Genomic DNA, 127,156 nt, shown 5'->3' on the forward strand with positions numbered 1-127,156 from the left:
ATCAACCAAAAAAACTCATGAGTTATCCTTACGTGCATAATTTTAATAATGGAGATTTTTAAAAACGTGCATCATTAAAATGTTACCTAAAACATGCAGCACTAATATATAACATGCATCAATAAAACTAGATATTGACTCACACAATTGTACGAATATTATTTTCAGTTGATTAAATTTAAAAATAATTATTTATTCAAAAAAATATTTAAGAATGACTATGTTTTTAAAAATTATATGGTATTATTTGCTCATAACTCATTTGTCATTTGATAAATTGTTAGAAAGAAAATTTTAACATAATATAACTCAGTTGTCATTTGCTAAATTTATTGTTTTTATTTATATTTTTTATTATTTAATTATAATATTTTCATTTTATATTTGAAAGATAAATGAATTTTCTTTCAAACAATATTTTTGTAAATGTATTTTTCAAAAAATAATCAATTAAAATTGTTATTATCATTGAATGTCATTATTTTTGACATAATTTGAGTTTTCGTTTACATCAAAACTTATCATATTTTAGGATAATTTTAATTTAAAATGTAATTTTCATATTTTTCAAACAAATTCTAAAAATATTTTTTAAATATTTTTTTATAATTGTGAAAAAAATATTGAGTTGCATTTCAAATAAAAAGGTAAAGATATTAAAAAGATTCTAATTAAAATATGTAAAATTTAATATAGTTTTAAGGAAATAGTCAAAATAAAAACAATTACACATAAAATAATCATGATTTTTGTTAACTGGGCAGATCATTATTTATATGATATCGCACACGAAAGAAAAATTTCTGTTTTTAAAGTTATCTAATTAACTCTATACTCATTTTTTTATATTTTTTATATGATATCACACATTCGTAAAAAAATAGATAGTTTAAGATGCAAAAAAAAATATTTACTTAATGAATATAATATGAATGAATATTACAAATACATCATTTAATAAAATAAATAATTAAAAACTGAAAATTCATATCCGCGCAGGGTCTAGTAACAATAGATAAAACAATTTTAATGTTGTACTTATATGTCTAGTATCAAAGATCATAATAAAAATAATAAATTCTGGCTCAATATACTAACCTAATAAAGTAATAATACATGACTCACTTATCTTTCTAATGCGTCCTGTATGAGCTTTTTTTTTGGTAAGCTTAATTACCATTTTCTGAAAGGATACAATGTTGTTGTTGAACAACTTATTACAATGAAACAGAAGGAAGAGAAACTAGATAATAACTAAAGACTAAGAAGATCTAAGGCGGATACAATGAGCGCATAGAAAAGTACAGCTGCAACAAAGAAACTGCACCAACACGTGGGGGAGGGAGTGACAAAAGACGATCCCTCATTGAACAATCTACTCTAGAAATTGTCGCAGCTTCGAAAGATGAAATTTGCCTGAAGATGCGGTGGTTCTCTCTCTCCATAGACTGTATGCTACAACCAGTGTCAAGAGTTTGATAATTGACCGAACACCCGGGCAAGAAACAAAGGGAGCCTGATCAAGCATGCGTAGAACCGCATCAGGAGAAACTGGTGGAGCTGTGAACATCCAGCCTGAGAAGTGAGACCAAACAGCGACCGAGTAAGGGCAGCCGAAGAAGAGATGTGCGTGCGACTCTGGAGCATTGGAGCAGAGTGGACACAGAGCTGAGATTGACATTCCCCATGATAGGAGCCTATCCCTAGTAGGCAGCCTAGAGAGCATTATCATCCAAGTTACAAAAGAGCATCGTGGAATGTGTTCTTTAAACCAGACAAGTTTGCTCCATTGAACCAAAGGAGCAGGTTGCCTAATAAATTCCCAAGTTGCTTTAGAAGAGAACTTAGTAGAAAAGGAACAATGACCACTTCGCCACAGGAAAACATCTTTGCCACACAAAACAGAAGGTGGTTGCATTGTAGAGAGTACCATCTGCAAAGTTTCAGCTTCTTCGGACCTTGCAGGAGGAAGCAACCAGGAGCTGTTCGGTGCAGCTGCAGAGACAGTAGAGTTTAACGGAATCCACAAATCTCGAGTGCCTCTGTTACCAAAGATTGTTATTAATGGACCAAGATCAGCCCACCAATCATACCAGAAACTTACAGCTTTTCCATCTCCAATATTACACCTCATAAGGCTGTTTAGCCTTGGTTTAAGTCTCAACATACTGTTTACGGAGGAAGAGAAAGTAGTCGACGGCGATACTACCCAAAAATTCCGGCCAGAGAAAACATTGTTATTGATCCAGGCCACCCAAATAGAACCAGATTGAGAGAAGAGGTTCCAGACCCTCTTGGGCTCAAAAACTTCCTGGAATTCATCAAGCCGCCTCAGGCGAAGACCTCCTTCTTTCTTTGGCTTACATATGTTTTCCCAATCCACCCGAGCACCCGAAGCAGTGGCCATCTTGTTTTTCCAAAGGAAAGACGCACATAAGGCATCAACCTTAGCATAGAACCTCTTTGGCAAATTGAATACTGAGCTCCAGAAGTTTACCATGCCATATATGACATATGAGACCATCGTGACCTTTCCCGCAAACGACAGACTTTTGACAGTCCAACAGTTGATTTTTTTCGTAGTTTTCTCCAAGAAAGGTTGCAGTGTGGCGTAGCTAATCTTCTTCGGGCTTAGGGGCATACCCAGATATCGAGTAGGGAAAGTACCCCTCTTAAACCCAGAAATATCACTGATGACAGCACATTCAAGATCAGAGTAACCTCCAAAAAATATCTCTGATTTCTCAGAGTTCATATCAAGACCTGACCACTCCTTAAACCCGGCCATAACATTCTTAACACCCGAGATGGAGTGACGTGAGCCATCAGTAAACACAAGGAGATTGTCAGCAAATAGTAGGTGAGTGACTGTTGGTGTGGAACACAGCGGGTGCAGACGAAAGTGACCGTCCTCAGCCGCACATTCGAACAACTTGGAAAGAACTTCCATAACCATTATGAAGAGGCATGGAGAGATAGCATCACTTTGTCTAAGCCCCATTTTCCCCGGAAAGAACCCTGCAAGCTCTCCATTAACGACAATGGAGAATCGAGGAGTGATGATACATTCCTTGATCCAGGTGATGAAGATGGGAGGAAACCCTTGGACCTCAAGAATCTTGGTAACAAAGTCCCAGCAGATAGTGTCAAATCACAGCAGATAGTGTATGAGTTCAACTCATTAGAATTGTTAGCGTGTGATTCATAAGGAGCAAATATGCCATTGTACGTGTAGTAGCAAGATTTTAAGTTAAACTATGGGAGCTAAAACAATTATGTCATATTGGCTTCGGTTGATGATTTTAGAAGATGTTAGAGGATGTATCGTGTGGCTACACGTAGTAGCAAGATTTTTGAAGATGTATTTTTAGTTTTACAAATTTAGTTTAGGAAAAGAGGTCCGTAAACTAAACTGTAAACTAAACTATAAATGCAGACCATTTTTTATTTAAATTTTTTTAGAGAATAAATTGTTATTTTAAGATTTGTCTAAAATTATTATAAGGTTCCTACGTAAATAATTAAAAAAATGTTATGTGTTGACACTTTAACAAGTTTATATTGTAATCTGTGCAAAATTGAAGTTGTAATTTTTTAAAAGATTCTCAAATAGTATACAAAAAATGTTTTTATCTTCATATATTCTTTCAGATCCCATAAAAATACATCTGTTACAAGACTGTTGTACGAGATCAATTTATATGCCATAATTAAACGTTGATTGTGTTTCCAATTTTAAAGCAGATTACGATCGGATTCTATCTCTAAGGTGAGAGAGAAGTAGAGAACTAAAAAAAAAAAAGATGATAAAAGTATTGAAATTTTTTGTTCTTTTTAACCACTACTGAAATATTTAATTATTTTGTATAAAACATTTATTTAAATTAAATAAATTTAATACAATAAAAACCGCAAGATGCCAGACGACGACGTACACAGATTGCGCCTGCTTCATTCATCTTATTTTTTATCATCATCATTCATCGTCGCTCAAAACACAGAGGAGAGAGAGAAAAATGGAGATTGGGTTTCTGGGCTTGGGTATCATGGGAAAGGCCATGGCAATGAATCTGTTGAAACATGGATTCAAAGTTACCGTCTGGAACAGGACACTCTCCAAGGTAAGAAAAAAAAAAAACATTTTCCTTTCAGATCTGATTAAGTTTTGAGGATTATTTTGATTGATTCACGGAACAGTGTGATGAACTTGTGGAGCATGGAGCTTCAATGGGTGAGACTCCAGCTCAAGTAATCAAGAAATGCAAATACACTATCTCTATGCTCTCTGACCCTTGTGCTGCTCTCTCGGTATATTTTTCGAATCTGCTTCTTTTAAGCTTTGATGATAAAATTTACAGTTATTGTTGTGGTGTCTGGTTGATTACAAGGTTGTTTTCGATAAAGATGGTGTTTTAGAGCAAATCTGTGAAGGAAAAGGGTATATCGATATGTCAACAGTTGATGCAGAGACTTCCTTAAAGATCAACCAGGTTTTCTAATCTTTTCAGATTATGATGAACCAATGATTAGACAAAAGAACCATCGATAAGTTTGTACAAATGGCAGGCAATCACTGGGAAAGGCGGTCGGTTTGTAGAAGGTCCTGTTTCAGGTAGCAAGAAGCCGGCAGAAGATGGCCAGCTCATCATACTTGCTGCTGGTGACAAGGTAACATTAGATCTCAAAAAAACAGAACCTTTCTAGTTTGGACTTTTTAGTAAGATGTTGTTACGTATTTCAATCAATGTTCTGCTGCTTTGCTAGTCCCTTTTCGATGAAACGGTCCCAGCTTTTGACGTCTTGGGGAAGAAGTCTTTTTACTTGGGACAAGTCGGGAACGGAGCTAAGATGAAACTTGTAGTCAACATGGTCATGGGAAGGTGAACATCTCTGTCTCTCTTTCTTGACTATTTAAAGTAATACGAATGGAAGAACTTGGCTTCATGACATGTTATTTTACACAGCATGATGAACGCGTTTTCTGAGGGGCTTGTATTAGCTGACAAGAGTGGACTTAGCTCTGACACTCTTCTTGATATTCTGGTGAGATATCCTTAGAACTTGACTAGTGAGAGATATGGCTGTTAATTGGTTGTAATGTTGCTGGGGCAGGATCTTGGTGCAATGACAAACCCGATGTTCAAAGGGAAAGGACCTTCGATGAATAAGAGTAGTTACCCACCAGCATTCCCGTTGAAACATCAGCAGAAGGACATGAGGCTTGCTCTTGCTCTTGGTGATGAAAACGCCGTCTCCATGCCTGTAGCTGCGGCTGCAAATGAGGTCAGTTACTCGAAGACACCAAGAATATTGCTGATTGTTGGGCCTGGCATCATAAATCTTTTTGTTTTAAACATGTATCTTCTGTTTTATTTCGAACAGGCTTTTAAGAAGGCGAGAAGCATGGGACTTGGAGATCTGGACTTCTCTGCTGTGATTGAGGCTGTGAAATTCTCCAGGGAACAGTAGTTAAACTATTGGAAAAAAACTGAAATGATTGTTTTCTTCCCAAGGACAAGAGTTTTACTCTACTCATGATTTGGCCAAGAACAACACATTTTAATCCTTCACCGAATAAGACGTCTTTTAAAACACAGTCCATGTCTTACCTCCTTTGGTTTGTGTAACAAATGCATGAGCTTGATAATTAGTGTTATATAAGATTTCTAATCCAAAAGTTCCATAACGTTCATAATAGATTAAAACACAGCACCTGGCATTTCAAAAAATATACTGTATGTGGTGTTTTGACTGATTCGGTTTTGAACAAAATTTTTAAGGTTAATCTGTTCGGTTTAGAAAAATACCTAATACATTAATTAGGAAGTGATTTTTTTTTTTTTAATTTTTGCTTAAAAATGATGATAAGGGTCAGTCAAAAAATGATATGGCTTCCCTATAACATGTACAAATTTAATGAAAAAGACTTTGATTTTTGATAAGATTCATAAAATAAAAAGTTACAGAAACTGTCTATATAATTATTATTAAAATTCTAAAAATAATACAAACTGTAAATATAAGTTTTTTTCATTAAAATGAACTTATGATAAAAGAAGTAACAATTTCGTATAATTTTTCATATTTTCATCAAATCAGTTATAAAAGTATTTTAAGCAATAAACTGTGACAATTTTGATATTTGTTTTATGAACAGTTGAATATTTAAGTTATACTTGGATCCAAAAGTATATAGATGATTAATCGAGATTTTAATTTACTGAATTTATTTGGATGTAAATTTATACAATAACTTTTGTGTGATGATTATTGATTTAATGAAATAAATAAATTTTATTATGTAATAAAATTAAAAAAATACATAATAAAAATAAAAAAAAATCTACCTGGAACTTAATTTTAATTAACTTGACTAAACAGAAATAAAATAAAATAATAAATAGTTATTTATGATTTTATTTGTATTTTTAAATTAATAAAATGAAATTTCTATTTCTATTTATATATATATATATATATATTATTTTATTCTATTTTTGAAAATTTTATTTCTATGCATGACACAGGAAACCAACCAGTAAGCAAGTATAGTTCGGTTGTTTTTATATATACTAGGGATTAACCCGGGTTACGCCCGAAATTTTAATTTTTTCTAATTTAAGTTGTTAAATTATTTATATTTAGGTTATGATATATATTTATATAAATGTTAAGATGCATGTCATAATTAAAATTCATTTTTAAATTTTAACACGTTAAATTAACATATTTTTTACTATTTAAATATTTTTTTGTAATTTTGTTGGCTATCTAGTTATCATATTTAGCAAAACTATCTGTTGAGTGGTGGAATAAATGTTTTAGATATTTAATTAAACTTCAGAGTATTTTTGGATCGACCACATGTTCAACAATCGATCGATCCGTAAAAAGATGCCTGATCTCCTTGGCCAGGTAAGTATAATTTTAGAAAAAATATCTTTGATTTTCAAATATTAAGTATATAACTATTCTTTTGAATATATTTTTTGAATTGTATTTTTGATTAAATTATTGTATTATAATGTTTATGTAAATATTTTTTGCGATGTTTGAATTTGTGTTGTTAGTATATTTAACCTAGATGATATTGATGTTTAACAATTTATTTTTTCTGGAAATAGAAAATAATGATATATCAAAACGTATCTAATACTTGTTAAATGATAGTATAATGTAAATTACATCCATTATTTGAAAATAACCATTTGTTGTTTATATTTTTTTTAAATCAGAAATTATTTTTATTTAATAACATTATTCATATATAATATAATAGTTTAAGTTTGGAAGATTAATCTATATATTTAAATTATGTATATTTTTCAAAAAATAATATAAGATATTATATATTGAGTAACTGAATAAAAGCTGAATTTCTTATCTTGAAAATGAAATATTTATATTTTTGTCTTCATGTTAGACTCACCAATCCAGCATTGATATTTATAACTCAGTATGTTTTTAAAAAAACTTAGTTTTAAGTAATAAACAAATTTAATAAATTAAATTTATCAGCTATAATGTTTTGTAAACTATACTTGAAAACTCTCTAAAATTATATTTTATGCATAATATTACTATTATTTAATTTAAGTTATTTTAAGAATAAATATGCTAAACCAACTTAAATTATATTTACAATAGGACCATCCTAAACCGGTTAATAAACCAAAAACAAAATACTAAACCAACATGAACCAATACTTGATTTGGCGAGGAAAGAAGTGTTTCGGGATAAACACTTGAATGGTTATTAACTGTAATGGTTTGATCATGAAATAGTTAGTATGAATATTAACAATAAAATTATGGATTATATTAATTTAAATTTGTAAGAATACCTTTGAGTCTATGAAAAGCAATTCAATTCCCATGAATAATTTTGGCTTCTGGAAGTTGCAGGTTTCCCAACAATGAATCCACCTAACAAAAAGTTCGTTATTATAAAAAATCTCCTTCAAGGTCATTAAAGGTTTGGGACGGCAAGAGTTGATGGTGGAACCATTTTTTTTGCTCGAGTGCTTTGAAGTTTTCCTTGATAGTGTGAGGTTGATGTTGATGGAATAATGAATTTTATAGGGACTTTCTTGATGTAAAACTATACATTTTTTTTTGTTTAACGTGGTATTTCCATTTTTATATAATTTACTACCATTTTAAGATAGATGTACATTTTAAGATAGATGTTTAAATCTTAATGTACTTTTTCCATTTTTTAAAATGTTTATTTCCATTTCTTATATTTTTTATTTACGTAATATCTATATTTTATATTTTAAAATAGATATTTAAATCTTAATGTACTTTTTCCATTTTTTTAAATTGTGTATTTACTTATATTATATATTTTACATTTTAAGATAGATGTTTAATGCTTAATGAATTTTTTCCATTTTTTTTTTTTAAATGAAAAAAGTACATTAAGATTTAAATAAAAGCTGAATTTCTTATCTTGAAAATGAAATATTTATATTTTTGTCTTCATGTTAGACTCACAAATCCAGCATTGATATTTAAAACTCAGTATGTTTTTAAAAAAACTTAGTTTTAAGTAATAAACGAATTTAATAAATTAAATTTATCACCTATAATGGTCTGTAAACTATACTTGAAAACTCTTTAAAATTATATTTTATGCATAATATTACTATTATTTAATTTAAGTTATTTTAAGAATAAATATGCTAAACCAACTTAAAGTATATTTACAATAAGACCATCCTAAACCGGTTAATAAATCAAAAACAAAATACAAAACCAACATGAACCAATACCTGATTCGGCGAGGAAAGAAGTGTTTCGGGATAAACACTTGAAAGGTTATTAAATGTAATGGTTTGATCATGAAAGAGTTAATATGAATATTAACAATAAAATTATGGATTAGATTACTTTAAATTTGTGAGAATACCTTTGAGTCTATGAAAAGCAATTTAGTTCCCATGAATAAGTTTGGCTTCTGGAAGTTGCGAGTTTCCCAACAATGAATCCACCTAACAAAAAGTTCGTTGTTATAAAAAATCTCCTTCAAGGTCTTTAAAGGTTTTTGGGACGGCAAGAGTTGATGGTGGAACCATTTTTTTTGCTCGAGTGCTTTGAAGTTTTCCTTGATAGTGTGAGATTGATGTTGATGGAATAATGAATTTTATAGGGACTTTCTTGATGTAAAGCTATACATTTTTATTTTTTTGTTTAACGTGGTATTTCTATTTTTATATAATTTACTACCATTTTAAGATAGATGTACATTTTAAGATAGATGTTTAAATCTTAATGTACTTTTTCCATTTTTTAAAATGTTTATTTCCATTTCTTATTTTTTTTATTCACGTAATATCTATATTTTATATTTTAAAATAGATATTTAAATCTTAATGTACTTTTTCCATTTTTTTAAATTGTGTATTTACTTATATTATATATTTTACATTTGAAGATTTAATGCTTAATGAACTTTTTTCCATTTTAAAAAAAAAATTGTGTATTTACTTATTATTATATATATAATTCATATATTATATATTGACATTATTTACTTATTATTTATTTTCCTGTATATGTATTTCCATTTCTTATACTTTTTATTTACTTAATATCTCTATTTTACATTTTAAGATAAATGTTTAAATCTTAATGTACATTTCACATTTTCTTTAAATTGTATATTTCCATTTGTTATACTTTCTATTTACGTAATATCTATATTTTAAATTTTAAGATATATTTTTAAATCTTATTGTAATTTTCCATTTTTAAATTGTGTATTAACTTATATTATATATTTACTTATTATATATTTTTATTTAGATTATGTATTTCTATTTCTTATATTTTATATTTACTAATAATTTTATATTTTAAGATAGATTTACATTTTAAGATAGATGTTTAAATACAAATGTACTTTTCCATTTTTTTAAATTGTGTATTTCCTTTTCTTATACTTTCTATTTGCGTAATATCTATATTTTACATTTTAAGATAGATGTTTAAATATTAATATACTTTTTCCATTGTTTTTAAGTTGTGTATTTCTTTTTCTTATACTTTCTATTTACTTAATATCTATATTTTATATTTTAAGATAGATGTTTAATATTTAATGTACTCTTTCCATATTTTAAAAATTGGGGATTTACTTATTATTGTATATATAATTCATATATTTGTATATTTATAATATTAACTTATTATTTATTTTTCTATATATTGAGTATTTCTCTTTCTTATACTTTATATTTTGTTAATATCTATATTTTATATTTTAAGATAAATATTTAAATCTTAATGTTTTTTTCCATTTTTAATGTAAAACGGCAATGTTTAATAGAAAAACTTGGACAAATATTTAAATAGTTATATTTATGTTTTTTTTTCATAAAATGGTAATGTTACATTATGGAGATAAACCATTTTTTTTAGTGAAAAGTAGTAATCTTACATATGTTTAATGTAGTTTTTTCACTTTTTTTAAGTTGTATGTTTACATATTATTGTTATTTTTAAATGTGAAATGGTAATCTTACATATGTTTAATGTACTATTTCCATTTTTTATGTTGTATGTTTACATATTATTTATTATTTTCGAAATTATATATAATGTTTTTTTTTACAAAATAGTAATGTTACATTCTGGAGTTAAGCCGTCTTTTTTTTAGTGAAAAATGGTAATCTTACATATGTTTAATGTAGTTTTTCCATTTTTTATGTTGTATGTTTACATATTATTTTTTAAAAATAAAAATATAAAATGGTAATCTTACATATGTTTAATGTAGTATTTCCATTTTTTATGTTGTATGTTTACATATATTTATTATTTTCGAAATTATATATAATGTTTTTTGTTTTTTTTCTAAAACGGTAATGTTACATTATGGAGATAAGCCGTCTTTTTTGTTAAGTGAAAAATGGTAATTTTACTTATGTTTAATGTAGTTTTTCCATTTTTTATGCTGTATGTTTACATATTATTTATAATTTTAAATGTGAAATGGTAATCTTACATATGTTTAATGTAGTATTTACATTTTTTATGTTGTATGTTTACATATTATTTATTATTTTCGAAATTATATATAATATTTTTTTTTACAAAATAGTAATGTTACATTCTGGAGATAAGCCGTCTTTTTTTAGTGAAAAATGGTAATCTTACATATATTTAATGTAGTTTTTCCATTTTTTATGTTGTATGTTTACATATTATTTTTTAAAAATAAAAATGTAAAATGGTAATCGTACATATGTTTAATGTAGTGTTTCCATTTTTTATGTTGTATGTTTACATATATTTATTATTTTCGAAATTTTATATAATGTTTTTTGTTTTTTTTATAAAATGGTAATGTTACATTATGGAGATAAGCCGTTTTTTTTTTAAGTGAAAAATGATAATTTTACATATGTTTAATGTAGTTTTTCCACTTTTATGCTGTATGTTTACATATTATTTATAATTTTTCGAAAATTAGTAATATTAAAATTTAAATCTATATTTTATGTCAAGTGTCATCTTTCGGGAGAATTTTTTTTCGTTGATGTGGACGCTCTATGGAGCCTCAAAAGGTCCCTTTTATTAGTATAGATTGTAATTTCAAAAATTTTGGTTAGTTTAGAGAAAACCAGAACAAAAATTCGGTTTGGTTCCATCTGCTTCGTAGTTTATGCATAGCCCTGCCCCCTCTCTATCTATGGGAAGAGAAAAAATTTGGAATAAGATATGTGGAGAGATGGATTCCAACGCTAACGAAGAAGGAAATCGACCGGATGATCAGAGACACGATCGATATAGTGCTTATGTTGCGATTTGGCCGTAGCTCCGATAAAGATTTTCCTCACCTTGATGACATTTTATACCTTCACTTTGATTTCTCTCTCTGAATCAATTTTTTTTTTCTTTTTGTTTTCACGTCTCTATTCACCCAAAATCCCTAATTTCAAAAAATTTCAGCTTGGCAAATCGGCGAGAGATGTCTCGAATTTGCTACGGTAGCTTTGGTTGATGCCGATTCGGATCAAGTTGAAGTTTATATCAAGTACTTCGATATCGCTCTATTCCCTTCCACGATCTTCTTCTTTAATGCATATCACATGAAATTGGATTCTGACTAGGTTCTTGTTTCACATGAAAATTTACAAAACTTTAATTTTTGAAGTTAATTCTGATTTTGTAATGTTTTACAGTATTGCGGATCATACTATGGATTGGTAAGTTTCACCAGAAACAAGACTTTATTAATGTTGTTGAGGTAAAATATTTCAATATATCCTATGAGATTTTAGGAGATATAAACAATTTTGTAGAAAATTAACATATATTTTCCATAATTTTGGAGTCCAAAATCAATCTTCCATTAAGTTGTGTACAGATCCGACCATGTACAAAGGAACGATGAAAGTGGAGGTGATTGTTCATTGCCAGAAAATACCAAATTACCAACTCTTATACAAGAATGTGTGCACACTGATTTTATTCTTCTTTTAATATATGTTTCTCATCTCGTGTTGGAATAATAGACATTTTGTATATTTATATGTATTTTTTTTTTTATATGTATTTTTCACATAAGTAGAAAAATGAGATAAATAATGGTGAAATTGATAAACATGTTTCTTGATTCTTCTGATGTTTGTAAAAGTCAGGGTTTATTTTTCTTTTCTTACGTGAAGTACAAATTATATTGAGATGGGGGCTGTTTTTATTTAAGTGAATTGAGGAGAGAAGCCGGTTCTACATCTCGGCACTGTTCCATCATTTTTTGGAGAACATATTTTTGGTATGGGAGGGTGAGTGTGTTCATCACAGTCCCCACCTTTTAAAGAGAAAATAGATGCAAAAATAGTGGCTATTGTTTTGAGATAAGTGAAAAAAACATTGACTGTCTCACCAATGATTTCCCCACGTTGCATATCTGAATAAGGTTCCTTTCCTGTTAAAATTTCCTATAGCAAAATGTGAGATTCCGTATGAAAATACATCGATATGTTCAGACCGAGAAACATGAATTGTGTTCTAATGAAAGATAACAATCAAGGAATTGTAGAACTGAAAAAACATTGTTTAGATTAGTTTTTACATACTTTCTCGAAAACACATGTGCTGCTCCCGCTAAATAGTCTTGGAATCGGAAATTTCAAATTTGTACAATCTAATTTGCAAAAACACTCGAATGGATTTTGTAGTGCGGTGCTTTAGATATCATGTATTATCCGAATCCAAATGAATCACTACAATAAAATTTGGGTATTGTGACGGAATTTTTCGTCAAGAAAAGAAATCGTAACAATATAATCATTGTTACGTTTTTGTTACCAAGTTTTAATGGTTACAATATGTGTGTCACAAATTTTCTGGAGTAACAAAAATGTCACAATTTCTTGCGACTAAATTTTGTGTAACAAACTCGTCTCACATAGTTACGTCGTATATTGGTAACAAAGCTGTTACAATTTCTCACGTATCAAATTGTCTCAAACTGTCTTAATTTGTGACAGTTTTAATGTGGCAACTATGTCACTTGTAGTGACTGATCTATTGTCGCAAAATGTCACTAATATTGACGACAATATAGTCCTTTGACCGTCACCAATTCTAACTTTATATATTATCTCGAACCGTCATTATTCATAACTAATTTAAAGTATTAATTTTGTGGTCTATTGTGACAACTAAAATGTCTCAACTGTGTAGCTCATTGCAACAAAACTCTTGTCACAAATCATCACAATTATTGACTACAAAGTCGTCGCCAATTCGTTACACTTACGTTAATTCGTTGTTACTAGGACTCAGGTAAGAATTCGTCTTAAATAGATACTAATTTTCCGTCTATAAACTGTCCATATTTTGTAGTAAGCAATGATCACAACTCTAGATGTTCATAGCTATTTATTTTTATTTTTATTTCTTTTATTAAGATTTTGACAATTATATAATTGTTATCAACAAAGAAACACACACAAACACATACGTAGATATACCTAAGAACACAGTACATCAAATTAAAAGAAGAAGAAAATCCCCCAACAAAAAAGAACAAATGTACAAGATTCATCAAAGCTTGTCGTGTTATTTTCCATAGTTTCCTTGTCAATAGAAATCGTCGTACCGGTAGAATAAAATCACGATCTCATAATATGGCCATCTTGAGAAGTTTGCGGCCTTGTCGAGTGATTTAAAATGGTTGGGATATTATTGTGATCCACTACGTCGAATATATTATCACCACTACAAAATCTGCATTGTAATTTCCAACATAAAAATTTCTTCCATAACTAACAGACTAGGAAGCGTAGACCCCATGAATAGAGGATGTATGCATCTGTAATTGGCAAAAAAAGATGAATCACCAAAGAAAATTAGTATATGAGAAAATCAAAATTAGCATATGGGCAGGATAAAAACCAATCAAATATAAAGAAATCGTTTGAGATGCAGAACCATAAAAGAGTTTAAATAATTGACTGAAAATAAATACCTAAATCATAGTATTGGGCACACATACAGCAAACTCCGAAATTGAAGGCTATGAAAAAGAGTTAAAAACCAAATGAGAGACGACTTCAATTTTTTTGTGAGAAGAGTGTTAGGTTTACAGGGATAAACTGTGAGATAAACTATGAGAGAAAGTCATTCCGTTAAGTTGGTAACAACTCGAATATAATGCCTTTTTACCGGGATTTTATGCTCATTTTGACCCTCTAATTAATTTGTTCATAATAAATTGGTTTGTTTTTATTTGTTTTCCTCTGTAGTCAATCTCTTAATATGATATTCTCTCCTAAAATAAAAATTGTTTCCCTAATTAAAATATGAATATTCCTTATTACTTTTCAAACATCTTGCGATGTAAGTCAACATTAATTCAATATTTAAGCGAATATAAATAATAAAATCTAGATTTTTGTCATGTATATGTATGACGTTAATAAAGTCCCACTTTTGCAAGTATTAATATTCGAGTTATTATTGGGTAATAATTTGTTATTTCATACTTAATATCTTTTTTATAATAAAACAAAGTAAAGTCAAATTATATTATTTATTAAAAATAAAAAGGTAAAAATAAATAAAAAATAGTAATAGTTATAAAATAAAAATTATTATTTTAACGTCGTTATCAAAATACTAAACTTTAAATCCTAAACCCTAAACCTTTAGGTAAACCCTTGGATAAATCCTAACCCTAAATCAAAAACACTAAACACTAAACCCTTAATCTTAACCCCTAAACCCTTGGATAAAAAAGAAAAAAACAGTAGCAATTGCTAAAAAAAATTTGTTAAATATTTTAATGCCATCAACAAAACATTAAATCTTAATACTAAATACTAAACTCTAAACCCTTGGATAAACCATAAACCTTAGGATTTAAGATTTATCCAAGGGTTTAGGGGTTAGGATAAAGGGTTTAATGTTTTTAAGATTTAATATTTAGTATTTTCGATTTAGGGTTTAAGATTTATCCAAAGGTTTAGGGTTTACCAAAGGGTTTAATGTTTTCCTCACAATGTTAAAAATATTAAATTTTTTATGCAACTACCACTATTTTTATTTATTTTTACCGTTTTATTTTTAAAACATAATATAACTTGGTAATATTTTATTTATTTTAAAAAAAATATTAAATATGAAATAACAAAATACTATGTTGGTTGGTAAACCTACAAGTTTATCCTACAAGTTTACCTTAGGGGGTGAACCCAAGAATAACTCTTAATATTCAGCGCCGGCCTAAACAATTTCAAGGCCCCTGGACAAAAGTATTTTTTGGAGATTTTAAAATTTTAATGATCTTAGTTTTTTTTAAAAAAAATTCTTAGTTTGAACTATTATATATGAAAATTTTCAGCAAATCTAATTAAAATAATATATATATATATATAACAAAATTTTAGTTGGTAAAATATGTAGGTGAAAAGATTTATTTATCAAATCATTTTTTTTAAAAGAAATACTAAAAATGTGCTATTTATAAATTAAACTAATTTTATTTGTTTTAAACAAATTAGTTGTATAAAAACTATTTGGGCCCTTATTGTTCGCGAACCCTGGGGTGGTGCACTCATTTTCCCTGTTGTGAGCCGGCCCTGTTAATATTATTTGTGCTAAATATTTATATATTATCCCATGATATTTTGTTAACTTTATTTGGGAAATTTCAATAGTTGGAGCCAATGAATAATTCGTACCGGTATTATATGATAACCAGACGATCCACTTGTTCACGTAATAACCAATGAACCAGTAAGTAAAATTGAGCTTAGTAATATAGGGAGTAACAAAAAAAATTATCCCAAAATTTATATCATCATTCTACAAATGATGGTGAAACATACATGTACGTTAAAAAATGCAAGAATCTAATCTTGGAGCAGAAAAACTATTTGTATATGAAGTTTCCCTACGTTTGGTATCATTCTAATTGTACCACAATATATACATGATTCAACTTATTAGTTACAAGAGTTTTATTGATTATAGATTTGTGATCCATCATTGATCACTTGAAATCAATAAGCAGTTTATGATATCAATACACGTGACATAATTTCAGAGAAGCCCCAATATCACTTTCATAGTGTATGTGATTCACTTTCATATTCATAAAAGGTTTGTTGATTTTTAAAGAACTAGTTCTGTTTTCATTGGAATTACATTTATTGTTTTGACACAGAATAAGTGTTAACTTCGACTAGATTAATAGTTTGTGGTGTTATCTACACACATATACTATACACAACGAATCATAGTGAACAATTGTGTCATTACGTATGTTACATTGTTCTGTCATTGGTCCATATCAAATTGGCACAAACATTTAGTTTTTTCTTTTTAAAATTGAAGACTCACCATTCTGTCAAAAAATTTGTCCCGATAGCAACCATAAACATAGTTACAATTATGTCACAGTTGTTACTAACATCTATTTCGTCATACTTATGTTACTAATTGTGACAAGAAATTATTACGATTTAGATCGTCACAATACTGTTACGAAACAATTACTAATTTATGACATAAAGTGGAGCTCTAAAAGAATTATGTGAGAAAAACCAATCAATTTTGTATATAATTGGTCATATAATCGTGGTTAAATAGATAATTTAGTCATATTAACATCTCTAATATGTCACAGATTTGTGACAAAAAAATTTGTCTCAAAATTCGGTCACAATTGCTCTTTTTTCTTGTAGTGAATATCTTAAAAATCTGAATAATCTAAAAAATGAATTTGAAAATTGTATGAGTATTCAAAACCTAAATAAGTATTTTCATATTCATTTTTGTAATTATTTTGATTTTTATAAGAAATATATAGTCAAACTATTATTAACCAAATCCAAGTAACTTTAGATCCAAAATAGTATAACATATAATAGAATATATGTACCCTAAGTATTATTAACCAAAGCTGACTCAAACATATGTAAAATCAGATTGGTTTAGATGGCTTCATCTTAAATCCCAAAAATGCAAAAAAAATAAACATGAACAAAAACGTCTAAGCCTATGTACAAAAGTCCTTTCAGTGTTTATTCTAGGGTTTCAATAAAAAACATGAGAGAGTAAGTTGGTGAAATCGAGTGTGGTTATTGACTGAATACGACATAGAAGAGTGAATCAAGGTCAGAATCTTGTTAAAATGAGTTATTTTAGTCATATTCCTTGGAAAAAAAAATTCTTTTCAGTTTGTGAGGTTCGACATGTGGTTTCACTTTTGAGTGAGAATAAATATTGTATGGTTATTGTCTTCTCAGGCTAACGTATGTATTGTGTGGTTCGCTTGATTGTTTTATTGCTTTACTGAGTATTGAAAATTATTTAATGTGTAGTTAAGGGCCTAATGTCGGGTAATATAGTTTATTATGTTTTTAATGTAATTTGTTTTAAAATTTATACAGTAACAAGAGTTCAGTAACAATGAATTATTATCATTCTGGCCAACTCAAAAGTAAAAAAAAAAGGTTTTGGATTTTGTAGATGGAGTGGTCGATGTTTCAAAGGTGGACTCTGCTTGTATTTTCACCTCTTTATTATCGAAGATGTTTGAGAAAACAATTGTTATTGAGAAAATGTGGTTCAAACTTCCATTTCACAATATTGAAAACAAGACGCTATTGTGGGAAGTAGAGGACAACAAAAAAAGAACTAAATGCAACAAATCGATGGTGTAAGAGTTGGAAATATACATTGAAAAGAGATGATGTTATTGAGGAGAATGAAGAGAATGCCACAACTGAAAAACCGAGTGAGACACCCATGGAAGAACATGATAATAGAGAAATTGTGACAGGTGGACAATGTTAATGAAGAGGAAGAAGATGATGCGATAGAGAGTGATAATCATGGTAAAGATGAAACATATGGTTTTAAAACTAAAGATGATGAAAGTGTAAATTGTGAGGCATGCTTGTTTTATAAATCAGATATTGATGATGAGGTTGAAATACTGGAAGAGGAGATAGATGTATTCGTCAATGTGAACTACAATGAAAAAATTCATCATGAAGATGACTTCTACCTGCCGTTGATGACTCATCCAATGACGAAGAAGAAAACACAGAGTGGTTGGTTAAAAGGAATTTAACTGATGGTGTTTTCTAGGGCTGGGACTTTTAACCGGAACCTTTTACCCGAACCGGACCGACCCGAAATGGACCAGTTCAGTTCGGTTTCGGATATGGCTATATTACCTGATGGGTCCTTGCTTCTAATACCTGTGGGTATTGGTTCTGATGCGCCTCAGTACATGGATCCAGACCAGGACGGCGATCAGAACATTCTGCATGTTCCGACCGAGGTTCGTCAGTCCGATCGTGCCGATCAGTCCGACCGAGCTGTCTACCGACTGGACCCGCGTACGTCCGGAATGGATCTTAGGCCAAACCCACGACCTGATGATGGAACTGACCGTACTGCATGAGCTATTCCCCGTACAACTCGACAAGCTAAGACTGATGGTCGAGCCAGGATCAACTTAGAACGTGAGGAATCCAAAGACGACCGCATGACTTCTCTCTTTTGGTCAGTTTGGCTCGTACCGCGTGTACCGGCGACCGTACTGATGACCTTGCCTCCTTGTTCGACCCAATGATGGACTTCTCTATCAGACATTTCTCTAAGGCAAGGATCCTTAAGCTCTCTGAAGACTTAGGCCATGTTGGAACACAACTCGTTCGTGAAGGACACACGACTGGCCGTCCGGATCATCCTTCGTCCGTCCTGCTCCTTACCGCCATGGACCCATCCACTTCGGATGAACCTGGACAGTAGGCGAATGGTCACCTTGACCAGATCGTAAACCGAAGAGTTACTTTGACTCATTTATTATTATCTAGTCAATCTTTGTTTTCCCTAGGTGTGTTTTTCCGCTTTTCTTTATGTCTCTCTTTGACCACAGGTACTATAAATATGTAATCTCTTTCATGAAGTAAGACAATCGATTTTATTTCAAGTTTATGAGTTTATCTCTTTGTTCTTCGCTTAGAACACTTCTTGTTTCTTGGTGCGTAATATCCAAGTAAACAAACCTTCCTTTGTTGGATGTGTGCGTCATATCAAGCAACAATCGAAGTTCGGTAGTATCAAGAGACTCTCCGCCCCTCTTGTGTCATCATTCAGTCCATCAGTTCTCATTCAAACCGTCTGAGTTCATATCCAAGTCCGCCTGAGTGATCTTTTCCGGAATATAACGTATCAAAGTGGTATCAGAGCCACTCAACCGATACTCTCTTTTCATCATTTCATCTTCCATTTTCTAAAACACTTCTTCTTCATCTTTCTATCTCAAATCCGAGCCATCTCTTTACCAGCCATATAAAAAAAAAAGATTTATATATTAAAAAAACAGAAGAAAAGATTTGATTTTGGCTTGGTGGTGGAGGGGAAATCCTGCTGGCTGAGGAGAAATCCAGCCTTAGAGTGGTTAATACGGATTTCAAAACAAAAATCTCTTATCTTTCTATCTAGTTCTACCTTTGTTTTCTTGGAGATTCCATTGGGATACTTGATTTGTTCTCTTAGAACTTTGAGAGAAGGCTTTTGAGTGACTAGTAAAATTCCGAGTGAAATACTTGTGTGGGTGAGATAAACACTTGAGAGTGTGAGGATTTTTGTCAACTAATCTTCTGTGTTTAAAGCTTTTCAGGAAATCATGGACAGTGAAGAAGAAAGAAATCAAACTGGAAATTCTTTTGTTGGTTTATCTAACTTGCAGATGAGAGCTCTCAATGATTCTATGACTAAACTTATGAATGCAGGTTTGGAACAGATCCATCAGAGGCTTGATGAGATTCAAGGTAGTCAAGACGCGTTCTAGAACCAGGAGAGATCGCCCAAGGAGGAACAACCGACCTAGGAGAGGTCCACGAAACCGTGATCAAGGTGATGTCATGAACGGACTGATGATGGTTTGGGTGGTTGAAATTCCAACCTTTGATGGTAAAAACAATCCAGATGCTTTCCTAGAATAGGAAAGAAAAATTGAACTTGTTTTTGATTGTCAAAACATTTCTGAACTTAAAAAGGTTCGATTGGCCGCAACTGAGTTTTCTGGCTATGCTATTAACTGGTATGATCAAGTTGTGACTCACATGGGAAGGAATGGTAGACAACCGATAGCTACATGGGATGAGCTCACGGCTTTGATGAGGAGACGGTTTGTTCCAGGACATTTCCACCGGGATCTCCACCAGAGACTCAGACGTTTGCTTCAAGGAACCAAATCAGTGGAGGACTATTACTAGGAGATGGAGATCTTGATGATCAAGGCGGATGTTGATGAGCCCTTGGACGCAACCATGGCCATATTTCTTTCAGGTCTCAACTGGGACATTCAAGTTCAAATGGAGCTTCAAGAGTATGGAAGTGTGGAGAAGATGTTACACAAGGCCATTATGATCGAGCATCAAGTCAAAAGAAAGAGCTACTCTAAACCAACCTATACTCCAAAACCAAACTACCTGGATAAAGTTAAGTCTCCAACCACAACAAATAATGATTTTAATAGTAATGTCCCTGCTCATGTTGATAAAGGAAAGGCAGTAGAAAGACATTCAGTGCTTTAGATATCAGGGTCTTGGCCACTATGCGAGCAAGTGTCCAAACCAGAAAGTAATGATCCTCTTGGAGAATGGAGAAGTTGAGTCCGAGGACGATAAGGATGATACAGAAGACAAGGAAGATCTTGGTTCTATCTTTGATGAGGAGCATGATTCTTTCCATTATCCACATCAAGGACCACTCCTTGTCGCCAAGAGACTCGTGGACGACGACTTCGGTCTGATCTTTGACGAAGAAGACGAACGCTTGGACACTGATCTAGTTTCCATCTTTGATGAAGAGGACGAACACCTCAACTATCCAGTTCATGGTCCACTTCTTGTGACTAGAAGAACATTGAGTGTTCAACCCAAAACCAACGAACGAGAACAAAGGGAGAATCTTTTTCACTCTAGATTTGATTTCCGACAAAGTTTGTCTGTTATTATTGATGGTGGTAGTTGTACTAACATTGCTAGTGACACTCTTGTTAGGAAACTTGTGTTTGAGACCAGACCACTTTCTCGACCTTTCAGATTGGAATGGTTAAACGAAGCTGGTGAGCAGTACGTGAAGGAGAAACTCAAAGTTCCTCTTACCATTGGTTGATATGAGGACGAGGTCCTTTGCAATGTCCTTCCCATGGACGCATGCCACATCCTTTTAGGACGACCATGGCAGTTTGATAAGAGAGCCATGCATGATGGCTACACAAACCGACATTTCTTTGATCATAAAGGAAAGAAGATAACGTTTGTACCTTTGGCTCCGTTGGAGGTTCACCAAGACCAGATCCAGTTGAAGAAGACTCGTGACAAAGAGCCAAAGCCGGATGGACCTGAAGCATCTCATTGAAATTCCAACTTCTTTATGAAGGAAAGTAAGGTCAGAAAATCCTTGTACTCTCAACAACCATTTCTTTTGCTTGTTTATAAAGAAACACTAATGACTTCTTCTGACCTTGCACCGGAGTTTCCGAGTGAGTTAATAGATGTTTTTTCAGGAGTTTTCAGATGTCTTCCCAGATGAGAATCCCAAGGGATTGCCACCAGTAAGAGGCATTGAGCCCCACATCGACTTTGTCCCGGGTGCGTCTCTTTCGAACTGTCCAGCTTACCGAACCAACCCGGTGGAAACAAAGGAACTTCAAAAACAAATTGGAGAGCTTCTTGAGAAAGGCTACATCATGGAGAGCCTTATCCCTTGCACCGTACCCGTTCTCCTTGTGCCCAAAAAGGATGGTTCTTGGCGCATGTGTGTGGACTGCCGTGCCATCAACAACATTACGGTAAAATATAGGCATCCAGTCCCTAGGCTGGATGACATGCTTGATGAGTTGCATGGTTCCTCTGTTTTCTCTAAGATAGATTTGAAAAGTGGCTATCACCAAATTCGCATGAAAGAAGGTGATGAGTGGAAAACTGCATTTAAGACTAAGCTACGATTGTATGAGTGGCTTGTCATGCCTTTGGTCTTACTAATGCACCTAGCACATTCATGCGTTTGATGAATCATATCTTGCAGTCCTTTATTGGTCATTTTGTTGTTGTCTACTTTGATGACATTCTCATTTACAGCAAAAGTCTTGATGATTACAAATTGGATTTGAAATATGTTCTTGAAGTTCTTAGGAAAGAAAGGCTTTTTGCAAATCTTGGTAAATGCTCTTTTGGAACAGATCACGTGGTGTTCTTAGGCTTTGTTGTAGGTGCTGATGGAGTCAGAGTGGACGAGGAGAAGTGTGGAGCTTTCATGGTCTTGCTGGGTTCTACCGGAGGTTTGTGCAGAACTTCGGTACTATAGCAGCCCTACTCACGGAAGTAATCAAGAAGAGGCATTTCAGATTCTTAAAGGGAAGTTGACTCAAGCTCTTTTATTTGTTCTTCCTGATTTCTCTAAGAATTTTGAGATCAAATGTGATGTCTCGGGTGTTGGTATTGGTGCTGTTTTGATGCAGGAAAAGAAGCCCATTGCTTGCTTCAATGAGAAGCTTGGAGGAGCCACCCTCAACTACCCCACTTACGACTAGGAGTTGTATGCTTTGGTGAGGGCTCTTCAAACGTGGCAGCAATATCTTTGGCCGAAGGAGTTTGCGATTCACACGGATCACCAATCTTTGAAGCATCTCAAGGGCCAGCAGAAGTTGAACAAGAGACATGCACGTTGGGTCGAGTTCATTGAGACCTTTCCTTATGTAATCAAGTTTAAAAAAGCTAAGGAAAACGTGGTGACTGATGCCTTGTCTCAGAGGTATGTTCTTCTTTTAGCTCTTGAAACTAAGTTGCTCGGTTTTGAATTTATTAAGGATTTGTATGCAACTGATCAGGATTTTAAAGAGGTTTTCAGAAAGTGTTCCCAAATGGCTTATGGAAAATATTATCAAATGTCTGGATTTTTATTCTTTGATAACCGTTTGTGTGTACCCCCAATGTTCTTTCAGGGAGTTATTTGTCAGGGAAGCACATGGAGGAGGCCTTATGGAACATTTCAGAATCAAGAAGACACACAAGGTGGTTCATGAACACTTTCACTGGCCGAGTTTGATGAGAGACATGGAACGGATCTGTGGCCGATGTGTGATCTGCAAAAAATCCAAATCCAAGGTGAAAAATCAAGGTTTGTACTCATCCTTACCCATTCCATCTCTTCCTTGGGTCGATATTTCCATGGATTTTGTGCTTGGGTTGCCTAGATCTAAGGCCGGATGAGATTATATCTTTATAGTGGTTGATAGATTCTCTAAGATGGCTCATTTCATACCTTGTCATAAAACTGATGATGTTGTGCATGTTGCTGAACTGTTCTTTAGAGATATTGTTAGATTGAATGGCATGCCTAGAACAATTGTTTCTGATCGAAATGCTAACTTCCTTAGCTACTTTTGGAAAACATTGTGGTCTAAATTGGGAACTAGATTGTTTTTTCGACCACTTGTCACCCCCAAACTGATGGACAAACTGAAGTTGTAAACCGGACTTTGTCAGCCTTGCTTAGGTCATTGGTTAAAAAAAATCTTAGACTTTGGAAAGAATATTTGCCTCATGTTGAATTCCCATATAATTATTCCATGCATTCTTCTACTAAGTTTTCTCCATTTGAGGTTGTTCATGGTTTCAATCCCTTGTCTCCACTTGATCTTTTGCCTTTGCCTTTGCCTTTGAGTGAAGAGTTGTACATATGGCAAAAGGAAGGCAGACACTATACAGAAGTTGCATGAGCAGGTTCGTGCAAACATTGAAGCCAAAACAAAGGTTTACACAAGAAAAGCCAACAAGAAAAGGAACAAGGTCGTTTTCGAGGAAGGAGATCTTATTTGGGTTCACCTACAGAAGGAACGGTTCCCGGAAGAAAGAAAGCTCAAACTTATGCCTCAGGTCGATCGCCCATTTCAGATCCCTAGAAAAATCAATGATAATGCTTATCAGCTTGATTTACAAGGTAAGTATGATATTTCTTCAAGTTTCAATGTTTCTGATCTATCTACTTTTGTTGCAGATGATCCAGATTTGTGGACAAATCCTTTTGAAGATAGAGGGAATGATACGGCTCGGTACATGGATCCAGACCAGGACGGCGATCAGAACATTATGCATGTTCCGACTGAGGTTCATCTGTCCATGGATCCCGACCAGGACGGCGATCAGAATGCTCTTCATGTTCCGACCGAGCTGTCTACCGATTGGACCCGTGTACGTACGATATGGGGCTTAGGCCAAACCCACGACTTGATGATGGAACTGACCATACTGCAGGAGCAATTCCCCGTCCAACTCGACAAGCGAAGACTGATGGTCAAGCCAGAATCAACTTAGAACGTGAGGAATCCGAAGACGACCACAACTTCTCTCTTTTGGTCAGTTTGGCTCGTACCGCATGTACCGGTGACTATAACCTTGCCTCCTTGTTCGACCCCAATGATGGACTTCTCTATCGGACATTTCTCTAAGACAAGGATCCTTAAGCTTTCTGAAGACTTAGGCCATGTTGGGACACAAATCGTTCGTGAAGGACACACGACTGGCTGTCCGGATCATCCTTCGTCCGTCCTGCTCCTTACCGCCATGGACCCATCCAATTCGGATGAACCTGGACAGTAGGCGAATGGTCACCTTGACTAGATCGTGAACCGAAGATTTACTTTGACTCATTTATTATTTTCTAGTCAATCTTTGTTTTCCCTAGGTGTGTTTTTCCGCATTTCTTTATGTCTCTCTTTGACCACAAGTACTATAAATATGTAATCCCTTTCATGAAGTAAGACAATCGATTTTCTTTCAAGTTTATGAGTATATCTCTTTGCTCTTCGCTTAGAACACTTCTCGTTTCTTGGTGAGTATCCAAGTCAACAAACCTTCCTTTCTTGGACTTGTGTGTCTTATCAAGCAACAATCGAAGTTCGGTAGTATCAAGAGACTCTCCGCCCCTCTTGTGTCACCATTCAATCTATCAGTTCTCATTCAAACCGTCTGAGTTCATATTCAAGTCCGGCTGAGTGATCCTGTCCGAAATAGGACGTATCAGGTTCGGTTTTGGTTATTAACCGAAACCCGATCGGGTACCCGTTTAAACCAAATTATGTAGGTAAAATCTGGAATATTGGAAAAAGTGTCTACACCTATATTCTAACCCGAGTTGTAGAGATAGAGAAGCGACTAAGTTACCACTAGACCACTTCAACTTTTATGCATCCTATTATGTTGTAAATATATATAGCAATTCAATACTACTTTTTATAAAATTGACATTTTAGAGACTTGAACCCCGGTTGGCTACGCTAATGTTCGAGTATGTAACTACTGGACCACTTTGATTTATATGTAAATTGTTTTATTTGGTAAATATATATATATATATATATATATATATGATTTACATAATAAACGGGTACCCGGAACCGACCCGAAACATTTGGTATTCGATCCGAAACCCGAACCGAAATCTACCAAGTACCTACTGGGTAGAGAATTCATTTATCCGAAAGATCCGGACCCGATCGGATCTTACCAGAACCTGAACCGGATATCCGAATTCCCAAGCCTAGTGTTTTCAGCTTACGATAATTATTTAATAAGGGGAAGGAGTTTAAACATAAACTGATCATATACATTCTAAAGACAAGAAGAAACATGATTTTGATAAGTGAGAGAAGACCAAACTCAGTGCTAAGTATGATAATATTGTGGGTGGCGTATTTATTGCTCAGTAAAGAACCCGATTGATAAGTGGATGATAAAAGCGTACGAAGATGAGCGTTAATGTCATCCGATTTGAAGATGCAAGAAGGTCAATTGTCATGAGGTTGCTGATATTTTTCTAGAAGACACTAGGCGAGATCTTGAAATGAGTGCACCAAAGATCAAAGATGAGATGAAAAGGAGGTACAAGATCATTATCTCACCTCCACAATTGGAAGTTGCTAGGAGGATGGTCTTTGATAAAATCCAAGTTGAAAATAATGAGCAGTTTGCAAGACTTCAGGATTATGAGCATGACATTAAGAGGTAAGGATGTATTTCACTTCATTTATTTGCATATGTCATTTTCTTCGGTATATTGAGCTTCGTTTTTAATTATTCTAAGACAAACAAAAATACCACAATTGAGATTAACACCACCAGAAGAAAGAAATGAGGCATTTTCCCAAATCTACATTTTCTTTGAAGCTCTAAAAAGATCGTGGAAGCAGGACTGCAGACCTATAATTAGTGTAGATGGTATCTTTTTGAAGCATTATGTGCAAGAGATAATACTAACAGCCATTGGTAGCGATCCTAATACCCAAATATACATCATAGCTTGGAATGTAGTTTCGGTGAAGAACAATGAGAACTAAAATGGTTTATTCACAAGCTAAAAATGGACTATGTGTTAGTTGAAGATAAGGAAATTTCAGTCATATCTGACATGCACCAAAGCTTGATTCATGGGGTTTCTACTGAGTTTCCAAAGACTGAGAATTGTGTTTATGCTAGACACATCTATGCATGTTTGAAGAAACTACACAAGCCAGACACATTGAAGCCACTATTTTGGAGAGTTGCAAAAAAATTATAATAAAACTGATTTCAAGCAGAAACTAACAACAATCATGGCATTTGATCTCATGACATGTGATGATCTTCTCAAGAAAGAACACCATATGTGGTATAGAGCATTTTAGGAGTGGATGCTGATGTGCATATACATATAACAATTTCACATAGTCTTTTAATATGACTTTAAAGACTGCAAAGAAAGAAATATTTATTCAGATGTTGGAGCTGATATGAATTTTTTTGATGTAAATGATAGCAAATATGTACATAGTTGTTTCTAAGGGGATTAGAATACACACAAAGAAAGCAATGATATAAATGGAGATGTCATGTGAGTAAGCTCAACATTGTACTTCTATTTCCAGCATTGGTGGAAAATATGAGATTGTAAAAAGAGTAAATTAATATTTAGTGAATTTTACGAAGGTGCATTTGTATAAGCAGAAAATAGATCTTGGATGAAATTAACTTTCACCATGCAGTATGTGAAATCCGAGAAAAAAGGGTATTGGTTGACGATAACATATAAGACGGCTATTTGACTTTGAAATGGAGGGAGACTTATCAGAGAGGTTTGGAACCTATTAGTAGCTCTAAATTTTAGACTGGTGTTTGAGAAGAACACATTTTTCGCCCCTTACAAACAATCTCTAGAAAGACTTAAAAATAGAGAAAGGACTAAGGGTATTCATGAATCACCAACCAAAAAGAAAGTTGGCCGTCAAGGACGAAAAGGATATTGTGGCTTATGTGTTGAGAAATGCCACAGCTCAAAGAAGTGTCTACATGAAGTTTGTCTTGTGTCTATTGTATATTTTTGTGTTGATTGGCTATATGTATATATATGTGTATTGACAGTCTCAGGAGGATAGGACGAAGAGAAAGAAACTTGGTAAGGAAGCTCAAGTCAATGTTGAACCTCAAGCTTAAATACATGCTAACGATCATGCACAAGAAGAAACTGAAATAGAAACTGATTTCATGGAACTAATGAAAGACCAAGTAGAGGTCCAAAATATTTATTCCACGACATCACAACCAACACACGTACTCTACATAAGCAGCCGACTAGCTTCAATATTGTTTGATTGATCCTATATTACATGTTGTCGATTTAAATATTTTTAGATGTTTAACATGTTTAAATTTTCTTGGTTTAAGGTTTTTTTAATGCTTAACATGTTATAAGATATTGTAATGTTCAGTTTTAGGTTCTTTTGTGATTTTGTTGTATTACCATGAATTTTATCTGTGTTTGTAACCTTTTTGATCTACAACTCTTCATGAAATTTAAGATAAATTCATATATCACCAACATAAGTCAACATGTCCAACAACATATGCCTTCAACAACAAAAGTTTAACGCAATTCACAACAACAACTTTATCACCTCTAACTTCCATCATCACTACCAGTACATAACAAATTCATCAGCTTTGACTTCCATCCATGTTCATAACAACTGTCCATTTCATATTCGTTCTCCACATGCTTCTTCGCCAATTCCTTATTTGTAATCTTGGTTGTAAGCTCATTAACCAATTTCTTCTTCTTCTTTCAGATATCTTCTTGTATCAACACATTCTTTGATCAATCATTCACCTCATCTTCATTGAACCAACGAAAGTAAGAGCAATGATTATTTCCCCTTCCTAATGTGACACATTTCATGTAATTACACACCTGATTAACCCAAATCCATGTTAGAACTCACCTTATACATGTCATATCTTAAGAACCTTCGACCAAGATTCTTGTCATTCCAGGATGATATGATCCTAACCGGCTCATCTCTGAGACCGGATGGTCCGATCAAATCCTTTAAGAAGCTACAAATGGACAAAGATGGATCCGACTTCGAATGGTCTTATGCAGGTAATTTAACTTAATCAAATAATCTTGAGGAGTAATCTAGTCAAGCCATAAAGTTTCATGTTCATGTTGAAATTGGAGTTGGAGGGATAAGCCTCAAACCCAACCTAAGAGAGCTTGTTCGGCCACCCGAGTATTTACAAGCTGTCATACTTATTTCTGGTGGACCGGCGATCAATTGAGACAGACCAAGGATGATTATTCATATTCTAGATGTTCAAGAAAGCATTGGGCTTTATGGTTTATCAAATGATACAAAATAGACTTTTTTGGGAAAAAATGGAGAAAACGACCAAAAATGGATAAGGTAAAGAGAGATTTTGAGCAGGCATCAGAGAACAATGTTTTGGCCTATTTCAGAAGCATAGTCTTCACACTACAAGTACAAGTGTAGCACAGGAGATCCAAAAGCTACCGTGTAATAAAGTTAACAAATATAAAAAAATCATTAATTGTCTGAGGAAAAAGCACCATTAGATTCAACTAAGATCAAACGGCTGGTGTTGGTTCTCGTCTAAAATATGATTAACTGTGCACTATGTCACACACCATTTTTAGAAGATGGGTCATAACCATGGGACGCACTTCATATGAGATCATCAAAACTAGGGCATGGATCGTGCTTCAGGGAAGGGGCATGTAAGATCAAGGTTGGTTAGATCCTCTGGAGTTAGTCAAACCGACCCGGAAGGTGTTCGGAATATCTGTCGTTGATCAGAGATCTGACATTGAAGAAAGGACTGAGCCATCACTGCACAAACAAGTCGGGTACTGGAGATGTACCACTGATAGCCCAAGGCAGGGCGAAACCAGTGGGAAATGATCCAGGAAGGGGGGATGGCTTGGTATGCAAGTGGCATATCCGAGCGATGCACTGTCTTCCAGAAAAAAGCTCGTGACAAATAGTATCAAAGCAGAGTTTGTTAAACATTTCTCTTCAGAGCATCGAAGATGGGTAGAAGGACCTCACATTGGTGGTGATACGTAGGCACGAAGCCGAATCATCAAATGTAACAGAGGCAAGACGTACTGTAACGATATGTTGCTTCGTCAAGCACCTGAGGAGGGATAAGTTGGAAACTTTTATTTGATAGCAAGAGGGGCAGAGTTGAGTCATCCAATAGAGTGGAGACAAAAAATGTCACGTAACATCCAAAGGAACGATCATGAAGAATTATCTTCTTTCCCGTGCTTGAGGGCGTGCACATTTACGGGTGGTGGAGAATGTCATACACCATTTTTAGAGGACGGGTCATGACCACGGGGCACGCTTCATGTGGGATCATCAAGATTTGGCATGGGTCGTGCTTCAGGGAAGGGGTGTGTAGGACCAAGGTTGGTTAAACCCTTTGTATAAGGAAGAACAAACCAAAATATGTTCGGGGTATTTGTCGCTGATCATGGATCTACCTTTCAAGAAGGGACTAAGTCATCCCTGTACAAACGGGTCAGATACTGGAGTTGTACCCCTAATGATCTCAAGGCATGGCAGAAATGTTCTAGGAAGGGAGACTGGCTCGGTATGGAAGTGACATATCCGAGCGCCGCACAGTCTTCCAAAAAAAGTCAGTGACAACTAGCTGTTGCCTTAAGTAACACTTACTTTAAATGATTTAGTTGGAATTAGGGGCAGCAAATATGTTTAGCATGGTTTTAGTTGAAAAGTGTGTCAGGAATCTTAAGTAACCACTGTGTAAATATAAGTCATAAAAATGGCTCATAATGTAATTATCTCTACAAATGAACTCAGAGGAATTTCCAAATATAACCAAATTTTTTTTTGAAATGCAAAAGTAAACCAAATATTCAATCAAATGCAAAATTAACCTAAATGGTTAGCAAAAGTTATTTTACGATTCTATCCTTATGAAGTCTACATTTAACATAAAGAAGTCTAATAGGTCGGGATTCCGAAGAAGTAGTCTTCTCAGAAAATTTATTTGGTAATTTGATTTATAATTTTATATAAAATATGTAACATAAATAATTTGTATAAAATTTATTATAAATCACCAATATATGAACCAATATGAGTTATATAAATATAAATTTAATTTATACAAAACAATTTGAAAGAATATATATTGGTTTGCTAACCATGTTTGTACAATGCTTATGGTTTGGTAACAATAAGTTGAAAGATGTATGTATTGTTAGGGTTAGATGTTAGATTTAGACTTTTTTTTTTTTTTTTTTTGTCAACAACATTACAGACTCATATAGACTCTGTAAACCACCCCGGGGGATATTGATCCATGTGGACGACGAAAGACGGTTGTGTTCTGGCACTGCGTGCTAGTTTATCCGCCTTTGTATTTTGCGTCCTTGGTACGTGTATAATTTCTGAACGTGTAAAACTCTCTTTCAGAATCCTGATATCTTCCAAATAACTTGCAAAAGCCGGCCATTCTTCTGGTTCCGAAACCATCTTCACCAATTGAGAACAATCCGTTGCAAACGTAACTTGGAATTGTCTTAAGTTCCTCATACATTCCATTGCCCATAGTAACGCCTCGAACTCTGCATGTAAAGGAGAGAGAGACGCTCTTACGTTCCTAGCTCCCATTAGGCCCTCAAATCCAGGTAAGGTACTGAACCAGCTCTGTCCAGAGAACATATCCTCCTCTTTCCATGATCCATCTGTAAAACACCATCTGCCTGTGATTGACTGAGGAAGCGTATCCTGAGTCTCTGTTCCCATCTTCTGATCCTTCATCAACTGTGCCTCAGCCCATATGATTGATTCCATCTCAGCCAATTAGACTTTTTGTTTTATCGGCTTAAATTTACATATAAGTGTTGAGTAATTATATCTTACAATATTTTAATATTTGTTACAATGACTAATTAAGAAATTTTGTGATATTAGAGTTTGGGGTTTGTAGTTTAGGATTTAGAGTTTGAGGTTTGGTAGATTTCAAATGAAGTCTACTTAGTTTTAGGGTCTAGTAGACTTATTATGTTAAAGTTATTTTTCACGTTTTCGTAATGTACATATATTTTAGATCTGAAAATTATCAGATAAAGTAAACTTCTGATGAAGTCTTCTTGCAACTTAAAGTTAGTAGACTTCATTTATTTCAAATGAAGTCTTACTTTAACTTAAATTTTAAGCATTCTTAATGAGAAGTTCACTAAACTATGATTTTAATTTTTTGGTTTTACGTTTTTCTAATAATTTTATCTTATTTTATTGGTATTCTTTTCCATGGTTTTCAAATCCTTCTCCTAAAAATTTTAGATTTACATCTATAAATTTTAAATGTATATTTTGTGTTGATTGAAATAAATTTATAGATTCAAACTCTATGTTTTTGTTTTTTTCTAAGTTTCTTAAAAATTTAAGTATTTTTAAGTTTTTTTTAAAATTCATAAAAAATTATATTTTTGAAGCTTTTTCCCAGATTTGAAGCTGTTTTCAATTTTTCTAAATGTTAACTTCTTAGATCTGAAAATTATCCAATACAATATTAATTTAGGCTTCATTAGAAGTTTACTAAAATATAATTTTAAATTTTTAACTTTATGTTTTTTTCATAATTTTATTTTATTTTTCAGGTATACTTTTCCAATGCTTTTATTATTCCCTCCAGAAAAATATAAGACTTAGATCTATAGATTTTAAATGTGTATTTTCAATTTTAATAGTAGATTTCAAATGAAGTCTACCAAAATGTTATTTTAGATTTTTTTATCTTATTTCTTATTTCCAACTTAAATATTTTATTAACATTCTCTTGTGAGATCTTATTAGCAGACATCGCTAGAAGATTTCATTAGCATGATTCATTTGAGCCATCAAATTATCAATAATCAAACAGACTCTGAAGAATATTAATACTTTTGTTTTGTAATGAATTATTAAAAAATATTTGTTTGTAAGTTATTTCTGATGCATAATTCTTAAATATAGTATCCATTTTTAGTTGTGGTTCACATGTATGGTATTATTAATTTTTGTTAGTTTTCAAATTCATCACAACATACTCTAATCAACAGAAAATTGGATCCACCATAAACAAAAACAATAACTAAAACACATGTGAGAACAAGAAAATCTATAAAGACTTCCCAAGAAATTTCAAGACTAAAACTAATCACAAAGACTTTCTAATAAGTTTCAAGTGTATACTTCAAACAATAAAACTAAAAAAAAAAAGATATCTAAGTAAATTTACACTTAGTAGTTAACAACCTAATCAAATAAGAAATTTGATATTTTCATAATTAGAACACATTAACTTTTCAAATTCATTCAAGATCATTATGATTCATTAACACACACTTTAACAACAATAAAATCGTGAAAAAATTGATGAATAATAGACAAACTCACCATATTATAAAATTTTCGACGTAGATTTCAATTGAAGTTTACTCTAATTGCACAAACTAGAATTCATTTGTATAATGTCATAGAAATTTATAATTTATTAGCTAACAACATAATCAAGCAAAAAATTTAATAGTTCTATAATTATAACATATTAAATTTTAAAATTCATTCAATACCATTATGATTCATTTAACACACACTGTAAACAATAAAATCTTGAAAACCCTTAGTGAATAATACACAAATTCACCTTTTCTAAAAAAAATCTATGTTGACTCCATGTGAAGTCTGCAATGAGTACACTCCATATGAAGTCTGCAATAAGTAGACTTCCGATTCAATCAACGCGGAAAGACTATCAAAGAAGTCTACTCTTTGGATTATTTTTTTGCAATTATAAAAATTTGTAAGTTGTTTTCTGTATTTGAAAAAATGTTATTTTATATGAGTAGACTTCGAGAGAAGTCTGCACAAAAAAGTGAGTTTTGTAATTGACCAGAATTTACTCAATAGTTAACTTTCAAAAGCATACCTTATATGCAGTCTTCACTTTTAATTTTTTTTAAAGTGTCAATTTTGCAATTGACCAAGTTTTACTTTATATGAATATATTTCATTGCAAATCTATAACCGTATAGATTTCATTTGAAGTATACTCTCAAAACTAACGGGTTAGTTTTGTGTTTGACCAAATATTCAATTAATTAAATAGTATATTTCATTTGCAGTCTACGTTTTTTACTAACATTAGTAGATATTAAATGAGGTATGCACTTTCATTATTATTGGTCAATCTTGTAACATTTTAGTCAAACACAAAACTAAATTATCTTTGTAGAAACAACAAAGTTTTCAGTAACATGGATGTTGATCCAAAAAATAATCTTAAATTGGCATAAACGAAATCTTTATTGTGGATTGAGGCACATGCTACCCTCACGCAAAGGGCCTCGCAAAATAGGCCGGTAGAGGTGACAACTTACGTTCTATATCGGGCAGACGGTATTTTACAGACAGTTCATGTAAAACCCAGGAAAACTTCTCAGGCAATGGTGGTATAGTACACTAGAGGTCTTTGATGGATTGATGGGGGCGCGGAATATAAGGGTCAGTCTTTCAACCCTTCACTCAAAAATAGAGGCACTCATTTGGGCAATGGAATGTATGCGGAGTTTACGTTAGTTTAATGTCACATTTGCAACAGACTGCTCTCAATTGGTGAAGATGGTTTCGGAACCATTAGAATGGTCAGTCTTTGCAAGTTATTTCGACGATATCAAGACCCTCAGAGAAAGTTTCCACAGCTCAAAGATCATTCATATACCCAGAACACAGAACAAGGGCGGACAGTGTAGCACACACTGCTAGGAGACAACCGTCGTTTGTCGTTCATATGATATGCAAAGTTACCAGCTTGGCTTGCAGAGTCTTCATGAGTCAGTTTATGTTGATGACAAAAAAGAGAGTAAACTTCATGCAACGTCTATTAAAAATCAAAGTTTTGGTGAAATGCAAAATTGATCTCTTGCAAATTTCTAAAGAAGCTCGTTGGATGCAGACTTCATATGAAGTTTTCTATGAAAAATCAAAAGTTTGGTCAAATGCAAAACTAACCTCTTATATTTAGATTTTTTCGTAAGTCTATCAAATATTTTTTGTTTTGTTATTAAAGGTAAAGACGTAGTGAAGTCTACGTTGCAAAAATATAAATTTCTTCAATTGCAAAATTAACAAGTGCGTTGACAAGCACATTGTTGATTAAGAATACAAATAAGCGTAGACATGCAAAATAATTTACTTTCAAGACACATATGTGAATAGTGATGACAACAATGTAAATAGTTATCATTTTCCGGTGTAAGTTCATTTTTAAACTTTTTTACCTTCCAAACTTTGAATATGAGCAAATAGAAGATGTTTTGATGATTCTTAGTGAAGAATTATAAAAATATAAAAGTTGTGTTTATGAAATTGAAAGTTATATAAGTATTTTAGATGAAAGTGAACAGGAAAATGAAAAGAAATGAAGTTTTGTTGGTCTAGAGTAAGAAGAAGATATATAGAAATTTAATGTTTAAGATTTAAGAGCTCTAACGTGATTGTTCATGGTGTTTGGAGATATTGATAATAGTGGTATAGTTGTAAAATAAAAAAAATGTTTAGGATTTTTATCTTTTTGTAATTTTCTAAAAAGAAAATAAATTAAATAGTAATGACATTTTTTTGTAAATGGCTCAAAAATTCAAGGATTGTATGAAAAAAATACGGTAAAATGTAGTAAACAAAAAAAAAAGTTACATTTCTATTTACTCCAATTTTTGAGTCATTTTTGGAAAAAAAAACTCCTATTAATTGACTTGTTACCTGAGTTATTTGACCAAACGGAGGGAGTCGTGTTAGCTTGTCACTAATCTTATCACCACTAAGTTGCATTTGCAACAACCACACTTTCAGTTTGGTAATTCTATTTAAAACTCAATTGGTTTTGACTTCGCGAAACATAATCTAGTTGAAAAATATCTGAATTACCTAAAAATAAATGGACTTCCAATATTTCCTCCTCCATTCATTATTCATTACTCAAGCCAATTGCGACACTTCGGGATCACTGTACAATTTACATTATTTTATATTATCGTGTAGTTTAGTTAAGTGGCTGATCGATTGTGCTGCGTTTCTAGTTGCGTTATTCAAACAAGATGAAATTATATGTTTGAGTGAGCTAATACATTTCATACTGTCACATTTAAAAACATATATCAGGAGACTGTAGCCATAGATCGAACAGCTTGATATTGGTGTCGAGTTCTACCATCAACCACAATTTAGCGTTGCCAATATAAAACTCGGAATCTATAATAATTGGAAACTCACTTAAACCACTCTTTTTATAATCAATGTATGATGGTTTAATGCTTTATGTAGGTCTAGGAGATTATGGTTCGAGTCGTTATGATTGCCCATTATAAGCATATGGAATCACAAGAATACTCAACAATTTACAAAAGTTATTGAGATTATAATATATTTAGTTTCCAATTACTAAAACTTCTATGACATTTCAACAGATTAATAAAAAAGGCAAGCCAATTTTCTGAAAAAAAAACATTATAGAAATATAAAAGAATTGTGTGTGACGTATTAAATATTAGCCGGAAAAATTAATTTTAATCATGGAGCTAAGGAATTAATGAAAAGTTTGGCAGCTAAGCAAGTGGATTATCTAATAAAATTAATCGAAGTAATGTTCATGTGTCTTGATTAACGGTGATAACCTAGCTAGACATGTGGCTGGTCTTATATGCCAAAAGTAAATGTCAAAACAAAGTCTTGATTGTTAGAGTGTTTTATGGTTTTTAATTTTAAATTTGTTTATTTTTTTTTAACTTTCGGGTTTTAGATTTGGGTTAAGTTTTTTGTATAATTTCAGGCTTTTACTTTTAGTTTTTAGACTTCTGTTTGTTTGAAATCTTGGTTTTGAAATTTATAATTTTTTTTATTTTCTGTATATTTTAGGTTTTTTAAATCTTGAATGGTTTTAAAAATAATTTTTAGACTTTAGGTTTTTGAGTTTTTGGTTTCATATTTTTGATAAATTTTTAAATTTATATTAAAAAAAATATGATTGATACTTTTGTTGAGCTTTTGGTTTTTACCTTTTAACTTTTTATCTCTAAATATTATGTTTTGAAAACATTTTGTACATTTAAGTTTTAGGTTTTGAATTATCTATTTATTTATTTTTCTTTTCTCTTATAAGTTTTTATATCCAGGTAGAAATGAGAAAAAAATACAATTAAAACTAAATAAAAATATCTACAAATTCAGAACAATACAGACTAAGCTAGCGGTGCCAAGATTAAACTGTTACAATGTATATATAAAAAGAAAAAGATTGACACCAAGCAACTTGCTGGAGCTGACTGCCAAGCGATTTGGAGAAAATCGCCTTCAAGACTCTCCACAAACCTAGCTGAGAACAGAGAAAATACTTGAGAATCTATCACTGTAATGATCATTTGCTGCTTCAAATCTAAAATATCCTAAAGACGAAAAGGAGAGAAACAACCCGATAAATCAAACTTTCAGGGACAAGAAACCAAAAACGAAAGAAAGTTTTCTAACCAAAAACGAAAGAAAGTTTTCTAACCCAAACGATCGGAGAGATGTCAAAAAGTTTAGTTGCCTACAAAAACAAGACAAAATCTCTATTTAAAATTATTTTAAAAAACTTTTGTGAAAATATTATTAAAAACTAAAATAATAGTTTTACTTATTTATAATTAAATAAAAAACATTTATGAAATAATGCATAAGTGTGTTATATCATAATTTTTAGAAAATACATTGTTATAAATTATTATAATAGAGATGTGTAAAAGTATGAAAACTTTTCTCTTATACAAAAATGATATTTTGTTAAAGTTAAATGAAGAAAATAGTAATATTGATGAAAAAAATACTAATAGCAATTTTGTTGAAAATCTATAAGGAGTGGTTTTGGTTTTTGTTTAAAAGGTGAATTTGTTTTTTGAAAATCAGTTTCCTGAATTACAAGAAAATTATTTATCCAAGACCTTAGAATGGTTGATAAAGTGATTATCTGAAAAACAAAAACCAAAGTATACGTCAAAATCTTGAAAAAAAAATCAAGGTCCGAACGTGCTTGAGTAATGCCCTCATTAAACTTCCCACTATTTCCATATATTAGTCTTTTTTTTCTCTTTTTGTACTCTCTCTGAAAAATAATTTTGGGTTTCATTCTTTTTCAGGATCCATGTATATTTCTTTTAATTGTGGCCATTGGATTTTTTTTCATTCAAGAAATTCTTCTTTTCTACTTCATTCAAGAAATTCTTAAATCTTAAAGTCGATAATCTATTTCTTTTTGTGTTAATATGAAAAAATTATTTGAGACAACCCTCATATGTATCAATAAGTTTCAATGCACATGGGGCACAAATAATATGTTTTTTCTTTTCCAGCCGCACAAATAAAATGCTCGAAATATATATATACTTGATGCATTCTCCTAGCTAGTGATAATACTTGATGCATTGGATTTATGATGGTGAACTATTAAACTTTAAGAAGTCAAGCTGGTTTTATATATTGATAAATAATATGAAAATATATAGAGACGTCAGTGTAGGCCACAATGTTCTTTGCGCTTGAATTTGCATTTATATTTTTCATACTATAATTTGCTAATCATCAGAATGAATAATCAAAGATAAATCAAATTTATATTATTATTTCCTCTCTCACAAGAATGATAAAACATAATAATGCGCAAAGGTTACGCGTTGGAGAATGTTAAAGTGGATTGGATTAAGCACCCTTTTACGACGAGGTAAAATAGCCGACCCATGTATGGATTGCATTTTGCCGGTCAGGTTCCTCTAGCTTTTTCCAAATCGGGCTTACTATTCATAATCGGTTCGTAGGTAACCATTATATAGCCAGTCACACTAACAGATTTAACCAATTAAAATTTTATTTGACACCAACTCTGATCTCACCCAAAACTTTGCAAAAGTGTATTTTTGGTGAATATCGATAATTCCTCTAGAATTTCCTTATACTTCTCTCGAGGAGTCAATAAATCTAAATGGTTATGACGGATAACCATATATCAATAGATTCGGATAGACTTATAATTGATGGTGTTTTGTTTTCTAACAAAATTTCAAATTGATGGATTGACGAAAAAGAAACAAATGATTGACAAAAAAAAAGCATTTAGTGTAAACAACTAGAAAATAATATAAACATAGTAAGCGGTTTGTTTGGGTAAAGATACAAACACAAATTCAGGTGAGTCAAGTCTTCTTAGAAATTCAATCTGTTTTCTTTTTCTTTTTTGCAAAAGTTTTTTTTTTTTTTGCAAAAGAAGTTTTCTTTTTCTTTTAATCGTAAAACTATGCTCCAATAAGAACGCTCTAAATTTTGTTTGTTCTTTAATTTGTTTGTTTAATTTGTAATTCCTACAAAAAAAAGTGGATATTGGCATGTTGCATATAATTTTATTTTTATATTGGATGTTAGTTATAGTACTTGACCTAAAAAAGAATAACTCGGTTCAACAGAACGTGTGTTGCATCTATCCATCGTCGAATTATAAACCTTATAACTAATACATTTTTTTGAACACATCTTTTTAACTAATACATAAATTCGACTTTTCGTAGACAAATCAGTCACATGCTCTGAGATTATGTTAGTTTGAGAACCATCCCTTTTCTTTGCGTCGATATAGAATACGGGTATGTACATTGTATTTAGAAACATGCAGATACATTTATTCAGGCATGTCATAATCCATAACCACGACGTCAAAACTCTTATTATAAGACGTTACCTAATCTCAAATTTATGCAACTCGGCCACTTAAATGAAAACTATCAATTTTTTCAACATATTATATAGATATCCAAGCTTCAAAACTAGACGTGGTTGCCATGCATTTTGTAGTACCCGAAACGACGGGCATAAGCAAACTTATAATTATGTTGACTAATTTTTTCATCAAGAATTATTGTACGTCATATTCATATCTATTACGTTTTTTCTGTAAGAATATCAATTAGGTAGTTCAATGATTAATTTTCTGTATTTTAGGATTGCAAAACGTACATTCCAAGTTGTTCACTGTAATTTCGATTATTATTGTCATTTTAATCATTCTAAATGACATTTTTATGATAAAGAGGTTTTGGACTCGTGAACTTATACACCTCTTCTCATTGTCCAGCTCTTTCCTCTTCTCTATCCAGTTAGCTAGGGAAATTTGTATATGATCTTCTAGGTCATTAGGTTGCTTTCTCCTTTCCCTTCTACTTTGTTTAGTTTTATTTTTCATTTCTTTACCCCTAGTCTATCTTTGTAATTTCTGTAACAAAGAAAAGCTTTGGTATAAATTTAAACATTTAGACCTAAAAAAAAAACTTATACATCTCGTAAGACAAGACTGAAACCATATATTTAACAATAAAAATATACTCTTTCCAATGTGAACAGAATCGGTGATCTCAAGGTTTATACGTTTTTGTTAACCAAGAAACTTAACCACTAGATCAACTTATCACTGATCTTAGAAAAAGTTTTGGGTTTTAATTAATGTTTTAAAGGATATGAAAATGAACGAAAATATATTTTGCATGTGGTTTTTTGTTTGAAACTAAACTACTAACCATAAATATTAAACAACTATAAAATATGATGTACGCTTTTACACAATGCTTTTGTGTGTTTTTTTCTCAAAAAAAATGAATTAAGTTTTTTTTTCAAAACACAAAACACGATGAGAAAAGTATTAAAAATGGCCAATCAATTTTTGTCGAAGCTAGATTTGATTATAAATATACTATTATCAAGAACAAACTGATCTAGAAAAGACTCCATGTTACTAAATATTTATGTCTCATAGTTGATTAATATTTTGATAGTATGATGCATATCTAAATGATATAAAGTACAATATAAACTCTGCAAATTAATATTTGATTAATAAAGAAATTTGTTTCTAAGTTGTACTAGTACAAAAATCGATAAAATAAGAAGATGATAATATTTTAAAAACTCTCAAATATATATATATATATATATCATTAAAACCATGATTAATAATTACTATGTATAAAATTTATATAAACATAATAAAAACAATTTAATTTAAATTTTTTAATAAATGGATTTTATTTTGAAATTTATATTTAGTTTTAAATTTTTTTGTTATACTATTGAATTACATAAAAAGTGTTTGTATTCAGTTACACATATTCAAGAAGTATAAAATATATAAAATGTTCTGATAGAAATACATGAGATTTAAATATATAAATTTAATCGATATATTTTGAATTAAAACATTTTTCCTTTTAAAATAAGTTTATAAAATATAAATCTATAAATATTTTTTAAAAACTAATAAAACTAAAAACTAATAAATTCTTATAACATAAGTCGGGTACGTTATTGATGCATTGTGTAGTCTTATGTACGGGATTTTTGTTTTTTTTTTTTAACTTTTGTTTTTCCGTGTTGTATATAATCTATATTATAATAGATTGATTAGGTTGATATGAGAATAACCGGTGATTTCTTATGTGTTGATATTTCATATCTTATGTGTGGACGTCTAAAAGAGTTTCTGATTTATCTTCATGAATTCGACATCTAGCAACATTTTTTCCACGAATATGTCGGACAGAGACCCACATATCCGCTGAAATTCAACATATGATATGCTGACTAATTGTCATCCTCATTAGCTATCCAGTAAATCCGCAAATTGTGCAAGTATAAGAAAATAATTATCTACCACAGTTTAGAAATTCCAAACAATAGTGAAACTTTTTATTAGACATAGAGCAAGCGAATATACATAACCCTATAAATATGGTCAAGCGAGATGTTTTAACAGAAATAAAAAATGAATCTCCATGAGCTCCTCTCAAGTCTATGCAAACTCTCTTAGTCCGTCCAAGAAGCTGTGTTTCTTTTTCATGGTTGTTCATGTAGTTGTCGGCTGTGTAAATGATTTTGTTCACCTCCTCCTCGAAACTATCTATGTGTTATAATTCGGATTTGAAGTCTGGGAAATTAGTAAATCCCTCCATGGCGTACATGTCTTAGTGGACAATTTCGAAAAGTAGAACAAACAACAAAGAAAAATTATATTAATCAAGTTTTCAGTAGGACTATGAAATTCTATCAATTTAAAGAGTTTCAATGATACACGACACTGAATAGATCGATTTAGAGTGTAATGGTTTATCATCGGAGGTGAGAGTTAAGCGACGAAGTGGGAGAACCCTAGGCCCTAGCTTAGAAATGGTGAAAAAGAATAGACGATTAGGAGACTTTTTTGGGTCTGTCTGACGCATCAGCTTTTACCTTTTAAGGCTTATGTAGAAACTGGGTGCGATAGGTTGCGAGATAATTGAAATGACCCAACAACCATTAATTCATTACATAGCCATGTTCGAAAACTCACCACCGATGGCCATAAAAATAACCGGAAAACGTAACTCGGGCACCAACGGTGAGATTTAGACTGATTCGGTCCGAAAATTGGGATTCTTAAAAAAATTAATTTTTACTCGTTTCATCCTATAATCGAGTAGTATATATAAAGATTCATGATGTATTCATGAAAATGGCAAAAAACGAAGAAATTGATGTATAACTCGTGAAAAATTATGAGCCGTCAGAGTCAATATTGTAGAAAACCTAAATGTCTAAGAGGAAGACGACTTGTAAAAGTCATAATTGTCTTTAATTAAACATAATCATAAAAACATCCAAAACTCTCATGGTTTCTATTCGAACTCGGGTTGTTAGCCTTTTTAAAGATATGTAAACCGTTGCACTAAGTGATATTTATTGTAAGTTTTTACGAATAGATAATATAAAACAAAAGTATAAAGATGAGTCCCAACAAAATAAATGAAATGCTGAGGTGGACATTTTTAGGAGTGAGAAAAACCCAACTATTATAATATAGCTTTGACATTAATTTATAGAGTTTTGTGTATTTTTTTAAACCACGAACAGTTAGCAAGGGTACATTTTTCTAAGAAATTAACTGAAAATATATGTAAATATGATTACAACGGTAGAAAACTAGGGAGTATTAAAATAACTATTACAAAATATGCACTCTAACAAAAAATACTTTAGATTATCGAGAAGTATATACAACTAGATTAAGACCCGCGCCTTGCGCGGGATAAACATTATATATAAAAATTATTTTATGTATTATATGTTCTTACATATTATGAAATAATAAATATATATTGAATAATTAAAACTCAGTAACTATTACATATATAATTAAATTAGTGCGAATGTATAAATCAAATTTATTAATCTAAACAATTTTTTAAAAAATTTGATAGGATATGTAATTAAATTTAAATGATATTAACATACATATTATATTTTTAATATTAATGTCTATTAAATGATGCTTTCTACTCATATGTTTTTTTGATCATGTGTATCTTTAATAGCAAAAACTTTAAATTACTGATAACAAAATTTTCATTGTGGGATTAATAATTTTAGTAATTTATAATTTAAAAAAATTATCAATGTTAGTTCAAAACTTTTATCAAAAATAATTATTCAAAGTAAATTTTGAAATTAAAATATTTATTTATTCAATATGGTTTATAGTTTAATTTAGAATGATATATATACATTTATATTTTAAATTTTAATGATTAATTAAGTTAGACTTTTATTTATATGATTTTGTAATCATTTTTATTTTGTCATAACAAAAATTTTAAACCATGGATCGCAAAATTTGAATGTGAGACTTTTAACAGTTTTAGTAATTTATAGTCATTTTTTAAAATTCAAAATATAACATATACAGAAAAATCTAAATTTTTTATAATATGGTTATTGTGATTTTTTTAAATTATTTTAATAGTTTAAAATTAAACAAATTTGATAGAAGATACATTATTTTTTTATCAGATATTTATTATTCAAAATCATTAATTGTCATATATACTTTAGCCACATTAGGCAATTCCGTAATTTTTATTTAAAGAAATAATAAATGACATTAATATTGAATTTATGGTTAGTTTAATAAAAAACTTATTATATAATTAGATGGACCAACATATTTCTCTAATAATTCTAAGAATCATCCTAGTAATGACACGTGGGTACAAAAAGAAGTTGTAATGTTTCACAAATAATATATAGGGGATTTGGTCAGAAGGAACTGCAAAGTGGTAATTTACCAACCAAAAATATGAAGGTTAAGGCTGTAAATAATGTTTTAATTTTAAAGTCAACCTAATATCACGGAAGACAACATATGGAAGACGGCGTTAAATAATATGTTCCCGCCGTAACAGATATCCTAACGTCGAGCAATATAATAGTTTAACGGAGTTAAGCGCCTTCTTCCCACCTTCGTTGCTTGCCTATATATAAGCATATTGTAATCTTCAGCTTGTCCAAGTTACATATCTCTCTCTACTCCTTTCCTCTTCATCATACACAAAGGAGAGAGAGCTTCAATATATTCAACAATGGCGGTCTCGAGAAGTCTCTTAGCTCTCTCAGCAAGTTTACTTGTTCTTGCATTCTTTCTCTGTGTAAATGCATCGACAAGGTAAGCTCAGAGATTCTCAAATACTTTTACTAATTCGTTCTTAGTGAAAGCTTAGACGTAACTTGTTATCTCTGCATCTTTTTGTAACAGAGCTCACGAAACAGAGGAGCTTAAGTCTCAGAGCCTGACTAATTCATCAACGGCTGATAAGTGAGTTTTTTACTTCTTGTTTTTTTTTTTTTTTTTGAACTGATTTTTTTTTACTTCTTGTTCATTCTCATCCATCCAGATTTGATCAATTAGGATGGTTAAGTAATGTTTATATGGCGTCGTTTTGAATGATCTGTTTGGCTGTTTCTCAGGTTAAGTGACGGTGCATGGAATGAACACGCCGTTGAAAACCCAGAAGAAGTAGCTGCGTTGGTCGATATGTAAGATACTCTTAAACTGCTTCGTAGATCTTCAAAGCATTTAAAAAATTAATATTCATTCCAAGATAATATTCTACATTTTCTAAAAATATTAGTTTTGCGTTTTCATAATAATTCAATAATAATAAACTGTAAGCTTTTAAATTTACTATACTTATTGATTACTGTCAGTTTAAAATTATTTAAATTAATTAATGTTTTAAATATATGTAAAAGATAAAACAATTATTTTTAGAAAACAGACGAAATATCTTATCTGAAAAAAAAAATAGAATGTATTTCAATTACTGATGAGTTGGACCTTTTTATTGTATATATTTCCACGCTCTGGCCATTTCATATAGTATTATGTTGATCAAAAAAAGTATTATGTTATTCCCAAAAAAAAGTTTTCTATTACGACAAAAAACGAATATGTTAATCAAGCGAGTAATTGAACCAAAATAGACCGACTAATAAAATAAAAAAATCTTACAAAGAGATCGATCAGTTCTAGATAAATGATTTGTAGTTGTATTTTGTCTTCTGAGAAATATAATATATCACATTATATTATAAAATCTTGAAAAAAATATGATTACCTTATTCCTTACATATTATTATACATACATACACACCCATAATTTCCTTTCATAAAATTTAAAAGTTTTTCCCGTAAATGTTATCTCTGTATACTGAATTTAGAAAATCTCTTGATGGGCCACAAGTTCTTACAGCTATATATATATGTGACACAGACACGCCGTGATCGCCATTTAAATCGCCTCTGTCGCCGCTACTTTCCACCGACGTAAACATATAATTAAATATATGCATATATTTCATATTGTAGAGGCTTCACATTTATTTAGGCCATCACATAAATAGAATTTTCTTTTTTAAAGAATGATCAAAAGTTTTCCGTATAGTCCGTATCACAAGTTATATGATTTCGTATATTAATATGCAGTCACATTTATTACACCACATGGGTCCCTCTTCTTCTTTGGTCCTTCTCACACGTGATCTTGTTGAATCTATGGGCTTTTCAATCTACCCAAAACTCTGCGGGGTTGATTTAATAATTATTAAAGTTACAGCACTCTTTCTGTAAATATAATTAGTTGAGTGAATTTGATTTTCGCGGGCAGGACGATAAGGAACAGCACGGAGCGGAGGAAGCTAGGATTCTTCTCATGCGCCACCGGAAACCCAATCGACGATTGCTGGCGATGTGATCGGAACTGGCACCTCCGTCGCAAGCGTCTCGCCAACTGCGCCATCGGTTTCGGCCGCAACGCCGTCGGAGGACGCGACGGTCGTTACTACGTCGTCACAGATCCATCGGACAACGACGCGATTAACCCGAGACCGGGAACGCTCCGTCACGCCGTGATCCAGGACCGTCCGTTATGGATCGTATTCAAACGCGACATGGTGATCACCCTGAAACAGGAGCTGATCATGAACAGCTTCAAGACCATCGACGGAAGAGGCGCGAACGTCGCGATCGCGGGAGGCGCGTGTATCACGATCCAGTATGTGACGAACATCATCATCCATGGGATTAACATCCATGATTGTAGACGGACGGGTAACGCTATGGTGAGAAGCTCTCCGTCGCATTACGGGTGGAGGACGATGGCGGACGGTGACGCGATTTCGATATTCGGGTCGAGTCAAATTTGGATTGATCATAATTCTTTGTCTAATTGTGCTGATGGGTTGATTGATGCGATTATGGGATCTACAGCCATTACCATCTCCAATAACTATCTCACTCATCACAACGAGGTTCGTTTCATTGCTCATTATATTGCCTTACAGAACGAGTTTGGTTTTGGTGGTTTGGCTTTTGGCTCGCACAAAATCTTTGCCAAGTTGAGCCTAACAAAAACTTGGTTCAGTTTGATAATCGGTAGTTCGGTTTTTAATAAATTTACCAAAATGAACCAAAGTTTTCAATTTTTAGTTCAAGTTCTAGCTTAATTTAGTCAATTTTTTTTGATAATTTCAATAAATCAGGTTAGTTTGGTTTGAAATTTGGCTTTAGGTTTGTTCGGTTCGCACAAAACTTTTCCCAAGTTGAGCCTAAAAGAAAACTTGGTTCGGTTTGATAATGGATAGTTCGGTTTTTAATAATTTTACCAAAATGAACCAGTTTTTGATTTTTAGTTCAAGTTCTAGCTTAATTTAGTCAAAAATTTTGGTACCTTCAATTAAATCAGGTTAGTTTGGTTTGAAATTTGGATTTGTTTTCAGTTCAAGTTTCACTAAGAGCTCGGTTTAATCCGGTAAATGTAAAAAAATCGGTTATCGATTAGGTTCGGCCTTACATTACCAAATTGGATATACCTAAACTGATATTGGAAATGGTGCTAAATTTGTTGTGAAATCATTTAAACTTCAAACCTTTTGAGGTGGGTTGGAGTCAAAACTTCATACTTAGCTGTCAAATTAGTATAGTTTTACAAGTTAGGTTGTGTTAAAAGAGATATTTTTTTTAGTTTGATCATAGCTTAATACTACAGAGAAATACAGCTTTAATAACTATGACAACCCGTCCCGTGGGACCCAGGCTCACAGCGCTGCAGCGCACCGACCCCAACCCCTCCATTATGGGAACTACCTGCCCCATAATTAGGTTGTTGGTGAGATTCGAACCCCCGACCTCACCCTTTAACAACCTTCCCACAAGACAAGCTGTCACCAATTGATCTGCAGGTCAATTGGTGACAGCTTGTCTTGTGGGAAGGCTGTTAAAGGGTGAGGTCGGGGGTTCGAATCTCACCAACAACCTAATTATGGGGCAGGTAGTTCCCATAATGGAGGGGTTGGGGTCGGTGCGCTGCAAGACAAGCTGTCACCAATTGATCTGCAGGTCAATTGGTGACAGCTTGTCTTGTGGGAAGGCTGTTAAAGGGTGAGGTCGGGGGTTCGAATCTCACCAACAACCTAATTATGGGGCAGGTAGTTCCCATAATGGAGGGGTTGGGGTCGGTGCGCTGCAGCGCTGTCAGCCTGGGTCCCACGGGGCGGGTTGTTACAATAACATTCATTTTTTTATGAACATCAAGACTTTAAATTAATTTTCTTGATTTGGAATGCAGGTTATGTTGATGGGACACAGTGATTCATACACAAGAGACAAGGTGATGCAAGTGACAATAGCATACAATCATTTTGGAGAGGGGCTTATACAGAGAATGCCAAGGTTCTTACTCCCTTTTTTCCTTCTGGTTGTTTGAATCAGAAATCAGGAGTGCTGACTCTTGTGTGTTTATTCAGGTGTAGGCACGGTTATTTCCATGTTGTAAACAATGATTACACACACTGGGTAATGTATGCGATTGGTGGAAGTGCTAACCCAACCATCAACAGCCAAGGCAATCGGTTCCTTGCCCCAGCAAACCCTTTTGCCAAAGAGGTATACAACTAAGCTTACTACACTTGATCATGTGTATAGACACACCTTTGTGAAGTAGGACATATCTGAATGTTATATTTTTCTGACAGGTGACAAAGAGGGTAGGTTCATGGCAAGGAGAATGGAAGCAATGGAACTGGAGATCGCAGGGAGACTTAATGCTCAATGGTGCTTACTTCACTAGATCTGGAGCTGCTACTCCTGCAAGCTATGCCAGAGCTTCTAGCTTGGGAGCTAAACCATCTTCCGTTGTAAGTATGCTTACCTACAGTTCTGGTGCCCTCAAATGCAGGATTGGTATGCGGTGTTAGCTAATTCTATAACCCTCAAAGCCAAGACCTAAGAAGATATCTGAATAGCTAAGGGAAACAAAGAAGAAATATAACTTGTTTTCTTTGCTCCCGTTTTTTACCTTTTCACTGTGTCCTTTTCTCTTCATTTTACCATATTAGTGTCCTTCCTATCCATATCTACTCGTCAACCTGGGCCGGCTTTCATGAGCCACAGTGTTGTTCGATTTCCTATTGTAGTACAGTGCATTCTTCTTCTTCCTTATTACTCTTTTGGTGTATCATCCTTGTATCATATATTCTTCTACCAATGTAATGCCTTTTATAACTGCGTTTGTACACCATTCTCATTGAGCAATCTTAGATAAACCCAAAATCAAATCAGAAGGGTTTATTTCTTATGAAATAAATGAAAATAGCCAACTAAAGTGGGGAATTACAAAAAGATTAGTATAACAGAAATTGAACTCGGAACGGTATCGCGCTGTCAACTCCTCGTTTCTGTCGGGCTGTACAAAGATGATTTATTTCTCAGCATGTTCACCTCCAGTGGTTCACAACCTCTTCCAAAGTTCCATGGCGGGTTTAACCATATTGTAACAGGAGCACAACAACATCCCATTGCTAGCTTCAACGCACAATATGCCATGCATGAATTAATGAATATGCATCTTTTGTAAGTACAATATTGCAACCATATTTTATATTCTATATACCAAACCTTCTTCTATTGGACTCCTGATTCCTTTCAATGCCTCGAAGTCAGAAATCTCCATTGTCGTCTCCTCCAACACCGCAGATTTAGCCAGAGAAGGCAGATCCACATACTCGCTACTGTACTCTTTCCCGGGGTTCTTACCCACTATCCCCAAGATTGATAGAATCCCTTTTATATTATTTTAGAAAACCTTGAGTTCATGTGTTATTATCAAAATTACCATTACTTATGTGGCAACTCTAGAATCATTCTCACACCATATTTAAAAACTCTCTTCTCACTAGACTAATTATATACGCTGCCATTATTCATTAAAATAAAACTTATAATAATGTTCGAACATGTAATATAACTCGCCTATATATATGACTGATGTAGTTAAAGCGGTCAAACTTAACCGGTTTGAGTAAAAACATTATGAGTGCACCATGCAGCAGATGAACACATCGTTTAGTTATGAGTATGAAGATGAATTGCTGAACTGATCATATATTGCTTTTAAAAATATATATAACAGATTTATGAAATGAACAATATTCAATTCAATACTTTTTTCAAAATATTGTGACAGATATTCGTTGAAGAGATCGTCTGATTTTGTGACAGACTAAGTGCATCAGATTCGAAAAAGAATTCTCAAACATGTAATATATTGCTTTTAAAAATATTTATTACAAAGCTATGAAGTGAACAATATTAAACTAAGAATTCTTTAAAATCAATTTGTTTTTTTTTAATATTTTAATACTTTGAAGATCATGATCAAATTATGCATAAATCAATGCAATATTTCTACCAATCATAAAACTATGCAATATTTGAAACTACAAATATGTTCAAAATTATTAATCTTAGTTAGAAAAACATTTAAAATCGACAGTAATTTAGGAAAATACACTAAATTTCCGTAAACAATTCATAATATTTGATTATGTCTTTCTTCCGATGATTAATTATCATTTCCGTAAACAATGCATAATTGATACAATCAAATTATTAATTATCAAAATCATCGGAAGAAAATCAAGGATTTGGCCAGTTTAGATTTTACAAACGTATCAATTAGATCTTAAATTTTGGAGTTAAGTGTGGAATCAATTCATAATTGATTTTCTTCTAATGATTTTGAAAATCATGTCAATATTTTTCCCTTGGTCTACAAACAGTTTAATGCTTAGATTGACAAGGTTTACTTCCTCAGATTTCCTTATTTTATACGTCCCAAATTTAAGCTATTTCTATATGGTTTGAATTAATTCCTTATTTCTAGAATAAATATTTGTAATTTAATAAGTTATAGGGAATGTGAATATTTGGTCATATACTACAAACATATTAATGCCATCGGCTAACTTTATTTCCTCAGATTTCCTTATTTTACAAATTAAATTTATTTGAGATTACCTAAGAATACGGATACTGAATATTCTCTTTCGCCATAATGCAAACCTTATTGTACAATACTATTTATCAAGTTTATAATCAATTCATAATCTTCACTAAATGAATTTTTAAAACCATCAAGTACTTTACCTCAATTATAGTCGTTGAGAAACACGTTTTCATGTACGATTCAAGATCCAAATTTTGCCTAATTTGAGAGCTGTGTTTTTTAAAACAACATGTGAAAAGACCAGTTTTAAAGTAAACTGTACGGCGAGTATGGAAATATTAATTAGTAAATATTTGTTACTATAATTTTGGCTATTTGTTTTCATCATTAAAACTCTATATAAATATGCAGTGTCTGCAACACAACTCCTCACCACATCACTCTTTTTGAATCATCATTAACAAAACCAGAAGTACACCAATGGCAGACTTTATAAGATTGTAAACGAAGAGTTTTGAAGACACTTTTCATAACAGTCGTAGTTTTCTTAGTTTTTTTATTTATTTTGTTTCCTTATTATATTGGATATGCTTTCACATTTTATTTTATTTTATCGCTTATGTTTCGTTTTATCTTATATTCATATTTTATTTTCTGAAAGCAAATTATATTGCATATATTTTGTTTTATCTTTATTTCATAATTAATTTTACATAAGTTTTTGTTTACTCTTATAGATTCATTTTCACGAACTATACTTTAATCACACAAAACAAATAACACAAGTTTTAAAAAACTTTGAAGCTTACTTTATTACATATCCACAATTTCGTTGAATCCCTTCACATAAATAACATGTAATATTTGTGTCTATGACTTTTACATTTCTAATATCTATATATTTAAACTTATAATTTCTTTAAGTTTCCTCATCCCGCGCAAGGCGCGGCTGATCATATATGTAAACCACAAATATTGTAAAGAATTAAAATAATAAAATTATACCAAAGAATAGAAAAATGATGATAAATTTAAAGAGTAGATATACTTTTTTAATTCAAAATACTTTCTCTGGTGCGACGGTTCTAAAATCCCAGGATCCTACTGCAGAACCCAATCAAAAGCCAGTTGAAACTAAGTTTGTGTGTATTTTCAAACTAAGAAAAAAACCAAAAAGAAAAAAAAATAACGTGAAGAATATTTAAGATAATGTTTTGGGAGTTTTTCAAAACTAACCCATATTTTCAAGTCAAACTCAAAACCAACATCTTTTTTTTTGTCATTACTATTTATCAATAAATTTTCTATACTATCCCTATGTTTTTGAATTACTTACAAAATTGCCATTATTATTTAATTTTTTATTAGTTTCAAAATTCACAAAAAAAAAACAAATACACCTACACCATTTCTTCTTATTTACAAGAATGTTATTATCATCATTTTTTCAACCATCATGAACCACCATTTTTGAGTTCTTAAAGCTCTAGAATTCAATTTTCAACCACTTTTTTTTTTCTCATTCTAAACCAACAAATCTTCATTTCCTCTACATTTTCGTATAAAAAACTCTCGTAACTTTTATATTCATTGGCAAAATCTTCATATTTTCGAGTTTATTCATTAGTGAATCGTCAAAGGCAGCTATTTTTGTTCATATTTGGAGTTTGGACAGTTGAGAAGGTTGGAAACGAGCTTTACACCAGAAAAGATAACTATTTACATGGTTTTCGTCATTTTTAGATCGTCGAGATAATAGACTGTTTTGTATGTCGACGCCTATATGCAGACGTACGATGCAGTCTACTTGTCAACGCACAAGTCAGTTTTGCAATTGACCAAACAATTTTTTTTTTTGTACCGCAGTCTTCGTCTTTACCTTTAACAACAAAAAAGAAATATTTTGGTAGACTTACTAAGACGTCTACGTAAAAGATGTTAGTTTTGCATTTGACCAAACTTTTGACTTTTTAATGTAAATTTCAATGGAAGTCTTCGAAGTATAGACTGCCTGAGAAGTTTGCAAAAGGTCAGTTTTACATTTGACCAAAACTTTGACTTCGTAGAATAGCTAAGTTTTGTGTTTGACTAAAAATTTTAATTTTTTTTAAAATTTATTAAAAAATTATTAAATTGTAGACTTCATGTGTAGTCTTCTTATCTTAGAAAAAAAGGTAGACTGCATGTGAAGACTATTATTTTATTTTGGTCAAATGCAAAACTAACCTGTCGGATTTGAGAGTAGACTTCAAACGAAGTCTAAATATATGTAGATGCTCGTTTCCATTTACTCGTAGAAAGTCAAACTTGGTCAATTGCAAAACTAACTTCTTTAAAAAAAATTAAAAATGTAGACTGCATATGAAGTCTATTTCCGAAAGTCAAATCCTGGGTAAATTTTGGTCAATTGAAAAAACTATCATTTTTGAAGTGTAGACTGAAATGGAAGTCTACATGTATAAAATCACAATTTTTTTCAAATATAGAAAGTAACCCGTAAAATTTTCAATTGCAAAAACTAACCCAAAGAGTAGACATATTTGGTAGTCTACATTAGTAAATTGAAAAGAACGTCTACATTGAAAAATATATTAAAAGTGAATTTGTGTACTATTTATTAATTTTTTCAAGATTTTTTTTGTTTGATAGTGTGTATTAGTTAATCCTAATGGGTTCGAGTGATTTTGAAAACAAAATTTGTTATAATTATGAAAGTATAATACTTTTGATTTGACTATGTTTTTAGCTACTAATTGTAGACGTATTTGTGAGTCTATCTTTATAGTTCTATGAAACATGAAATTTTTCTCTGCTAATTATGTAAACTGTATTTTGTTTTTCCGGAAATAGCTATGTTACATGTTGTATACGGAGAATGGGTGGTGAAAGGCTCTTTGTGGGAGTTTGTGGTCAATAATCGGAAAGGAGGAAAAATGTTCTTTGTGCATGATAGTCGCAGACATGGTGAAATTCTTGAAATGGTATAACAAGATTATGATCTTGGTACAAGATAATTGAGAAGATGGTACTAACATATTCCTTACCAGACGTCATTTTACAACAAATGACTCCGAGTAGGCGAATACTCTTCTTATGCATGTCACAAATTATCGATAAGTGCGGAACTTGATCAAGTTATCTAAGACACACTTTATACGCTTTTGTGTATCAAGCCATCGCCAAGTACACTACAAATTTTTTGTTTGACTATATGTTAGATAATAAATGTAGACGTCTTTGTAAATATACAAATGTAGACTGCAGTTGAAGTTTACGTCATAAATTCTATTAAAAGTGCATTTGTCTATTATTCATCATATTTTCTTCAAGATTTAATTATTTTACAGTTTATGTTAGTAAAATATTAATGGTCTTGGATGAATTTCAAAAGTTAATGTGCTATAATTATACATTTGAAACTTATTGCAAAAATTTGTGATTAGTTTTACTCTTGAAACTTCTTAGGAATTTTTTAATAGATTTTCTTCTTATTACATGTGTGTTAGTTATTGTTTTAGCTTATGGTGGTTTTACTTGTGTGGTTGATTAGATCTTGTGAAAAAATTGATATCTAAACAGAAAAATAATAAAATCATACAAGTGAAACACAACTAAAAATGAATACAATGTTTATAGATTATGCATTAAACAATTATTTACAAATTAATCTTTTATTATGAGAAACTCAACTCATCAGAAGAACGAGGCAAACTGGATCATGAAAAAATATTCATGTTAAAATTTATTTGTGTTAAGATTTGAGAAAAGATTTGTGAGAATGTATTGTATATTTCTTATTGCTTACACCACTATATATAGTGGTGTCAAAGGGAGAATTGATTACAAAGATACTTTACATAATGACATGGTCAAACTCATAAAGACTAAGGTTGAATGGGTCTTCCATGTGGCTGGATGTAAACCCCCAATGGACTCTAGTCTTGAACTTGTATGGTCTAGGTTATGGACAATCCACATCATGATTCATAACACTCCCCCTTGGATGCCATAACCATATAGGGTTTGTAACATGCTAATGTTGGCTCATTAAAACCTCTTCCGGAAAACCCAAAACCCAATGTGGTAAAAAGGGAAACCAGAGAAAGAAAAAAGAGTACAACACACATTACTCCCCCTGATTTGGACATCACTGAAGGTCCTTGAGTCTACGCGTGCCAATCTTGTTGCGTGAACTTCCTGAATGTGCAAGAGGGCAATGATTTGGTGAAGAGGTCGGCTGAGTTTTCACTAGACCGGATCTGAAGGACGTTGACCTCTCCAGCTTTCTGCAACTCATGGGTAAAGAAGAACATGGGTAGAATATGTTTGGTTCGGTCACCTTTGTTATACCCATCTTTGAGTTAAGCAATGCAAGCTGCATTATATTCATATATGATGGTCGGACCCGTTGGGTCGCATATGGACGCATAATGTGGTCCTATACCTTTTGTTCAAAGATGAACTTCGATCTAATAGCTTATCTTTATGATAGCTTATTCATTCATACCACAGCTTGGTTGGTTCATGCTGAGAATTCGACCAACCATAAGTATTACCAAAATTTGGCTAATTTGTGGTGATGGTCTATAACCTTTTCTAAGGTTTAATGAATAACTATTTAACCTATCTTAGGCTGGTTAGTATAAAACACAAGGAATTTAAAATTCCTCTATGGACTGATTTGAATTGTTCTTATAGAACTCTTCACTTGCTTACATGTAGTAATTTAATTCAGTCCATGAACAACTTTTAGGAAAATGCTGTTCAAGAGAACTTCTTTTCTCATCTTTTGATTCTGAGCTCAATACCGTTTGGTAAACCTTTTGGTACCAATAATATTATCATCATCATCCAGTGAGTCATATATAGCATACTACATCTTTTGAATTTCTTCCAGAAATCATATGTAGTGAAATATGTAGTAGTATCCACCACATTGGATTATATAGACCTTCCCGGTCTGTCTCATGATTTATCCTTCTTTCAGGATTTATATATTCACTGGGCATCATATGGCGTTTACATATTCATGGCCAATACAATACGCCTTTTATATATCACTTTAAACCCCACGTTTCTTTCATTATTCATTATGAGTACTCTTGTGTGGGTTTATGATCCTCGATACATATCTTTGTACTCATGTGCTACATACTTGCGCATTTTCTATGAATGTATGTGTCGACGCACTTATATATATATAGTTCCTTTTAGTTCCAGACATGGTATAAATCAATTTGAGATTTCATTATCTAGGACCTTAATAACCTTATAACTTGGCGTCCCAAGCTATATGGTATGGTACCTAGTTGTTTTGCCAGCCTTATATCTCAATGTCTGGAATGGTTTCCTTTAATAAAACTCGGATTTTATCTCATGCACCTTTCTTTCTTTCCGAGGTTCCTTAGAATTTATGGAACTTTATTTGGAACATTTATTTGGTCTATCTTATATAGACTTTGTAGCAACTTGGTTGTGTCTTTAAGACATCAAAACCGTGTGGTGCTAAGCTGGGATGACATAGTCATTCTTTCTCTCGGGTCAATGTGTCTGGCATTTTATTTTGCTATCATTGTAGCATATGGACGTCTATAAATTATTTTCTAGTCCGAGGATCTTTGCCAAGACATTGATGGTTGATACCAGATGGTAGATACCATTCTTTATCATTCTTTATACCAGCTTATTACTTTTCTCCTTTCATTGTTGGATATTCGGATTCATAAACCTTATGTAATCCTTGTTCCTTGTTCAATAATTAGATCACCCATTTTGGCTAAAGGTTTATTTTAAACTTATGGAGAAAGTATATTCATAATATATATCCAACATATATTCTCAATCCTCTTTATGAGATTCTAATATCACATGATCTTAGATGACACATATATTTGTGGTGGATTCTTTCATAATATCTTAAGATGATATATGTCTGGACTCATGACCCGTATCAGTCTGAGGTGGGAATATCTATGATCACTTATATGGCATGATATAATTACTATGGCATGATGCAGGTTCATTCTTTTATAACTCATGGTGTCCCCAAGCATATGGACTTTTAGAATTTGAACCTTATAGGTAATGGTCTTTATATCAAATTCAACCAATATGTAATATGGTTGTGGACCATGTTTCATGGATTTTAGTATGGTCATGTATCATGGGATTTGTCCTCACTCCCCCTCATGAACATACTCAAATTCGTGGTGCTTGGGACAATAAATTCCCTTGTGCATAGATATATTGCACACACGTGAGATTTTATGGGATAACATTTGTGCCCTTTTAAATATTTGCATCATAATCCGAATGGCTAAGTATGGTAATGCCATCTAAGTGATAAATTTCGTGGGTTAATCAAACATGATTGCCCTGGCTATTTGCCTAATATCATATTGATCACTAGATCAATAGAGAATGTAGTCTCGACCACTTAGGCGATTTTAATTTAGGTACTCTTATTCCCTTTTGTCCATTGTTGGAAACCATTTTTTCTTCTTAATTCAATGGACCTTATAGGGTGAATATAATGCCATTTAGGCAAAGCCTTGGTCGAGCTTCTTTTCCTTTCTTTCAAGGAATGTCCAGTTGAGTTCAAGAGTTTTTTATAACTGAGTCTGGATGGCAGAGCATGTCGTGCCATCTGTCAAAGGCTTCTTTGAACTCTTTGGAAAAGTGAGTTGGGGTATTAATCCTCAATCATATTTATCTTGGCACAATAAAGGCATATAGATAAAGTTTTTTACCAAACAACAGTTTGAATAAGATAATGATGAACTCAAAGTAATTCATTTTATTAATGAAGTCATGTATAAAGCAAAGTATCAAAGCAATTCATGAAACATAAACTCAGGAAACATGAAAATGAGAATGTCAAAAGACAATTATATAATATGGCTTTCACAATGCATGTGTTGCCATATGGCGCTCAACTTCAGCTTCATCAGCTATAGGAGGCCTCATCTCATTATTCTTTAGCTCAATGTATCTTTTCTGAAGTTTGTCAAATATGTTGATGGTATCTTTGATTTTCTGCTTTCTTTGTTTAGAAGCCAAAAGATATGACAAAAGGTCATTATAAGTGGTGAACTTCTTAGCCGTGTGTAGCAACAGCACATCCTTTGGATGGAATGTGGAGTAGGTCTTATATAATAAAGAATAATGTGTTATCCTTTCACCACATAGTTCAAGACTATAAGCAATATCCATCAGAGCAGAATTATATTTGTCCACGGATTCAAGATCCTGGAATCTGAGGATCTCCCATTCATGGTTGGCCTTTTGCCACGATATCGGTTTGAACCTTTTCCTTAACTGTAACCAAAGATCACAAGGATCCTCAACATGGAGATACAGGTTTTTGAACCTTTTCCTTAACTGCAACCAAAGATCACAAGGATCCTCAACATGGAGATACAGGTCTCTTAATTCCTCAGTGAGATGATAACGAATAATCGTTATAGCTCTATGCCTTTCACTGTCAATGATATCATTGTACTCATTGATGCATTGTCCGAGTCCTCTGGATCTCAGGGCAACAAGAGTATTCTTTACCCATTCTAGGTAATTATCTCCAGAGAGATTTATGGCAGAGTAATCTGAGGGTTCAAATCTCGACATCTGAATATTTAACGAGTAATTCAAGCACTCAGAATTCTATGTAAGCAATAGAATAAATCAATGTATATGATTTCAATAAGGCTTTCCCCCAAATCATATAATCTATTTGCTTAAGCAATCTTAGTATGAGAATGATCAATTGATCATTGCATCTAGTAATCCTTTTAATTATAATTCAAATTAGATTGATTATATATATAGGGTATTAAGGCCCTTTAGAATTTGAATAAGGATCAATCATCATTTTATTAAATTAGATCAAGCAAGATGGATGAAATCAAGCAAATGCATGGATCAATAAATAGCTGAATGCATCTTCAGAACTAAGCATTGGACTTAAACAATCTATATGTGATTCCTAATGCATGAGGATATTTGGTTTTCGAAGATCATAAAGCAAAAACCGATTCCTTCCCCCTTTTACAGGGTAAACCAAGACAAGAAAATTTTATAATTTTCAGGATATGTCTAGAACAAATTCAATTAGATTTTCAATCAATCGGTTTCAAAGCTGGTTTATGTTTTCAAAATAAACAAACATGCTTAACTTTAAAAATAACCGATTTAATCTAATTAGATGCAAGCAATATGAACCAATTTAGATTTTATTTTAAATGCCCCATGATTAGAATGTTCTATTATATGTATGCATGCTCAGTTTTAATAAAACTATATGACAAGCGGATGCATGGAAATGATCAGTTCATGATATGTGTATGATCTAACAATTTACTAATCCATGTTTGATCTAATAGATGCTATCATGTATGTATATATGATCAGTATATAATTCAATCATCTCAAAATCAGATTTCAAGGTTGGTTTTTAGATCAAGATAAATTTATATCATTTGTTCAAACTATAATGAACCGATTTCAGGGCCAGTTTAGATTTAGATAAATTTTGACAAACAACTATGTGATCAAATGATTTCAACTTAGTATTTATTTTAGACTATGTCAAAACTATTTAAATCAAGACTATATGTTATAATATTTTGATAAATATTACCTAGTCAAAGATATGCATTTAAAACAATCATAAAAGTTTTAAATTTTGATCAGTTAGAATATAAAACATCAATGGTCAAAGATATGCATTGATTAGGATTTAAGTTTTGATATCTTTGGGTTTGACTGAAAGATTATGGCTGAAAAGATTGTGGCCGGAAAAGGCCATGGCCGGAAAAAAAAAATCATGGCCGGATTTGGATTTAGGGGTTCAGCCGATTATTGCTTAGAGTTTAGGGGATTGATAAAAATCAAGCAAAAAAGATTTAGGGAATTGATATGTATAATGGCCATCAAGATACATATTCGGTTATAAAACAAACAAGGGGAATTGAGATTTTGATGTGGATAAGGGCCGATTTGGATCGGTAAGCACGTCGAATGGGATTAAGATTTTGATGGCCACCTTATTCATCCGGCTATACAGCCGGTAATACGGCCAAACAAAGATTATGGGTTTCAATCCTTTAGTCAATCCGGATTTAAGGCCGGATCAAAATAGGAGAAAGGAGAACTGATTTTAAGGTTTGCTAGTTAAAAGGGGTTTATGATTTTCTCTAATATCTTTTATAATTTCAAATAGTTCTTAGAAACAAGATTCATATAGATCTTAGATTATTAATAAGTTTTATAAGTTTTTAGAGATTCTTAGATCTTTAGAGATTCAAATAATTTTAGAATCAAGATTCATATAGATCTTAGATTGAAGATTAATATTTGTGATAATTTTAGATCTATAGATTTTTATAAGTTTTATGATTCAAATAGATCTAATAATCAGGATTCAGATATGTGGTGTTCTTAGATTTTATGGATATATTAGTTTACCTTTTAGAAAACACCAAATTGATCTGAATGGACCACCGTGAGAGAGAGCTGATCCGCGGATGAGCTGGTTGAGAGAGAGGTGGAGGAGCTGGCCGGAAAACCGTGAGAGGGATAGACTTGGCCGGCGGAGCAAGGCTGAGAGCCGGAAGAGATGGCCGGAAAAGAGATGATCGCCGGCGGATGGGATTGCTCAGGTGGAGAGGGTCTCGTGCTGATAACGTGTTAAGATTTGAGAGAAGATTTGTGAGAATGTGTTGTATATTTCTTATTGCTTACACCACTATATATAGTGGTTCATACAAGGTGGAGTCAAAGGGAGAATTGATTATAAAGATACTCTACATAATGACATGGTCAAACTCATAAAGACTAAGGTTGAATGGGTCTTCCAAGTGGCTGGATGTAAACCCCCAATGGACTCTAGTCTTGAACTTGTATGGTCTAGGTTATGGACCATCCACTTCATGATTCATAACAATTTGTAACATACCAAGTTGTGATATATGGAAAAAGCTTATAAGCTTTTTCCAAATCAATTCTCTTAATTAAGAGAATTGATTTGGCTACCTACGTCACAAAAGTTGATTTACCTTTTCCGTCATACATCTGTTTAGAACTCCAGGGTTAATCGTGCTTGGGCTGGAGTAGTGAAAGGATGAGTGACCTATCGGGAAGTGATTCGCAATACCGTGCAAGTGAAACCAAAACACAGGGAAAGATCGATTGGTGATTGCAGGGTCAGTAATCAAGTTTTTCAGGCCTTGGAAAATTAACGCACCGGCCGTTGGAACGGGATGGGGCCCACGAACCGAGTGAACGAGCGTGGGTGGCCCATTAGCCGTGGGCGGTCGGAGCGTTACAAGTGGTATCAGAACCAGGTTAGTCATCTCAGTTCTGACCTGAGAGGCATCTTGAAACCTGTCGTAGGGCACAACGAGGACGTTGCGTTCTTTGAGAGGGAGTGAATTGTAACATCTCAAGTTGTGATATATGGAAAAAACTTAAGAGAATTGATTTGGCTACCTATGTCATCAAAGTTTACATACCTTTTCCGTCACAAATCAGTTTATAACTCCAGAGTTAAGCGTGCTTGGGCTGGAGTAGTGAAAAGATGGGTGACCTATCGGGAATTGATCTGCGATACCGTGCGAGTAAGGCCAAAACACGGGAAAATGTCATGTGGTTGATTGCAGAGTCAGTAAACAAGACTTTCGGACCTTGGAAAATTAACGCACCACCCGTTAGATGGGATGGGACCCACGGGCCGAGTGAGCGGGCGTGGATGACCCATTAGCCGTGGGCGGTCGGGGCGTTACATTATTTAAACTCTAAACTGGAGAGCATATGTTCTTTGGAACAAAGTGACTAAGGTTGGCTAGTATCCCCTGTATATTAATTCTGGAGCATTACAACATATTTCGTAGCCACGTGTCATCACGAGAATGATTCTTATAATTGTTAGAAAAATAAATTGGTCCATATAAACATATACTATGTTTTTTATTAAACTAACTATCAAATTAATTATAAGTGTACAAAAGAATATTTTTTCTTTCCGTAAATAAAAGCTACGGAATTACCTAATATGGTTAACATATATATAACAATTAATGATTATGAATAATACATATTTGATTAAAAAAAAACTCTAACCTCTCTCTTTTTTGTTTAATTTTATACTATTATAATAAATTAAACAATCATTAAGCATATAATAAAAAGAATTAGATTTTTCCTTATATGTTATATTTTGAATTTTTAAAAACGACTATAAATTACTAAAAATGGTAAAAGCCCCACATTAAAAAAATTGTGATCAATGGTTTAATTTTTTTTGTTCAAGCAAGATACAAATGATCATATATCATAGGGGTGGACGTTCGGATACACGTTCGGGTTTGTATCGGATATTTCAGTATAAAGGTATAGAACCCGTTCAGATATTTCTACACTTCGAATCGGGTTCGGGTATTTTATGTTCGGGTTCAGATATTTTGGGTCGGGTTCGGAAATTTAAATTTTGAAGAAAAAATAAATAAATTATTCATTGTTTAAGTTTTTTGTATTTAAAATATATTTTAATTTAACTATTTTTTTTAATTTTTAAAGAATTAAACTGTTAATAGGTTTGGAGATAAAACTTTAAAAATAGAAAGACACTAATTTAGTTGTTGTTTTGAAATTTTAGATGCAACTTTTGTTAATGCCCGAAACAAGAACTTGATATGTATTTTAAGTGAGTAGCAAATGATTTTGTCCATAATTATATGTATATTATCTAACTTTGAGCAATAAGAATCATTAATATAAATATTTTGAATAAAATGAGAGAAATAAACTAGAAATGTAGAGTTAAGTATACTTATGTTTGGTTATCTTTGGATATCCATTCGGGTTCGAATATTACCCGTTCGGATTCAGATATTACCCGAACTGGTGAAATAAGTAATTTGTTTTGTTGGTCAAATTAGATGATTTTTAGACCGAGCTAGTGAATATATACTAGACAAACATTTATATTTCGAGTATGCACTTATATTCTATAACAACTTGATATATTAGATTTGAACACTAATCTGTTAATATAGTTTGACGGTGATTTTTTTCAAAATTTTGATTCTTAGATATGTATATGGAGTGAAACTAATTTTTACAGATATCCATTTTTAATTGACACTTATGTAATTCACTGAATTCATAAAATAAGATAAAAAAAAAAACTTAACTCATATCAATGAAATAAAGACGAGAACGAAAGCACAATTCTATAGAGGTAGAAAATGAAATCACTTATGGAGAGTCAATACTAAACAAATCGAGAGCAGAAACCTAATCCCCTTTCGTCATTATATAATCGATGTTGCCTATTTGGTTTTAGTGATTTGTGTCAACCGCAAAACTAAATTTTCTTTTGTGCATATGAAGTCTTAAAAATAATTAAAATGAGATATAATACGTTAACTCTTGAACAACGATGTTATATTTAAGAGACCAACATTTGTATTCATCATTTTATAATCGATAAAGATTGTAATGTTGTAAAATGTTAAAATCATTTCATAAACAAACATTATTATAAGAACTCACTCCGCGCATGCGCGCGAGTTATCATCTAGTCTAATATTATAGAGGTGATGCACATCCAATCCATCGTTAGTGCATTCCAAATTTTAGATGATTTTTAACAATAGTAAAAATTGTTTTGTGATTCAATAGGTGCTTACTAGAAGCAGAAGGACATACATAAACTTATAATGCAAGAATTTTTGGATTATCAAATGGTGACTGCATCAATTATGAATGCCAAGATTACTACAATTAATGATGATCAGAGTGATCTTTAGAGGTAATTTATTTCATGTTATTGAATATGAATCAATGTGTTATAAATGGAAATATATTAAAAAGTAGTTGCTACATAAAAGGAAATGAGACATAAATACGGCAAAAATCAAGACTCCAACGACAACTGAACCATGCGGTACAATTTGAACATCACATATGTTCACTCTGATATGAGGATAGAGAAGTTTGGAGCCAACCATCCATGTTGACCTCTCATGCTAGTAAACTTGAAACACAAGCTTGATCAAGTTTACTTAGCCAAGGAACAAGTTGTTAACCTTCAAGAGTAAGATGCATTCATCATATTTCCGAAGAACACAACCTCAATAATAAGTTATTGCATACTCTTAGCTTCAGTTAATGTATCAATTAAAGATGATATACTATTAGAAATACCTGGAATGATAAGATTAGTGATCTCTTGTACCAAGATACAAAGTTTTAAATTCAGTCAGCTTAAACCGCAAATCCCCATTTTGAAGACTCATGAATATAAGATGAAACAAATTCTTTGAAACTGTTCAATGCGGCGGGATACAATTTATAGCCAATTAGTGCAGGAAGTTCAAAGAAATTTACAGACCTTGAAGCATCATATGGAGGATCAAAGCAAGTTTAGTGTTTTAAATATGTGATTTTTAATCTCTTTAGGAGAATATGATGAGTCACTTGACGGGAAAATGGGCATTTAATTCCCGAAGTATTTGAAATCGGCAGTTTTAATACTCAAGTATTGCTTGCGCATACTTATTCCCCAACTAATAGTTGACTGCGCAAAATTAAGAACAAAATAGTCAACTGTTCTGATGAACGGAAAAATAACGGTTTCCGTCAACTTTTTAACGGTGGAATATTTTAATCATGATTTTGCGCAGTTGATTAGTTGGAGAACAAATATGCGCATATAATACTTGAGTATTTAATTTTCCGATTGAAAATAGTTAAGGAATTAAAAACAACACTCTTTTTTTTATAGAAAATCATAATTTGAAATATTCTCAAGTTAGATATAACCAATATACGAGAGTTTTATCTATTAGACAATTATATGTTGTACATTGGATCTCTACTTTAGACGATCATATATAATTATATGTACTTTACACATTCATATATTGTATATCAGCAATACAATGCAAATGTAATTATCTTATGTTATTTTAAATGCTTTTATAAACTAAATAAATCTTTTTCTGGGATTAAATATCTTGTATATTATTTCAAATTATGAACCTTTCTAACTATGAATTATTTTAAAAATCATCTAAAGTGATTTAAACATGAAGTACATCAACAATACGATGTAACTGTAATTATTTTGTTTTATTTTATATGTCATTGTAAAAAATCAACAATCTATTTCTAAAGGCAAATATCTCGTATAATGATTTTATTTAACTTGAAAAAATTTTTACTAATGTTTTTTTTAAAGGGATTGATGTTAGTGACTTTCAATCTTATACGAAATATAAAGAAAAAATGAGTTTTTAATTCCTTAAGTATTTTCAGTCGGAAAATTAAATATTCAAGTATTATATGCGCATATTTATTCCCCAATTAATCATTGACTGTATAAAATCATGATTAGAATATTCTACCGTTAAAAAGTTGACGGAAACCGTTATTTTCCGTTCATCAGTTAACCGTTGACTATTTTGTTCTCAATTTTGCGCAGTCAACTATTAGTTGAGGAATAAATATGCGTAAGCAATACTTGAGTATTAAAACTGCCGATTTCAAATACTTCGGGAATTAAATGCCCATTTTCCCGTCACTTGACATAAATCCACTCTCTAGTGTGTCTACCAACAATACTACAAAGCTAAAAAAATATTAACACAAAAAGCATCCATAAAGAGAAGCTGGTTGAATTTGATGGGTTAGATACCAATGTAAGCATATGAAAAGCATCATTGAATGATTGCTACAAAGGACCCAAATATATTAAGGACAATGTCAAATTTTATTTCGGACAAGTTAGATATGCACTAACATGTTATACACTTTTGTATTTAATGAGAACAACGCATACGATATCTAGACTACATCAGCAAAGAAAAACTTGAAATTATTTCATCAAAACAGTTCCAAAGGTATAGTTAATTATCTTTTGTTCTATAATTATCAATGCAAGATTTATAGATATAATTGTTCTAGACACCTATAAGCACAAACATTCAAAATCTAAATCAAATTTTGAATCATTCAAAAAATCATTATATAATAAAAGTATTTTATATAACACAATATTATTAAAATAGTAAATTGACTAAAACCCTCTCTACATTATAAAAATGTCCAAAAAATTGTTTGATCAGGTGATTCTTGAGTTTGCTATTTGGAATTGCAATCATAGCATTTGCTTATTGTAACTATGAGTTAAGTGTGACCTAAATAATATTATCTTAAATTTAACAGTTTACTTACAACCTGCAAGTGAAATGGAATTTCACAGATTTTTGAAACACTTACTAATATTTTGATCAGAAATAAATTCTGCCAGGCTTGATGTTTCTGCAAAATTTAACTCTGAAGTTTATAAGCTCATTGCTACAATTATTATTATATATAATTGGTTATAAAAGAACTGATTACAAAAAGAGGAAAACTTTTGCTACGTTCGCTCAAGGGGTTAAGAGAAAATTTCTTGGATCAAACCAGACAAGATGAGTTTCTCTAAGTCAACTACAGCTTGATGAGTTTCATCGATCTGAAACTCACTTCTCCAACCCAAATCCCAAACTCCGCTTGTCATCTCTTTTCTCTTACTATATAGATCCTTTTCCAAGACCATGTGTATGCTCTCTTTAACGAAGCTGCTTTGATTTAAAAACGTGTCTCTGTAACTTCTGAGGGAGTCAAACCCATCACAGACTTCCATTAACAACTCATCAATGTGCAAAGAGCTTCTCAAGAGACAAGTTGGTTCGGTAATGAGAAGAAGGCTTCTGCGTCTGGCTACTTCTTTGGCAAAGTCTAGTGCAAGTCTTTGGTCTGAGATTACATTGCTGTCTCTACCCTGACAGGTTTTTTCTTGGCTTCTGTTAGTGTTGGTTTTGAAGTCAAAGAGATTCTCTGCGTAGCTGATGAAATCTGAGGAGTTGGATAAGAATGATCTAAGAGAGGTTTCTTGCTGAATTGTGGGAGCACAAGAAGTAACTTCTCCGCTGTCGCAATGGCCTTCACAAGAACAAAAGTAACATAGTTTATTATTATTATTTTTTTTGTCAATTACCACCATATATTAAATCTAGTTTGGACCATAGGCTCTAAGTAACATAGTTTATATATACGAGGAGATTTTTAAGAGAAACAAAATTTTGAAAACATCCTAAGATTTAAGAACTTTTGTGTAGTACTAACCTTGAATGAGAAGCTCTGAAGAAGTGGTTTCCTCTGCAGAAAGTTGGTTTATTGATACACGCGTGTCTTGTGAAGAACTTGAGTTATTCTCTGAAGCGAGGTCATTGTCTCGTTGATGGAGTTTCTTCTTTGGCTATACGAGAAACATAGTTATTAAAAAATATTTAAAATTAAGAAAATGAAAAAATAATGCAATGAGGCTAGTGACAAAGATTTGCTTACACTTCGTTTACTAGCTTCACCGGACTTCTTTAACCGACTATTGCTTTTCTTCTCATCACTACTTGAGCTTGGGCTTGAGCTCAACCTGGAAGGCTGATTCTTGTTTCTTGACGTGTCTGAAGAACCATTTGATTTCTTGTGTCTCGCATGATTGGCAGGTGGCTTAAGAGCGCTTCGTCTGTCTTTACCTTCAATGATATCGTCTTTCTTCACATAAATCTTTTTGATGATTTCCTTTGGTTTTGCTTCTCTTGTTACAGCTTTGGCATTGCTCGGTGACAATAGCTTCATCACCTTACCTTCATTCTCTTCTACTTTCCGCACCATTTTGTCTTTCTTAGTCGGACTCGATGGTAATTTCATTGTGTTGCTGCTGCTTGTTTTACTCCCTCCCTTGGCTTGATGATCTTTTCTCTGGTTGATCATTCTTGGATGAACCTCACCTTGCATCCTCGGTTTCTTCGGTAAAACCGGTCTTTTGTTGCCCGGTTTTTCGTCTTGTACAACATTCACAGGTTTGATGAGTACTACTATACTTGAGGGATTCTCACTCGGAATCTCTTCAGGCAAAGAGTGTAAAACAGGTTTTCTTGTAGAGTTGCATCTAACAGTTTCAGGACTCTCCTTCTCCTTCCTCTTCAGCAGCTTCTCTTGTCTTTCTGGTGAGACATTTACAATAACTGGCTTATCGATATGTTTCACCATGCTAATGTTCTGTACTTGAGGAGATACATCCAGACCCATAAGCCTAGCAATCAAACTTGGAGGTCTCCTTGGAACATCAGACGACGCAGACGATTTTGTAGAGCCTGAAACCATAGAAGATTGGCTTGAGCTCGTTGATGAAGACGCAGCTCCAGAAGAGGAAACAAAACCACTTCTAGCAACGCGAGTCTTCTTAGTCTCTGTGTTAGTTGTTTGTGGAAGAAGATTCTGCCTGTGAAAGCTTTCTCTTATCACGTTTCTTAGCTCATCATAACAATCTCTCGATGCTGCATTCTCTTGAGCCATCATCCTTTTCTCAATACGCTCTCCAAATCTATCAGACATCGATCTCTGAAACCGCAAATCGCATCTTCCATCTTTAGTAACCCTCCCTTTCTGCTTGTTATCAGCTTCTTGAATACTACTAAGCATAGCTAAAGACTCCTCCAAATCAAGCGCTCCTCTTAACAAACCTTTTGCTATATCCTCAGGCCTCACAGTCTCATAGCTTGACCCTTTGGAATATGAATCAATCGCAACGTTCAGTTTCTGAATCCCTTTAGATACTTTCAAGAGCTGCAATGAAGAAGAAGGAGCAGGAGCATCCTCTGTGCTCTTCCTCGGTGCCGTTTCGGATCTCTCTTTGGGTTTGGAAGGATGGTCAAATCTTTGGTTAGTACCACTACATATGCTATTATATCTCTGTTTCTTGATTGCGCCACGTTCAACAACTCCTCTTGGATCATCGCACATTATGAATGATCTGTAAACTCCTGATCTTAATTTCCCTTCAGGCATTGTTTTATACTCTGCAACAAGAATCCAAGAAAAACTTGGTCAAACTCTCATAAACATTTTTTAGGATCTTTAAGACGGATCAAACACTAATTAGTTCTGAACTTTCGATCTGGTTTCACTAGGGGAGAAAAATAAAAAGAAAAACATGTTTCTTGTTTTCTTAAAAATGAATGTAAATACAAAGACAAAGAAAAACTTACCAGAACTGGAACTTTTTCAACAGATCGTCTTCCTCTGAACCAAAGCTTGTCAGATTTTATCAAAAAATTCCCAAGAAACTCTGTAATGTGAACTCAAATGAAGAGATTTCGATCAAACACAACGAACAGTCTTTTTATTGTTTGCACCGCCTGCAAGTGACAACAAGGAAGAGAGAGAGAGAGAGAAAAAAAAAGGAAAAAAAAAGCGAGTCAAACTCAAGATCCAACTTCTAATGACTTGGTCGAGGTTTCTTGAGTTTACACGATAGGGATCCTCTGATGACAAGCGGATTCAATGTTTCTGCAGAGATTTTGTCTTAAATGAATTGAAATCTAAACACCATTGAATTTTATCTTCATTTTTTTCACTATATGAAGAGATGGGAAGATGAAGCGAAGGCTCCACGTCCTCATAAGTATGGTTTCAAAAAAGGACAAATCTACCTTCTGTTTTTATTTAACTAACCAAGCTTTTCTCAGTGTTCCAAAACAAAAACAAAATAATCAAGCTTTTCTCTTGTTTCGTTTGTTTATTTGTTTAATCATCTATCTTATTAAAAAGAAACCTATGAAAATATATTATGTATTATTAACGATTTGTACCACTAAAATATGTGAATTCTTAGATATTCATTTAGAATAATGTTAAATCAATTTATCACTAATTTTTTTTTTTTGACGAAAAAAGGGTTAAACCCGGGTATATTAAAGACACAGACCTAACCCCCGGGTGCGAGGTGCAACCCACAGATGGATCCTCTCCCGGGTATTCAAATGGACCGTAAGCATGGGCCCATATCCGTGTGGCCACATGTGGAGCTAATAATTTCGCACTAGAGGGGAGTCGATCTCTGGCCTGGACCAACAGGGCAACTCCTCCTCTAGTGGAAACCACTAGACCACCATGGTTAATTTATCACTAATTTACTTATAATATCTTTTATTTTTTAAAAAATATTAAAAATATGTTTTATTTTTAAATAGCTAAAATCTGCTGAAAAATATAACAAATTTATTAAGAAAAATAAAAAAATTATGTTAATATAATAACTTAAATCTTTTTTATATTAATGCATATAAAATATATTTATTTAAACTGAAAATACATTTCATCATATCAGTTTAAAATAATTAAACTATATAACATTTATAGAAATATTAAAATATTTAACATAGTTTAAAAAAATTTATGTCTACAAATATATTATATACATCATAAACTAAATTTTATTATAAAATAATTAAATTTATTTACGGCGCGGTCGGATCAGTGGATGTTAATAATCAATCTTTCATAATTGTGCCAATTTTTTTTAATTTTAGTCAATATTATTACAGATTTTTTTGTGTTTCAAAAAAAAGAGGTCAAAATTATCAGTGCTACTTAATTTGCTGGCAAGAGAATCAAATGTTCAGTTACAAGAAAAAGGAAGAGAGAATAAAATGTGAGCTAAAACAATAAAAAAAAAGAAAGAGAATATTCTCTTTAAGAAATAAAATATATTTGGGAATAACTCTGCTGGTTTATTTATTTATGAGCCGCAGAAAAAGATGTCAAACAGGTTTACCCATCCCGTACCACAGTGGGTTAGTCGTTGAGCGGGTTATAGCGGGTCTGTCCCGCGGGGACTGCGGTCTCCAAAATGCTGGCCCAAACTCGTACCGCAAAATATATAGGCCTTCGCGGGGCGTCCCGCGGGACGCCTCTTTATCAAACCGCCTACTACAGATTTTTCCATGAATGTTCAAGTAGAAGAGTTGTGTAAGAGTGTTGAAGAGAGCTCATTTAGCTACACTAAAAACTTATGAAAATCAATTCCACAAGGCTCTGTTTGTGTTGGCGTTCTTGAGTTAAAAGCCTTCTTTTGTTATCAGCATAAGCTTTTGTTGAGTTTGAATCTGATTGAGTTGTTGTCTTTGTAATAATTTGGTTCAAGTGTCGTATGTCTTTATCAAACCATTTCTCTTTTTAATTATTTGGATTGCAAGAAAATTTGTGAATCACTTTACCAAATTATACAAGGGACGTGATATTCAACTAACTTTTCTCCTAAACAACACCATTATAACCAAATTTAATTTAAGGAAAACACCACTTCACAATACTTAAAACAAAACCAATCAACTTAAACAAAAAATATCACATTGTAATAAAGCAATTCATAGTTGTGTGTAATAAAAAGAGAAAACCAAATCAGAACACCACCAGAGCTCGAATCGTCATCGCTGGAGCTGGAGTCGTCATCGCCGGAGTTCGAATCATCATCACCGGAGCTCGAATCATGCATCATTGCCGGGACTCCTTATGTTTTCTAGGGAAAAGTCACAAAAATCGCATTTTCTCGTTTTTTTAGGTAAAATAAGAATGAAGAAAAAAATACGGGTCCATGTAATCCCGCATGATCCGTTTTGGTCCATCCCGCAAAAGATCCAGTCCCGCAAAGATCCATCCCGCGAGGTCCGCAAATTTGCGGACCTAGAAAATCTCGTCCCAATACCGTACGGCGACAATCTTTTAAAGGTCAGGTCCGCAGTCCAGATTCATGATTATCATCCCGCAAACAGCCTTAATAAGAAATAATAATTCTAAAAAGATCAGATTAATTATATATTTGTAGTTTAGTTCTGATCCATGTCACGTTGGATGTTGATTGGTATTAAACGGCAGGTTTAAATTTAAGAAATATTAATATACTAGGATAAGATCCGCACATTTATATGAAAATTTTTTAAGAAATATCGTATAGAAAATGAAATTTAAATTATTGATCGAAATAATTTTTTTTGGCTCTTAAACAATTTTTTAAAAACTTTTTTGTTAACTACATAATTTGTTTACTAATGAACTGATCTCATTTTTAAAAATATTTTAGGTCAAAAATTTATTTATCATATAAAAACCTAACGTTTAGGCCGAAGAATCTCATGCCTACTATTTGGTTACAATGAAACTATATCTACTCAGTTTTATATCATGATTTAGCAATTTAAAAGTTAATTATGGTTATGAGAAGTTTACGTTCACGTGTCAATCTTATCTATCTTCGATATTTTTCTCATTTTTGTGTCATTTTGATTATTTGCTCGATATAAATATTAATTTTTGAGTTTATTCTCATTTCTTTCTTTTATTTTGGCCTGAGATTTAGAAAATGTTTAAGATTCAAAATTATTAAAGATAAACATACTTAAGTTAAGATATGCGCCTTGTGCAAAATAAATATTTTATATTTATTACTTATTTTATATTTTTGTGCATATTATGAAATAATAAAATAATAATTATATATTAAATAACTAAGAAATCAGTTACTATTATGTTATAAATTGGCTTGCATATATAAATCAAATGACCGCTCTTGTATATTCGCAATCATTTTAGAATAAATAAATCAAAACAATTAATCTTATCTATCATATGTGATATATAATTAAATCAAAACGATATGAAATATATTAACATAAACACCTATTAAAATAAAATTATTTGTTTATATGATTTTATTATCATTGTATCTTATTACAAAAAAAATTTAAAATTGATCACAAAAGTTTATGTGAGACTTTAATAGTTTTAGTAATTTATACTCATTTTGAAAAATTCAAAATAAAACATATTAAAAAAAAATCTAAAATTTTAATATATGGTTAATATAATTGTGTAATTTATTTTAATAATAAAAAATTAAAAAAAAATTATAGAAAGTATACAGATTATTAGCAAATTTTCATTATTTAAAATCATTAATTGCTATATATATATCATAATCACATTAGGTACTTCCGTAGGTTTTATTTAAGGAAATAATATATAATAAATTTCAATTTGATAAATTAATGGCCCATAATGAACATACTATATAATATAACATTCTTTAGCAATTTAATTTTAGACTAACAAAATTCTCAATTGATTTTCAAGTCGCCACGTAAACAAATTAACATTCTAGTTAAGTGACAACCTATCAAGACATTTTTTTAATTAGTAACTACAGGTTCTAAACTTTTTAAATGTTTCCCTATTAATATATAGGGGATGTTAAACCATTGATCATTAATTTTTTACATAATAATTTTAATAATTTTAGTAATTTTGTCGTTTTTAAAAATTCAAAATATAACATAAAAGAAAAAATCTAGATTTTAATTTTATAGCTAATTTGATTGTTTAATTTATTTTAATAATGTAAAATTAAATTAAAACAATGGATGAGATATAAATTGTTATCAAATCTTTATTATTAGAATCATTAATTGTCATATATATATATATATATATATATTAGTCATATTTGGTAATTCCGTAGTTTTTACTTAATGAAAGAAAAGAAAATAGTAATTGTACACTTTAATTAATTTTATGATTAGTTTAATGAAAAGTATAATATATACTTAATTGGACTAACATATTTTCTAAGGATTCCGAATTTCATTTTGGTGATGACACATGGCTATACTTAAAGATTGTAATGTTTCTCAATTAATATATAAGGGATAGTGTAAATGGCTTTTAAAAAAATTATAATTTGGAAGCTAGAAAACTTTGTATATTAATTTTTATAAATTTGAAGGACAAAGTCGATGTTTTACTGATTTATGATATCGACTCTGGATAAGCCAATTTTACAAGGGCTTCCACTAATCATAATGGTGATGATGTGTTGTAAATGTTCAGGTAGGGTTAAACAAGTGGAGGATAAATACAAGAAAATGCAAACAACAAAAGACATTGGATTTCCTTGCTAAATAATTGGGTGTGATCAATATTCCCATTTTAGAGAATCCCATTTCAATGACACTTTTTGTCTAGTTTCTCCACAATTGTGCACATGATTAGGTTAACATTTATTGAAGAATATCACAATTCTTTATCATTATTATCCAACGACCTCTCAATTTATATCTTAATAAATTAACTTAATATAGTTTTTTGTACATGGGTCATTAGTTATAGTTAATTCTAGTGGCGAAACTAGACAATAGAGGTTTGCTAGTTGCGATTCCACACCTGAACATGAGTTTAAAATTCGTACTTCAAGATGAGTTTTATAATTTGTTAACAATGGTATTCACTTCTAGAATCTCTCAGTTTATACTTTTGCTATAAATTTGAGGAATAAGATAATTCCATCTCTATGTATAGTCAATTTCAATGTAATTGCTTCATTTCCCTGACAACCGGTAAACAATAGTGGTCGATGTTTGACCTAAACAAATCGGTAGCATTAAAGAAAGGAGGGACTTTTCAAATTCAAAAGTAATGAAATGGAATGAAGTTTTGAATTTAACACATTTATTAGAGTTTACAGAAGTCGGAAACACATACACTGAGTATGACCCGTGACAAGAAATAGCAAACAAGTCAATTCAAAAATTACCACAATTATGTTTTCTTATTATTTATACTTTAGCTATGTTCCTCTATCTAGAGCTGGGAACTTAATCATTATCGGGGGTTCCGCTCCGATTGATCCGCGCGGATGCGGACTGAGTGATTTGAAAAAATTGATTCGGAGTGCGGATACAAGTCGAGTGTTTTTTTATGCGGAGCGGTGCAGATCTGTCAAAATTCAGCTGTGGATATTCGCCAACCTACAAAAATAAAATTAAAAAAGAAGATTTTTTAAGAAAAAATAATGTTTTTAATAAATATTTAAAAATATTTATTTAATTTTAATTATAAATTGATTATCATTATTATTATTATTAATAAAATATTTAAAATAATAGTTTTATCATTATAATAAATATCACATGCTGGTCTAGCGGATCACCCGCGGGTTTAAACGGGACGGGTGCAGGTTTTGTATATTCTTCTTGTGGGTTAGGTAAATCAAATTTTTTGAATCGGCAAAATCATTCAATCTGTGGGTGGGGCGGGTTTGATCCGCAACCCAAAGCTAGGTTTTCAGAAATGCGTCAGAAAAAAGTCATGTACTCCTAGTTTTAAAGAGTATCAGTAGTTATAAATTACCAAAGGATTGATTTTCTTTTTTTGAACACAAGGATTGATTTTTTTTTGTGCAACACCAAAGGATTGATTAAAACTTGAAAATAAAGGTGGAAGAGAATTAATATAGTCACATGGTTCTTGCAAACCATGACCGCCTTTGTTGCGCAATAAATGCAGATGCCATTCTTTAGTTACTTTGGGTGCAAGCGTGAAATTTTTGAACGTTTTTATTTTATTTTCTTTTATAGCAAAGTTGAATAAAGACCAGTCATGTGCAGTGTTGGCTTTGGATTCACATTGCATACTGAAAGGTTTCTCATTCATTTAAGTTTTCTGCAACCTAAATTTGTATTATTAAAAAAGAAGTATTCATTTGAAAATGTTCTTACTTTATTAATTAAATTCTCTATTTTTTTGTTTGTTTTTTTCGGTTGCATTTATGAAATATCATAAAACGAATAAAACTGCCTAATTTATTACTTGTCTTTTCAGTTACATTAATGAAATATGCTTAAATGAATTTAAACTTCCTATTTTATTGTTTGTCTTTTTCAGTTACCTTAATGAAATATCTTTAAATAAATTTGGACATAATATCATTTAATCAACCAAAAAGAACTCATGAGTTATCCTTACGTGCATAATTTTAATAATGAAAATTTTTAAAAAACGTGCATCATTAAAATGTTACCTAAAACATGCAGCACTAAATGATAACATGCATCAATAAAACTAAAATTTGACTTACACAATTGTACGGATATTATTTTCAGTTGATATTATTTAAAAATAATTATTTATTCAAAAAATATTTAAGAACGGCTATGTTATTAAAAATTATATGTTATTATTTGCTCATAACTCATTTGTCATTTGTTAAATTGTTAGAAAGAAAATTTTAGCATAATATAACTCAGTTGTCATTGGCTAAATTTATGGTTTTTATTTATATTTATTATTATTTAATTATAATATTTTTATTTTATATTTGAAAGATAAATAAATTTTCTTTCAAACAATATTTTTGTCAATGTATTTTTTAAAAAATAATCAATTTAAATTGTTATTATCATTGAATATAATTATTTTTGACATAATTTGTATTTTCGTTTACATCAAAACTTATCATATTTTAGGATAATTTTAGTTTAAAATGTAATTTTCATATTTTTCAAACAAATTCTAAAAATTAATTTTTTAAAAAAATATTGAGTTGCATTTCAAATAAAAAGGTAAAGATATTAAAAATATTATAATTAAAATATGTAAAATTTAATATAGTTTTAAGGAAATGGTCAAAATAAAAAAAATTACACTTTAAAAAAATCATGATTTTTGTTAACTGGGCGGATCATTATTTATATGATATCGCACGCGAAAGAAAAATTTATGTTTTTACAATTATCTAATTAACTCTATATACTCATTTTTTAATATTTTTATATGATATCACACCTTCGTAAAAAATAGATAGTTAAAGATGCAAAAACAAAATATGTACTTAATAAATATAATATGAACGAATATTGCAAATACATCATTTAATAAAATAAATAATTAAAACTGAAAATTCATATCCGAGTCAGGGTTTAGTTTACTAAGGCCATGAAAAGCTAAAAACAAAAAAAAATATTGATAAATGAGATATGCATCCCACTTGGTAGTGAATTATGTACATATAAAAAGATAGGGAGACTTGATCTAAGCTAAAATCAGGCATGGACAAATTACAATAACCGGAAAATCAAATCAAACTGAAAATAATTATGAAGTACTGAACCGGATTATCATAAATATATAGTTTTTTTTTAAACCATTTTGGATGTTCGAATCAAACCAAAACCAAACTGAAAACCAAATGGTTATCCGAATAACCAAAATATAATTGTGTATTTAAAATATTAGCTATATTTAGATTTAAAATAGCCAAAATATATTTTATAAATCTACAGATATTAAGCATGCATAGAGAAAATAATCAAACCAACCATGTATTACACAATATTTTACCCGAAATATCCTAAATTACCAAACGAGCCGTAACCAAACATATAGCCATTTTGGTTTTTAGTCGGACTCCAACTTCACTACCCAAACTGAACTAAAAACCAAAAGAATTTAATCAAAATCGTTATGAAATGACTCTTTATATATATATATATATATATATATATTTATATAAATACCCAAATATATGGAAACCAAAATACACAAATCAATTGTAGTTGTTTTACGAGAGTAATTTGATTTTTTAACTAATTAATTTTAATAATAGTTTCATGAGTTTTATATTTTTCATAGGCAATATATATATATCAATATCTATACTATTATTTGCGAAGTAAATTTTTGCAACGGAGCTCTCACGTTAAAAGTTAGAGTGGTTAATATCAATTATACCCTTAATAAATTAAATATATAAATTAATAAAAAATAAAAACGAATTTTATTTTTTAATAATATAAGTGATTAAAGCTAAGAATTATCCAAAATCTAAAAATATATTTAAAAATAAAAAGATAATTTCTGTATATATTATAATAAGATAATTCTTATTATATTGTGTTGTTATCTTATATATTGTATTGTTATCTTGAAATAATATTTTTCTATTATAAAAATTGAAAATTAAGATATGAAATTATTTATAATTAAATATTAATAAAAAGCATTTGTATAAATAAAAATATTTGTCATATATAAATAATTTGATGTTTTATTTAATTTAAAAAAAAAAAAATTATCATATAAAAAGATAATTTCTGTATATATTATAATAAGATCATTCTTATTATATTGTGTTGTTATCTTATATATTGTATTGTTATCTTTAAATAATATTTTTCTATTATAAAAATTGAAAATTAAGATATGAAATTATTTATAATTAAATATTAATAAAAAAACATTTGTATAAATAAAAAAATTTGTTATATATAAATAATTTGATGTTTTATTTAATTTTTAGAAAATATCAATAAAAATTTATCATTTTGGGTTTTGAATTAATAAAACATAAACTAATAAATGTTCACAAAAAATTAGGCCCGCATGTGCGGGCAAAACACCTAGTACAATACTAAAAGCACAATATAAGCCTTGGAGAAGCATGCCACGTGGGATCAAAAAATCAACCAATAAAAACATTTTTTTTTTGCCACGTCAGAACAGAGTTGTCTAGATAAAATGGGCTTCGGTGTGGTTTCCAAAAAATTTATCGTGGCAAGTCGAGCCCGACAATTCCAATTCCAATTCCAATTCATCTTCAACTTCTCCATTCTCTGTAATCGCTCTATCTTCCATCTCTGTAACCCCCTATTAATCAATGATGCTTTTTATACCTTCTGGTTGGTTTCATTCCAACTTCCGTTCATCCTCCTCCAATATAAATGGCTTCGTCTAATCCTAAATCCTATCAAGATCGAAACCTAGCAGTAAGAGCGGCTGAAACCACTAATCGTCGTAGAACTCCTTCTGATCGATGAGCAGGTATGACATTGACTTCCTCTTTTTATTTTTTTACGAATCAATTCCACTGACCCATCAACTTCCTAAAAATTGCTAGATTTCTGTTAGTTAAGATCCAGTTCCACTGTGGTAACGATTTAGTCCCTCTGATTAATTGTTGGTGTGGTATTTTTTTATTTTTTAATATGACGTTAGTAAAATCACATCTCACCCTTCACTTCAGTAGAGAGGTTTTAATGAAGTTCACGATATTGAAGAGTTTGTCAAAGTTGGGAAAAGTGTTAGAGGTGAGATTTGGTTTCATTTTTAGTTTTAGTTTGTTTTACTTTTCTATTTCTTAATCTCAGATAATCTTTTTGTAGGCTGTCCATATTATGCTGCCTGGTCATTGGCGGAGAATGCAGAACTGGTTTTTTTCCCTTATTCATACATAGTTAATCCTGTCATTCGAGCAGGAGTTGAAGTAGATCTGAAAGGAGCGATTATAATATTTGATGAAGCACAGTAAGCTTCATAACCTTTTGTGTAGGTTTAATATATTTGCACTTATATATGAAACATTAGTTGGCAACAAGTTTCTGATGTTGGTGGTTAAGTCCATGGACTAAACACTTTCTCTGTACATAGCAATATGGAAGACATTGCTCGTGAAGCAGGAAGCGTTAACTTGGACGAAGAGACTCTTTTCAGTATATAAAACTCAAACCATCTCTGCATTATTCATGGTTCTGTTCACTGACTTTTACTTTACTAATGTGGCTTTATGTTATACAGAATTGCAGAGTGAACTGGAACAGATGAGCGTGCCCCAGCCAATGATATATCAACCTTTATATGAAGTAGTAGAGGTAATTCATTAGCGGCAAGATAATATTCAGAGGTACGATTAATGACTACTTTTTAATATTGAGTGTTCTATGGTTTTAGGGATTGATAAGCTGGATTGGAAGAAAAAAGGATTCTCTAGAAAAACATGATTTTCAGCACTATTTCTCTAGGTAGGTTGAAAGTCTTCTTCCGATCATCTCTTTACTTTTAATTTGAAAAGGTTCCAACTGTATCAATATTCTTGGTTTCTTATTTTCCATGAGAGTTGTTTTGTTGCAAGTGTAATTTGTTAGAAGCAGGCATATTTATATGCATTACTCTATATAAAACTTTTGGCTGTTTATCATTTAACAGCTGGACTAGGCAGCGTGATTCTTGAGAAGTCCACCATGAAAACATTGACAAGTCTGTTGCTTTTGTTCTGTTTGTGATCTAGAAGCTGTTTCTTTTTTCACAGGATGGCTTATTTGCGTAGCTAATGAGGGCTCTTTGATGGTGTTATAGTCTACGGGAAGTCTGGAAGCCCAGTTGATCATATGAGTTGCTTTGGAGATGTTGCAAGACGCTTTCAGGAAACCGGTAAGATTAAAAACAGCACTCTTATTAAGGCCTTAAAGCAATAGATTCAGTTTTCTGTTTATAAATGAACAATCAACTTAGAACTGCTTTTCTTGTGTTGTATGAATTTGCAGATCTAGATGAAGCCACTAAAGGGAAACAATACATCCACTCTTGCCTTAGGTACTTCCATAATGATTTCGATGTTAGTTTTATCTGATCACTGAGGACGTTGCCTATATTTTTCTACCAATGACCAATTGTAGTGATCTATTATCAGCTTAAAGTATGTACTCTTTAAACTCTGCTTTGATTCCATTTCACTTTCCATATTTTGTTTGAGGAGGGAAAATATTGATGGTCAGTCTCGCCAGAGTTTGATTATATGAGACCGAGATCATTTAGGTTATCATTGTAATGAAGATCTATTACTTTTTGATTGTTATTGTGTGTAGAACCTGTCAGAACTGGTTTAGATTGAAATGTTCTGATGTGTGCTGCTCACTTTGCTATGTTCTTTCAGGTTCTTTTTCCTAAATTCAGAAGTTTTCCTCCATTGTTTGAGAATACACTCGTGAGCTGACCCTTGCAAGTAAGTTTCTCTTATTGGCTCTATTTTATATATCGTGTGTTGTCAAGTTAATATTTTTTTGCTTTGCCTATCAATCACATGTAATTTTTCTCTTCTCATGAAGACATGGGATTACATACTTAATTTTGGTCTACTTCTCTGAAGCTCACAAGTCCAGAATTGTATCAGGTTTTTCTCTCCTTTGGTATCTATGACTAACTATCTGGATAGGTCTCTAGACGACTTGAAACTGGTAGTTTGCTTATTACTACTGTTTACTAGGTCAACTAGAATTATTAAATTGCTGCTTTGTTTGTTATGATGCATATACGCAAGTATCACGCTCATTTACTGCAAAAGACGTTTGGAATGAAGATGAGGATTGCAGCCTACTGGCCTATCGTCTTGCAGAGAATTGTTGACAGCATCTCAATGCATCTTCACCTCTCTGTGAATTATCTGGTCAACAGTCGCTTTCAGACAGAGATCATAGCTGAAATGGTGGATTTTGGAGGTGGTGGAAGAGTTGAGAGGATGCTGCGAGGTGATGAGCAAGAGAAGGAGATAATGAAGAGCCGTATCGGTCTCTTGAAGGATAGTGTTGAGGTCGTTTAGCCATTCCTCTTGGTTAAAACAAAATTGGCTTCGGTTTTCGTAAAGTTTGTGTTATGAGTGGCTTCGGTTTGATTGGTTTTCTGATGTCTTTTTTTTCCTTTATTTTAGGAAGTGATTGCGTTATCAATCTTTGCAAGGAGATAACAATGATTCAAACACGATGGTATAGTTTACGTGCAATAATTGAAGTTCTCATTATTGTAAGAATTATTTGTTTAGCAAAACAAAAAAAAAACAAATAGAACTTGCTCACCTCCTAGCGTTGTGAAGTTTAAATAAAAACCAAACCAAACCAACCGATCCCACAACAGACAAAAACTCAACAAAACCAAACCAAATTTGATTCAAACCTAAAGGAAACAGTTTATTTATTCCAAAGTTTTGTACTGAACCAAAAGGGAAATTCAGCGACTTATTTTAGTAGGTGATAATGTGGAAATGCAATTCCGGACATATATTTATCCATCTTATTAAAATTTGAAGTACAAAAGATATAACATTTTATAGTTGAAAAAAAAAGAAAGAAATAACATTAATATTTCCTTTGAAAACTATTGAACAATGCTTAAGATTATTTGATTCTCGTGTTTATTTTATTAAACCGGTGAAATTGCTAACAGTTATACATTTAGTAACCGGTCATACCATATTTATTATCTAAACATGTTAATTTGAGTTATGGCATTTGTCATGTTTTTCGTAGATCATAATACCGGTTTAGTTCATTTTATTTTGAAGACTGGTTATTGGCAAGATTTGAAGCATTTGTCGTCAGCTCCCCCTCCAAGATCGTTATCCCCATCTCTGCAACACATGAACAAATCAACAATCATAAGAAACTGAACCGTTCAATAATCGTAATAAACTGAACCGAAATTTAAACAGTTAAATTTTTTGAATCAGAATACATAAATACCAGCTATCTGTAAACATTTAAGATAGTATTATTTTTCTATTCTCAACAATATTTTCTAAAATGTATATCAACATTTAACGCATAAAAAGTTATGCTATAGAGAAATATTCGAGTGATATAAAACGAGATCTAAAAAATATTTGAAATCGTTTTCAAATTTGGATATATTCAAATCTGAATTTTAAAATAGAATAATATATATTAAATGGTTATTTAAAATAATATATAAAAATGCAGAAATCGTGAAAAAATCGTTACATAAACGGTATTTTGGTTATTTTTTAAAACTTGCATATTATCTTTAAAGGAAAGAATATATTCAAACATGAAAAAAATATCTTAATATTTCTCAACATAGTGTTTACAAAATCCCCCAATATATCATTCTCAAATAGTAAACCAAAATAATTAATCCTATTAAAATCTAATTTATTACTGTACATGAATATTAGTGTTATTATTTGAAAAATAAAATGTCTACATAATTAATTAATAATGCTAATAATTTAAAATTTAATTATACAAGTAAGTACCAAAGTTATTGTTTATTCATATCCATTTCTCATAACATTTTCTCAGAAAACAAATAGACTATTATAACATATACTTTATTGGTCTTAGAATACCTATTGGTCATAATCTTATAATACATGATCCTTTCTTTCATTCTTCTCTCGACAGAGCATACAACTGCACTGCACTGATCAAAATTATTACACATTTATAAAATTATATATTTATATGAAATAAAGGTAATTTACCTATACTTCAAAAAATAATTCAAAATCAATCAGACGATATATAAGAAAATATATAATATACATAAAATGATAGAATTTTTATATTTTATTAAATGTAAAGTATTTTAAATTTTAAGAAAGATTTAAACATGGTTACATATATAAGACATTTAATATGTTAACATAAATTATTGATATTTCAAACAAAAAAATATATCAAAACAAATAAATGATGTAATATTAAAAAGAAACAAACTTAATTTTTTTAAAAAATCTAATGTTTAATGTTTATAGACAAACAAACCGCGCGTAACGCGGTAAAATCTCTAGTCACAATACTAAAAGGCCAATATATTGAGCAGAGAGCATATCCACATCATCTAAAAAAATCAACCAATTGAATGTTTCTAAATTGCCATGTCATTCTTTTGTTAATCGAGATAGATTGGCCCATTTTTAACGAGCCCGAGCCTCTTTCTAAATACACTGCTTCCGAGTCGTCTCCGTCTCTTGGCCTTCAAGATCATCGCTCCTGCTTCTGCAATCCAACGCTACCCAATCGCACTCATTCAATTTTGTTCTTTACACCTATCTTAATAAGAGATGTTATCCTTCGACCTCCCTTTCTTTCTCTTATATAAACCTTACATCAAAGCTTTCGATATAAACCCTACAGCTTTCATCGAACAACTATATACGACCTCCATACAACAAATTGCATTACAAAGTCGAAAGCCTTAGATAGTCAATGAAACTCTGATGCTGTGTTATTATTTCCTATCAAAGCGAACCAAGTAAGATCTCCAAACACAATTATATGTGGTTCATTATCCTCTTACTCCCTTTCGATCTCTCTGTTATATTTTTTAAGACATTTTTATCTATGATTTCAGTTTCCAGACTTATATGTGGTTCATTATCCTGCTGTTCTTTTAGTAACCACAGTGAACACTAAAAATATTGGAGGTAAGAAGTTTCCATATTTCGATCAATAATATCTTGATTGTCAACATCTTACAAAGCAAGAAAAAACCGATCCTTCTAACCAACATGGAAACTTCTGCAGCGGAGCTACACAAATGGAGCTAGAGATCAAAGCAAGTTAGAAAGCTATTCTTAGAATCTAAGATCATTCAAACGGGAGGCTTAGAGAAGAACTACAAGCGGCTCTTTAGAGTCTACGATGTTACTTATCCACAACCGCAGAGTTACTCTTCATCTCATCAAAGAAGATTGATTTCTGCAGCGACAGATCTATCCAACTGGCTTCTCCTCAGCGAGATAACATGAGGGTTCACTACAAGATCAAAAGAGTGAACAGAGTCTAGAGTCTAAACACTAAGAAACGTACTTATGACTGGATACTGTGTGTTGTGTGTTTATAGATAGAGTTGATGTCATAGGCAATTGATGAAACAATAGACAAAGAACAAGTTGGAAAAACTACAGATCTAGCTAATCGGGTAATTATTGAAATTTCAGTCACAAGATACACACAGAGCTTTCGTTTGTTTTCTCAATATTCTTCAATCTAACTAATTCCTCAGTATTCTGCTATTCTTATAGGTGGTCGATGAGATTACAGTTCACAGGTTGGCTTTTCTTAAGTAGTCAAGTTAAAATTTGTCAAGAAAATATTACAAATGGTTTAAAACTAACTTTACCTGCTTCTTTCTTAACAGGTATGTATCTTCATCTCTAAAACGCAGGATGGCTACAAAAAAATGATGTTCCCACTACAGTCAATAAAAAGAGGCACGTGTATGTAAATAGACATGACGGTTCAAATTACTTACTTTGATCTATTAAGTTTATGAAGAATAGATAATTCATTCTTTTCGGTGTTCAAATATTATTGCAGCTTGGAATTTACTGAAGTGGATGATCTGGAGAAGAGATTGACTACATCTCTCTCCTTCTAAAATTGACCTTTTTGTGGTGGGTAAATTTGCTTTTATTCTGATTAATTGTATCTCAGCCAGAAAAAATATGATTATGTTTAACAGGATTTGCTTGGTGTTTACCACATTATAACTTCATTGTAACATCAGCTCATTCGTTCTAATCTAACCAATACAAAAATTGTGTGCTATGGCCAATGTTTTGGTCCTCCTCTCTAATTTGAAGTTGAGTTTGAGCGCTAGAGATATGGATATGGAGATGGAGCTAAGGCTTCGTCGTGGTGCTTATGATTCTTCTTCTGTGATATAACATAGGTCTCCAATTAGTAACCATTACTCTTCTTCCCCTGTGAGGCAACCACCTCCACACGGGTTCGAATCTTCAGCGGCTATGGCAGCTGCGGTGATGAACGTGAGATCCTCGGGGTTTGCTAGACGCATTTTGAGTTTTAAACCAGCTCTGGTAGCTTCTTTGAATGTCTCGGAGTGAGGATCGCCTAACGGGAAGCTCGAGTGGGGAATGCAAAGAGAGGAGCAGATCGGGTATGTGTCTTGGTCACAACCAAAATTCTGTCTTTTACTCTGGGTGTAGTACATTAGTAAGAAACCATGGAATCAACTTTCAGGGTGAAAAATTGATTCAAAGTCACTGTGAAGTTCATGGATTGTTGTTATCAGGCCGGAAGCTTTATAATCAAGTACGAAGCCGTGGATAAAGGTAACTCGGTTTGTAAGTTCTCTATATTTTAATAATTATTTCACCTATATTCAGAAATACTCCGGTTTCTTTCAGGAACCGAACTTCTTAGGTGAATTCTCAAGTGTTAACGACGATAACAACTCCGATGTGATATATTATATGTCCAGAAGAAGCATTGAACAACAAAAGCAAACGATGCAGCAGCAGCATCAACTGTCTCCGTCAGGATTTGGAGCAACACCTAGCCTCGCAGGCGTGATGCAGTTTGCGGACTTTGGTCCGAAAGTGGCGTTGAACCAGACCAGTAACCAAGATGATCAAGAAACCTGGATGGACCCAATTTATTTCTTGAAGTTACCAGTCTTAAATGATAAGATAGAGGATCATAACCAAACCCATAATCTCATGTCTCAAGCAGGAGGTGAATGTGAAGGAAACATAGTCAACGTGTTTCTTGAAGAAAAGGAGAATCAAGACGATGAAAACAACAACAACTCCGTGCAACTCCGTTTTACTGGAGGAGAAGAAGGAAATAGAGAGAACAAGAATGATTTGACAAAGGAGTTGAAGAGCAAGAGGAAGAGAACAAGAACAGGCAAGACAAGTGAAGAAGTAGAAAGCCAACGAACGACTTATATCGCATTAGTTAAAGGAACCGTATGAAGAAAATGAACGAGCATCTTCGTGTCCTCAGGTCTCTTATGCATGGATCCTACGTTCAAAGGGCATCATAATAACGCATATACTTCTTTTTGTATTCATATATCTTAAAACATTTTTTAATATGCATGTATATAACATGGATATCAAGCTTTGATCATAGGTGGAGCAATAGAGTTTGTGAGAGAGTTGTAGCAACTTCTACATTGCCTAGAGTCACAAAAGCGTCAGATAATCCTCGGAGAAACCAGTAATAGGCAAATTGTGAACATGACCACGACAATGACTTCTTCTTCACCAATAACTTCAGTTGCTAACCCACAAATTATTACTGGAATGTAACTGTACTAAAGGGTGGATGAGGAGGGCTCTGGGAAGAAACAGCACAGAACAAGTTGTGCTTGGCTGATGTGGAGGTGGAGCTGCTGGGTTTGATGCCATGATCAATAAGAAGACCAAAGACAACTGATTAAGACTATTGCTGCGGATCTTCACGATGCATGATTAACATTTTCCATGATTTTTAGTTTGCTAAGCTCTGCTTCAAACTTTTCCGTTTCAATAATTATATCTCCTTTTGCATAAGTTGCCTACTTAGCTATTGGAAGCTTAAGTGAAAAACATCATCAAAGATAACAAATTAAATATTAAAAACAACTAATATTTACCATATATACAATGATATAGAATACAAAAACATCATCAAAGATAACAAATTAAATATTAAAAACAACTAATATTTACCATATATACAATAATATATAATACAATAACAAAACATATTCTTGAAAATGATACTGAAAGCATATCTCTGCAACAAGTACAATAAAAAAAAACTAAAGATTGCTTGACAGACAAGTTATTACTACAAAAACACAAACATAACAAAAAAGACATCCTAATTTTCCACGGCAACAAGTCCACATATGATTAACAAACCCAAACAAACGTAGCTTACAATATATAGTTTAAGACAAATAACAAATAGGTAAATAACTCTTAATTGGCGGTCGCTTCTTAATAAGCATTGACACAACCTATGGTTACAAAATATTGACACTCTCTTCAACACGATTATACTAATCCCACATGGTCCTTCAACCATAAGGCAACTAAAATATATAACAATGTGAAATCATTGTTTGTTATGAGATTGTTTTTCCTATTGATTTTGTTGTTTTATTTTATGGGAAATTATTGTCTATGCATTACTATTTAATAATGCATAGACAAATTTTAAATGGTTTCAGTTCTAAAACAGTTATCAATCAACGATTTTGTAAAATTTACGTTAAACAATAATAATAAATGCAGGTGCATTATTGAACAAATTTTATTTGTTCTGATGTGTTTACTTATATGGAATTTTGATCCCTAAACTGTTTCAAATCTTATACAGAAGTAAATTTGCTAAACATAATAAAAGAAAATTTATTCAAACTATCTTCCTAATTTTACTGTGATAGTCAGGTTACTCTTTTTCATTTCATGTAATAGAAACTTATTTGAGATTAATATAAATAAAATTTTAAAACGATAAATAAAATTTTAAAACTAATTTTTCTCATTTATACAAAAGATTTACCATGAAAGTAAAAATAGTAAGTTGCAATTGATCAAATAAACACAATTAATCTAAAATTAAGATGATAATTTACATGTGATAAAATATGAAAAAAAAAAAGAGTTTATTATCCGCGCGTAGCGCGGAAAAATGATCTAGTAGAACTAATCATTTGATTACCTAGAATACAGTTGTATCATTCACCTATATTAATGGGCTAGAAAAAAATACTTTTGAAACCAATTCTCATAATAAAAGTGTAGTTTTCCGTAGTTGCAAGTATAGCATATTATTGTAGATTATAGCTCATTTTAGGTGTTTTATCTTTATGATATAGGCGTAAAATATAAAGTTTTATTTGCTAACATAAATTAGTATTTATAATTGTTTCGTAATTTTTAATCTGTAAAGTTGTTTTAGAAAAAGAAAGGAAAAAAATTTGCCAATTACACCAAATATGGTGGAAACCATCCGATATTTCAATGTATTAGAATATGTAGATTACTATGCTACGTTTATGTTAATACATACTACATATACGAATCAACAATTAATACAGCGACAACATCATAATCATGGTTAATTAATTTTAAGTTTAGTTAATGGGGTCAATCTGTAATATAATAAACTTAAAACCAACTAAAACAAGCCCGACCCGCCCCAACTTGCTAAATCCGACCAGACTGCGATTTACCTTAGGATTTTTCCCAAATCAAAAGTTCTGGATTATTAAGAAAATTTGATTTGGGGGAAAATAGTAGTCGCACTGAGAGAGAAAGAGTCAATTTTAGAGACAGAGAGTGTCGATTCCTTTAATATTCCTTCGTAACACAAAGAGAGTGAATCAATTCTCTTTGGAGAGAGAGAGAGAGAGAGAGAGAGAGAGAGAGAGAGAGAGAGAGAGAGAGAGAGAGAAAGAGAGAGAGAGAGAGGTAACAATGTCTATGTCTTTCATAATAAGGTAACACATACTTGCCATACAACATGGAAGTGTGAACTCATCAAAATCCATGTCATTGTTGAAACTATGTTGGAACAAATCAAAAAGAAACCTGATATGAGTGCTCCAATGATTAGAGAAGAGTTGAGGAATAGGTTCAACATCATAATCTTTTATGAGCAAACAAAGATAGCTAGGCGTATTGTTCTCGATAAGCTTCAGGCTTATGAACTCTAAAAAAATTTTCTTATGAACCCTAAATTTTTTGATTTGGGCAAAAATAAGTGACTTTAATCCAACACGGGTCGGGTTTAAGAGTTGGGTTAGGTCATGTCGGATTTAGTTAATCGGTTTGAAGTTTATTATATTACGGATTGACCACATCAATAAGTCATAAAATCAATTAAACCTGATTATGATGTTGTCACCATATTAATTGTTACTTCGTATATGTTGCATGTATTAACATAAATGTGGTGTAATTATCAACATATTCTAATATTGTTGGCATAAGGTTAAAGTGACTCGAAGAACAAGCTACCTTAATCCTATTGAGTTGTGGATAACTAAAGGATTAAGGAAATATGGAAATATGGAAACTATTGATACAAATAGGATTAGGAGTTATCTAGTTCTATATAAAGAGTTTGATGTATGGTTATCATAATTATGAGTTGTGTGATTGAGAGCTTTAGTTTTTGAGTGAGTTTTCTAAAGCTTAATAAAGAAGAATGTTCTTTATATCTTGATCTTTGAGTTCTATATTTGGTATCAGAGCTGCGTTAATCACATCCGACGAAGACAACCACCATGAGCGACGTGAAGGAAGAAACTAATGGAACCAAACGCGATGCTGGACCCTCCTCCATCAAACTTCCGATGCTTACCTCCTCAAACTATACTGTCTGGGCAATGCAAATGAAAATCGCGCTCAAAGTAAACAAAGTTTGGGAAACCATCGAACCAGGCAACAAATCCGAAGAAATAAACAATATGGCTATAGCTTTATTGTTTCAATCCATACCTGAAGCTCTGATTTTACAAGTCGGAGACCTAGAAACGGCAAAGGCAGTATGTGATGCAATCAAAGCTAGACATGTTGGAGCTGAGAGAGTAAAGGAAGCTAGGTTACAAACTTTGATGGCCGAATTCGATCGATTAAAGATGAAGGAAGGAGATACAATTGATGTTCTTGTTGGAAAACTATCGGAGATATCTTCGAAATCAGCTTCCTTCGGAGAGATAATCGAAGAACCAAAACTTGTGAAGAAATTCTTGAAAAGCTTGCCAAGAAATAAGTATATACACATTGTTGCTTCACTTAAACAAGTACTCGACCTAAATATAACAAGTTTTGAAGACATCGTCGGTAGATTGAAAGCATACGAAGAACGGATCAGCGAAGAGGAAGAAGATCTAACGATGATAATGGGAAGTTGATGTACGTCAACTCTGAGTCAAGTCAAGAACAGTACAACAACGGCTATGGCGGAAACAGAGGTAGAGGATGAGGAGGTCGCTCTGCCTGGAGAGGAAGAGGCCGTGGCCGTGCTAGCACGTTCCAAAGCCAACGGGAAGCTTACCGACAGGGAAAAAAACATAGAGGTTCGAGATACTTCTCACATTACGTGTTTTCAATGTGATAAACTTGGACATTACGCAAGTGATTGTCCCGATAGGTTGCTTAAACTCCAAGAAACCACTGAAAAGAAGGATGAAGATACACAAGATGCTGATGAGTTAATGGTGAACGAAGTAGTCTACCTTAACGAAAATAAGGTGAATCTTAGAAAGTTTGAGACTGGTCAAGAGAACGTATGGTACCTTGATAACGGAGCGAGTAATCATATGAGTGGGAACAGACTATTTTTTCGTGATCTTGACGAATCCATTACATGGAAAGTTCGTTTCGGCGACGATTCTCGAATTAATATAAAGGGAAGAGGCTTAATTAGGCGAGAGAAAGATCCTAAACAACGTCTAATATATCCCGGGCCTGAAGAGTAATATTGTGAGCTGGGGACAAGCAACTGAAGCAGGCTGTGAAGTGCATATGAAAGAAGATACACTAATGTTGATCGATAGACAAGGAGAGCGGATGATACAAACCACGAGATCAAAGAACCGTCTATACAAAGTAACCCTACAAGCCGATCAACTCCAATGTCTGAAGATATCATCAACAACTAATGACTCTATGTGGCATGCTCGCCTTGGGCATATCAACACCGAGACGATGAAGCTAATGATCAAGAAGGAACTCGTTGATGGCATACCTGATATCACGATCAGCAAAGAGACGTGTGTCTCATGTTTACTCGGGAAGCAAACTAGGAAAACTTTCCCTCAAGCGACGTCCTATCGAGCCTCTCAACGACTTGAACTCATCCATGGGGACCTATGCGGACCTATTACACCTTCCACGCCATCTCAGAAGAGATACATATTTGTTCTCATTGATGACTACTCCTTAGAGAGAAAAGTGAGGCTTTTGACAAGTTCAAAAGTTTCAAGACGATTGCTGAACAAGAAACTCAAACCAAGATTTAAACGTTTAGGACTGATAGGGGTGGTGAATTTATATCTCGCGAGTTCCAAGATTTTTGTGATAAAAACGGCATCAAAAGACATTTAACGACACCATATTCTCCTCAACAGAATGGAGTGGTTGAATGACGAAACCGAACCTTGTTTGAGATGACGAGAAGCTTGATAAAACATATGAGTCTACCAAATTATATGTGGGGAGAAGCGGTTCGACATGCCACTTATCTGATCAATAGGGTTGCGACTAGGTCACTTGAAGGAATGACTCCTTATGAAGCCTTAAGAGATCGAAAGCGTAACCTTAAACACTTGAAAGTATTTGGATGCGTATGTTATGCAAGAACAGAAGCTGCAGGGAGAAAAAAGCTTGATGACAGATCAAGAGCACTGGTGCATCTAGGAACGGAACCCGGTTCCAAGGCTTACCGTTTGTTAAATCCAGTAAGTAAACAAATCGTGGTTAGTCGTGACGTTCTCTTCCTCGAAGAGAAAGAATGGAACTGGAGCGACCCTGTAATGACTGAAAGGCGTGATCAGCAGGGAGAGTTTGCGATTACTTTAAGAAGCTCAAACATTAGCGATAGATCCTCTGTTCCTATCGATGAGGAAGATATCGAAGATGATCAAAGCAACAGCAACGATCAAGAAGAAGATAACGACGAGGATCATGAACCAGAAGACGAAGCACAGCCCCAACTAAGGCGATCAAACAGAGTCACTACAAAGCTTACTTACCTTAATGACTATGTACTGATCGCAGAAGCAGAGGGAGAACGTTTGTTGATGGTCATTAATGACGAGCCTTGGGATTTCAACGAAGCCAAGGATATAAAGTTCTGGGTCGATGCATGCAAGGACGAGATTCTCTCCATCGAAAAAAATAATACTTGGGACCTCGTTGAGCTACCCACAGGCGTGAAACCTATTGGTCTCAAGTGGATATTCAAAATAAAACGAAACGCAGACGGCAGCATCAACAAATACAAAGCACGGCTAGTAGCAAAAGGATATGTTCAAAAGCACGGTATTGACTATGATGAAGTATTTGCTCCGGTGGCTCGTGTTGAGACAATTCGCTTGATCATTGCACTTGCAGCTTCAAAGTCATGGGAAGTTCATCACCTTGATATTAAAACCGCGTTTCTTCATGGGGAATTAAGAGAAGATGTTTTTGTTCATCAGCCAGAAGGTTTCATCGTCGCAGGAGAAGAACACAAAGTTTATAAACTGAGGAAGGCTCTTTATGGTTTGAAACAAGCCCCTAGGGCATGTAATGAAAAACTAAATAGTATTCTTCACGGCTTGAGGTTTTACAAGTGCTCTAAGGAGCCTTCGTTATACAGAAGAGAAGATAAGAGAGGTCTTCTTGTTGTCGTTGTTTATGTAGACGACCTGCTGGTTAAAGGATCGTCACTTGAGCTAATATGCGAGTTTAAGAAAGATATGTCATGTAAGTTCAAGATGAGTGATCTCAGACAGTTAACCTATTATCTGGGAATAGAAGTTCATCAGTATGAAGGAGGAATTATGCTGAAACAGGCGAGGTATGCCCGAAAGATACTTGAAAAGGGCGGGTTAAACGCTTGTAACCCATCCCATGTACCGATGGATGTGAATGTAAGCCTGTCATAAGCTCTTGATGAACGAAAGGTTGATGAAGGCGAATTTAGGAGAAGAATTGGGTGCCTACGCTATTTACTACATACACGGCCCGACCTATCATTCAGTGTGGGAATACTTAGTAGATATATGCAGGAACCCACAGAGTCACACGGCGCAGCGCTGAAGCAAGTCCTAAGGTATTTACGTGGAACATGTGATTTTGGTCTGGTGTCCTCTTTCATCCAAATGCAACAGCAACTTGAAGAAGCTCAACGCCAAATCAAAGAACAAGCTGCTCTTCTTGCAAAGGCTGAGGAAGATCGTACCCAAGCTGCTGCTGCTGCGGCAAAGGCTGAGGAAGAGCGTTCCAGAGTTATAGCTACTCAGCAAGCTGTGATCGATGAGTTCTCAATGGTTCGGAAGTACATGGCCACCACAGACCAGAGATTCTTGGACTTCATCTCCAAAGAAACAGCTTCATCTGATCCCCATCATGTTTAGGTCTTGCCTTTCCCTTCTTATGTATTTTTATTATGCACTAAAAACTTTCTTTTGGATGTGTGAAACTTGTAAACTCCTTGGAGTTCTTCTTGATGTTTGAAACTTGAAAACTCCCAAGTATTGGAGTTCTTTTGGCTGTGTATGGTACATGTATATAAACTTTTATGATTTCAAAATCGTTTTTAGAAGTACTAATAGCAGATTGAAATAACAATCATGGACAATTAAAAAATAATACACCAAAATCATATATTTTAACAGTAAAAAAATATGGTAATTAGTCGCATATCAGTTAGGAAATCAGTCATAAAATTTAAGCAATTGCGTTGCTAATCAGTCGTGATTCGGTAGCAGTTATATACAGACTGTTTTCCTACTAAGGTAATTTAGTCACTAAATCAGTCGGTAAATTCAGTCGTTAATGTCAGTCGTTAAATTCAGTCGTTAAATTCTGTCACTAAACCGTCGTAGTATAGTCACTAAATGAGTCGTAAATCAGTCGCCAAATTGCCTACTAATTACCGACTGAATTTCCGACTGACATAAATGGTAGCAACACAGTCGCTAAATTCCGACTGTTTTACGACTAAATTATTTAGCGACGAGGTATATTACGACGACTCTAATCAGTCGGGAATCAGTCGGCAATAACCATTTACCGACTGAATCCCGACTCATACCGTAGTCGGAAAAGACGTGTTTTCTTGTAGTGGGAGTTTCAGAGTTGGTGGGTTATAGTGACAGCTCACACAATGTCGATGATGATGATGGCAAGAGCACGACTGGACACATCTTCTACCTTGATAAAAGTCCTATCACTTGGTGTTCACAAAAGCAAGAGATTGTTGCTCTTTCATCATGCGAGGCTGAATCTATGGCAGCAACTGAGGCTGCTAAACAGGCTATTTGGCTCCAAGAACTCCTATCTGAAGTCGTTGGAAAGCATTGTCAGAAAGTGACTATACGAGTTGATAATAAATCTGCAATCGCTCTAAAAAAGAACCATGTGTTTCATGGTAGAAGCAAACATATCCATAGAAGGTTCCACTTCATACGAGAATGTGTAGAGAACAAGCAAGTTCAGGTTGAACATGTTCCCGGGAATGAACAGAAAGCTGATATACTAACGAAGCCTCTTGGAAGGATCAAATTCAAGGAGATGAGAAGTCTTATTGGTGTTCAAGATGTGAGTGAAGAAGAGTTCAAGCTTAAGGGGGAGAATGTTGGCATAAGCTTGAAGTGACTTGAAGAACAAGCTACATTAATCCTATTGAGTTATGGATATCTAAAGGATTAAGGAAATATGGAAATATGGAAACTATTGATACAAATAGGATTAGGAGTTATCTAGTTCTATATAAAGAGTTTGATGTACGATTATCATAATTATGAGTTGTGTGATTGAGAGCTTTAGTTTTTGAATGAGTTTTCTAAAGCTTAATAAAGAAGAGTGTTCTTTATATCTTCATTTTTGAGTTCTATGAATACATTGGATGATTTCCACCATATTATACTAATATTTGGTGTAGCTGGCTAACGTTTTTCCCAAAAATAAATATTTAAGCTTATTTTTTTCATTTGCATTTCCACAGAGACTTTTTAGCTTAGTAAACTCAAGGCATATGTGCTTCAATCAAAATTCTAATTGACACTAATTTGAATAGTGATTAAGGTTAAAAAAAAATTGGAAGACAACTAAATACTCTATTTGATGAGTGGTAGGTCTCCATCTCCCATGAGGATGTTGAATCAGTTGCGGAGTTTTATTGTCTTTTCCGTGCTTCATGGATCGCCACTCTTACCTCAAACCATCAGTTTATTTCTAACACGAAAGAAAAGAAAACAGATCCTAAAAAAAGCTAACATCCTAAATTTTGATTTACTAATTTCTTATTTGGAATGTTTTTAATCCTTAAATCCAAGAGAAACGTTTGTTTTTAATAAAATTGTTCCATTTCAAAACCAAAATAGAGAGATTTTTGGTTTGTTATATGTTTGTAATAACGACCCGTCAGTACTTCTGTAAAAGTTGTATCATCTTTGGATCAGCTGGATTTTAAAGGCATAAAGGTGTTTAACTTGCGAGGCAAGAAAACAAGCGAGCGTTGTCGTACCATGGTTGCAGCGTTGGAACGAGGACTAAGCGCTTCCAAGTCATTCAATTTCAAAAGAATGTTTGAATCATCATCGAAAAAACATCAACAACCTCAAACAATTGTTATAGAGAACGGAGATTCACATCTTGTCGAATCGAACACGCCTGAAAGCCAAAACTCCGATAGCTTGTCAGAAAGCCCCGTTGAGAGCATCCCTCCGATGATTTCTCCTCTTAACCGGCCAGGAAAACGACCTGATAGACAACAAGCAGGTGGATTTTTTTTCTTTTCCTCAATATATAACTTGTTAATCAAGTTGGCTGAGTGAAATTGTTTCTTTGAGAAACCCTAATAATGACATAAAATATTGCAGATACGGAGATGTTGAAGGACAGGTTTGCGAAATTACTTCTTGGAGAAGATATGTCCGGTGGCGGAAAAGGTGTATCTTCTGCTCTGGCTCTTTCCAACGCCATCACAAATCTTGCTGGTACATCTTTTTCTCTTAACTTTCCTCGTTCGAAGCAAGTAAATATTGGTGTATTTTGTTGATTTATGTGTATTCTGATGATGGTACAATCTATTTTCAGCGTCTATATTCGGAGAACAAACAAAGCTACAACCGATGCCGCAAGATAGACAAGCGAGGTGGAAGAAAGAGATCGATTGGTTGTTGTCTGTGACCGATCACATCGTCGAGTTTGTTCCTTCTCAGCAAACGAGTAAAGATGGAGTTTGCACCGAGGTTTGGATCTTACCAAAGGAAAAAAAATATAATTTCTACCTTGTTAGATAGATTAATTAATAACGTTTTAATGATTTTATGTAGATTATGGTGACAAGACAAAGAGGTGATCTTCTCATGAACATCCCAGCCTTGAGAAAACTCGACGCCATGCTCATCGTAAGTGTTTCCATTTGTGTAACCGAGTTTAAACTTATTTTCTATAGCAACAAACCCTAAGAACTTTTGAAAAATAATACAGGAATTCTAAAATTTGTACTATATTTTACCGTTGATAATCAGACATAAATGGTATGATGAATTAATGGTGATGAAAACATGTTCAGGATACACTTGACAATTTCAAAGGACACAATGAGTTTTATTACGTGTCGAGAGATTCAGAAGAAGGGAAACAAGCAAGTAATGCTAGGTCAAACGACAAATGGTGGCTTCCTCCGGTGAAAGTACCTCCAGGCGGTTTATCTGAACCGGCTAGGAGAATGCTTTACTTCCAGAAAGATTCAGTCACACAGGTCCAAAAAGCTGCAATGGCCATTAATGCTCAAGTTCTCTCCGAAATGGCAATACCCGAGAGCTACATCGACTCTCTCCCAAAGGTAAATAAATCATTGATATTATATGAAAGTGATGACTGAGTAATACTATTAGAACGAGATTACACCATATTTATACAGTAGTTTACAACTAGGGTATTCAGTAAAAGATATTAACATAATCTTGTAATTTCTATATATACTCTGCATATTATTTTTCATTTCTCCCATTGTTGTTTTATATTTGGCTTTTAAGGTTGGTTTCTGTTGACAGAACGGAAGAGCTAGCCTTGGGGACTCGATCTACAAGAGCATAACAGAGGAGTGGTTTGATCCAGAGCAGTTTTTGTCAATGTTGGACATGTCAACAGAGCACAAAGTGTTGGATTTGAAGAATAAGATTGAGGCATCTGTTGTGATATGGAAGAGGAAGCTTCATGTGAAGGACAGCAAATCTTCTTGGGGATCAGCAGTTAGCTTGGAGAAAAGAGAATTGTTTGAAGAGAGAGCAGAGACCATTTTGGTCTTACTCAAACAGAAATTTCCCGGGCTTCCTCAATCTTCCCTTGACATCTCCAAGATTCAGTTTAACAAGGTAAATGCAGATCCAATGTAATAATTATCAATGTAGATGACTTAGGGGACAAGAAACAAAAGATAATATAAACTATTTGTTTGGCTAAGGACGTTGGACAAGCGGTGTTGGAGAGTTACTCGAGGATACTTGAGAGCTTGGCTTACACGGTGATGTCGAGGATAGAAGATGTTCTTTACACAGATTCTTTGACACTAAAGGAAACTTTATTGGCTGAAGAAGCATCAGATGGTGGGAGAACAACGGAAACGGATTCAGAGTCAGCGGGATCTTCCAACTCGGGGGAAGAAACCGAGAAGCTTGACCCACGCTACTCTAAGACCTTGTTGGATTTCATGGGTTGGAGTGACAATAGTTCCAAAAGCAGCGATAAACCTACTAAATCCCCAGGTCTTACGCCGAAAAAATTCTCCTACTTGGAGAATTTGAATGGTTTTAGAAGTCCCAAAGCTAGACATTGATCATGAAAATCTATGTGTGATACAATTACAAAGAACATAAAAGTAGCAAATGAATTATTTACACCCTTTCCTTCCTGCAGTCTTCCTCGGATAGAAGTCTTTAGCTTAAGGGGTTAAACTCTTGAAAAGAAGATAACTATATCTCAATTGTACATGTTTGATCCAGAATCTTTAAATGTTGCCTTTATTGTTTTTGACTTCCAAAATTGTGGATACTTAATGACAATATCTGATAATATCCGATAATATTGGATAACACCACAAAGTATCCAATTATGTTCTTTATGATATTTGCAAGAGGTTCTTTTGATATCTGTTATCCCATTTATATTAATTGAGAAGCATTTAAAAATTAGAACCTTAATTTTGTATTAATTAAAAAAAAAACCAATCCTATGTGGCACTTCTAAATGCCTTCTAAATTCCATTTCAAAGAATTCTAGAGCATCTAATATAAAACATAGTTTAAAAATATACTAAGAACATTATATAACCCAAAGTATAAGAAATGTGCATTATTTCCTTAAATAAAAGCTACGGAATTACCTAATATGATTAATATATATATGACAATTAATGACTATGAATAATAAAGATTTGATAACAATTTTTGCATCCTTCTTCATTTTTTTTTAATTTTATATTATTAAAAAGATTAAACAATCACATTAACCATATAGTAAAAAAATAGATTTTTTTCTTATATGTTATAGTTTGATTTTTTAAAAATGACTTTGAAATTACATAAATGAGAAAACTTTATATGTTATATTTAAAAAAAAAAATTAAAACGACTTTAAATTACGAAAATAAGGAAACTTTATATATTTTATTTTTCTTATATGTTAGATTTTTTTCTTATATGTTATATTTTGAATTTTTTTAAACGACTTTAAATTACAAAAATGTAAGTTTTTCTTAGCCAAACAGCTAAAAGCATTAAAATAACATGTATCAATTCGATGGTTGATCTGAAACTTTTTAAAACCATATGGAAGATAAATGTCAAAATAATTCAACAGTGAAATGTGAAAACAATACTGTTCAATTTTTTTCAAAAATGTGTTCGGTGGAAAAAAATAAAGTTTTTGTGTCATAATTTGTTTAATGTCCAATCTGATCAACCCATAATATATTAATCATAGTTTAGTTTCACCATTTTTAATAAAAAATGATCCGGTTCATATAGGGGTGTTCAACCTGGATATTTGTTCGGTTTCGGTTCGATTTTTTCGGTTTTTCGATATTTTGGTTTATGAAAAATAGCTACCATATTAAAACAATATTTACTTTGGTTTGGTTTGGTTTGGTTTATATACCGTCGGTTTTCGGTTTATTCGGTTTTATATCAATATACTAAAATACAATAAATTTGTTTAAAAAAAAGTATTTTATGGATTTTATTTATATTATTAGATATTAGTTTTTATATAACATGAATATATTTCGGTTTTTACTATTTAAAATATTTAGTAAACATATTAAGTTAATAATTATAATAATTTTTACATAATAGAAATTAGTAATCCATAATATTATAAATATAAACACTCATATTTGTTAACAAGAGGGTAAACGTTATGTTTTATTTAATTTGATATAAATAAAACATAACTTTAACTTAAAACAAAATATCAAGTTACTAAAAACAACGTTTTAATATAAAAATTAAATTAATAAAATAAATTATGTATATATTCTTAATTATATTATAAACTTTACATATAATTGTACTACTATATTTTAAATGATCGGTTTATTCGGTTTATTCGGTTTGATCGGTTTATATACCAAACCATATTCATATACCGCGGTTTTCAAAAATGACATACATTCGGTATATTTGGTATTACCAAGTCCAAACCACTTTCTCTATTTCGGTTCGGTTCGGTTTTAATTGGTTCAATTTTGTCGGATTGAACACCCCTAGATCCGTCCATCGGAAAGAATTATATAATAACAACAAAAAAATATTATATATGTATAAATAAAATAATTAAATATATAAAAAAATTATAGATAATATATACAAATAAATTCACCCTGCGCAACAGGTCTTATCCTAGTTTTAACCTAATACATACAAGGCAGAGAAAATTGCTTGTATCACAATACTACATTGTATGTTATTGGTGTTTGTTTTTAATATAAGCTTATGATGAATCTATACTGCTAGATAGTAATCCGCGCTTTGCGCGGGATAAGATGTCTATATTAATGTTAAAATTATATATTATAATTATGTATAACATAAGGTATACTTTAAGCGATAGTTAGATAGAACTAAAGGTATGATTGTTATCATGGACGAAGCCAGAGACTTTTTATGATGGATGCACTAATATTAAAATTTGATATATGGTGTTTGCAAGTTTGAGAAGAAGTTTTGGAAAATATTTTTTTTATATTTCACCTATCACGTTGTAGTAGTTATGGATTTAGGGGTTTAACAAATAAAATCAAAAAAAAGTGGATCAATAACATATTATAAGAAAAACAATAATTGTGTAAAATAAAAAGAGGTATAGCTCCTTTAAATTCAGAAAACATAGTTGCATAATATAAGAAATTGAAGGTTATTCGACCCTCTAAATTGTAAAGGTTGTTCCAGATGCGACCAGCACGTGAGATTTGCTAGTGGTTCATTCCTGAAACTTTCTTCTCATCTTCAAGGTCGTCTTATGCAAAGTTCTCATGGTGGCGAAGGTGGTGACACTCGCATGCTTGTATTGCTTGCTCGAGAAGATTAATACACTAAGCCGAGACGATTTACAGTGATTCAATATCCTCAAAACAAAGATCACCTCATTGAGCAATAACAAAACCGAGTCTGACACATTTAGCTAGAAATAAATTTTCAACGTCCTCTTTCAGTAATGAGAGGCGGTTCTCAAGGAACGTGAGTGCTCTGCTAAATGCATGAAAGTAGGTATGGAGAAAAGAATTCTTTCATTAATACTTGGCATCGTACTAAAGTTTCATCGCTTTGTCGTCTATATGGATTTGTCGACTTAATGGCGATAGATCAGATGGGTTACCGTTTTTAACAGAAACGTATAGAGGAATAGGGAAGCTTTATTGATGCTATGATTATATTGAGAGGATTGATAAATCAACAAATCGAACTTGAAGCTGAAGGTTTATTTAAGTGTTCGTCGAGAAAAATGTAGATGATATGAAGTTCTTTTAAAGGAATGTTAGTGTGAACGCATTAAATTCACAGTTTTAGTGAGAAACGTTCTCTGCGTGGCACATAAGCGTTTTACTAAATAAAAGCGTCTCGTGAAGCCATGTCACCACGTCACATTCCTTGCCAATAAACTTTTAAGATAAGATTTAAAAGTGTTTCTCCTTTAATATATAGAGGATTAAAGCATAATTTCTAATAAGATTTTGCCTTTAAATTTTCAAATTATTTACAAAGGAATGTTATTTACTTATTTAGATTTTTGAAAATTTATTTTGACCCAAAATTAAACACACGTAATATACCATTAGAAACTTACCTTTCTCATATATATTATATTCTCTCTTCTATTTAAAAATTATTCCAAATGCAAAAAAAAAATTAAACACTCTAATAACTAATTATAGTAACTTACATCCTATATATATAGTCGTGATTTCCAATAAAAGATTTCTACTATTAATTTGTATCATTTTATTGACCAACACGTGAAATTCTCAATTAGGAAATTTTCAGCTTTTTTGACATCAGGAAATCAATAGCATGAAAAAGAAACATAAAGTTAGACCCAACTTGGCTTTTGGTTCAAATTTTTTTTTAAAAAAATATATCTATATTATCAAAAGAAAAATACCTATTTGAAAATGTTCTTACTTCATTAATTAAACTCCCTATATTTTTTTTGCTTGTCTTTTTAGTTGCATTTATGAAATATCCTAAAACGAATAAAACTGTCTAATTTATTACTTGTCTTTTCAGTTACATTAATGAAATATGCTTAAATGAATTTACACTTCCTATTTTATTATTTGTATTTTTCAGTTACCTTAACGAAATATCTTTAAATAAATTTGGACATAATATCATTTAATCAACCGAAAAAACTCATGAGATATCCTTACGTGCATAATTTTAATAATGGAGATTTAAAAAAACGTGCATCATTAAAATGTTACCTAAAACATACAACACTAATATATAACAAGCATCAATAAAACTAGAATTTGACTCACACAATTGTACGGATATTATTTTCAGTTGATTAAATTTAAAAATAATTATTTATTCAAAAAATATTTAACAATGGCTATGTTTTTAAAGAATTTATGGTATTATTTGCTCATAACTCATTTGTCATTTGCTAAATTGTTAGAAAGAAAAATTTTAGAATAATATAACTCAATTGTCATTTGCTAAATTTATGGTTTTTATTTATATTTTTTATTATTTAATTATAATATTTTCATTTTATATTTGAAAGATAAATGAATTTTCTTTCAAACAATATTTTTGTAAATGTATTTTTTAAAAAATAATCAATTTAAATTGCTATTAACATTGAATATAATTATTTTTGACATAATTTGAGTTTTCATTTACATCAAAACTTATCATATTTTAGGATAATTTTAATTTAAAATGTAATTTTCATATTTTTCAAAAAAATTATAAAAATATTTTTTGAATATTTTATTATAATTTTTAAAAAAATATTGAGTTGCATTTCAAATAAAAAAGTAAAGATATTAAAAATATTCTAATTAAAATATGTAAAATTTAATATAATTTTAAGAAAATGGTCAAAATAAAAAAAATTACACATAAAAAAATCATGATTTTTTTTAACTTGGCGGATCATTATTTATATGATATATCACACACAAAAGAAAAAAATTCTGTTTTTACAATTATCTAATTAATTCTATATACTCAGTTTTTTTTATATTTTTTTTATATGATATCACACATTCGTAAAAAAAATAGATAGTTTAAGATGCAAAAAAAAATATTTACTTAATGAATATAATATGAATGAATATTACAAATACATCATTTAATAAAATAAATAATTAAAAACTGAAAATTTATATCCGCGTTGGCGCGCGGGTCAGAGTCTAGTAATATAATTAACAACACTACAGTCTATATTATTAAAACTGAAGTACTTTTGGGTACTGTTTGGAAACTTAAATACTAGATTAAATGAAAATTGTTTGGAAACAAGGATATCAGATTAAATATTCTTTTTATTTACATATTTAGTCACTGTATTTCTTTCTCATTTACATATTCTGTCGTTTGAAAACTTGGATAGCAGATTAAATGAGAATTGTTTGGAAACACGGATAGCAGATTAAATATTTCTTTTTATTTACACATATAGCCATTACATTTTTTTCTTATTTACAAATTTGCCTCTTCACTTAAAATCAAAAATTTAAATTAATTGACTACAATGAATTGTTATTTTTTTTTTTGCTGAAAATAAAAACACAACCTGTAATATATAGTATATATTAATCTGCTACAATACAATTTTCAAAAAAACTAAATATCATAAAATTAATAATAATTCATAAGAATCTACTGTAAAAAATTAAATCATTTAAAAAAAATCAATAGGTTAATATATGAATATTACAATTACATCAAGTTATAAAATTATAAGTATAATATTACGTACATATAAAAAAATTATTATCAAACATCTATATTTTTGCTAAACTTTGGGTGCATTTATATATAAAAAGTGTCAAAGGTATTACATTTGGAAGAGGTAACACGCTAGTTCAGAAAATAATGGAACAGTGAGGCCCATTACGAAGATGGAGACAGCAAGGGTCTGGCCCAGAAAGAGAAAAAGGAGACGACCTTCATAATGTAATTGTCTCGAATGTCTATTCAGTGCCATTCTTCTGAAACGAAGAGAAGAGAAACCCGAGGAGAGTAGATAAAGAAATCCAGGAACTCCAGTATCTAATTCAGGGAGAGCCGTAGCTGCATGCAGTTGCTGGATTCTTCAGGAGTCTCCTGGCTGAAAGAGGATATCCTGTTTGTGATTGTCCGATTGATCATAGATAGCAGGGAGTCAGGGCCTCTGAATGTTCCGTTCTCGCCATATTTCTTAGATAACCATCTGCCAAGCAATCCGAGCCAAGAATTTGAAACGGATGGTTCCCAAGAGGTTTGTGATCGTGCGAGTTGTATCATCCCAAGAGTCAGAGGGGAGATTAAGACCAAGCTTCGACGACAACGGTCTCCAAACACTTCGAGTGAAGAAAATATGGCCACGAAATTCTAGGTGATTGTTGCACAAGAGGCAAGTTGGGTCTGTCGAGATTCCCCACGAGAGAGTAAACGGTCTCGAGTTGGACAACCAGGTAAGAGTCTTATGCTTTGGAATTCCTTTTGTGTACCAGAACGAGGATCCTGATCGAGTCATAAATTTTGCTGATAACAAACTTGTTGATGTGAATGTGTTAAACGTTTACTAACACATGTTTTTCTCTTATTTGTTATGATATTGTAAATAACTGAGAAACAATATTTTTGAATGAAAAAGAGAAGAATACATTCCAAAGCAATACGACAGACAATACAAAGGTTAGTAACAACCTTGTTTAAATTTAAAGCACCAATTTTGTGTTGTTTAGCATGAGCTGTTAAGTGTTTGCTGTTTAGTTTGATTGTGCTGACGTAGCATGGACATCATGAGCGATTCAGTTTTATAATGCTGCATATTGATTGTTTAGTTTGAGTTTGATATGGCTTGAGCTGTAGCATGAGTCATATAATATGATCGTTTAGTGCAGGCAATGGAAGAACCCCGTCCCACGGCCGACCCGCTATAAAACCCATACATTTTGCGGGGCAGGTTTGGTCAGCTTTTCTAGAGACCGCGGCCCGCTGTCCCGCCGAGATCCACTTGACAACAAATCCGCGGCTGGACGGGACAACCCAATTACCATCACTAGTGTTAGTTATTCTTTCTTGTTCTCTGGTTAAATCTAGTGCTATTTTCAGCTTTTAGAGTGCAAGATTTCTACTTTCCGTGCTTAAATTTCTGTATATCCGAAAATCGATTCATATGTTTTTTTTTCTAACTATAGTATGAAGTTATTATATTTCCCATTCTGACTAGTTTCCATTTATCTATCGTTTCTCTTCCAGTAGTTTTCCTTTATTTTAATTTACTTTTTTTGCTTTGTCTCTTTTTATTAAAAAATAAAAGAAGAAGGTGATTAGCAAGATATTGGAAAGAGGTTTTCTAAATGATAGTTGTTGTAGGTCTACACAGCCCTATTTATTTCTACAGCACCAAATTCAGAGCAATTAAGCTTTAAATTTCTTTTCGAAACCACAGCTCTTGAAATAACTTACAGCTGTACAAGTGCTCTGCAGAGCCAAATATCCAAAGCAATTTTTTAGTGCTTTTCATAAAATTCTACAGCACTAAAATCTAAAGTCACAGCAAAAAGTTTACAGATTTTTTTCTACAGCAAAAATTTTAAAGCTACAGCCATTACCAATCGGACTCATTGTTTTCCATAAAAAGCCAAAGGCCGTCGTTATTACTTTCCTTTTCCCTTTATTAGTTGTTCGATCTCTCTTTATTTAAAGAGACTCGCATACTCTTGTTTGATTGCACGTTCTTCTCATTGAATTAGGCACTCTTAGAGAAGAGAAGCTTAGTTTCTGCCACTAAAATAAACTTGCAATGGAGGGAACACAAGTGTCTGAAATCCGGATTCATATGCCTGCTGAGAAGAAGACTTGTGGTATCTGTTTCGATACTGATTTTAACGCTGAGCAGATGTTTTGTGTTACTTCTTGTGGTCATGAATTCTGTGTGGAGTGCGTGAAACGGCATATAGAAGTGCGGGTATTTGAGGGAGACGTACACATAAGATGTCCTTGTTATTATTACTGCAAGTCGAAGCTGACTTTTGAAAGTTGTGTCCACCTTTTGACACCTAAGCTAAGAGCAATATGGAAACAAAGCCTCGAAGAAGAATGATCTGTTCCTGCAATAGAGAGAGTTTATTGCCCAAACCCCAAGTGCTCAACTTTAATGTTAAAAACTCGACTCTCCAAACAAGAAGATGGATCTATGAGATGCTGCTTCAAATGCTGGGAACCTTTCTGCATCGATTGCAAAGCTCCTTGGCATAAAAATTTGTCCTGCGAGGATTACAAGAGATTGTGTCCAATTCTTACAGTAGATGTTGTGCTAAACGTTGTAGCAAATCAGAGAAACTGGCGTCAGTGTAATAATTGCAAACATTTGATCGAACGATCGGGAGGATGCAACCGTGTAACTTGCAGGTATAATAATTCTCTAGTCACAATCTCTACCTTTTTTTTTGTCAAACAATCACAATCTCTACCTATTATTTATTTATTTGTAATCTCATCGTCCAAATAATTTTTAATCTAATGGTTGATGGATAGATGTGGATTCTCGTTCTGCTACACATGTGGAAACCATAGGTGTGTTTGTTCCCCTGAAGATCCGGCAACAGCACTTTGGTGTTGCTTGGGTTTTGTCCTTTATTTATTAGCTTGCACTTATTTAATACTCAGCACTGAGCTGTAGTTTGGAATATTAGATCGTTTGGAATATTGTTTCGTTATTTCTTCGGTTGCTGAACTTCTTTTTATTGTAAGCTAGTAGTTTTCTATATTGATTAATTTTATAGATGTGATTTAATCATCTATGTTCATAAGATTATTTGATCTTTTGTATAAATAGACTATGTTTTTAAAAAATATATTTATTAGGTTAAGTTAATTATATAATTTGCATTTAAGAAGTGTTCTAAATACACGGCTGGTATGGCCGTATATACGGTGAACAGCAGTATTCTCTACTGTATATACGGTGAACAGCAGTATTCTCTACTGTTTTTAGTATACGACAGAATAATACAAATTTAATTAGTTGTTCGATCTCTCTTTCTAGTTAGCTACTCTATAAAACAAGCAATAAAAACAATTTAATTGATGGATATCTCTAATATCTTAGCAATTCTATAGTTTTAGTTAATCCCTCTATAACCCTAATTAAACTCTAAATCTAATAAGTGAATTATTAAAACATAGCAAAGCAAAGCATATCAATAATCTGAATTGGTGCATATCTTTTATATACTAAAGCACAAGTCACATGACCAACAAAATTCTGATAAATAGAACAAATTTAAATATTTAAAGAAAAAAATCCAAATGCAGAAAAAAGAAAGAAAAACTTAAATGCCCTACAAAAATCGTTAATATTTAGAGTTTCTAATATTTATCCCACTACTGCATGATTTCAAAACTGTTACTTTTTCTGTGGAGGAGGTTTAACTCACGAAACTATAAATTCATGTCTAATTGCCTTCAATGTAATTTCCTATAATTTTGGAATGGTTCCAGTGACTTTCCTGTAAAAGAACGATGAAATTTCAGTTTCTAACAAGATAGATCGACGACTTCTGATGATACTTTTTGAGAAATTTTTCTAGTGATTAAGGAAAAAACATAATTTCCAGGTTAGTAAAACTTAATATTCCCAAAATTTTCAATACACAAATCGTAATTTGTATTATGTTGATTTTTAGTAATCTGTATTTCCTCTAACATATATATAATAGTTAGACTTTTAATGTAATACATCTGCTCAATATCATTTTTCGTTCAAATAAAAATAGACTAAATTGATTCTCAATTTGCTAGGAAATGCTTATTGGATGTGGTGGTGATAATTTGAGAAAGAAAAGTATGAAGCATACTTTAGATTTACAAGGATACTAGCAAAAAAAGTGTGGTGATAACTAGGATTTATTAGAGAAGTGGGTCGCAGAGAAGTTTTTAATTTGGGCTTTGGGTCCGTCATAGTTTTTATTGGCACTTTGGGTCGTGCTACTTTGCGACCCTCTACAAGTCTTGCTTCAAAGACGTCTCAAACCCTCCTATGGCTGATAAATAACGACATTGCCACTCTCTCTTTTGCACGTGAGAAAGACCAGCGCGACCCCCAAGACAGACTCCCTAGTTAATTCTCACCCGCAAACCACCGCTGTAATTAAACAGCTTTCTTCTCCTCTCACTTTTCTCTCTCCATCAAATTATTTGTTTAACCTAAAAGTAAAAAAGAAAAGTCTTTTCTTGTTCTTAGCTTTCGTGACGAGTGAGAGCAGCTTTCAGCTTCGATTCATCTGTAGCTGGCCCTGCTCGAGTTTAGTTTAGATTGCAATGGTATCACAATCGAACGCCGCAGGAGCTTCCGGTCGTCGCCGTAGAGGAACCACACCCAGAGACGGCAAACTTTCCCGATCTAAGAAGACGAAGCGGTACCCAGGTTCATTTTGATGTTGTTACTTCACAGTTTACTTTAAAAATGCTATTCAGACCACTCACTTTGTCCTCGCCTTAAACTATGCATGTATCACCGGAATGCAGTTTCTTTTTCTGTCTCACATTAGTTTGCGATTCCGTTAAACTCTCGTTTATATTGGGTTCCCTTTTACTAAATTCGCAGTCATCTCGTTTTGTAGTTTCCGACTCCGACATGATAAAACGTCCTCCTCCATGGACTCCACGGCACCGGTGGATGCCGTTGATGTCGCCTCATCCACAAAATTCCCTATAAGGCTGTTTTCTCCGGGCTTTTTCCCCACGCAGTTGTGGCTGAACATTTACTCCAAAGTCAATGTCATTGGCTCTGTAGCATCTGCTCTACAAGGTTCTGAGGCCATGGACGTTTTACTCCGCTCTCAGTTTGGCAAACTCTTTCATCTACCTGTTGCTCGTTGCCATAACTCAACCAAGCTCATTGGCAGCCTCCTCTGCCGTCAGCTTATTACGATTCGCAAATATGAAGTTTGGTTCACTTTCGGTACTCATCCTTTTCGTTTCTCCCTAGATGAATTTAAGGAAATAACTGGCTTGAACTGCAGCGCATTCGATGTTGAAGACTCAGAAACTGAGGAAAATGTAGGAAGTAGTATGTGGAAGAAACTCTTTGATACAACGGTAGGTGAAATTACTGTGGCTCAGGTGCTTAAGATGCTAGAGAATCCATATCTTGCGGATTGGAAACGAATTCCTTTGGCTCTGATAGCGTTGGTGGACGAGGTTCTTTGTTGTACTAATAAAACACTCAAGCTCACCCCTAAGTATGTCGAAGTGGAGTCTTTCATGACCTATCCCTGGGGTAGAACCTCGTTTTTATACACCATATCTCGTTTTTTGCCTCCCCCGGTCAGTCACGACACCCCTGACCCGCTGCACGCACTAAGGATCCGGTTATCCCAAAAGACAACCGCATGCTATGGCTTCCCACTAGCTCTCGAGTTGCTCGCTTTAGAAGCGGTTCCTCAGCTATTGGCTAGAATTCCCGATGCAAATAACACAGAGGATTTTTCGGAGAACCCTTCGGGTTGTGCAAACACCGTGGTTATCCTCAACACACACGACATTGTCGCTGTCGAAAGAGAGCCAGATGTAAGTTCCTTCTCTATCTATATTATTGCCAACACCTATTTCTGTAACATTTATTAATTGCTCCATGTTATCTGGCTTCGTAGATTGTACATTTCAGTCTCGTCCCCGAAGCTGAGCGACACTTGTGGTTGGACGAGGTTGCGGACACGAAAGTAACTTGTTTAGTCGACCACTTCAGTTCTGGCCATACATTTACAACTGAAGATTTCAAAGGTGGAGACATGTCATTTGGTAAAGACAATGCAACTCGGAAGACAAATCTGAAGGTGCACCCATTCTACATCGCAATTTACGGCCACGTAAATGTGTTGCTGTTGTTATTGAAGACCTAACGACATCCGAACACAACGAACCCGACGTTCCGCCTCAATCAGGAAGCTCTCCAAACGAAGATTTGAAACCGTGGATTTTACAGCAGTTTGAAAACTTTGCGAATAGGATCAATGAGCGCCTAAACCAATTTGAGAAAACATTATGCTCTCACTTCAGTGTGCCCCAACCTAACCTCCACAACAAAGGCAAAACGGAAGATAAGAAAAACTCAGGTTCTCCGAAAAGTGTCGACCCCCAAAAGCAGCGGCCAGCCCGGAAGGTTTACAAAACAAATTCAGCGGTTCCTAACCCTGGACGGAAAATGCATTCGTTTCCACATCGCTCTGCAGACGGCTTAGAGGTACGCCCAGTTAAAGAAGTCTGAAATTTAACATATTCTGATTTTTTTGTGTTCTAACCCGAAAAAAAAATCCAGGGAACCATAGGACACACACAACCTGGCTTTACCAGGGAGACTCGCGACAATAACGAGTATTCACATGGTCTTACTTCACAATTGGATCAGGTTAAGTTATAGGTTTTTGTTTGTCACAACGTCGTTTTACATGTATTGTACCAATGTTAATGGAGGTGTACGTTTTCATACAGGGACCATTCAATCAGAACGCAACCTATCAGGTTAAGATATAGCTTTTTGTTTCTCAGAACGTTGTTTTAAATTTAGTGTACCATTTTTAAAGGAGGTGTACGGTTTTCATACATGAACCACGTATACCAAACGTTGTACCAGATGAATCGCGCACTCCAAACCCCACCACAACGCTAACTGTTTATAGGGATTTTTTATTTGCTCGGCCACAGTCCTATGTCTCTCCAGCCAAGGTGAGTCAACCTGCTGGCAATTAGTTTTTTCTTTCGTAACATAGCAGCGTAGCAATTTCTCGTTTTTTATATTGGGTTGTTCACACTGCTTGCAGAAAGGTGAAATCTACATTGGTGAAAAACATGTGGATGTGTCGTGGGATGAAGCAAATCCTCATGCATACAACTCAGGGAAAAAGGTACCTGTGGGTGAGCCTCCAACATCAGCTGCGTATCCGGAATCTGCCCCAGATTTCGCATCCACCAGAAGTGAAGATAATGTTGGACCTGTTTCCACCAACGTGAGTAGTAAAAAAACGCAATCACCTGTTATAGAGGGTGGTGTACCTAATTCGATGGCCGATCAAAATCCGACATCCCCGGTTGAGGAGGACGAGAATTATGAAAGCTGCAAAGAAAACATCTCCTTTGATTCCCAGATGCAAGGGAAATGCCCTCGAGCTGTAGAAGATATGCATGGCTCTGAGACGGATGAGGAGGACAATTATGTGGAGAGTGGTGGTAAACGTGTGCGAAAAAATTCCCAGCAGATTCGTGGAGTGTACACAGATGCAAGGCTTAAAGGGTTGTTCATGAGCGAGAAGAAAGCTGAGTATATGCCCCTACCGAAGAGAAGCGGTGCTATTTTTAAGAAATTCAGCGATTTTCTCAGTGAAAACGTCGTGCAGTAAGTGTGGGATGTCATTTACTGTTATATACATATAGACATCTAGTTTCCGCTGATTGAAAATGTCGTTCTCGCTGTTTAAATTTGCAGGCAGTTCGAAATCAAAAACAATCACATTGCCACGAATTCTTTCTTCCTTGACATAGCTACACCCAGGAACTGGTTGTCTGACGAGGTACTATATCTTTTTTCACCTCGCACAATTAAAAGATTGTGAACTTTAATTGTTTTTTGTAAAAACTTAACACAGCACATGCATGTCATAATGCACATGTTGTGGAGGCGTCGTGGAAGTGTTATGTAGAAATGCCAGATGGTAATGTTTGATTTGTACTTCACAAAGATCATTACCTCAAATTGGTCTGCTTTCAGTGAAGCCAAGGATAAGTTACATTTTGATTGGGGCACAAACATAGCATCTTATGTCACCGGAATGTGTAGGGGCAAAAACCTTAAGTTGCAACTTGGTCGCGATATCAACGTGGTGTACGCTCCAATGTTCTGGGAGAATAAGCATTGGGTTGGTCTTGCTATTAACTTGCGGACTTCTAACGCCACCATCTTCGATTCTTTTATCACTAAGAATCCAACTGAAACACATGTCGACGTACACATGACTCATATTCTGAGGTCCTTACCATATATACTTGAACAGTATGTTGGGTTCACAATGTATCTAATCAAAGAAGGAGAGCAGTTTTACGCGTGGAATCGGTTTGAAGGCATCTATCACAACACAAGGGGTGGGGGCTGTGGGCCGTGCGCTGCTAAGTTCATGGAGATGCATTCTAATGGTGATGGGAAGGAAGAGATGAGTAAAATAACTGACAAATTTGTGGATAAATTCGTGAGCAGTATGCAATGGATTGCTATGAGGAATTTGTTGGCGATTTTCAGGTTGCGAACGAGGCAAGAATGAAGTAGCATCCACTTTATCTTAACTATCTGTTTTCAAATATAACTTCCGCATTGTGTGTTGATTAGAAAACTTGTCTTTCTATATATTTGCATGAACTTCCTATCTACGTTTTTGTTAAAAGTGTGCAAGAATTTCTCATTATACACAAGTGACCTCTTAAACAATTTAAATTAAATAGTGGCATTACAACAACATTGGTGTACATAAATAAGCTTTGTACACCATATAGATTATGCACACCAATAACAAATAACCGCTTAAATTGCAAACAGTTTTTTTCAAACGTCGTAACTTTAATTCGATTGGATACCATTACTTGAGAACCGGTTACTGTCGGTTGGTTCTTGTCGGTTGCAAACGGATACATAGCTTATAAATACGGAGATTGGGAAACAATTTCACATCAGACTGGAATCATTCTCTTCCTAAAATGACACCATTCCCGATCCTCGATTTCCCATCAGTGCTCCAAGCATTGGTGCTCCAACGCGTTGCAAAGAACTATTTCGCAGATCTCTATAGACTCCGATCTACTTGCAATTCTATGCATGTGTTGGCAGATGATGGTGGGGTGTATACTGCCTTTGATTTATTTAACTACCCTAGGTACCTTGGCACGCAGCATTTGTTGTTAAGAAGATGCTATGAGGAGGGTAACCCAAGTACTCTTTACGTCAAGGGTGTGGAGTATTTCTACGGGTTAGACCGTCTAGATGAAGGACTCCGTTTGTTAAAGAGAGCAGCGGATGCAGGATACGAGCGAGCGTTCTATACCTATGCAATGACTCTCAAAATTTTATGCAAGGATGAGGAGTACTTTTCTCGTTTCACAAGAGAATCCGTTCGTAGAATGGGAATGGTGGTTAGAAATGAAGATCCGGTTTGGGTTAACCGCGAGAGCGACCGGTTTATAACAAAGAGGCATTTGTTCACCTCAACAGTCGTCCCCTTGTTTTATAGTTGCAAGTGTTCACCATGCTTGGAATTGGATTGGGCTCTTTGGTACATTGAGCACAGCAAGGCAACAGACATGGTACATTGTACCACTGGATTTCCTGCTTTCGACACATGGCAGTAGTGCTTCATTGTTGTATTACTTTACCACAACATAAAAAAATATAAAATGTATGAAACCTCATATGGTGTACGTTTCGTTCGAGCGTAATTTCAAACTAATTCAAATTCAAATTCAAATTTAAAATGTATGAAACCTCATGTGGTGAAATTAAAAATAAACTGCGTTATATGGCTTCAAACGTTTTATTTAGTAGATAAGCATACAGTTAAACAAGAAAATCCTTAACACCGTACACCTAAACAATTAAACCGTACACCATGCTTTAAAGCTAGTAGAAGTCGTTGGGATAACGGTTCTTAAGAAAGTACTTCAGTTCTTCGATATCTTCAGCGTTTTTCTTCTCGTCTTCTTCTAAACTACTAACACAATATTCAATGGAATTTAATCTTCGAATTTTGCGTTCGTGGTCATCAACCTTCCTCGTTAGCCTCTGCGTTTCCTGTTCAATTGCCTCATCCCATTTTTTCTTTCTGTGCAAGCCATCATTCTGGAAACCACATGTTGATATTAAAAATTCAAAGAATGAAAAGGAATATGTTATAAGTTTGTTACCTCAATGTCTTTGCAAATGAAGTACTTCTTTCCAATGTATGTTCCTGCCTTACAGATCTGTATGATAATCTGGCCATCACATGGACAACGTTGCGGAATTCCATTGCCAGAGTCGGCAATGAATTTCAGCATGTCCATATACCTCCTATGGATTTTATCGTCTTCGTAGCTGGGATCTGTCATTGTAAAAATTTGTGATGAAGATTTACAAGGAATTAGCGGTTTTAAATAGGAAAGTAGTGTGGATGTAAGTTTTAATGTTTAATCTGACATTCCAACCCACAAACATTGATTCGTGACCAACCAAACAGCATTCATTTATTTTCACCAACAAACCTCATTAAATCTTAGAGTGTGTTACGATAATATTTTTAAAATATTTTGTGTCCTTACAGATCTTAAACTAAAGTTGGGCCGTTTGTTTTGATTCAAAGATAATATAGCCGTTAGGAGAGAATAGACATATTTTGAACTCTAATTAAAAATAAAAGAGCCGTTAAGGGAAAAAAATAGCCGTTATGGGAAAATTTCCCTATATAAGGAGATTGAACTGAGATGTTTAGTATTGTCACCAAAGAGATCTCCTCTTTCTTCAAATTACATTGATACTATATTTTGAGGCGGATTTCATAATGACGAATCCTTACTATGCAGATATGAAGGAACTGAAAAGGGATGCCGATAGGCGTGTGTTGTTCTCTATGCTCACCATTGCATACCCAAAACCTGTGCGTGTGGTGTTCCTATCAGATTGTCCACCGACGAGAAAGGAATGAGCTACTACGAATGCAAAGAGTTTGAGGTGAGAAATTTAGTTTATATATGAATTAAATATTTTGAATTTAGATATGAAGTTTATGCTTTTATATCTTTCAGAATGATGGGTTCCACATTCGTCATGGCTGTGTTAATGCCTTCGAAGAAGAGTTGAAAGAGTTACACGAGAAAGTTGCTGAGGAGGCCAAGAGCCGAAAGAAGATGGTTGATGAGATGAAGAAAATGCGAGAAGATATCAAACTGTTTAAGGAATTATGTATCGAGGGGGTGAGGTGAGAAATGATGTTCCTAATCGTATATAAATTCAAAATTTTCAGTTTATATATGAAGTTCACTATCTTATATCCTTCAGAATGATGGGTTTCACAATCGGCATCGCTGTTTTGATGCTATAGAAGAAAAACTGCAGGAGGTAAAGGAGGAAGTTGCTGAAGAGGCCAGGATCCGAAAGAAGATGGAAGATGAGATGAAGAAAATGCTAGAAGATATCAAACTGCTTAAGGAATTGTATAGATGACTTACTTAAATAACTCTAAGTAGTATTGTTTACTTAAATAACTCTAAATGCATCTAAATGATTAATACTGTTGTTGTTTTCAATTAATGTTGTTCCTTTTTACTAGTAACGTTGTATTTTATAATGTTCTATTAAATGGTCGCATTTCGTTCTCTCACTCTTGTACACTTTCACGAAACGCCTCCTAATTACGCTTGTAGGGTTCCCAATGGTTGCTTATCTTATCAACCGGCTCGTTTAAATACACCGTCAGAGAATGCAACATCCTCGTCTATTTTTAAAATTCTGTCATGCCGTAGGCGAAATGAAGCAAGGAGAATCTTCTGTGAGAGAATACAATACAATGTTTCTAGCAGGAGGTCTGGTTGACAAACACGACGAACCTACATTGGTGAAGAAGTATCGAGAAGGCTTACGAGAAAACATACGGTCAGAGATCGGAACAACAGTCTTCTCGACACTAGAAGAAATCATGCAGGCATCTTTGGGAATTGATGAAAGTTATTCAAATTGTATTGATGAAATTGATGAAATTAACACAAATTGCTCTCCCACAGAATCAGATGACTCGGTTTCAGATGACTCCGTATCTGATGATTCGGGAAAGCACCCGAAGAAGAAGGCTAGAACGGAAAAGATTCCACTACAAGAACACAAGCTTAACGAGGAAAAATAATCCTCGTAAATTTACGTCGACTTTACGAGAAAATTACGTGGAAAAATAAAATCAGCGTTATTTCCTCGTAAAATAACGATGAAACAGTTTCGTCGTAAAGTCGATGTAAAGTGACGTGGCTTTTACGAGGAAAGCGTATTTCCTCGTAAATTCCACGTAAACTTAGCGTGTCCTTTACGAGGAAATAATTTACATCTACTTAGCGAGGAAATTTTGATCCACCAACTTTGTAGTTGTAACACGTTTTTTTTCGGCCACCTAACTAATTTTCGTCGTAAATTCCTAGGAAAATTATAACTACCAGATTCAAAAATTTCCTATAAATATGGATGTTTGAACATCATTTTAAACAGACCAACAAAAATAAACATGAAAGAAAAAAAAATGGTTGGCTCCGGGAATATTTTCGAGTTGCGGAATTGGATGTATATGCATAGAGATGCTAACGGGAGAGTGACGAAAGAATACCTTGCGGGGCTGGAAACATTTATGCATCAAGCAGATTCAACACCGCTCGCCCAAGAAAGTGGTAAGATATTATGTCCTTGTCGGAAATGCAACAATTCGAAATTGGCAAACCGTGAAAATGTTTGGAAGCATTTAATAAATAGAGGTTTCACGCCAAATTACTATATTTGGTTTCAACATGGAAAAGGTTATAATTATGATCAGAATGAAGCTAGTAGTAGTAATAAAATTTTCAGGAAGAACCGGTTGATCATCATTTGCATAATGAACATAGTTACCATTAGGAAGAGATGGTAGATTATGATAGGGTTCATGATATGGTAGCTGATGCATTTGTATGTCATGATGAAGATGAAGAACCTAATATAAATGCAAAAAAGTTATATGAAATGTTAAACGCGGCGAATCAACCACTTTACAGTGGTTGTAGAGAATGTCTCTCTAATTTGTCGTTGGCTGCTAGAATGATGAATATTAAAACTGATCACAATCTACCTGAATGTTGCATGAACGAATGGGCATACTTGTTTAAAGAGTATTTGCCAGAAGAGAATGTGTCTGCTGATTCTTATTATATGATTCAGAAACTGGTTTATAGTCTTGGGTTGCCTTTGGAGATGATAGATGTTTGCATCGACATCTGCGTGATCTACTGCGGAGATGATGAGAAGTTAGAAGAATGTCGAATCTGCAAGAAGCCACGATTCAAGCCGCAAGGACGGGGACGTAATATGGTACCGTACCAAAGGATGTGTTACATACCAATTACAGACAGATTGAAAAGATTGTACCAATCAGAACAGACTGCTGGAAAGATGAGATGGCATGCCGAGCATACTCAGACGGATGGTGAGATGACTCATCCATCAGTTGCAAGAGCCTGGAAATATTTTAACAAAGTACATCCGGATTTCGCTAGCAATAGCCGGAATGTGTATCTCGGATTATGCACAGATGGATTTAGTCCGTTCGGAATGTTAGGGAGACAATATTCATTGTGGCCAATCTTTCTTACGCCATACAACCTGCCACCGGAGATGTGCATTCAATGGGAGTTGCTATTTTTGAACATATTAATACCTGGTCCAAACTATCCAAAAAGGTCCATGGATGTTTTCCTACAACCGCTGATAAAAGAGTTGAATGATTTGTGGTCACCAGGAGTGAGGACGTATGACTGTTCAACGAAGACGAATTTTACGATGCGAGCGATGCTTTTGTGGACCAAAAGGGACTTTCCCGCCTATGAGATTTTTTCTGGATGGACTACACATGGGAGATTAGCTTGTCCATATTGTAATGGAACGACAGATGCGTTTCAACTAAAGAACGGTAGGAAGACAAGTTGGTTCGATTCTCACCGTCGATTTCTTTCCATTGGCCATCCGTACCGAAGAAACAAGAATTTGTTTAGGCACAAAAGGGTTGTGAGAGACACTCCTCCTCCATATCTAACTGGAGAACAAATTGAAGCGCAAATCGACTACTACGGAGCTAACGAAACAGTTCGTTGGTGGTAATTAGCATGTCCCTCGTAATATGCTTGATTCTTACGGTCTTCATCACAACTGGCACAAGAAGAGTATATTTTTGGAGTTGTCATATTGGAAGGATCTTCTTCTGCGCCACAACCTCGATGTGATGCATATAGAGAAATTTTTTTTTGAGAACATCATGAATACAATATTGAATGTCCCAGGGAAGATAAAAGACAACATAAAATCGATGTTGGACTTGCCGGATATTTTCTCAAGAAGCGACTTACATATAAAAAGCAATGGACAAGTTCCCGTTCCGATATTCAGATTGTCTTCAGAAAAAAAGTCTGTGTTGTTCAACTGGGTGGCATCAGAAGTGAAGTTCCCCGATGGGTATGTTTCAAATCTCTCTAGGTGTGTTGAAAAGGGTAAAAAGTTCTCCAGGATGAAGAGTCATGATTGTCATGCCTTTATGCAACGACTACTGCCTTTTGCATTTGCGGATCTACTTCCAACAAACGTACATGAAGCACTTGCAGGTAGTGTATTATATGAAGTAGTTTTATAATGGTTTAGTTTGGAATAATATATGACTAACAATGTGTTTAATTGTTTTTGGAATATAAAAGGCATTGGAACATTTTTCAGGGATCTGAGCACACACACTCTTAAAGAAGAAGTTGTGGAACAGCTTCAGCAGAACATTCTCATCTTATTGTGCAACTTGGAGAAGATATTTCCTCCAGGATTTTTTGACGTCATGGAGCATCTAGCTGTCCACCTCCCATATGGATGTATGGGCCTGTACATTACGGATGGATGTATCAGTATAAGCGAGCCATGAAATATTTGAAGAGAAAAGCAAAGAACCTCGCCAAAGTTGAAGGTTCTATAATTGTTGGAAGTTTGACGGAAGAACTTTCTCACTTCACATCGTACTACTTTGCGTCAAAAGTACGTACCCGGAGAAGAGCTCCAAGAAGATATGATGATGGTGGTGTTGCGCCAACATATGCAGTTGCTGGTGTTCCAGACATTTTCAGCCAGATTGGGCGACTCGGTGGGAAGTCAAAAGAGGTTTGGTGGTCGAGTGAACAAGACGCTCATAGTGCACACACCTATATTCTACTCAATTGCGAGGATCCATTGATCCGTTATTTTGAAAGGTAACATATATGGACACTTCTAAACACATAAAAGTATAATTATATAATTGCGAGAGATTCATTCATATAAAATGTGATTTTACAGCCTATTTGTTACTCACGTCGAAGAAACATTTCCTTGTATATCCACAAGTGACGTAGACAAAAGGAATGATCAACACTTTATTAAGTGGTTGAGGAATCAAGTATTAACTCAAACTCTTTTTTCATACATGATCTGTATTTCAACGTTCTCTTTATTTTTGCAGGTTGATTATGACGACGATGCAGATTATCCTAAGTGGTTACACGAAGTAATTCAATCTCCACTTGTAAAGGTCACCACATCACAGATGTATTTCACACGAGACTATACTTTTCACACATATGAGTATGGTAGACAGCGGGCGACCAGTAACTATGGAATATGTGTGAAAGGGGAAACATATTTCTACGGGATCTTGACGGAGATTATTGAAGTTAAATTCCCAGGGATATTGAAGCTGAAATGCTTCATCTTCAAATGTGAATGGTTCGACCCCGTCGTCAACAGAGGTGTTCGGTTAAACAAATTCGGTGTAGTTGATGTCAACGGTGGACGAAGGTACAACAAATTCGAGCCTTTCATCTTAGCTTCCCAAGCAGACCAAGTTAGCTTCCTTCCATACCCTCGGATGAGAGATTCGGGTATAAATTGGTTAGCCGTGATGAAAGTTACACCTCGAGGACGAATCATCAGTGGAGAAGAACCACCATTGCAAGAAGAACGGATAAATGAAGTCGAGGAACCTGAACAAGAAATTGATGACATCCTTCTCATTGATCCGCATAATCACGAGTACAAAGATCTTACCGACGATGCCACAGACGAAGCTGTTGAAGACGAGTTTAATGAAAATGATGATGTTTCTAGTGATGACGAGAATGTCGATGTATCCGATTGATGTATTCAATTTTGTGTAAGGTAATGGGAGTTTGTTTTATAAATAAAATATTGAGATGATAAGTTAAGGAATTGTGGTTTGGAATGGAAAGAATAAATTGAGGTTACATATGAAGTAGAAGATAAGGAAGATGGGGTTTGGGGTTTGGAATATATGAAGTAGAAGATAAGAAAGATGGGGTTTGGGGTTTCGAATTTTAGGGATTTAAACATAATTATCGTTAATTCCTCATAAGGCAACGTGGAATTTATGACGAAACATAAAAATAAAGAACACGGGCCTCGTTAATACCATGTAAGCAGAAATCGTCGTAAAGAACTCGTAAGCAAACGAGAAAATAACGATGAAATAAAAAATAAAGAAAGCGGGGCTCGTTAATTCTACGTAAGAGGAAATCGTAAATACCCCGTACAATAAAAATTAGAAGAAAAAAAAAGAGAAGAAAGATACTGGAATCGCATGTGGCGAGACCTACGTAAGTCTAGCCCACATATGTTCCAATATCTTCTTCTCCTCTTTTTTTCAAATCTTTCTAATTTGAAAAGCATTTTGGTAAGGTGTGTGATTAGAGAAAGGGTGTGATTTGTGAGTTTGTGTGTGATTTGTGAGTTTGTGTGTGTTTTGAGAAGGAAAGTTGCGGATATTTATAGAAAAGCGGGTCTCGCTAATTCCTCGTAAAAGGTTGACTCGTAAATTCCATGTAAGCCAAATCGTCGTAAAAAACTCGTAAACGTTAAACGCGGGCCTTTGTAATTCCTCGCTATTTTCTCGTCGATTAAAACTCGGGCCTCGCTATTTCCTCGTATGATAAAACACGGGCCTTTGTAATTCCTCGTAACTCTACGAGGAAATAACGAGGATATGTAATCTTATATATACACCCGAGCGCTCATTCTTTCTTTCCTCTCCCCTTCCTCTCCATTTCCTCTCTATTTCGTAGCAATGGTAAGTCTCTCTAATTCGTCTCTAATTTGATTAGTTTAGGATATATTAGGTGGTTAGTGTAGGGAATTTAGATAGGTTTAAGGATTTTATGTTAATTAGTGTTGATTAGGTGGATAATGTAGGGAATTTAGATAGGTTTACAGACTTACAGCCCATTATAGAAAGATGTTCGGTGAGCCGGGTAGTCGTTTATACACGTCTTCTTCAGCTCCCGGTTCTTCGGGTCAGGAGACTGTCCACGAGACTCAGTCTTCTCAGAGAGTCTTTCGGTCTCCTTCTTCTAGTGCACCATCGGTTCCTCATGTGCCTCCTCCGATGGCTCCTCCGACGATGCCTCCTCCTGTGCCTCCTCCGATGGCTCCTCCGATGTCCGCCGATATTCATCCCGATTTGATGGTGCCTCCGAGTCCTCCTTACTCGCATTACACTGTCGAGGACATTCTCCGTCTGCCAGGCAGAGAAGGTTTACCAGTCATCGACCCCGACCAACTGGACGGAACTTTGTGGTATGTTGCATTAATTTTTTTTTAATTCGTTTAAAATTCTTTTATAACATTAAAAAATATTTTATATTTTAAATTTATTTTTTTCTAGGTTTGGGGTTGACGGATGTCTTGCATCTGACGTAACCGACACGATCAAAGGTTACTTCTCCAGGCCACATCCGAACTGGAGTAAGATGCCTCACTACGTCAGAAAGACGTGGTTCAAAATTTACGCTGTAAGTTTCTATTAATTAATTATATATATTTTAATTTTTTCATGATTTATATATATTTCTTTAAAAAAAACTAATTATTAATTTAATTTTTTCCACAGCAAAAATATCATTGGGCCTTGAGGGTCACTGAGAGGGTGAGGAAACAGTTTATCGCGAAGACGAAAGTTCGCTTGTTGGACACGGTCTCCACCTGGAAGGGTGACTGGATCGTGAAGGGATATGAGCGTGGCAAACCCACTGAGCTCACCACGGATGTGTGGGATGGCCTCATCCATTATTGGCGTCTTCCTGATTCCATTAGAATCGCCCAGTCTTGCTCTAACTCCCTTAACACGGTCGATGAGCATGGGAACGGGCCGATGCTTCACACTACGGGCCAAAAACCCCACACCGGTGTTCGTTTGGAAATGGTAATTAAATATTTTATTAAATAAATTATTTAATATATATATATATATTTTTTATTCTAACTTTCTTAAATGTTTTTTAGGCCAAAGAGACGGGACAACTCCTGTCTCTTATGGAACTTTACGAGAGGACCCACAAGAACAAGGCGGGCCAATTTCTAGATGGCAAGTCCGAGCAAATCTACAACTACTTGGTTGTTCGGGTTGAAGACCGCCAGACCCAGCTGACCTAGCAGTCCACCGACGGATTACCCGTCACCTTATTCACACTTGAAGTGGATAAGATTTACGAGGAGGTAAATTTTCAAAAAATTTAATTTTTTTATTATTCATTTAGTTTAAGTTTAAATTTTTACTAACAATATTTATTTTTTGTTTTTTAAGGTTGTCCCTAAAAAAGAGGGACGGACGTTGGGGATTGGTTCCGTCAACGATGCTCCGAGAGCGACATCGTCTTATGGTCAGCGACAGGATGATGAAGTCACTCAGCTGCTTACAGAGTCCGCAGAGCTGCGTAACGAGTTGGCGTCGACGTGATCTGCATTCACAGCTCGTGTGGGTGGAGTCGAGGGCTTCTTGGACGTTATAGCGGCCACAAATCCGGAATGGGAGACCATGTTGAGGAATATTCGACGACAAAATCCCATTCCAGGCGAGGAACCATCCGACGACACACATGCCGAGGCGGATGTAGACATGAGGAGTGATGAATTCCTCCGGGCGATGAACGACTCTTAGTTCTTTTTTTTCTGTGGTTGTATTATAAATTCAAAACTTATTTATATATAAAATATTTGCGTATTTTTTTTAAAAAAAATTAATTTTATTAATAAATTAAATAATTTTAAATATTTTTTATTATATTTTTAAATTCTGTAAAAATAATAAAACGAATTAGATTCGTAGCTAATCTACGACTTATTTACGTTGAAAGTTTACGAGGAAATCACGAGAAATGTTAAACGGGTATTTTACGAGGAAATACTTTCAAGGTATTTACGTTAATTTTACGAGGAAAGAATTTCAAGGTAATTACGTGAATTCCTCGTAAATACCACGAAAGCATTTCCTCGTAAATGACACGTATATATCTCAAAACTACTTCCTCGCTCCAATTCAACCGGAGTGGGGTCCGTCTCTGGCTACGTCGCTGACTCAAGCCCCTCCGCCGCTGGATCCAGCCGAAGCTCAAACTCCGTCGCATTCTCTGGCGCCGGTAAATAATCTGTCCCAACCTCAGTCGTCTCCCATCTCTAGTTTTAATATGTTTGCTTTAGTTTAAGTCGTTTGCAAGTAAGATGTGAATGTAGGTTTTTGGGAATCTTATTTGCTGTACGGATTGTTATCGTTTTCCAACTAAGAACTGAATTAATCTCTTAGCACTGGTATTGCTATCGGTTCAATATATTATGAGTTATAATGTTTCTATAACAGGGGTACACCGTATAGGGTTATACATCTTTGGTTGTACACACCATTTCGTATCTTGTAATTTGATCTGCGAAAATTAGTAATCAGAGCTTCAGAAATGGTTGAACATAATATACACCGGAATATACGGTGTACACCGTATAAGGTTGTACACCATATTTCAAGTCATTCGCAAAATACCGGAATAAACTGTATACACTGTAGACCAGGTTTAATGTAATTTAAAATAAAGTGCAATTCTATTACCCCATCTCAAGAATTAGACATTTTAAAAAAAAGTGTCAAAAAAATGAAAAAAATATGCAATATAAAATAATATTGAAGAACTAACAATAATACTGAAAAATAGTAATAAAGTAATTTTTTTTTTAAAAAAGAAGATTTAACAGTAATTGTTTTGGTTGTCACTTGAAATGGGTGTACACATATAAGGTGTACGTCATATGCCTTAAGGTAAATTACCCCATCTCAAGAGTTAGACATTTTTTATACGGTGTACACTTTATAGGGTCGTACACCCCTTTCATATCTTGTCATTTGCACTCTATGAATTAGTAATATGGAAACAAGAACTGGTTAAGCTTAATTTAAGATATAGTGTACAAATATACTCCAGAATATACGGTGTACACAGTATACGGTCGTACACCCCTTTTATATCTTGTCATTGCAGGATCCTTGTTCTTCAACACCGTAATCAGCAATAGAGCTATACTTTTGTATAAAATTTTCTTCGGGTAGATTTTGTATACGGTGTACACATTATACGGACGTACACCCCTTTCAGATCTTGTCATTTGCACTCTATGAATTAGTAATATGGGATGTAGAACTGGTTGAACTTAATTTAAGATATAGTGTACAACTATACTCCGGAATATACGGTGTACACAGTATACGGTCGTACACCCCTTTTATATCTTGTCATTTGCCTTCTAGTAATTAGTAATCATGGCCATAGAGCTATAATTTTGTATAAAATTTTCGTCGGGTAGATTTTGTATACTTTTGTATAAAATGTTGTGAGGGAGGAGTATAGGTGTTTGCCAGTGAGTATTTTTGTAGTTTGATAATTGAAACCGTGTGATTTTAATTATGAAGTAATTGTTCCCCCTATACTTTTAACCTAACAACCTTGCACAGATATTTAAATCTCGCGCTGTGAAAAATGTTTCAAAGGTTGGTGGAACAATTACTTTAACATTAAACTCCTTGGCTTCTTTATGGAATTCCTCTATTTAATAGTATCAGTCTTCTATCAACTCAATACAGCTAAAAAAACCTTTCCCATTCTCTAAAATAGTATGGCAGGTCAATTACTTCCAAATCTTCCCGACGAAATTATCATCAAAATCCTACAGTCCATCGGAGAGGATTCATTCTACTACCTGGGTGATTTCTTGCGGGTTGGGAAACGGGGTTACGCACTTGTTCATGAATCGTCCGTCTTAGAGATTTGCGATGTTACAGAAATGGTCAGCTTTATTAGCAGTCAAATCAGCAATGGTGGTAAGTTTCGAGAGTTCTTCCGCAAGTGCGTTAATGCGGGCAACACAATTGCAATATGCTATGAAGGTTTACAAGCAGCAACAATCATGGGACGTGAGGAGAGTATTAAAATTTTGGAACCAAATGTGCCTGAGCATCCATTATCTACCTTCGCTCTTGCCATTTTCAATGTATGTATTGGCAGAGACAAGGAAGCCAGCCAAGTGTTTCAGTTGTTCGCAACCCATCACGCTGACCTGCTGTCGGAAGCCGTTTTAGATTTGGGAGTCAGTATATAGTGGCTACTGTCCCACTTCAATGCGCCGTGGCTTAACACATACGGTGAAGCCTTCTTATTTCCGGATGATGATGTAATCATGAAATCAGAATGCCTTGATGGCGAGAACTGCAGGAACTACTACATCGGGTTGGACGGTTGCTGCCAAAACTACAAGCTGTTTTCGATTTGTGTAAACGTTTGTCAGATGCTGTAATAGATGCCTTTGTTGTTCATTAACCCTCTAATGGTGAATGTTTAAGGGAATTGCATACTTTCCTTAAATTCACTTTCATTTATTTTCTAGAAAAAAGTGTACACTAAAGGTGTACACCTGCGGTTTGTACTTGTTTACCTAACAACCCTGTATAGATTTATTGCTGTTCCAAAAACCCTCAAAATGCGGTATTTAATGTTGTAACATTTGTTGTTTTAGTAATGGCCCATTTTTAGAAATGGATCTTTAATGAAAATTAAGCGGTTGTTTGCGAAAGTTAATTGCATTTACTGGTGAAAGACGTGACGGTTGAGACGTGACGGTTGAGATGGTTAATACCAAAGAATTTTCTTTTCACCACTCCATCATTGCATTTACTAGTTAATTGCATTTACTGGTGAAAGACGTGACGGTTGAGACATGACAGTTGAGATGGTTAATACCAAAGAATTTTCTTTTCACCACTCCATCATCTTTTAGATCCAAAATGACTCCCTAATTTTATCTACGAAACTTTCATTCCCTAATCAAAGGATGAGCTCTGAATCATCTGGATCCAACCGTCGCCGGAACCATGAATCTCGCAGCGGTAGTCCTCATCGCCTCGAAGCAACTTCTTATAGGAGTTTTGAATCTCCCCTCGAAGCAACACGGGTCTTCTTCGTCTCAAACGCACCAATTCCAAACCAGTGGTTTCTTCGTCATGTAAGTGAAGATAGCTTTAGTAAGTATCAGGAACTATGCATACGGGGGTTTTTAGTCTAAGGAATCTTACTGTTAGATGACCCCGCTGTTTGTGAATTTACACTGTTTTGCATGTTCGCCCTTTCTATCCAAGAGTAGTCAGAGAATGCATTTCGAACCTATACAGTGCCGATGACGGAGTCTATATTAGGGGTTGCCGGTTTGATTTCGACCCCGTCGTGATAAATCAACTGTTTATGAATCCAAATGTCGAACACTCTCACGTTTGGGAGAGTGATGATCTCTCAGAGGCAATTATATTCTTGACCGATGGGCGCTGTCGTCGCTGGGAGAAATTATCTTTAACTTATCTCGTCCCACAGTATCATTACCTCTACAAACTGTGTTCGCTTAACTGGCTGCCTGGTTTTGATGATGATTCAATGATCAAGAAGCGTGTTCGCTTTCTTTTCGCACTCGTCAGAAAGAAGCCTATTGACTTCGGTCGCTTGGTTTATGACCAAGTCCTCGAAATGTCTCGTTCTTCTGATGCTGACACCAATATTACTCTCCCTAATCTTATCTACCAAACTCTCATTCTTCAGAGGGACATTAATGCTCTTCCGGGTGATGAACCCCTTATTGGAAATCCACTGTGTATTAATGGAGCCAAAGTGGACACTCACATTTGAAGGGGTAGAAGAAGAGGTCGTTTCTGTCTCGGATAGGACATGCAGTTTACATGAAATCTGTTTATCACAACATCTAGCTTATTATGTTTGAAGTACTACCTCGGCAATTACTGATCAGTTTTAATCCCTGTTCAAAAACGCGGACGCCTAACCGCCTAGGCGCCCGATTAGGCGTTAGACGGAGGGCAAGCGCCGCGAGTTTGTCCTAATCGCTCCAATTAATCGGATAACCGACAATTCGCTTGAAAAACCGATTAATTGCTCGATTAATCGATTTTTTAGAAAATATTTAGACTTTGTTGGCTAATAATCGGGCCCCTGTAAGAATCCCATTAGCCTGGGTATAATGAAACCTTATCAATTCTATTTATAGGGAACTTCAAGGCACCCTTTTGTCACAACTAAGCGATGTGGCACAAATGAAAGTAAGTTTAAATTTTTTTTTCCGAATTCGCGCTAATAAAAATGAAAGAAAACTTGCGACTGGGAGGATTCGAACCCTATACCTCTTACATAGTCTAAAACGACAGGCACCACTGGACTATTGACGTTTCTACGCCGAACTTTCACTTGTAATAATATATATACGTATATATATAATTAAAAAAAATATAAAAACTAATTCCCGCGTATACCCCGATTAATCCCCGACTTTTTGGTAACTCTCTAGGCCCGGGACTGCCGCCCGACTAGCGCCTAGCGTAGTTTCGAACGGGAGTTTTAATTATATGCATCTTTGTTTTGTTGAACTGCTGTTTAATATTATTTTAGCTACAATATTATCTTCTTGATTATATATGTAAAAGTATACGGTGTACACCGTATATGGTCGTACACCTCTATCATATCTTGTCGTTTGACCTGTAGGAATTAGTAATCAGGGATGTAAAACTGGTTGAACTTAATATCTAATATAGTGTACAACTATAGTCCGGAATATACGGTGTACACCGTATACAGTCGTACACCCCTTTTAAAAAAGTGTGGAAGTTTAATTCCAAAGTTATTGTTCCACCTAACCCCCGTGTAATGTTAAAATTAAATACAAAAAGTAAACTTTAATTCTTTTTAAACCTAACACCCTTACTGAGTTAAAGTTACCTTAAATCGAAGTTCGTGTACACTTATTCATTTCAAAAAACATCAAGTACTTAATGTAAACAAAAAACATAAAAGCAGCCGAAGCATTTATAAACATAAAACGGAGAGAAAACCCTAAAGGTTGAGCTGAATCTACTTAGGTTGTAAACATTAAACAGAGCATAGACGCAATTATAAACATTAAACAAAGCATAAACAGAGCATATTTCAT

General features: G+C 33.3%; 5 protein-coding genes, 1 long non-coding RNA gene and 1 pseudogene across 20 annotated transcripts; 6 read left to right on the forward strand and 1 right to left on the reverse strand.

Annotated features, from left to right (window-relative positions):
* Nucleotides 1-3,897: 3,897 nt before the first annotated feature.
* LOC106430323 (glyoxylate/succinic semialdehyde reductase 1) lies at nt 3,898-5,677 on the forward strand. Its single transcript, XM_013871113.3, has 8 exons — nt 3,898-4,121; nt 4,198-4,308; nt 4,389-4,490; nt 4,567-4,668; nt 4,765-4,880; nt 4,965-5,043; nt 5,113-5,283; nt 5,383-5,677. The coding sequence occupies exons 1-8, from the start codon at nt 4,017-4,019 to the stop codon at nt 5,467-5,469; spliced, it is 873 nt and encodes a 290-aa protein (XP_013726567.1). The 5' UTR covers nt 3,898-4,016; the 3' UTR covers nt 5,470-5,677.
* Nucleotides 5,678-44,226: 38,549 nt separating this feature from the next.
* On the forward strand, nt 44,227-48,836 carry LOC106430295 (probable pectate lyase 10). Its single transcript, XM_013871083.3, has 7 exons — nt 44,227-44,441; nt 44,532-44,591; nt 44,744-44,812; nt 45,943-46,585; nt 47,902-48,005; nt 48,080-48,218; nt 48,308-48,836. The coding sequence occupies exons 1-7, from the start codon at nt 44,359-44,361 to the stop codon at nt 48,527-48,529; spliced, it is 1,320 nt and encodes a 439-aa protein (XP_013726537.1). The 5' UTR covers nt 44,227-44,358; the 3' UTR covers nt 48,530-48,836.
* Nucleotides 48,837-65,896: 17,060 nt separating this feature from the next.
* LOC106430294 lies at nt 65,897-69,099 on the reverse strand. The gene is made up of 4 exons (XM_013871082.3): nt 68,655-69,099; nt 66,952-68,465; nt 66,730-66,862; nt 65,897-66,546 (listed from the first exon to the last, which is right to left on the reverse strand). The coding sequence occupies exons 2-4, from the start codon at nt 68,452-68,454 to the stop codon at nt 65,999-66,001; spliced, it is 2,184 nt and encodes a 727-aa protein (XP_013726536.2). The 5' UTR covers nt 68,455-68,465; nt 68,655-69,099; the 3' UTR covers nt 65,897-65,998.
* Nucleotides 69,100-77,776: 8,677 nt separating this feature from the next.
* On the forward strand, nt 77,777-80,901 carry LOC106430292. Of its 15 annotated transcripts, none has more exons than XR_007326498.1 (11): nt 77,777-78,096; nt 78,173-78,362; nt 78,438-78,579; nt 78,703-78,764; nt 78,850-78,923; nt 79,003-79,073; nt 79,361-79,482; nt 79,596-79,866; nt 79,985-80,053; nt 80,157-80,221; nt 80,369-80,854. It is a non-coding gene; the product is annotated as an uncharacterized LOC106430292 (long non-coding RNA). The 15 variants fall into 15 exon arrangements; XR_007326499.1 differs by having other exon boundaries at nt 77,783-78,096; nt 78,299-78,362; XR_007326507.1 differs by having other exon boundaries at nt 77,786-78,096; nt 78,299-78,362; nt 78,438-78,600; nt 79,596-79,644.
* A 2,230-nt stretch (nt 80,902-83,131) lies between these two features.
* Nucleotides 83,132-85,718, forward strand: LOC125590328 (transcription factor FAMA-like). Its single transcript, XM_048763790.1, has one exon. It carries the CDS (start codon nt 85,064-85,066, stop codon nt 85,565-85,567), a length of 504 nt encoding a protein of 167 aa, XP_048619747.1. The 5' UTR covers nt 83,132-85,063; the 3' UTR covers nt 85,568-85,718.
* An 8,921-nt stretch (nt 85,719-94,639) lies between these two features.
* On the forward strand, nt 94,640-97,416 carry LOC106430314 (rho guanine nucleotide exchange factor 8). Its single transcript, XM_013871100.3, has 7 exons — nt 94,640-95,086; nt 95,188-95,304; nt 95,405-95,559; nt 95,644-95,718; nt 95,886-96,158; nt 96,370-96,690; nt 96,780-97,416. Exons 1-7 carry the CDS (start codon nt 94,834-94,836, stop codon nt 97,149-97,151), a joined length of 1,566 nt encoding a protein of 521 aa, XP_013726554.1. The 5' UTR covers nt 94,640-94,833; the 3' UTR covers nt 97,152-97,416.
* A 5,457-nt stretch (nt 97,417-102,873) lies between these two features.
* Nucleotides 102,874-105,880, forward strand: LOC111207311 (annotated as a pseudogene).
* Nucleotides 105,881-127,156: the final 21,276 nt, after the last annotated feature.

This window comes from Brassica napus, chromosome C7 (assembly GCF_020379485.1).
Source record: "Brassica napus cultivar Da-Ae chromosome C7, Da-Ae, whole genome shotgun sequence".
Lineage (NCBI taxonomy): Eukaryota > Viridiplantae > Streptophyta > Magnoliopsida > Brassicales > Brassicaceae > Brassica > Brassica napus.

Coding starts and splice junctions, on each gene's coding strand:
- LOC125590328 (XM_048763790.1), top strand. CDS start 85,064: ATGTCCAGAAGAAGCATTGAACAACAAAAGCAAACGATGCAGCAGCAG.
- LOC106430294 (XM_013871082.3), bottom strand. CDS start 68,454: ATGCCTGAAGGGAAATTAAGATCAGGAGTTTACAGATCATTCATAATG. Junction 66,863..66,951: donor GTGAAGCTAGTAAACGAAGT/GTAAGCAAATCT, acceptor TTTCTCGTATAG/CCAAAGAAGAAACTCCATCA. Junction 66,547..66,729: donor TTCAGAGCTTCTCATTCAAG/GTTAGTACTACA, acceptor GTTCTTGTGAAG/GCCATTGCGACAGCGGAGAA.
- LOC106430323 (XM_013871113.3), top strand. CDS start 4,017: ATGGAGATTGGGTTTCTGGGCTTGGGTATCATGGGAAAGGCCATGGCA. Junction 4,309..4,388: donor ACCCTTGTGCTGCTCTCTCG/GTATATTTTTCG, acceptor GTTGATTACAAG/GTTGTTTTCGATAAAGATGG. Junction 4,881..4,964: donor GTCAACATGGTCATGGGAAG/GTGAACATCTCT, acceptor TATTTTACACAG/CATGATGAACGCGTTTTCTG.
- LOC106430295 (XM_013871083.3), top strand. CDS start 44,359: ATGGCGGTCTCGAGAAGTCTCTTAGCTCTCTCAGCAAGTTTACTTGTT. Junction 44,592..44,743: donor AATTCATCAACGGCTGATAA/GTGAGTTTTTTA, acceptor GCTGTTTCTCAG/GTTAAGTGACGGTGCATGGA. Junction 46,586..47,901: donor ATCTCACTCATCACAACGAG/GTTCGTTTCATT, acceptor TTTGGAATGCAG/GTTATGTTGATGGGACACAG.
- LOC106430314 (XM_013871100.3), top strand. CDS start 94,834: ATGGTTGCAGCGTTGGAACGAGGACTAAGCGCTTCCAAGTCATTCAAT. Junction 95,305..95,404: donor CGCCATCACAAATCTTGCTG/GTACATCTTTTT, acceptor ATCTATTTTCAG/CGTCTATATTCGGAGAACAA. Junction 96,159..96,369: donor ACATCGACTCTCTCCCAAAG/GTAAATAAATCA, acceptor TTCTGTTGACAG/AACGGAAGAGCTAGCCTTGG.